Source organism: Gorilla gorilla, chromosome 18 (assembly GCF_029281585.2).
Source record: "Gorilla gorilla gorilla isolate KB3781 chromosome 18, NHGRI_mGorGor1-v2.1_pri, whole genome shotgun sequence".
Lineage (NCBI taxonomy): Eukaryota > Metazoa > Chordata > Mammalia > Primates > Hominidae > Gorilla > Gorilla gorilla.
In genome coordinates, this window is record NC_073242.2 from 86,999,095 (window position 1) to 87,120,990 (window position 121,896).

The 121,896-nt window shown below is 49.6% G+C and overlaps 2 protein-coding genes across 5 annotated transcripts; one reads left to right on the plus strand and one right to left on the minus strand.

Annotated features, from left to right (window-relative positions):
* Window positions 1-15,151: 15,151 nt before the first annotated feature.
* Window positions 15,152-104,963, minus strand: CNGB1 (cyclic nucleotide gated channel subunit beta 1). Of its 2 annotated transcripts, XM_019011603.4 has the most exons (32): window positions 100,968-101,128; window positions 98,327-98,384; window positions 97,972-98,044; window positions 96,855-96,945; window positions 96,723-96,753; window positions 96,446-96,491; window positions 94,729-94,804; window positions 94,370-94,418; window positions 93,776-93,953; window positions 92,306-92,381; window positions 91,174-91,210; window positions 84,303-84,462; window positions 83,276-83,359; window positions 74,150-74,237; window positions 73,349-73,511; window positions 65,655-65,817; window positions 57,193-57,300; window positions 54,226-54,383; window positions 52,929-53,084; window positions 51,126-51,334; window positions 49,987-50,037; window positions 49,111-49,197; window positions 46,783-46,847; window positions 45,616-45,738; window positions 38,605-38,746; window positions 37,692-37,851; window positions 35,384-35,481; window positions 35,208-35,291; window positions 31,624-31,742; window positions 31,225-31,371; window positions 21,696-21,915; window positions 15,152-18,319 (listed from the first exon to the last, which is right to left on the minus strand). In XM_019011603.4, exons 1-32 carry the CDS (start codon window positions 101,124-101,126, stop codon window positions 18,026-18,028), a joined length of 3,753 nt encoding a protein of 1,250 aa, XP_018867148.4. In that variant the 5' UTR covers window positions 101,127-101,128; the 3' UTR covers window positions 15,152-18,025. The 2 variants fall into 2 exon arrangements, with proteins under 2 accessions (XP_018867148.4, XP_004057768.4); XM_004057720.5 differs by lacking the exons at window positions 15,152-18,319; window positions 21,696-21,915; window positions 31,225-31,371; ... (16 more) ...; window positions 83,276-83,359; window positions 84,303-84,462 and adding exons at window positions 88,501-89,194; window positions 104,895-104,963 and having other exon boundaries at window positions 100,968-101,134.
* Window positions 104,964-107,435: 2,472 nt separating this feature from the next.
* Window positions 107,436-121,437, plus strand: SPMIP8 (sperm microtubule inner protein 8). Of its 3 annotated transcripts, none has more exons than XM_055364410.2 (8): window positions 107,436-107,523; window positions 111,702-111,926; window positions 118,158-118,219; window positions 118,491-118,665; window positions 119,058-119,119; window positions 119,335-119,399; window positions 119,762-119,794; window positions 121,262-121,437. In XM_055364410.2, exons 1-8 carry the CDS (start codon window positions 107,448-107,450, stop codon window positions 121,290-121,292), a joined length of 729 nt encoding a protein of 242 aa, XP_055220385.2. In that variant the 5' UTR covers window positions 107,436-107,447; the 3' UTR covers window positions 121,293-121,437. The 3 variants fall into 3 exon arrangements, with proteins under 3 accessions (XP_055220385.2, XP_063556325.1, XP_004057770.4); XM_004057722.5 differs by lacking the exon at window positions 107,436-107,523 and adding an exon at window positions 110,258-110,515; XM_063700255.1 differs by lacking the exons at window positions 107,436-107,523; window positions 111,702-111,926 and adding an exon at window positions 110,255-110,515.
* The last annotated feature ends 459 nt before the right edge of the window (window positions 121,438-121,896 follow it).

The following is a 121,896-nucleotide window of genomic DNA, read 5'->3' on the forward strand; positions in this document are numbered from 1 at the left end:
AAAACGAGGTCTGATAACACACAGCACCTCCAGGTGACTTCCCTCTTGGCACATTTATAACCTGGAAGTGTTTGAAAAAGGAAGAAACTGCAGAGGGAAAAAGCAAGTCAGCGTTTTTTTTTGCCTGGAGTTGGAATCCAATGGTTGGGTTTTGGAGACTGCTTTGAAGGAAAACGATGACTCGCTGGGCAGGTGCGTTTCAGACACTAACAAACATAAAAGAATGTAGGGAGTTATGGGTGACGGACTCATGAGACAGGTCTGTGCCTGATTTTTCTATTTTGCCTGCTATTAACTATATGCCTCAACCTGTAAGCTTACAGACGTATTTCTTTTATGGCTGATACAGTTACATAAAGGATGATACGTTTCATTTGGATAAACTCAATTTTATCTGAAAAATCCAAAAGCATTTCAAACATACAGAGTTGAAAGACAAACTTTTTTTTTTTTTGAGACGGGGATTTATTCTGTTACCCAGGCTGGGGTGTAGTCTCGTGATCGCAGCTCACTACAGCCTTCACCTCCCAGGCTCAAGGGCTCAAGGTATCCTCCTAGCTCAGCCTCCTGAGTAGCTGGGACTACAGGCGTGTGTCAACAAGCCTGGCTAATTTTTGTATGTTTTGTAGAGATGGAGTCTCAGTATGTGTTGCCCAGGCTGGTCTCAAACTTGTGGGCTCAAGCAATCTGCCCGCCTTAGCTTCCCAAAGTGTTGGGATTACAGGCATGAGCCACCGCACTTGGCCAAAAAACAAACTTTAAACAAATAATAATTTTTAATTACAATAATGCTTAAATAGGTAACCAAAGTACTTCAGGAGATGATCCATTAGCCCAGCGCAAAGCCATCAGCTTCATAATAAAACCTTGGCAAATTTAAAACACCTGCAATTCATTTCATGCCTCGTGATTTAAAGTATATTACATTAATGTGAAAAATTACCTTCTGAACTCGCACTCATTGAAGTGTAAATGTGCTCTCCTTCCCCTCCGGCCCCCGCCACTTCCCCATTTCATCCTGAAATTCCATTTGTAAATTCTGTACATCCACAGATGCCGTAGTCATTACCTCATTTTTTGTTGATAAGTCTTCTCTGCCTAGAGGTTTTTATAAGAGTTATTTTTCCTGTAATGAATACTCAGCAATTCAGGCCCATCTTTTCAGCTGGCTGGATGCTAGTGTCCCTTGATTAATGGACCTGCCAACTCGATGAGGTGATACCACACCAACAAAGGCTCAGCCTAGAAAATGTCACCTCTTATCCTGGTTGCCCAAGCACTTCTGTTTTATGAGCTTTGTGTGCCTCCCAGATGTGCCTAGTATTTCATTTTGGGTTTTGTTAATAAGAAGGCAAGTAACATGAAAGCAGGTAATTGGATTATTTAATGCAGTAGAAATAATTTCTTTTGTTCAAATAATGTGCTCATATGACAGACTTTTTTTTTTCTTTCTATTTTTCATTCCTGTCAGCTAAACTGCTACTTAACCATTTAAGTCAATGTATAGGTCAATACAAACAACATTATTTTTTCTGCCTGGAGAGAAAGCCTTACAATAAGAATGGTTTGAGAAAGAAAAAAAGAGTCCTCAAATAAAAACATTTTGCTTTTAAAAAAATTTGCTTTAATAAGACAAAGACATGGAAACCCTAGTTAAAAGTTAAAGTTGTGAACTTTGGTAGCAAATTTTGCTTGTACTTTTTTTTATAGAGACAGGGTCTTACTATGTTGCCCAGGCTGGAGTGCAGTGGCGTGATCTCGGCTCACTGCAACCTCCACCTCCCGGGTTCAATCAATTCTCCTGCCTCAGCTTCCCAAGTAGCTGGGATTACAGGTGCCCGCCACCATGCCTGGCTCAAATTTTTGTATTTTTAGTAGAGATGGGGGTCTCAGTATGTTGCCCAGGCTGGTCTCGAACTTGTGGGCTCAAGCAATTCACCCATCTTGTTCTGGCAAAGTGCTGGGATTGCAGGCATGAGCCACTACGCCCGGCCTAAAAAATATATATTTTGCTTTAATAAGACAAAGACATGGAATCCCTAGTTAAAAGTTAAAGTTATGGCTGGGCACGGTGGCTCACGCCTGTAATCCCAGAACTTTGGGAGGCCAAGGCAGGCAGATCACCTGAGGTTGGGAGTTCGAGACCAGCCTGACCAACATGGGGAAATCCCGTCTGTACTAAAAATACAAAATTAGCCGGGCATGGTGGCACGCGCCTGTAATCCCAGCTACTCGGGAGGCTGAGGCAGGAGAATTGCTTGAACTTGGGAGATACAGGTTGCGGTGAGCCGAGATTGTGCCATTGCACTCCAGCCTGGGCAACAAGAGTGAAACTCCGTCTCAAAAAAAAAGTTGTGTACTTCGGTTTTTTGTTTGTTTGTTTTATGGAGACAGGGCTTCACTATGTTGCCCAGGCTGGAGTGCAGTGGCTATTCATGGTCATGCTCATGACACACTGTACCCTTGAACTCCTGGGCTCAAGTGATCCTCCCACCTCAGCCTCCCAAGTAGCTGGGACTGCAAGTACAGGCTCCACCTCCAGGTGCATGCGCTTTTTATTTATCATTATTATGGCCTAAGATGGCTGCTGAATGTACTTTTTATGTTGTTGATAAGATTCCATTTCTTTTTTTTTCTTTTGAGACGGAGTTTCACTCTGTTGCCCAGGCTGGAGTGCAATGGCACGATCTCGGCTCACTGTAACCTCCGCCTCCCAGGTCCAAGCGATTCTCCTGCCTCAGCCTCCAGAGTAGCTGGGATTATGGGCACCTGCCACCATGCCTAGCCAATTTTTGTATTTTTAGTAGAGACGGGGTTTCCCCATGTTGGTCAGGCTGGTCTCAAACTCCTGACCTCAGGTGATCCACCCGCCTCGGCCTCCTAAATTGCTGGTATTACAGGCATGAGCCACCGTGCCCGGACAGATTCTTTTTCAGTAGAAGAACCCTAACTCTCAGACTGTAAATAGGCAAAATTATGTGCTACTCCAAGCTTCTGAATAAAACATTCTTAAGAAATTACGCAGGGCCAGGCGTAGCGGTTCACACCTGCAAGGTGCTGGTTCACACCCAGCACCTTGGGAGGCTGAGGCCGGAGGATTGCTTGAGCCCAGAAGTTCAAGCCCGGCCTGGGCAACATAAGGAGACCCCTGTCTCTACCAAAATTTTAAATATTAGCCAGGCATTGTGAAATGCGTGTCTATGGTCCCAGCCAATTGGAAGACTGAAGTGATCGTTTGAGCCCAGGAGGTCAAGGTTGCAGTGAGCCATGATCGTGCCACTGAGCTCCAGCCTGGGCAACAGAGCAAGACCCTGTCTCTAAAATAAATAAATACATAAATAAAGTAACCATGGAGCAGAATAAATTTCAAGGGGATTATGAAGACTAATGATCCCAAAGTTATAAAACAATGGGACTGCCCCCAAAAATGTATTCCACAATTTGAATAAAGGAAAGTACTCATGTAAGCACAAAATACCACGCTGGGGCCCAAATAAAAGGAAAGTTAAAAAAAAAAAAAAAAAACCCACTTCTTTCAATGCCTGGGGGGATATGCAAAATATAGGCCTCAAAAGAAAGAAAGAGTAGCGCATGAGTACATGAGTACATAATTTCCATAACCATACAAATCTAAAATGTAATAAAATTATAAGAAAGGGTGGGCCAGGCGAGGTGGCTCACACCTGTAATCCCAGCACTTTGGGAGGCAGAGACAGACAGATCACTTGAGGACAGGAGTTCGAGACCAGCCTGGTCACCATGGTGGAACCCCGTCTCTACTAAAAATGTAAGAATTAGCCGGGCATGGTAGCCCACACTTGTAATGCCAGCTATTCGGGAGGCTGAGACAGGAGAATCGCTTGAACCTGGAAGGCGGAGGTTGCAGTGAGCTGAGATTGTGCCACTGCACTCCAGCCTGGGCAACCGAGTGAGATCTTGTCTCAAAAAAAAAAAGAAAAAGAAAAAGAAAAAGAAAAAGAAATAAAAGAAAGGGAACATAAGCCCAGAGCCAAGATAGCTAGACACAGCATCCAATGGAGAGGAGGCTCTGAGCTCTTCCAGGGCTGGCAGAGGTGCATCAGCGTGGCCAAACACAAGGACCAGAAGGCTAAGAGAGAAGTGAGGACATCCAGGTCCCATACATACCAAACTTGACCAACGTCAAGACTAAATGGCCGAAACCCAATTTAAAAAAGCAGTCGGCCAGGTGTGGTGGCTCACGCCTGTAATCCCAGCACTCAGCACTTTGGGAGGCCAAGGTGGGTGGATCACCCGAGGTCAGGAGTTTGAAACCAGCCTGGCCAACATGGTGAAACCCCATCTCTACTAAAAACACAAAAAATTAGCTAGCTGAGTGTGGTGGCAGGTGCCTGTAATCCCATCTACTCAGGAGGCTGAAGTAGGAGAATCGCTTGAATCCGGGAGGCAGAGATTGCAGTGAGCCGAGATCATGCTACTGCACTCCAGCCTGGGCAACGAGAGCGAAACTCCACCTCAAAACAAAACAAAACAATGACTAAGATAAATTATTAGAGGGAGTTAAAAAAAAAAAACATATAAGGTGTTGACGATATCATTCACAAACATTCCAATGGCAATGAGAACAACAGCATGCAGTAAGCATAAGTAATAAGACACTCAATTGAATGTAGTATGAGAAAGCCGGTTGAAGACACCACAGACATGCAGCTTCCTAATGCATGGAATATAGGATTTAAGCCAGCCAGGCTTGTTGGCTCATGCCTGTAGTCCCAGCACTTTGGGAGGCAGAGACAGGCAGATCACTTGAGCCTAGGAGTTTGAGACCAGCCTGGGCAACATAGTGAGACCCCATCACTACAAAAAAAATACAAAAATTAGCCAGGCATTAATTAGCTGGGCATGGCGGCACGTGCTTATAGTTCCAGCTATTTGGGAAGTGGGTGGTGGAAGGATCACTTGAGCCCGAGAGTCAGAGGTTGTAGTGAGCTGAGATCACCCCACTGTACTCTAGCTTGGACAACAGAGTGAGACCCTGTCCCAAAAAAAGAAAAAAAAAAAGATTTAGGCAAGCTTTCAGAAGAAACCTAAGTTTATAATACAGCAAAACATTAAAGAAATGCAGTCTCTATAGCTGACCACTTCCTCGTTTTGTTATATTGTCCTAAAAGAGTAATTGTCTCTAATCATTCTACAGTGAATCTTCTGCTAGGTATTAAACAAACATTATAAAGAAATTGCTAATGAAATCTGTTGATAGAATTAAGAAAAAAAAATAAAGACATTGTTAAGTAGAACAATTCTAAATCCTCAAGCCTGCATAACTGAGCGCTGTTAGTTGTCTCATTCAATGTCATATCAATTTGCTGAGAAATTAATAAGATAGCCTCATTTTTTCATATTAACAATCTCATGCAGATATTTTTAGGGTCCTGCTCATTAGAACTGGGTAGATGCCCTTTGACTTCCCTTTAAGCAAATCTGAGAAATTCTGTGATTCAACAAGCATTTTTCTTTGTTTCTGTGTTTACAGGCATTACTCATATCTGGAAGAATTATCCCAGACTGCAATGAATAATTCAAATCTGAATCATACCAAGGTTCTAATCCCCTTTTCTCATCTTCAAATAGTGCTTTTCTTTTTTCTTAATCTTCTCCTTCTTTTTTTTTTTTTTTTTTTTTTTTTTTGAGACAGTCTTACTCTGTCTCTTAGGCTGGAGTGGAGTGGCGTGATCTCGGCTCACTACAATCTCCACCTCCTGGGTTCAAGTGATTCTGCTGCCTTAGCTTCCAAAGTAGCTGGGACTACAGGCGCATGCCACCATTCCCGGCTAAGTTTCGTATTTTTAGTAGAGACGGGGTTTCACCATGTTGGCCAGGCTGGTCTCGAGCTCCTGACCTCATGTGATCCACCCGCCTCAGCCTCCCAAAGTGCTGGGATTACAGGTGTGAGCCACCAAGCCTGGCCCAAAAAGTGATTTTCCATGGTCATTGTGCAATGCTCTTGTGGAGTAATTAGAAATAAAAGACCTACAAACACTCTCAGTTCTATCCTTTCAAGTAAATTTAGATTCAGGTGGAATGCAAAGTATTATCTCTGGTGCGAACTTTTGTGGCTCCTACTTCCTCCTGGCAGCTTGTTTTTTGTTGTTGTTGTTGTTTGTTTGTTTTGTTTTGTGGGTGCTGTTCATGACTAATTTGCCAAAAGTCATCCAATATATTATCATATTATCCTTCATTGAATTGAGGCCAATCTAATTTTTTTTTTTTTTTTTTTGAGATAGGGTCTCTCTCTGTCCCCCAAACTGGAATGCAGTGGTACCATCACAGTTCACTGCAGCCTCGACTTCCTGGGCTCAGGCGATCCTCACACCTCAGCCTTCTGACTAGCTGGGACTATAGGCATGTGCCACCACCCCTGGCTAATTTTTATTATATATATATATTTGGTGGAGTCGGGTTTTCGCCATGTTACCTAGACTGGTATTGAACTCCTGGGCTCAAGTGATCCTGCTGCCTCGGCCTCTCAAAGTGCTGTGGTTACAGGCGTGAGCAAGCACACCTGGCCCTGATTTTAAAACTTATTACTTATATTTGACTTATATGTGGAAGTTTTCCATGGTTATCTGAATTATTCTTTTGAACCTGCCTGGAAACACTTCACGTGACCCTCTCCTCTACCGACTTTTCATTAAGGAACAAAACACTTGATTTCAGAAATTTGGAAATGTGGCTGGGTGCGGTGGATCATTTGAGGTCAGGAGTTCAAGACCAGCCTAGCCAGCATGGTGAAACACTGTCTCCACTAAAAATACAAAGATTAGCCAGGCGGTAGTGGTGCGCACCTGTATTCCTAGACACTCTGGAGGCTGAGGCAGGAGAATTGCTTTAGTCTGGGAGGCGGAGGTTGCGGTGAGCCAAGATTGCACCACTGCACTCGAGCCTGGGCGACAGAGCGAGACTCTGTCAAAAAAAAAAAAAAAGAAAAAAAGAAAGGAAGGAAGGAAGGAAGGAAGGCAGGAAGGAAGGAAGGAAAGAAAAGGAAGAAATTTGGAAATGTGAAAAGTGGGGACCCAGTCTCCCGAGACGCTTGATAATGCGCTCTGGAGCCATTTGTCTAGTTAACTGCCTTCATCAGAAAGGATCCTAAAGCTTCTCTCACCTCCCTCCGGGAGACGGCCAAATGGCCACAGCCGGGCCTAGGTCTCTTGGCTAGCTCCAAAATGCCGGGAAGACTCCGGCGCTATCTCCCTAGGTATTTATATGTCAAAGGGAGAAAGTCCCAGAACTTGAAGACCCCGCCAGGTGGTTAAAGCTGAGACACCTGGGGCTATCTCGTTCCGGGTGAGGCTTTATTTACATATCAAAGGGCTGGGGTTAGGTTTCGGGCCCATTAAGTTTCCAAGGAGACCCTTTCAAAAAGGGAGGGAAATAGCTACCTCCTTCGCCTTTATAAGCAGAGAAAACTTGTCCTTCATCTATGGAGTGTCGGGCTACTTGCACGGGACATTTCCTGGCCAGGAGTAAGGCTTAAGGGGAGGCTGGGAGCGGAGGCTATGTACTTATTATTTGCTAAAAGGTAATTAATATAAAATCTGTCTCTGATCCCAAACACGTGTGTGTGTGCATTCAGGATAAAATTAATAAAGATAAATATTAAAAAACCACTGGCAGGCCAGACGTGGTGGCTCACATCTGTAATCTCAACACTTTGGGAGGCCAAGATGAAAGGATTGTTTGAGTTAGGGAGTTCGAGACCAGCCTGGGCAACATAGGGAGACCCCCGACTTGTCCCCATCACCCCCTATTCCCCGTCTCTACAAATAGTTAAAAAAAAAAAAAAAAATAGCCAGGTGTGGAGGTGCCTGTCTGTGGCAGGAGGATCACCTGAGTCCTGGAGGTCGAGGCTGCAGTGAGCTGTGATTGAACCACTGTACTCCAGCGTGGGTGACAGAGCAAGACCCTGTCTCAAAAACAAGAACAATGAAACACTGACAGGACAGGCTGGACGTGGTCGTACACATGCCTGTAATCCCAGCAAGGAGGCAGAAGGATTGCTTGAGGCATGGAGTTCTAGACCAGTCTGGGCAACATAATGATACCCCATCTCTATAAAGAACAAAAACCACTAACAGCAGCCTGGGGTGGGTGCTTTCCCTCTTCCTCCACCAATCATGATTGGCTCTGGAGAAGGGGGGGTGCCAGGATGGCTCTGGCCCAAGGTTGGCCCTAGAGGCTGCAGCCCCAATTGTTCTGGGCAGGAGAGACACTCATCCTCACCTTGCAGAATTGCCAGATAAAATACAGGGCACCAAGTTGAATTTGAATTTTGGATAAATAACAATTTTTTTTAGCATAAGTATATCCCAAGTATTGCATGAGATATACTTAAGCTTAAAAAAAAAAACCTTCATTGTTTATCTGAAATTCAAATTTACCTGGGCTTTCTGTATTTTTACTTGCTAAATCTGGAACTCAACCATGGTGACCAGGGAAGAGGACCCCCTGGAGATGCCAACACCTTATGCCCATTGAAAGAATAATACAAGGGCTAGGAGCAATGGCTCACGCCTGTAATCCCAGTACTTTGGGAGCCCAAGGTGGCAGGATCACTTGAGGTCAGGAGTTCGAAACCAGCCTGGCCATCATGGTGAAACCGCATCTCTACCAAAAATACAAAAATTAGCCAGAAATCACTTGAACTCGGGAGGCAGAGCTTGTAGTAAGCTGAGATCACGCCATTGCACTCCAGCCTGGGCAACAGAACAATACTCCGTCTCAAAAAATAAATAAATTAAATAAGGGCACTCAGGCCGTCTTTGTTTTCATTTCAGAAGAGATATCGAAGGAGATAGTGCTCAGGAAATTGAATCTAGGAAATGTTACTCTACAATTTTTTGGTTACAATGAGTTTATCAAACATCCTTTGAATCTTCTTCCTTTTTTTTTTTTTACAGAGTCTTGCTCTGTCACCCAGGCTGGAGTAGTGCAGTGGTGTGATCTCGGCTCACCACAACCTCCACCTCTCGGGTTCAAGCAATTCTCCTGCCTCAGCCTCCCGAGCATCTGGGACCACACACGCGCGCCACCACGTCCGGCTACTTTTTGTATTTTTAGTAGAGTAGGGGTGTCAGCATCTTGGCCAGGCTGGTCTTGAACTCCTGACCTCATGATCCACCCGTCTCAGCCTCCCAAAGTGCTGGGATTACTGCACCTGGCCCTGAATCTTCTCATAACAACCTGGAAGGATTATTTTCTTCCTCCCAACTTAGGGATGAAACACCTGAGGCCAGAAAGCAACTAGAACAGTGTTTGGCACAAAGAAAGAATTTTTAAAAATATTTATTGAATGAATGAAAGTTACCCAGGTGTGATTTCACTGCAGGTTGGTGGCAGAAGCAGAACAGTGGCCTTCGGGTTCTTTTCTCATGGCTGTTTCTGTCTCTAGCCAAGGTGCTGATTCCCTGAGAATAAATCCCTTTGCTGTCTTAAGTTTGAATTTCCTCATCTATTATTTGGGTCTGATCATTTGCTTCTTGATCACGCAGCAGCGTGGACAAGACTATCTGAATGGGGAAAAAGTTTCCAAAGCCCTAAAGCACCGTCACCTTTGTTCTCAGTCCAGTAGTAAAAGGCAGCAGTGAGGCAGGGCGTCCAAAGGGTTATTGATGAGGTTTCTGTCCCAGGAGGCTTTGCTGTGGTGTCAGGACAGTGAGGGAGCTGGGAAGTACCTAGGGGGCATGAGGCTTGATGCTCCAGTTCTCCTTGCTGGTGAATCACTCTCTCGCATTGGGCTGGCCATCCACAGACAGGTGTTTGAATTTCATCTTGGTCAAAACAGCCCCCTCAGCCAGGCATGGTGGCACATGCCTGTGATCCCAGCACTTTGGGAGGCCAAAGTGGGCACATCACCTGAGGTCAGGAGTTTGAGACCAGCCTGGCCAATGTGGTGAAACCCTGTCTCTACTAAAAATACAAAAATTAGCTGGGCATGGTGGTGGATGCCTGTAATCCCAGCTACTCAGGAGACTGAGGCAGAAGAATCACTTCAACCTGGGAGGCAGAGGTTTCAGTGAGCTGAGATCGCGCCACTGCACCCAGCCTGGGCAGCAGAGCAAGACTCTGTCTCAAAAAACAAACAAACAAACAAACAAAAAACAGCCCCCTCTCTCCTCTAATCTCTTTTCTGAGGGGATCTTCCTGAGGTCTGGATTTAGAAACCACAAGTGCCTATGCTAGAGCAAAAGTCACACCCAGAATGTGTGGCCTAGATCTTGAGTTTTAAATAATCAAGAAACTCCCAGAAGTACTTTTGTCTGCATCGGCTAGGCTTCTTTCATTGTGAACAACAGAAACCATCTCCGACCAACTTAAGCAGAAGGAAGATACACAAGGTAGCTTGTGTCATTGAAGGAAAGTCGACTAGCCCAGGAAGGGCAAGAACACAGGTAGTAACAAGAACCTGAGCAGCAGGAACTCATGTCCAGTGTGATGAGGGGGTTGAAGTTGTGATGCGTCTGCTCCCATTTTCTTTTCTCTTTTTTTTTTTTTTTTTTTTTTTTGAGACAGGGTCTCATTCTGTTACCCAGGCTAGAGTGCAGTGGCACAATCTTAGCTCCCTGCAACCTCTGTCTCCTGGGTTCAAGCAATTCTCATGCCTCAGCCTCCAGAGTAGATGGAATTACAAGTGTGAGATACGACATCCGGCTAATTTTTGTATTTTAAGTAGAGACGAGCAGGGCATGGTGGCTCATGCCTGTAATCCCAGCACTTTGGGAGGCCGAGGCGGGCGGATCACCTGAGGTCGAGAGTTCAAGACCAGCCTGACCAACATGGAGAAAACCCATCTCTACTAAAAATATAAATATTAGCCAGGCGTGGTGGTGCATGCCTGTAATCCCAGCTACTCAGGAGGCTGAGGCAGGAGAATCGCTTGAACCCAGGAAGTGGAGGTTGTGGTGAGCCAAGATCATGCCATTGCACTCCAGCCTGGAAAACAGGAGCGAAACTCCGTCTAAAAAAAAAAAACAAAAAAAACTAAAAACAAAGTAGAGACGAGGTTTCACCATGTTAGCCAGGCTGATCTCAAATTCCTGACCTCAAGTGATTAGGAGTTCAAGATCAGCCTCAGCCTCCCAAAGTGCTAGAATTACAGGCATGAGCCACTGCACCCGGCCTCATTTTCTTCCTTTCCTTGTCCAATTCATTGCTCCTTTTAAATTTTTAAAAATAATTTTTTTAAAAAATTGTTTTTAATGTATTTATGTTTGAGACGGGGTATTACTCTGTCACCCAAGCTGGAGTGCAGTGACACACTCACGGCTCATGGCTCACTGCAGCCTCTATCTCTTCGGGTCAAGCAATCCTCTCACCTCAGCCTCCCTAGTAGCTGGGAGCACCACAAATTGTTGTATTTTTTGTAGAGACAGGGTTTCGCCTTGTTGCCTAGGCTGGTGTTGAACTGCTGGGCTCAAGCAATCTGCCCGCCTTGGCCTCCCAAAGTGTTGGAATTACAGGCATGAGCCACTGCACCCGGCCTCATTTTCTTCATGAGCCACCACACCTGGACTTTTTGTTTTGTTTTATTTTTGTTTTTGTTTCGACAGAGTCTTGCTCTGTCGCCAGGCTGGAGTGCAGCGGTGCCATCTCTGCTCACTGCAACCTCTGCCTCCCAGGTTCAAGTGACTCCCCTGCTTCAGCCTCTCAAGTAGCTGGGACTACAGGCATGCACCGCCACACCTGGATAATTTTTTTGTATTTTAGTAGAGATGGGGTTTCACCATGTTGGTCAGGATGGTCTCGATCTCCTGACCTTGTGATCCACCTGTCTCAGCCTCCCAAAGTGCTGGGATTACAGGCATGAGCTACCATGCCCAGCCGCACCTGGCCTTTTTTTAGAGACAGGGTCTGACTCTGTCACCTAGGCTGGAGTGCAGTGGTACAATCATAGTTCACTACAGCCTCAAACTCCTGAGCTGAAGCGATTCTTCTGCCTCAGCCTCCCAAGTAACTGGGACTAGAAGAGTGCACCACCATGCCCAGCTATATTTTTAAATTTTTTTTTTTGTAGAGACGGGGTCTTTCTATGTTACCCAGGCTGGCCTCAAACTGCTGGGCTCAAGCGATCCTTCTGCCTCACCCTCCCAAAGTGCTGAAATTATAGGCATGAGCCACCGCGCCTAGCCCATTTCACTGCTCCTACATCAGGATGTTTTCAGCTGCAGGTAACAGAGACCCTATGAATGGCTTTAAATAATAAAGATACTTCATTATCTCATATAATGAGTAGTCTGAACACGCATGGTTTCAGGGTTGATTTGGCAGCTCAAACATGTCACAGGCTGCATCTCTCCAATTTTTGGCTCTTCGGTCATGAGATGGCTGCTGCAGCTCCAAATACATTCTCACTTCAGTATCCCAGGCAGGAGAAGAGAAGGACAACAGCAACAGAGCGCTTTCCATACCTGATTAATTCATTGGTTGGAACTGGGTCACACCTAGCTACAAAAAAGGCTGGAAAGGCAAGAATTCAGCAAAAAAGAACAGAGAGCAGTGATTGGCTTATACCAGGGGCTTCATCTCCTGGGGATGGGCATGCTGCTGCCCAAAGCTAAATCAGGGCTTTGTTAGCAAGGAAGAAGTGGGCCATCTTCTTAAGATTCACCTTCCCAGCAAAGAGAGTCAATGGGCCTGGCTTAGGTCACCGTGTTGGAGTCACCATGCATGACTGAAAGGTAATGTTGCAAAAGGGGAAGCAGAATTCTGGGGCTAGAAGAAGAAGAGAGACAGAAGCTGAGTGCAGAAAAGACATCTTTTCCTCCTTCAACCACTGGTCATTTCAGATATTGGGGAGTATCGCAACCTAGCCAGGACAGGTTATATCATTTGTGGGAACCAGTGCAAATAAAATGCAGGACCCATGGTTCAAAAGTTAAGAATTTCAAGCACAGAGCCCTTCTGGACACAGAGTCCTGTGTGACTGCACAGGTCACAAGCCCATGAAGCCAGCCCTGGGCCTAGACCAGAACTGGAGTGATTGCCCCAAGGAGAGTAAGTCTTGCTAGGGTGTTTCAGGGTCTGTTTTGTTATAAAATTGGGTTAAATCATTAATTGATGGTAAGAAAGCTGAGATTTATATTGTTATAATTAACATGTGTCCAGCCCTTTGTACAAACACTGTTAAAGGGTCGAGAAAAGAAGTGATCAAAGCCCTCTGTGTGTATAACCCTAGGCAGAGGCAGGGTTCCGAGAAGACAGAGCTATCCAGAGGCTTCCAGTCTACTCCAGCTATCAGAATAAGGGAGATGGTGAGTTGGTTTTATTCCTCATGCCCATTCAAACTTGGCAATTTCAATCTATTACTTAATCATCACAGTGGCCCTGTGTGGCTCAAAGTATTATATCCATATTATAGATGAGGTCACTGGGGCTCAGAGAGGTCCGTGATCATCCATGGTATATGATCAAACTGGGATTGGAAGCCAGGCAGTCTGAATCCTTGCATCCATGTTTATCAGCACTGTGTGTCATTGAACAAATCTAACAGGGCTGGGGAAATTGTAAGAAGTTGTCTTATAATAGATGAGATGACACAGACATAAAAGGGGTTTTAACTTGAAGGGCTTAGAGTCCTAGAGCCCATGAGAAGTTTTTTGTTTTTTTTGTTGTTGTTGTTTTCTTTCTTTCTTTCTTTCTTTTCTTTTCTTTCTTTCTTTTTTCTTTCTTTCTTTCCTGTTTTTTTTTTTCTTTTTTTTGAGATTGAGTCTCACTCTGTTGACCAGGCTGGAGTGCAGTGGCATGATCTCAGCTCACTACAACCTCTGCCTCCTGGGTTCAAGCAATTCTCATGCCTCAGTCTCCAGAGCAGCTGGGACTACAGGCATGAGCCACCACAGCTGGCTAATCTTTGTATTTTTAGTAGTGATGGGGTTTCATCATGTTCACCAGACTGGTCTCAAACTCCTGACCTCAGGTGATCCACCCATCTCAGCTTCCCAAAGTGCTGGGATTACAGGTATGAGCCACCACACGTGGCCCTATTTTTTTTTTTTTTTTTTTTTTTTTTTTTGAGACTGAGTCTCACTCTGTTGCCCAGGCTAGAGTGCAGTGGCATGATCTTGGCTCGCTGCAACCTCCGCCTTCTGGGTTCAAGCAATTCTCCTGCCTCAGCCTCCTGAGTAGCTGGGATTACAGGCATGCGCCACCACGCCTGGCTAATTTTTTTGTATTTTTAGTAGAGAGAGGGGTTTCACCATGTTGGCCAGGATGGTCTTGAACTCCTGACCTCAGGTGATCCACTCATCTTGGCTTCCCAAAGTGCTGGGATTACAGGCGTGAGCCACCACACCTGGCCCTATTTTTTCTTTTCTTTTTCTTTTTTCTTTTTTTTTTTGAGACGGAGTCTTGCTCTGTCGCCCAGGCTGGAGTGCAGTGGCATGATCTCGGCTCACTGCAGCCTCTGCCTCCCGGGTTTCAGTGATTCTCCTGCCTCAGCCTCCCAAGTAGCTGGGATTACAGACACCCGCCACCACACCCGGCTAATTTTTTTGTATTTTTAGTAGAGACGGGGTTTCACCATGTTGGCCAGTCCAGTCTCGAACTCCTGACCTCAGGTGATCTGCCTGCCTCAGCCTCCCAAAGTGCTGGGATTTCGGGCGTGAGCCACTGCACCCAGACTATTTTTTCTTTTAATAGAAATGGAGTCTTACTATGTTGCCCAGGCTGGTCTTGAACTCCTGGGCTCAAGCAATCCTCCCACCTCAGCTTCCCAAAGTGGCCATAGAGGTTTGATAAGAATATCATTCCAGCAATAGGAATACAGGATGGATTAGAGCCACAAGGATGTCCGTAGGACATTTGCTAGAGTGCCTGGGCCAGGACATTTACTTAGTTTTTCTCACAAAGGTGTCTGTCACCCATGGCTGATTTCTGAAATGAATCCACAAGCCAGGAACATTTGTCTAAATACTTTAATTAAATGCATTGTAATATGAAAGGCAGAGTGTAAATAAAGTGTTCATGTTTACTAAGAAAACAGACTAAGATATTCCAGGTAGCTGAACACACTTTGATAATAAAATCTGAAACAGCTTCTTGGTTTTCATTCTATTTAAAATATTTATGTAGTTAAAAAAATAATTGACTATTTATTTTCTATCTAAATGCAGGAAATGCTGAGACATTTTAAATGAGCAGAGATTGAACATACATAAATAAGCGTCCTGTTTCAGCTACGGAATTATAATACTTCCAAGCTGTTCCATTCATACCTCAGCAAACAACCAGTCCAATTCAATTTAGAGAAGAATGCCAGCCTCAAATTCAATTTATTTAATATTTAAGTTTTGTGAAAGTGCTGAGTTAAAGGAGTTATCTCAGAGAAATTAAAACACTGCTAATCTCAATTAAAAATCAATTTTCTTTCCAGGACAATTCTTGGGAACCTCAAGAATCTCTTGCTTTATATCATAAGGAGTATACATTCAAGAACTGATATCTAAAAGAATAAGTACATTCGTATAAAAAAGATTCCTTATAAAATAGGATCTCACAGATAAGGTGCTGTTGAAGCATTTCGCCATTTACTGAAAAGCAATGTGTTTATTAGCATATCTGAAATACTTGCTAATGGTGGAAGCATTCTCTATGCTTTGATCTTAGACTATGTGGTACAAATATACAAACAGTAAATGGAGACGAAGGAAAAATAACTGCCTAAACTCGCAGAGTTCCCCCATTTAAAAAATGTTTACCAGTGAAATGATGTCTGCACAAGATTGTTTTATTGCAGCATTATTTTTAACAGCATAAGATTGGAAACAACGCAAATGCCCATCAATGGGAGAGTCGTTTAAATGTTATCATGCATCCATACAACAAACTAGATTGCCGTCATGAAAAAATAAGCATGCTCTTTAAGGATAGGGAACAATCTCCAAAGTAAATTAAGTGAAAAATAACAGTGGCTCTAATATGTGTTACCACTTCTGTTAAAATTTAAAAGGAAGGGAAGAAGCAGTTACATATTTCCTTGTATAAGCATAAAATAACTCTGAAATGATACAGGAGAAACTGTTAACAGTGGTTGCTTCCAGAGAGGGAACCAAGGAAGCTGGGTACTGGGGTAGGATGAAGAATTTTTATTGGATGTCCTTTTGTACCCATGTAAATATGTTATTGCCTTTAAAATACATTTTAAAAGCTTTTTTTTAAAAAAAAATAGGGTAAAATAATAAGGTCAATCATCACTATATTCAATGTGATGATTACCCAGATCAGGTGACAAGCCATCAACTAGACAAATCTGTTTCTGACTCTGGGGTTTGGAAATGCTTAGACCAGCCTGGGGACTCCCACATTCTTTCATTTTTCCACAGTGGAAATGAATGTTGTTTTTAGTGGATGGACAAATACATACAGACATTTGCAAACTTTCAAAGGCCTCTGAGCAGCTCACATTTTCCTGCAATTTTATATAAAATGGTCAGGACCTATTGGAATTCCAGGTCCTTTATGTTCACTGTTGCAGGTGGAAACAAATGGCCTAATACTAGAATACTAGATTTTATTTTTAATCACTCACTCCCCCAAGAGCCATTCGGTATGCAAATAAAATCCTCTTGATAAATATTCATTCCCTGAATGACCCTTTTTTCTTTTTTTTTTTTTTTGTCTGAATCATAAAAGCAACATGACACGATCTGGAAAGCTTTAGGGAATGTAAGTGCTGTCATCAGCTGGGAGATTTCATTTTCTAGGATTAATTGAAGTTGCTGCCACCATCTCTACAGCGAGAGTGTCAAAAGTGAGTAACGGACTGATCCCTGCTGGCGAATGGGGTTTCTCAGGATGACAGGCAGAGGATGCTCCTACTGGGCTGTCCCTCCTGGCAGAGGCAGAAACACTAGCAGCCCCTGGCCAGTAAGTCCATTTCCCTTCTATCTGTTCTGAGATAATGGCATTGCACTGGAATTGAATAGAGTCTGGGGAAGATAAGCACTAACTACCTTAATGGGCATCTAGCCCCCTACTGTGATTGCCCGCAAAGGAAAACAGCATCCCAAGCTCAGCTCAGAACGGTGGCAATTCTCAACTGAACAGCTCGGCTGCCCTCCTTTCTTTGTTTTTTTGTTTGTGTACGTTGTTGTTGTTTGCTTTTGTTTTTGCTGCTGTTTTGTAGAGATGGGGTCTCAACATGTTGCCCAGGCTGATCTTGAACTCCTGGTCTCAAACAATCCTCCCATCTCAGCTTCCCAAACTGCTGGGATTGCAGATGTGAACCACTGTGCAGGGCTATCTTTTAGTTTTTTTGAGACAGGGTCTCACTGTCCAGCTCACTGCAGCCAGAAACTCCTGGGCTCAAGCCATCCTCCTGCCTCAACCTCTCCAGTAGCTGGGACTACAGGTGCACACCATCACGCCTGGCTATTGTTTTTTTGTTTGTTTTTGTTTTTGTTTGAGATGGGGTCTCGCTATGTTGCCCAGTCTGCTCTCCAACTCTTGGCCTCCAGTGATCCTCCTGCTTCGGCTTCCCAAAGCACTGGGATTATAGGCATGAGCCACCATGCCCGGCAGTGAAGTATTTTCTAACCTTGAAATGTGTTAGACAAATTCCTGAGGGGAAACCCCACACATTCAATAACACTTTACTTTTTCAACAAAGCTTCCCATGTATTGGAGCCTCATTTTATCCCTCACCCATGAACTTTAAAAGTGGAAAATCATTTTGTTCTTAAAAAGAGGAGGAAAATCATTTTGTTCTTAAAAAGAGGAACAGTCAGGAAAAGGTAGGGCTCTCAAATGATAGTGAGAGCTCAGGGACTCGAACACTTGATGCAACTTGTCGAGCTCAGGCCCAGCCCTGCGAGGAGCTGAGTCGGGGCTGGCGTGCTGGCGGGGCGGTCAGAGCTGCAGCCACTGAGGCCACGACTACGGAAAAGCATCTCCTCTTGGGCCGTGGGAGAAGATGGGGCGCTGGGGCGCAGGGGCGCAGCGGCGCTAGGGACACACCTGCTGGAACTGCGCGCGGGATCCGCCTCACCCCATCTTACTTCGCCTTCTCCTCCCTTTCCTCCGGCATCTCCACCGACAGGATCTGCTCTCCCGGCTCCGGGCCCGGGCTCATGCAGATCCTCACCGAGTGCTCTTCGGGCTCGGTCGGCCCCTCCTCCTCTCCCTCCGGCCTCCCAAGGGAGGCAGGCGGTGGAGAGCTCGGTGGAGACCCCGGGGGCTCGGGGGGCATCCGGGGCGCGGGTGGGTCAGTGGCGGCCTCCTTTGGGTGCGTGTGCTGGTCTGGGGCGGCGGAGCCTTCCTCTCCCTTGACGTCTTGCGAGCTCTTGGCCTGGAATCCAGAAAGGGTGACTCGTGAGGCACAGACTCTCGGAGGGGTCTTGGAAGGGTCTTGGACACCTCCCTGTTCCAGCCTTTTTGGACCCCCAAAGAGGACAGCGGAACACACAGCGGGTGAAATCTAGTGGGTGGGGTGGAGCCGCATCGGGGTTATTTAGGAGAAACAAAATACATTATGGGGAAGTGTACAGATTAAAAGTCCCGGTTGGATTTCGTGGAAAGTCTTGGGATGTCTTAGATCTAGGCTGTGGGGCTGGAAGCTGGGATGAGGCTGTTGTTTCAAGTTCAGGGCCCCTCCCCCGAGCTATTGAAGCAAGCCAGGCAGTGACTCTGAGGGACTACCCGCAAGGCCTCTGCAAAGGCTGAACCAACCATCTGTTACCAGGGGTGGGCACTCCTGGAGTGGATGAGAAAAACTCCAAGCAAACAGGGTAAAAAGTGATGAAGGGAGAGGCTGCTGGGGCTGGGCCCCCTTTCTGGGAAGTCTCAAAGGTTGAGATCCTCAGGAATACCCTGGGGCTGGGTACCCCTGGTATTGGGCTGCGCTGACCCCATGTGTGGGGACCTGATGGATACCTCCAGCCTCCAGCCTGTGCTGCCTCCCACAAACGATGGCCATGGTCTTCGCATCAGTAGGGGACTGGGTAATTAAATCAAGCCTTTGTGGATACCTGTGGCCGCTCCCACTCTGCCTGACCCCATCTCTGCACAGAAGGAAACTGGAGAGGGAGCAGCCCCCAGAGGAGGCCAGGATGGTCCTCAGCTGCCCAAGATCCGTGTGAAGTGGTGTTTGTGAGTTTCAAGTGACAGCAGTCAATGTGCTTGTGCAGAGAGACCTGCGCCATTTGCTCAAGTCATAGGATATTGAAGGAAAGGAGGAATGGAGAGGGGGCAGCCAAAATGCTCCAAGAACCCAAGGCCTCTCTTGGGACATGCTTCTCCCTCTGTCTCAGTGTTTCCCTATGTTTTGGTGCCCCTGTCCCACCCTCCCCTGTCCACCCTACACTCTATTTTTTTGGTCTTTCTTTCTTTCCTTCTTTCCTTCTTTCCTTCCTTTTTTCCTTCCTTCCTTCCTTCTTTCCTTCCTTCCTTTCTCTCTCTCTCTCTCTTTCTTTCTTTCTTTCTTAGACGGAGTCTTGCTCTGCCACCCGGGATGGAGTGCAGTGGTGTGATCTCAGCTCACTGCAACCTCTGCCTCCCAGGTTCAAGCGATTTTTCTGCCTCAGCCTCCCGAGTAGCTGGGATTACAGGTGTGTGCCACCATGCCTGGCTAAGGTTTTGTATCTTTAGTAGAGATGGGGTTTTACATGTTGGTTAGGCTGGTCTTGAACTCCTGACCTCAAGTGATCTGCCCACCTTGGCCTCCCAAAGTGCTGGGATGACAGGGGTGAGCCACCTGCGCCCAGCCCACCCTAAACTCTTGACAACGCATTTCCAGGGCAGGATGCTTAGATGGTGAGCATCGTGGAACTTCCTGAAGCATGGTGCTATGGCTGGAATCAGCAGCTCATGGGAAGTTAGAAAAGTGCTTTGCTGTGTTCAACATGCTTTTCTAAAAGGCCTCCACGGTAATCCTGCCTGATCTTTATGACCTCATGAGGCAACCCTCAGTAATCCAAGTCTCGGAAAGCTTGAGGGGCTTCCTGGGTCATGGAGCTAGTGGGTGACAGAGCTGGGATTTGGATTTGTGTCTCTGAATGTCTAGTTAAGAGCTCCCTGTACTCTGCCATTCTGCCCTGGTTGTTCTGATTTGGAAGGGAAGTGCCTTTTAATGGAACGCTCATGCAAATTTAATTCCCATCTTAAAGCCTCCTTGCTGAAGAGCTACCGCTTAGGAGCCACAAGCGCACCCCAGCTGAAGCTCTTGGTGTACTGGGAGCACCCTTGGAGTTCCTGTCTAGTCAGCCCTCACAGCAGCCAGCACTGAAGACCCCCACTTGCCAGCTCCACCTTGACCTTGACAGTTTGTGAGCCAGGCAATCACATCTTTCCTCAGTCTGGGGCCATTGGTGGCTGTATCTGGAGAATGTCTTGGTACCCCAAATGGCTTTGATGTCACTCACCAGACTTCTACTGTCAAACAACATCTGGATGGGTCTCCTGGACTCTGACACCAGGCTGGATTGAGACTGAGTTCACTGGGCTCCTTTGAACTCTGCTGTGTAGACTGTTAAGCCCAGTCTGCCTAACCCCAGTCCCTCTCCAGATCCCCAACAGACTTCCTAAAGGACAGCCGTGAACAGACATAATTAATGTAATCATTCCACTTGGTGTTCTTGGCTTTGGTCACAGAAAAAAGTCCCAGAACTAATTTTAATGTCCCCCATAGATTTATGGGGATGGGGACATTTGGCATTTTGCCTGTGTGAGAGGTTTTTACTTTCAAATTTTTATTTTTCATTTTTTGAGACAGGGTCTCACTCTGTCACCCAGGCTGGAGTGCAATGGTACAATCATAGCTCACTGCAGTCTCGACTTCCTGGGCTCAAGTGATGCTCCCAACTCAGCCTCCCAAGTAGCTAGGACCACAGGCATGTGCCACTAAGCCTGGCTAATTAAAAACAAAAAAAGAAAAAATTTGTAGAGACAAGTTCTCGCTATGTTGCCCAGGCTGGTCTTGAAATCCTGGCCTGAAGAGATCCTCCTGCCTTGGCCTCCCAAAGTGCTGGGATTACAAGTGTGAGCTACCATGCCTGACCCAAATATCTTAAATTGTCACCAACACAGTATTAAATATGAGGACACACTGTCTTCTGGGGACAGACATTTGCTTCTCATACCCTCTCCTCTAACCTCTGCAACAGTATCAAGACTGCCTTTTAGAGATCCTGCTCCCAGCCTACTCTCAGTCCAGGGGCGGGTATGTGACCCAGGCCTCTTTAGAGCACCACAGTGCCCTGGCCACACCGAATGGCTCAAGAATTGGCATGTGACCCAATTCTGTCCAATGACAGTGAGTCCTGGAACTTTTGCTAGAATCCCTGGGAAAGAGGTGCTTTCTTTCTGTTGGAGTTGCTATGCCAGGAGGATGTCATCCTAGACAGAACTCTTGAGAACCCGTCTGGAGATAAAACCATCACTGAATAAAGCAGAGAGGACACAATGGGAAAACTCGTCCTGTTGGCATCTTTCGGGCTTTTGGATCCAGGCTTGCCTGAACTTTTCGATTACTTGACCCCTAATTCCCATTTTTCTCAAGCTAATTTGAGCTTGCACTCTGTCACTGGTAACCAAATGAGCCCTGACTGATAGAAAAAGGAGGGGGAAGACCCTAAAACTAAATGTGTGGCCCACTCTTGGAGACCCCTTGGCCTTCTCCCTGACACATATTGAAATGGACGTGGTGGCTGGGTTCCCAACCACATTACCTGTTCCACCAACTCTTGCTGCTTTGCAGCTGCCTCCAGCGCGGCCAGTTCTTTGAGCCGGGCCCGGAGGTGAGCAAGTTTGCCGCCTTTTGCCCCCTTGCCACCCATCTTTCCTGTCATAGCGAGGGCAGCGTTGAAGAGCTTTGGGGTGCCCGCCCGGGGCGGAAGGATCAGCACGCTCTTCTCCTCCTTGGGCTTATTGTTGTTTCTCAGCATGCGCCTGGAAGAAAGCAGCATCCATTTACATCACAGATGCACTCTGGGGGAAAAGAAAGACTCGCTTGTGCAGCCTCCTTTAAGCTGGAGCTGTGTAGCGGTGGTGATTTTGGCTAGTGATTGTAGAGAGTTTTTTCTGGGCCAAGCGTCGTGTTAAGTACTTTATGCATTGCATCTCATTGAAGGATCAGAACAACTGTAATGAGGTGGGTCTTACTGTCTGTTGTACCTTAGAGATGAGGAAAATGACGCTCAGAGAGGTTGAATAACTTGTCTGAGGTCACACAGCTACGAAATTCTTCTCTTTCCTTCCTTTCTGTCTCTCTGTCTCTCCTCTCTCTTCTGTCTTCTCTCCTCTCTCCTCTTCTCTTCCTCTCTCTCTCTCTCTCTCTCTCTGTCTCTGTCTCTCTCTCTCTCTCACAGGGTCTGGCTCTGTCGCCCAGGCAGGAATGTAGTGGCGTGATCATGGCTTACTGCAGCCTTGACCTCCATGGCTCAAGCAATCCTCCCACCTGAGTAGCTGGAACTACAGGTATGCACCACCACAATTTTTTATCTTTTTGTCGAGACAGGGTTTCACCATGTTGCCCAGGCTGGTCTCAAACTCCTGGGCTCAAGCGATCTACCCGCCTTGGCCTCCCAAAGTGTTGAAATTACAGGTGTGAGGCACCGCGCCTGGCCTCTTTCTTTTTTTTAACCAGCAGAAGAGTTAGGAAATCCTGAAGGACACTTTCACATAGGGAATTGGGAATAAGATGCCCAGGTGGAAAAGGAACCAAAGCTCTTTCCTTCTTCTGCTTCACTGTCACCTCCCCCTCATCACCATCACAATTATCAGCACTTATTGAGTGTCTATATATGCCAGGCCCTCTGCTCCATCCTTTGCAGGCACCCTTCAGTGGCCCCTATTACCCCCTTCCTGGTGTTCACGCCTCTGTGTGGTCCCCTTCCCTTGAGGATGGGTGGGGTACGTGTCTTGCTTTTAAACAATCGAATACAACAAGGGCTATCACTGGTGGAATATGTCACACAGGATTGTGATCTCTGTCTTGCAAGGGGACTCTCCCTTGCTGACTTTATTTATTTTTTATTTGATTTTTATTTTAAGTAATAGAGACGGGGTCTCCCTATGTTGCTCAGGCTGGTCTTGAACTCCTGGGCTCAAGCAATCCTCCTGCCATGGCCTCGCAAAGTGCTGGGATTACAGGCACGAGCCACAGTGCCCGGCCTCCCTTGATGACTTTGATGTAGGGAGCAGCCAGCTGTGTTGGAGAAGGCCCACATGGCAAGGACCTGAGGCCAGCCACCGGCCAATTGCTAGTGGGAGCTGGGGCCCCAGTCCTACAACCCCAAGGAACTGAATTACACCAACAACCATGTGATCCTGGAAGTGGGTCCTTCCCCCATCCAGACTTGAGATGAGAGCCTGCTCTGGAAGACATCTTGATGACAATCTTGCAGAGGACCTAGCTAAGCCGTGTCCGGACTTCTAACCCACAGAAACTGAGATCGCAAATGTGTGATTTTAAACAGCTAAATTTGTGGTAATACTGTTATGCTAATACATACTCTCTCATTTAAGTCTCACAACAATCCCCATAAGTAGGTCTTATTATTCATCCTTATTTCCAAATGAGGGTATAGAAGTTCAGAGGGGGTGAGTAACTTTCCCAAGGCCACACAGCTAAGAAGCGGCAAAGCTAGAATTCAAACCCACACTTCTGACCCCAGTGCCCCAGATATTAATGATTACAAAGCGACATTACATCATTATCTTCCTGGGCACTGACAAATACCCCTGTGACATGGAAAGGGCTGAGATTTTGTGCCTCTGACAGTTGGGGAAATTGAGGCTCAGAGCAGGGGGAGTGACATGCCCAAGGTTACCAGGAAGTGGCAGAAGCAGAATTGCCACCCACATCTAATGGCATGTACCACCCTGTTTCTCTAGATAAGGGTAGATTTTCCATCAAAGAGAGCCCTAGCTTTTTACCGGCAATTTTTCACACTACAAACATGCGGTGAGCAGTTTGTCTCAAGAACAAATGAATTCTGCCTGCAACCAGCGGGCCTAGACAATGAATTGGCAAATTCATTCATCGAGGCTCCAGCAAAACTTGTTTGTTTAAAAATGAGGCCATTACTGGCTGCTTATCTAATCAGAGGCAATGGGTTTAAATTGTGCATGTTGATATTAATTGCCCAAGATTTGCATTTCTAGCTGGAGATCCCCCAGGAGAACACAAACATGATAATTCACCAGACGCCTCTGACACGCGCCAGCTCGGCACTGTCCCCCATGTTATTTGAGTCCATAATTCATGATGTGACAGCCCACAGGAAGGCTGAGGGTGCTGTGAAAATGAACTATCTTTTTCTTTCTAACAAAATAACTATTTATAGGACCTTTGCTGATTGCTAATAGCTGTCTCTGTTTGGAAACATTGAGCTGGCTTCTGGGGCATTTCCAGATTAGGGAAATTTGTCCTCATTTTCTGATGATGTACGCTTCCCTGTAGCTGAGATTGAGCAATCAGCCTGGAGCAAGTGACCTACATAAGACCCCTTCATCCTCTTTCTTGGAGTAGTCAAGCCGGAGATCTCAGCACTTCACTTCTTTGGGGACCCAGGTCCCCCATCTGCAAAGCAGGGAGCTTGGACAGAATCCCACACGTGGCCCTCACCAACTCAGATGTCCCCGGGACTATGGTTCTCAGACGGTGTATCTCCCCTGATGAGCAGAGCTCATACACAATCCCCTGCCTCTCTGGTCAAGCTGGCCTGGCCAGCAAACAACCACTCTGATGACTCATGGCTGAGACCCCCACTCCCACGCCCCCCCATGTTGCTGTGAGGCCTGTTAGCCCCATTCCTTCGCCTGGCTGCCTCCCACCCACACCTCAGCCTTCTCAGTGTGGACACAGGTGCACAGGCACTGTCAGGAATGGGGGCCTCTGCGCGGCTCTTGGGAGGTGCCTTTGGGGTCCCATCTGATTTGCCAAACTCTTGCCTAACCCACCCAGCAGGATGGGTAACAGCTAAAAGCATGCCTTTCCTGAGCTTTGCTCCTCCTGGTGGGGGTGGGGGCAAGAAGAGAGGGTGGGGAGACCTGGTACCAGTTTTCAGTCATAAGCAGTTGAATCGCGTGATTTGTAGTAATTATGTCCTATAAGATCTCTGCAAACACTGAATTAGCAAAAATGGAAACATTGTTCCTAGGGGAAATACAAGGCTAGATTCCTACAAATCTCCCATCACAACATTCATCAACCATAATACATAAACTTGGCCAGGCGTGGTGGCTCACACACAGTCCCAGAACACTGGGAGGCCAAGGCGGGAGATTTCTTGAGCCCAGGAGTTCGAGGCTGCAGTGAGCTATGATCGTGTCACTGCAGTCCAGCCTGGGTGAAAGAGCACGACCCTGTCTCTAAAATTAATAATAATAAACTTGTCTTATGTGTGTTTCTTTTTAAAGACATTATTATTATTATTATTATTATTTTGAGACAGAGTCTCACTTTGTTGCCCAGGCTGCATTACAGCGGTGTGATCTTGGCTCACTGCAACCTCTGCCTCCCAGGGTCAAGCCATTCTCCTGCCTCAGCCTCCCGGGTAGCTGGGATTATAGGTGCCCATGACCACGCCTGGCTAATTTTTGTATTTTTAGTAGAGATGGGATTTCACCATGTTGGCCAGGCTGATCTTGAACTCCTGACCTCAGGTGATCCGCCCGACTCAGCCTCCCAAAGTGCTGGGATTACAGGCATGAGCCACTGTGCCAGCTAAAGACATCTTATTAAATATAGATTATTGTTTTATTAACATTGAACGCACAGCCAACAGCACTGTAATTCATGCCTGAATGATGCTTATCTAACACATATTTTCTGTGTAAGGCACATTGTAGACTTCTTGTGCTTAGGAACACGAGACGGCACTTCAGCACTATGCTGGGGGGTCATTTTAAACAGTGCAATCGCCAACAAAAAGCACAAAAATGCAAAAAAAAAAAAAAAAGAGTAGCATTAAATGGACCATAAAAAGACACCTCTTCGCAGTACAAGAGCTAAAACCACAAGACAGAACTGGGACTTCAGCGGGGAGTGTGCACTTGGGGTGACTCAAGTATTTTGCTGCTCTGGGCATGTCCTTGAATGACCACAAAAGCCTATTAGTATTGATCTTGGCATTACGAGTCCATTTCAGTGAGGAGGCAAATTTGCAAATATGGAGTCCATGAATCACAAGGGTCCACTCTACCTCCCTGTCCCTGGGGAGAGGAGGCACTGGCACGCACCACTGATGTGGTGGGGAACGTGGGGAGATTTTCTGGGAGAAATTCAGATAGACTGGGTTTTGGAAGGGCCCAGTGGGTCCCTTGAGAGCAACCAGGTAAGGTGAGTTTGGGGGCAGCTTCCTTCCCCAGGGGACCTCAGTGTCTTGTGTGCATGAGGCTTGGACATCAACACTACATCCTTTCACCTCGAAGCTGCCAAAGGGCTCCTGTGAAAACCTAAGGCACTTCAAGTCACTCCTCTGTGTAAAACTCTCCATGGCTCCCATCTTCCTCTGAGGTCCGACCCAATCTCTTCCCCTAGACTCCTCTGATCCCATACCAAGCTATGCTAATTTTCTTGCTGTTGTGCCACCCACACACTAAGCCTGCTCCTCCCCAGGGCCTCTGCACATGCTGTTCCCTCTTCCCAGAATGCTGTACCCAGCCATCAGTCCCCCAGCTCACTCCTTTGCTTTGTGCAGGTCTCGTTGAAATGCCACCTGCTCAGAGCAGCTTCCCCAACCAGCTTATCTCAGGCAGCTCTCCATCACTTCCCGCTCCTCCCGTGGCTTTGTGTTTCCTCATAGCCAGACACATCACATCATCACTCATCTTTCCATTGCCAGTTCCCTGACTAGAATGTGAGTTTTGTTTGGTCCCTCCTGTGTCCCCAGAATTCAGCACTGTGTACTCGATACATCACTGTGCTGTAGGAATGGATGCTGGTGAGTTTCTTCCCTTTATTATGACAGCTCTCTGTGCAGTTTATTTATGGTGTCATTGTATAGAATGAAGGGGAAAATAAGAATGTGTGATACAAGACAAGGAGGAAAACCCAGATATGGGGATTAAAAAGGTTTCACCCAATTGAAAAATTATAGGGTGAATTTGATGGCTACAGAGGAACAATTGCTTATTTATCTGAGAGACAGGGTCTTGCTCTGTCACCCAGGCTGGAGTGCAGTGGCACGATCATAACTCACTGTAACCTTAAATATTTGGGCTGAAATGATCCTCCTGCCTCAGCCTCCTAAAGTGCTGGGATTACAATCATGCGCCATTGCGCCCGGCCTGAAGTGATCATTATTAACATGCACTGAGCTCTCTTGTATGACAGGCACCCCACCAGAGACATTCCTGCACACTATTTAATTTTCACAGCAGCAGGCCAGGCACAGTGGCTCACACCTGTAACCCCAGCACTTTGGGAGGCCAAGGCGGGCAGATCGCCTGAGGTCAGGAGTCCCAGACCAGCCTGGTCAACATGGTGAAACCCCGTCTCTACTTAAAATACAAAAATTAGCCGGGTGTGGTGGCATGTGCCTGCAGTCCCAGCTATTGGGGTGGCTGAGGCAGGAGAATCGAATTGTTTGAACCCAGGAGGCAGAGGTTACAGTGAGCCAGGATTGCGCCACTGCACTCCAGCCTTGGCGACAAAGCAAGACTCCATCTCAAAAAAACAAAAAAAATTTACAGCAGCAAAGTAGGGGTTATGACCTTTATTTTACATAAGAGACAACTGAGACCAGAAAAGTTAAACAACTTCCTCAAAGTCACACAGCCAGCACCTCACATGGAAGGGATCTGAGCCCCACCAGCCTCCCAGACCTATTGTGGGGTTCCTGACACGCTACGTTGCCTGTCGCTCAATTTGAAACCTGATCTTAAGGGTTTGAAAACAAAAACTGGCTTTTCTAAAAAGAATGACCTGTTCCCCAACAATGCAAAATACAGATGCACAAGGTTATTCGTTGCACCACTGTTTGTAATTGCAAAATTGTAGAAATACCCTAAATGTCCATTTACAGGAATGTTCTGCCACTGTGGAAAGGAATGAGGAAGCTGACTCTGCACTGATAGACAATGATTTCCAGGTTTTGTCGTCATGTGGAAACAAAGCAAAGTACAAGAATCTACAGCATGCCATATTTTGTGTAAGAAAGAAGAAGAAATAAGAAAATGTTTGGGCTGGGTGTGGTGGCTCACACCTGTAATCCCAGAATTTTGGGAGGCAGAAGCAGGCAGATCACCTGAGGTCAGAAGTTCAAGACAAGCCTGGCCAACATGGCAAAGCCCCATCTCTACTAAAAATACAAAAATTAGCTGGGAATGGTGGCAGATGCCTGTAATCCCAGCTACTCAGGAGGCTGAGTCAGGAGAATCGCCTGAACCCGGGAGGTGGAGGTTGCAGTGCGCCAAGACCTAACCACTGCACTCCAGCCCAGGCTACAGAATGAGACTTCATCTCAAAAAAGAAAAAAAGAAAATGTTTGTGGACTTGTCTATTTTCACAAAAGTAAGCAGAGGAAAGAAAAGGCAGAAATTGATGCGACGAGTCACGTAATAATGGGAGTTGCAGTCAGGGGGCAACGGGGACAGGGAGAGTTGGGACGCTTTTCTGAGTGCCCCATTTTGCAGAGTGTTGACCTTCAGGAACATGTTAATGTTCTACATACTTAAGAAAAAGTCAACAAAGATCAGGGTGTCAGGAGCCCTAAATGGAATGTAAACTGAAACAAGTGAACCTACCTGTATTTCAAATGAATAAAGTAACCACATTAAAGGGTAGGGGAGGAGGAAGAGAAGGACTCCAGATAACTTTGAACATAACACTTCCATCATATATACTCGGGCTAAACACAAAAGAACTGCATCCAGTACTGAACTCTACCTAGAAGATGTACTTTTTGTTTTTACAGTGACATGGGCTGGAAATTCTGAAATGAACTTCCCTGTATTGCTCAGTGTTGGAGAAGAGATTTACAAGTATGAAAAGGGAGAATATTAGAATGAATTCTAATATGTGGTGGCAGGGCATGGTGGCTCACACCTGTAATCCCAGCAACTTTTGGAGGCCGAGGCATGCGGATCACCTGAGGTCAGGAGTTTGAGACCAGTCTAGCCAACATGGTGAAACCCCATCTCTGCTGAAAATACAAAAATTAGCCAGGTGTGGTGGCACACGCCTGTAATTCCAGCAGAGGTTGCAGTGAGCTGAGATGGCGCCACTGCACTCCAGCCTGGGTGACAAGAGTGAAACTCCATCTCAAAAAAAAAAAGAATGAATTCTGTGGTGCTGGATTGAAATTGTTTTATAGATAATCAGTAGAATACACAGAAAAATTGAAGTTGGCATATACATGTATATGTGTGTGTATGTATTTTATATATACATAATAGATTATATATGTATTTTATATATATATATATTTGTACTTATACATCTTGGTGTGTATGTGGGTGTGTTTCTTGGTTCTGTCTGCTGCAGAGGCCTAGTAGCACTCCAGTAGCAATGACTGCTCCTAGGACTCAGATCGCAGTTTCTAAAAACCATCCCCCAGTAAAAGGAATCAAGGCTCCTTGGAGAAATGGCCATTTCCAGGATACTGCAAGGGAAGTACAAGATGAACCAGGGCATCTGGTTGTGGCTTACTGCTCCTTGAGTAAGCAAGGAAGTGCTAAAATATGACAGGGATATCACGAAAGTCACAAATGAGCCACCTTGAAAAAGTGCCCACTAGCCAAACTGGACCAATTTGAGCATCAAAATGATTGTTAACAGAGTATTCATGGAATCAAGTAAATCCATGCCTATATACATTGAGAAATGAATAAACAAATGGGAGAGAAGAGAAAGCTCTTCCACACAGCTGACTGCCAGCTAATAATCAAGGAGGGAGTGGAGTTACAAAATTTCCATTTTACAACTATCATAGCAATCTCTTTGTAACTATCATAGGGAGGAACCATCAAAGGATGCTAAAAGCAGTGGGTAAAAGTTTGACGGGGAACAGGATATCCTCATAGTCTGAAGGTGACTACCCACTAATGACTTAGGAATTAGGTTTAAGGGAAAATAGGTTTACAATACAGAAACCTTAACCAAGTAATCAAAGTAAAAATCATCGATATTGGGAGTAAATGTCATTGTGCGCCTCTCGATACATTTGCTGCAGAAACGACTCACTTCTGAGTTCTTCCTGCCAAAAATGCACACTCTAATGGTAATCACGAGAAAACATCAGACAAACCCCAACTGAGGGGCATTCTATAAAATAATTGGCCTGTATGGGCTGGGTGCAATGGCTCACGCCTGTAATCCCAGCACTTTGGGAGGCCGAGGGGGGTGGATCACGATGTCAGGAGTTTGAGACCAGCCTGACCAAAATGGTGAAACCTCGTCTCTACTAAAAATACAAAAATTAGCTGGGCGTGGTGGTGTGCACCTGTAATCCCAGCTATTCAGGAGGCTGAGGCAGGAGAATTGCTTGAATCCAGGAGGCAGAGGTTGCAGTGAGCCAAGATTGTGCCACGGCACTCCAGCCTGGGTGACAGAGCAAGACTCTGTCTCAAAATAAATAAATAAATAAATAAATAAATAAATAAATAAATAAATAAAATAACTGGCCTATATGCTTAAAAGAAGTCCAAGTCACTAAAGGTTGGAAGAGCCTGAGGAACTATCCCAGATCAAGGAATACTAAGAATACTCTGCACCTTAATTGCAATATGGGATCCTAGACTTGATTCAGGAATGGAAAAGAAGAAAAGGTACAAAGGATACTCTTAAAGAATTAGCAAAATCTGAAGATGGATTGTGAATGAGATAATAGTGTTGTTTCAATACGAAATTTCCTTATTTTAATGAAGGTACTAGGCCAGGCACAGTGGCTCACACCTGTAATCCCAGCACTTTGGGAGGCCAGAGCAGATCATGTGAGCCCAGGAGTTTGATACCAGCCTAGGCAACATAGTGAGACCCCAGCTCTAGAAAAAATTTTAAAAATTAGCCGGGAATGGTGGTACATGCCTATAGTCCCAGCTACATGGGAGGCTGAGGCAGGAGGATCACTTGAACCTAGGAGGTTGAGACTGTAGTGAGTCATGATCACTCCACTGCACTCCAGCCTGGGTGACAGAGCAAGATGTCATCTCAAAAACAAACAAACAAACAAAAAGAAAGGTACTGTGGTTATGTAAGAGAAATTCATTGTCCTTAGCAATTTTTTATTAAATGAAAGAAAAGTTACATACCTGGCTTTCTTCCGGAGTAACTTCTGAGACTCAGGATAATGCACCAAAATCTCATTCAGGTCCTTCTTATCCAGGATGAAGAGGTTGGTAAACCCGTGGGCCACCACGTTGGCTGTGCGCCGGTTCCCGCCCCCAACAGCCAGCAAGCTGGGGCAGAGAAGGGAGGAAGGAGGCCCTTCAGAGACTGCGGTTTTGGTCACATTCAGATCTTCATTTCCCATGTGTGGAGGACAGTGGTGGCCCCACACAGATGAGAACCTTCCCCCGCCCCCACCCCCGCATACATCAGCAGGTGCCAGTGCTGCATCTACCAAGCCGTAGACACTCGCACTGCCCGCTGGCCGCCTTCTTTCCCAGCCCTTGCCCCAGGCCCCTCACTTTACCCCAGCTGCCTCTGACCTTATTTCTCCAAACACAGATCCAGCTTTCAGTGTCACCAGCACAGATTTCCCATCAGGGCCGCCCAAGACCTGCACTTGCCCTGCCTGGATGATGTACATCTCACGGCCGATCTCCCCCTGAAACAGAGAAGTGACAAGTCCCTCTGTCCATCCCCCGAAGTCACCAGAGAAGCAGCCAGGGCTGGATCCAGAGGCTGGAGGTCCGGCAAGGAGGAACCTAGGCACTGGGGTCCAGCCCTACCACCACAACTTGGGGTGTTGTGTGGGGGCAGTCACTTCCCTCTCAGGCCTCAGTCTCCCCATCTGTAGACTTGGAGGAGTAACTACCCCATGCCCTCCGTAACTGACAGGGTTGCAGTGGGGGAGTTAGTGATGTCATGGAATGGGAAGTGCCAGCTAACCTGGGAGGTGCAGGTATAATGGAATTCTGCAAATTTCCAGTTAGACTCACTGATGGAGGCAGGGCAAATCAGATAGCAGCTCCCACCATCAAATGATGTCTACACCTGGCACATCTCAGGGGCTCGGGAAGAATTTGCTAACTGCAACAGGAATGGGAACAACAATAACGATAATATGCAACAGGAATGGGAACAACAATAACGATAATATTCAAATTGCCTCTTTTTTTTTGAGATGGAGTCTCTCTCTGTCGCCCAGGCTGGAGTGCAGTGGCATGATCTCAGCTCACTGCAACCTCTGCCTCCTGGGTTCAAGCAATTCCTGTGCTTCAGCCTCCCAAACAGCTGCGATTACAGGCATCATGCTTCAGCCTCCCGAGTAGCTGGGATTACAAGCATGTGCCACCACACCCGGCTAATTTTTGTATTTTTAGTAGAGACAGGGTTTTGCCACGTTGGCCAGGCTGGTCTCGAACTCCTGGCCTCAAGTGATCTGCCTGCCTTAGCCTCCCAAAGTGCTGGGATTACAGGCATGAGCCACTGTGCCCAGCCCCAAATTGCTTTATGCAGTGTACTACTTATCCTCAACAACCCTCGGAGTCGAGATCACTCTTTCTCCAAGAGCTGGGATCTGAACCCAGACAGTCTGGTTCCAAAGTTCATGGTTGCTATGGGTTGAATTATGTACTCCCTCCCAAATTCATATATTGAAATCCTCATCCCCGCATCTCAGAATGTGACCTTATTTGGGAATAGGGTCATTGCAGATGTAATTCCTAAAGATGAGGTCCTTCTAGACCTAATCCAATATGACTGGTGTCCTAAAAAAAGGGAAATGTGGACACAAAGACAAGCATAGAGACAAGAGGATGTGAGGAGACACACAAAAAAACTAGATGACCACCTACAAGCTGAGGAGAGAGGCCACCCAGCTTGTGGTGGAGTTGCACACTGTCCCGCGGCAGCCTGGAAAATGAATAAAATGGCCTTAATCCCAAGTTAAACCGAATGCATGCATGAATGAATAGCTTGCTTTGGACTGCAATTAGAAACACCTAGTCTGCCACGCGCCTTCCAATCCTCATGCCTTCACCGGCCCTTGTCCTGGCCAGCTACCTGTGAGTCACATGTGTTTAAAAGGGGAAGAGGAGGTCTACAGAAAATAATAATAATAATAATAATTAAAAAGGGGGCCGGGTGCAGTGGCTCATACCTGTAATCCCAGTACTTTGGGAGGCCGAGGCGGGCACATCACCTGAGGTCAGGAGTTCGAGACCAGCCTAGCCAACATGGCAAAACCCTGTCTTGACTAAAAATAAAAAAATGAGCCGGGCATGGTGGCATATGCCTGTAATCCCAGCTACTTGGGAGGCTGAGGTAGGTGAAATGCTTGAACCCAGGAGGCGGAGGTTGCAGTGAGCCGAGATAGTGCCACTGCACTCCACCCTGGGAGAGAGAGTGGGACTTGGTCTCAAATAAACAAACAAACAAACAAATAAATAAATAAGGGGTGGGGGGAGTGACCAAGGACAGTAACTGTCACACTTTTGACTTATTTGACAAAAATTTCCTGTGCATTTCACACATGCATGACCCCCTTAACAAAAAGGAAGAGAGGTTTGCCTCCATGTTTCTGTTTAGTTTGACAAGAGTGAAAGGGTGAAGGGACCCTCACCTCACTAACCAGTCCCCGGGTGTCTCAGAGAGATCGCTGCCGAGCAAAACCAGGCAGCAGAGGGCGCCCTTCACACGTGCTCACCAAGTGCTCAATTTAATTTGCAATCACAGACTCTAGATTCACTTTTTCTCATTTAAAGCAAACTCTGCATCACCCACGAAGACAACAGCAACAGTACTGGCAGCTGCTGTGTGCCAGGAACAATGTTAAGCTCTGTATGCACATCTTATTTAGCCCTCACAACCACCCCATGAGGGAGGTACTATCAACATCCCCCACTTTATCCATAAGATGAGCAGGACTCAGAGAGGGCAAGCCACTTGCCCAAGGCTGCACAGCCAGGAAGTGGCTCCAATGTCAGGCAGGCCACTCTATTGCTCCCAAACCCCTCTTTGCCCCTAAGGTTGCAGCTTTAAATTCTCAGCTCTCTGAAGCATCCTTTTCCCCTCTTCACCCCGGCTCTCTGCTTCCAGAAATTTTACTGCTGCACAGCATATAACCTGGAGACAGGGACTTTCTTGGGGACGGGGGTTCCCAAGTCTTGCAGAGCCTGCTTGGGTAATGTTTCCCCCCGTATGCTTATTAACGGCTTATTATTAACTTATTAACGGCTCTGTGCAAGAGGACTGAAACCTGGGTTCCTGACCCCTCCTGTCACTCACCAAGTGACCTTGGTCTCACCTTGAACCCCAAGGACAGGGAGCAGAAAGGGCTCTAGACATTGTCAGGACCCAGGATTCAACTCCAGATGTTTTCTGGGATCAGAGGGTGAAGCTGAGCAGGGAGGGGGTTCTAGGGTGGGGCAGTGGGGAGTGGTGGGGGCTGTGGCATCAGGAAGGGACACGATGTCCCCCTTTGGGGCAACCTTTCCTCCACCCCAGCTGCCTCTTGCCATTTGGGAAAGTGGACCCAGCGCTGGCAGATTTTCTGTTTTCAGCCAGAAATCTGAATTTTTATACAAAATCTCCAAATTTTTAAAGGTTGGGGACCAATTCAACATTTTTTAAAAATTAGAAAAAAAAACCCCACAGAATACCTGTGTGCTGGATCTTACCCAAAGGCCACCAGTTTGCAACCTCTGACCTAAGCCCATCCCTTCTCCTGCCCCATTTTCCTGATGGGAAGATGGAGACCCCAGAAGCAGTTCCAGCTACACAGTCAAGGCCCTGCCTCTCTTCAGGCTCCACAGTTTCCCTTTCTGTAAGGTGGGGTAGGGGGGGGTCTTTGTCCTGGCCCCCATGGTCCTGTGTCAATGGAGCTGAGAAAATGCTTTGCAAAGCCCAAGGCACATGTGTGTTGACTGCATAGAGTTGGCAAAGCCTCCTAATCCGCTCCTGCTCTTGGGTGTGGTCAGGTCACTGCAGCATGAAGCCGCAGACGCTCTTCTCCCTCCCCAACAATCTCGCTCTGCCCTGGGCTGGCAGGCACCCCTCCAGCTCAGTTCCTTGAAAGCCAGGGGGATGGTGAACCCCAGATCCCGTGGTGGCTGCTGGGCCAGCTCACCTTCTTGCACACATAGTCGTTGGGCAGGTAGACAACAGAGCGAAGCCTCTTCAGCATGTCAAAGATCATCTGCCGGTCACAGCCCTGTCCCGGTGAGGAAGGGAAAGGAACTTTTTAGAGAAGATTGGGCTTGGAGCCTCCCACAGCCCTGAGCGTGAGGGCACCAAAAGGTGTACCTGAAAGAGTGCGACTTTGCTAACGATGTTGTAGTTCACGTCGATGGCGAGGTCCAGCCGCATCTTGTCTGGAAGCTGCACCATCAGCTCTGACTCATCTGTGAACAAGGCCTGGCAAGGGTCAGAGGCAAGGCCGGGCCCCACCCCAGACATACATACGGGCCAAGTGCCCACCTACCGGCTCACCAGGGCACACCATTACCCTGCCGCATGGAACCACTCTAGATTTGTAGTGCACCCTCTCTCACCTCCAGTCATTTGCCAATACCGTTTCTTCTGCCAGGAGCACCCCTGTGCATTTCCCAAACTCCTACTCATTCTTCAGAACCCAGCACTAATATCACCTCCTCCAGGAAGCCTTCCCTGCCTTCCCTTGACATCCCCCACTCAGCTACTATGTTAGTAGCCCCTGCGCTGTTGCAATTAATGGTCACCTGTGTTCCCACTTCCCTGGAAGGACAACATCAGCAAGAACTAAAGTCTCTGGAGCACTTCTATGAGCCAGGCACCTGTTTCTGTTGTTGTTGTTGTTGTTGTTGTTGTTGTTGTTGTTGTTTTGTTGTTGTTGTTGTTTTAGACGGTCTCGCTCTGTCACCCAGGCTGGAGTGCAGTGGCGTGATTTTGGTTCACTGCAACCTCCACCTCCCTAGTACAAGTGATCCTCCTGCCTCAGCTTCCCGAGTTGCTGGGACTACAGGTGTCCACCACCATGCTGGCTAATTTTTTGTATTTTTAGTAGAAACAGGGTTTCGCCATGTTGGCCAGGCTGGTCTCAAACTCCTGACCTCATTTGATCCACCCACCTGAGCCTCCCAAAGTGCTGGGATTACAGGAGTGAGCCACCGCACCCAGCCAAGCCAGGCACTTTTTAATAGAATGTTTTATAAAGATTATCTTAGTTTTAGTTTTTATTAAAATAAAATTTTTAAAATACTTTGAACCCTGAAAAGCTAAAAAAGTTTTTTTTCTTTTAGAGACAAGGTCTCACTATGTTGCCCAAGTTGGTCTGAAAACTCCTAGGCTCAAGCAGTCCACCTGCCTCAGCCTCCCAAAGTGCTGGGATTACAGGCATGAGCCACTGCACAGGGACTTATTTTTACTTTTCTGAGACAGGGTCTTGTTCTGTCACTCAGGCTAGAGTGCAGTGCAGTGGCACAATCACAACTCACTGCAGCCTCAACTTCCTCAGGCTCAAGCGATCCTCCAGCCTCAGCCTCCTGAGTAGCTGGGACTCACAGGGACGCACCAACATGCCCAGCTAAATTTTTTGACTTTTTGTAGAGATGGGGTTTTGCCATGTAGCCCAGGCTGGTCTTGAACTCCTGGGCTCAAGTGATCCTCCCGCCTCAGCCTCCCAAAGTGCTGGGATTAAAGGCAAAACTATTTTACTAAATCCCCTAAGCAACCCAAGAGGTGCCCTACTATAATATCGACTTTATAGATGAGCAAATGGCAGTGACATGCCCGTAGTCTTGTAGCTCGGGGGATAAACTCAGGACCCCAACCTGGCTGTGGAGCTCTAGAGCTGCCCCAGGAGATCCAGGGCTAAGCCTGCTGCACCCATCATGGGGTGTGCAATGCCCTGAGAGAAAGCGAGGAGAGAGGAGAGAGAGAGGGAAGGAGGGAGAGAGAGGAAGGGAGGGAGGAAGGGACAGAAAGTCCTTCTTCCTTTTTTTTTTTTTTTTCTTTTCAATTTAAACTGCTCTTCGGCCTCACACCTGTAATCCCAGCACTTTGGGAGCCCGAGGCTGGCTAATCACCTGAGGTCAGGAGTCCAAGACCAGCCTGGCCAACATGGTGAAACCTCGTCTCTACTAATAATATAAAAATGAGCCAGGCATGGTGGCACATGCCTGTAATCCCAGCTATTTGGGAGGCTGAGGTAGGAGAATCGCTTGAACCCGGGAGATGGAGGTTGCAGTGAGCCGAGATTGCTCCACTGCACTCCAGCCTGGGTGACAGAACAAGACTCCACGTCAAATAAATAAATAAATAAACAAACACACAAACAAACTACACTTCGCTCTTGGATGGGGATGCATTTCAAGGTGGGTAAAGTGAGGGGGGCAGACACACAGAAGACAAGCCCCCCGTCTCCAGGGATCTCATGACAGCCCTGCTAGAGGCACTTCAGGGGCCCCACTGGGCCCCTCTCACACCAATGTTGGGGACACAGCCAAGAGAGGCCCCAGTACTCGGGACCTCAGAGACACAGAGGACGAGGGAGGCGCCCCGAAGGCAGGGCACCAGGCACCAGGCGACAGGAGTTGGCTGGGAGCTGGTGGCTGCCAGGGCGTGACCATCTTACCCAGCATGCCTTGCGAGTGCCAGGTGTACTCGTACCAGGTCTTGACGCGGTTCTGCACGGACTTGGGGATCTTGTAGAAGTTCATGTACTTCACCGTGCTGTCCATGCAGCTGCGGTAGTAGGTCTGTCCCGCGGTGGCGGCCCCTACCACATCTCTCATCTGGGGGGAAAGGTTATGGGAGGTCAAAGAAGCCACTGGGTCATTGGGGGTGGGGGCTATTCCATGGATTTGGGATGTGTCACTTCACACAGACCACGGGCATGTGCTCCTGGCAGGGCGTTGGGAGGGGGGTAGGCAGATGTCCTCACACAGAGAAAGTTTTACTGACGGGAAGTTCTGCCTCCAGCATGGATTTGGGGAAGAGGAAGGGAGGGAGACTGCCAGCCCCTTGGTGGCCTCAGGTCCCTGGGACCACACCATGGGGGAAAGCTCCTTGGGCTGGGCTGATTCTGGTACAATACAGTTCCTCGGTGACGGCGGCCACTTTGTCTGACTCCATGCTGGAGGAAATAGGAAGCCAGTGTGCTGTTCCTCGGGGCGGGGCCCTTCAAATATAAATTTGAGAACCTCTGACTGTCACCTCATGTCTTGACCAGAATGTAAGATGCTGCTCCGGCACACCAGAAACACCAGGGGTTTCTCCCTCGGTCTCCGCAGAAAACCATTCAGCCCAGTGCACCCAGAGGAACTGACATTTCAAATGATAATGACCTCAGAGAGGGAATAGGGCCGAGTTCACCACCACCCCCTTCACCGTGCAGGGACCAGTGCTCCAGGCTCCTGACTCTCAGTCTAGTGCTCTTTCCCAGGCTTAATCCAAAAGCAACGGGCACAGAGGGTGACATTTCTGGCAACAGTGGGAGGGGGCCCTGCAGTCAGGTGGGGTGGGAAGCTGGGCTGGTGCCCCGATACCTGTCCGATCATCACAGAGAAAGCAAAGACGCCCGTGAAATAATTCAGCAGCTGGAAGACAATTTCAAAGAGTGTCTTGGGGTCAGGCAGCCCCCCGATGGTGATGAGGGTCTTCACAGCAAAGTAGTAACAGCGAATATAACTGGAGAGAGAGGAGAAAGGGAACATGGGTCATCACAGGCCCCACTCTGCTGCCCCTGAGCAGTCTGGCTCAGACGCCTCTGATAGATGCATGTTGTGCAAAAGACAGAAACCCTTTACAGCTCATCTGTGCAAGGAAAACCACCTCCTGCACGTGTAGAGCACGTTGCCATTTGCAGAGCAGGTTCACAAATGCTATCGGGTATGGTCGTGTCTCTAGAGACATGTTGCCATCCCCATTTACAGATGTGGAAACTGAGGCTCCAGGGGATTTCCAGGAAGAGTTGGCAGGAGGCTAGACCAGGGTCTTCCAACTCCTAATGACTGCGCTCCCTCAACTTCCTTCAGTGTTCCTTCAATTTTCAGTCTTTTCATTTGCTATCTCCTGCCATATTGGCTTATGAAAAGCAAAAGCAACATCAAGTTTGGACGATATCTTGAGGATGACTTTTTCTGACCCACCCCTCCCCGGCCCATCCATTTTCCAGATAGTGAAACTGAGGCCCCCAAAGGGAAAGGGCACACCCATGGTCACTAGTTGGTAAGTACAAGAGCTGGGCGCTGTCTGCTTCTCTAAGATGTCATCCACCAGCAGTAACCCTCTGACGTCGGCTTGTGAACCTTCTGGAAGGGAGGTATGGGGGAGGGTGTCCTACTGTGTGGTAAAAGGCATAGGAAATGCCCCAAGTGCTCCAGTCTGAATGTGTCCCCTGAAATTCAGGCATTGGAAACTTAATTCCCAATGCAATGGTGTCAGGAGCTAGGGCCTTTGGGCGCCGTTTAGGCTGCGAGGGCTTTGCCCTCATGAATAGATTAAAGCTGTTACAAAAGGTTCTGGTGGAGGGTTTCCACTTCCTTTGGCCCTTCTGCCTTCTTCCATACGAGGACAGCATTCCTCTCCTCTAGTGGACACTGTGGCCTTCAAGACACTGTCTTGGAAGCAGAGAGCAGCCCTCACCAGATGCCAGCACCTTGATCTTGGACTTCCCAGCTTCCAGCACAGTGAAAAATAAGTTTCTGTTCTTTATAAGTTACCCAGTCTCATGTATTTTACTACAGCAGCTCAAAAGGCATGAAGACACCAAGCTTGTGTGTGATTATCACAGAGCAGCAAGGGTCTCTCTGACACCTGTCCACACCTCAGGCTGAGCCCTCCCCTGGGTTAGCAAAGGTGAGGTCAGAAGGGCCTAGAGACTGGGCAGTCCCTGCCGGCTTTCCTGCAGCAGCTATTTATGCAGTGTCCTAGATAGAACATGGGCTCTGGACCAGGCTGGCTGGGCTCAGCCATTCGGCTCAGCCACCTTCTGGCTGCATAACTTGGACAAATTTCTCTCTGTCTCTCCAAGCCTCAGTTTCCTTCTCCATAAGATGGGGATGGCAATAGAATGTCCCTTACAGAAGACCATGAAGACAAAATGAGGTGCTAGAAGAAGCCTGGCACGTGGTGGACTCTCAGCAAGGGAGCTGTCAAAGCCTTCACAGCCACTGTTGCCTGCCCTGGGGAACTGAACAGATTCGCCCATATCCTCAAGAAGCTCGTGGTCCAGTGAGGGCACAGGCAGGTAACGTGCAATGCGTGCAGGAAGGAGGAAGCAGAGGTTGCTGGGGAGTGTGGTAGGGGCTCTGCCTCTGATAACTGCGGGGCCTTGGGCAGGGCTGCGGGCCGCCCTGCACCTCCACATCACCTGTTGCCTCCAAGTTTCAGAACCCAAAACGGGCCTGTCAAGCCCCCGTCATACTCGTTCTGGCCATCAGAGGGCGCGCGAAGCAGCGTTTAGCAGGACGGAGCAGCACCCTCAACTCTGCAGACCCCTCGGCTGCCCAGGAGCTGGGTGCTTATGCCGCTGGGCCACCAACAGAGAGAGGACATAGGCGCGATGTCCACAAAGCTCTGGCTTTACCCCAAACCCTTCCTAGCTGGAGGAATCTTCCAATGACATGCCACATCTTAGGGGCCTCCCTGAAGTCTCCTTGTCCTCCACGCTATTGGGTCTGTGGGGACCCTCTGTGCTTCAGGATGGGCAGAACTGCGGCAGGAGAGCACTGGGGCGGGATGCAGGGCCTAGCATTTGTAGGAGCTCGGGACCCTGAGCCCCTGGCACACAGCAAGCACTCCACAAATGTTCGCTTTGTAAAAGTTGTTATTCTTCATGCTATTGGAATTTCTTAAGAATCCTCCTTCATTACTCGTACTCGGTTCACATGTTGGGGTTCCCTGCAGGACGACATTTGGGAAGGAGTATTGCTGCCAAGGAAGCGTGCCCTTCCCACTGCTGGGCAGCTTGAGCTCCTCCCGCAGAGGGCCCTGCAGAAGGAGGTCCCAGACAGCTGTCCCCCTGCCCCTCCCCCGCCCTGCTCTGCTTACTCTCCCTTCCCTGAGCTGCCCAGTGACGGATGTGCCAGGCTTAGCCCCAGGGAGGAGAGTTCTTAGTTTACTGGGGCACAAGCCCCTTTGAGAATCTAGAGAAAGCCAGCTCTCTTTCCCTAGAAAAGCCAACATATGCTCAAATTTTAGCTCCAATGTCTGGGGGGTTTGTGACCCCCTAAAATCTCTATACCCCAGGTTATTAACTCCTTTCCTGCCATGCTGGCTTCCCCCTAACAATAGCCATAGCTAGGCACAGGGGCCACTGACTCCTGTTCAGGCCCAGGCTAGACATGCTACACACATTAATTTATTATTTCTCATAAGAAATCTGGATGTAAGTTACCCACATTGTGCCTGTGGGAACACTGGGTCTCAGAAAGGGTAAGCTCACAGAGTTCAATTCCATGCAGAAATTGCATTCTCCCCTTTGCATAGAAAGGGGCTTCAAGTCCCCCTCTGCCTCCTTGTGATGGGTTAAATGAATAAGGAAGTGAATGAATGCATGGTTTAGCAAGGTCTCAGGAGCAGGGCTGTGAATGGGAATGGGTAACAGGGCCACTGGTGACGTGGGGAAGCATTAGATCTTGACCCCATCCCTGATATTCTCCACCTCACAGTGGCTCTCAGGGACTCCTCTCCTGCCTGCCTGGGCTGCCCTGGCCTCTGGCACATCTCTTTCGAGACAAGGTCTCACTCTGTCACCCAGGCTGGAGTGCAGCGATCTGGGCTCACTGCAACCTCCACCTCCCGGGTTCCAGCGATCTTCCCATCTCAGCCTCTTGAGTAGATGGAATTACGAGCATGTACCACCATGCCCAACTAAGTTTTGTATTTTTTTTGTAGAGAGGGGGTTTCGCCATATTGCCTAGGCTGGTCTTGAACTTGTGAGCTCAAGCAGTCTGCCTGCCTCAGCCTCCAAAAGTGCCGGGATTACAGACATGAGCCACCAAAACCAGCCTGGGACATCTCTGTAAAGGCGTGGCTCCCCCTCGGGGCAGGGCTCATGGCAGAAGGCGACGGCCATAGCCATGATGGCTGAGGTTGGGGCATCTATACTGGGAGGGGACGTTCTGAACAATTAACCACTCTACAAAGCCGCCACCTTGGACGCAAGCATCCCACCTGTTCCCACTGGGAGCAAGGGCCTGGGGGTAGACAGCTGGACCACGGGCATTTTGTGTCACTAGTGGGCACAGCCCAGGGTGAGGCGGGCACCCTTCAGTGAGTAACTCCCCGCTGGACCCTTCCTTCTTCCACCTTCTCATCCTCACTATGGCTGACTGAGCACCCACTGTGCCCAGGCACTGAGGCAGGGGCTCAGAGGCATCTACTCCTCAGTCACCTCTTTAGGGTGGGAGTCCCATTTGCAGCCCCATTTTGCAGGTGAGGGAACTGAGGCCCAGAAAAGAGAAGTGGCCTGTCTCCGCTGCCAGGGGGCAGCTCTAGGAGTCACACTTGGGACTCCTCAAGCCTCCGCTCTGACTCTGCAGGCCCAGCCCCCATCCTGTGCGCATCCCTCCTGCCCACACTGCCCTCCCTCCCCTAGGTCAAGCCACCCGTTGGCCGGGAGGGTTTGCTGCTCTCTCTGACACAGCAGGGCCCCTTGCTGGCTGTCTGCTGCCTGCCCTCACTCCCAGTGCACTCTTCCATCAGCACGAGGGCTGAGCCCTCCCTCTGCTCACTCTCCTGCTTAAGGCTTTTGACAGGGCAGGGGAGAGAGTGTCGCCTTCAACACCATCCAGCCTTAAAATGAGGCGCACACCTGTAACTCTAGCACTTTGGGAGGCCAATCACAGGCAGATAGCTTGAGCTCAGGAAGCCGAGACCAGCCTGGGCCACACGGCAAAACTCCATATATCCAAAAAATACAAAATTAGCTAGGTGCAGTGGCGTGTGCCTGTGGTCCCAGCTACTCGGGAGAGAGAGGTGGGGGGATCACTTGAGCCCATGAGGTGTAGGTTGCAATGAGCCGAGATCATGCCGCTGTACTCCAGTCTGGGCAACAGAGAGTAAGTCCCTGTCTCAAAAAATAGTAACAATAATAATAATAATGGAGGTGGCATATATATGGGAACTCTCTCTACTTTCCAACGGACCTCTCTATAAACTTCAAACCACTTTTAAATAAATTAAGTCTGTTCATTAAAATAATTTTCTAAACTTTTTTTTCTTGCTCTCTGTTGCCCAGGCTGGAGTACAGTGGCGCAATTTTGGCTCACTGCAACCTCCCCCTTCCGGGTTCCAGCGATACTTTTCCTGCTTCAGCCTCCCAAGTAGCTGGGATTACAGGCATGCATCACCACGCCTGGCTAATTTTTGTATTTTTAGTAGAGATGTGGTTTCGCCATGTCGACTAGGCTGGTCTCAAACTCTTGGCCTCAAGTGATCTGCCCACCTTGTCCTCCCAAAGTGCTGAGATTACAGGCATGAGTCACTGTATCTGGCTAAAAAAATTTTTTTACATGTTAGTAACTTTTGGTGACTTTTGGTGGAATCAACAGTGCTCATGCCCACCTCCCCCACTCCCTCTGGCCACCAGGTTGGCACTTTTCCTTTTCATCGAGGCAGTTAGGACTCTGTGGCCACGACACCTGGGTTCAAATCCCAGCTCTGTAACTCATGAACCGTGTAACCTTGGGAACTCCCATCTGCTACCTCAGCTGTAAAATGGGGATGGGGCAGTACTATCTGATGTGATGGTTGTGAATTACTGTGTTCAGTGCTTTAAGCAGGGCTGGCACAAAATAGGTATCCTACAAGCATTGCTGCTACTATCATCATCATTGTCACCATCATCACCATTGTAAACCAAAAATAAATTATAAGGCCCCCAACCATTGGAACGGACCCCTCCTCTTGGCCAAGGGCTTCCCCGAGTTACCTGAAAACCTAATTCAGGCCATGAAGGAAGAGGGGGTCGGACGCGCCTCATTGTACCCCTCCAGCGTTAACATCAACACAGACCTTAAGTCTGGTAAGAAACATCACAGTCTCTTTTCTCTAAAGCCTGCTATTTAGAGGCTTCATCTGCATGAAAATACCTAGGTCACCACAACCCCTTATCATAACCCAGACATTTCTTTCTACTGATAACTCTTTCAACCATTTGCCAAGCAGGGAATTTTTATTTATTATTGTTATTATTATTTTGAGACAGAGTCTTGCTCTGTCACCCAGGCTGGAGTGTAATGGTGCAATTTCATCTCACCACAACCTCCACCTCCCGGGTTCAAGTGATTCTTGTGCCTCAGCCTCCCGAGTAACTGAGACTACAGGCGCTGCCACCACGCCTGGCTAATTTTTGTATTTTTAGTACAGATGGGATTTCGCTGTGTTGGCCAGGCTGGTCTTGAACTCCTGACCTCAAGTGATCTGCCCGCCTCAGCCTCCCAAAGTGTTGGGATTACAGGCGTGAGCCACCAAGCCCGGCCTTTTTTTTTTTTTCCCAAGCAAAGACTTTTTAAATCTACCTATGACCTAGAAGCCACTCCTCCCTTTGAGTTGTCCCACCCTTCCAGATCTAACCAATATAAACCTTACATGTATTGACTGATGTATCCTCTCCCCCTAAAATGTATAAAAGCAAGCTGCACCCCAACCACCTTGGGCACATGTCATCAGGAACCCCTGAGGCTGTACCACGGGCGTGTCCTTAACTTTGGCAAAATAAACTTTCTAAATTGATTGAAACTTGTGCCAGATACTTTTTGGTTCACACGTCATCATCATCCCTTTGGCAAGTCTCATAATGGATGGTGGCTCTCTGATTGGCAAGTGGGTCTCACCTCATTCGCCAGCACCTACATGGTAGCAGTGCCTGGAGAGCTGTGCTGGGGAGTATTCTCTGGCCTCATTCCCTCTTGGCCGTGCCCGGGGAAGCAGGAGTAGATGCACAAATACAGTGTATTTGCACACCCTAATAGACTTTGGATGCAGAAAGGATCCAAGCAAGTCTTGTTAACACCAGTACCTCCGGCCTGACACATGCAGGTGCTCAGGAAACCTTAGCTTGGGGAAGACGTGATGACCTGGCTCTTTTTCTATTTTTATTTTTTGAGATGGAGTATTGCTCTTGTTGTCCAGGCTAGAATGCAATGGCACGACCTCAGCTCATTGCAACCTCCGCCTCCTGGGTTCAAGAGATTCTCCTGCCTCAGCCTTCCCAGTAGCTGGGATTGCAGGTGTGCATCACCACACCTAGCTAATTTTTATATTTTTAGTAGAGATGGAGTTTTACCATTTTGGCCAGGCTGGTCTCTAACTCCTGATATCAGGTGATCCGCCTGCCTCGGCCTCCCAAAGTGCTGGGGTTAAAGGTGTGAGCCACCACACCCGGCCCAAGATGTGGCTCTTGAGCCTTGTCATGCCAGTGATTGCTTAGGAGCAAAGTGGCCTTGGCAATACAGCAGCAATAAGACTCCTTCCTGGAGTCTCTGTGCTGCGAATTATAAAGAACAGGAAGGTCACCCAGGCATGGCCCCAGGGGGAGGACTGTGGCTCACCTGTTTCCCACGCCATCGTAAACCCAGTGAGTGGAGCCGAGGCCCTGATAGGCCGATGCCCAGTAATAAAGACAAGAATTCAAATGCAGGCTGTAGAGAAGGTAGGCTGTGGTCCTGATGACCCTGCAGAAGGAACGCAGCGCATGAACACAGCGGCGGAAGGGGGAGGTGAGGGATAGACACCTGGACAGTGAGAGCCAACCCATGGCTGGGTTGGCCCGACTGGATGCTTTGTTGAGATTGCACCAGTTAGGAAGGGTGGTGCTTGAATGGGGCGTTGTCACGACCTGGGGCTAGGATTGGCACAGAGGTAGCGAGCTGACTGTGCACTGGGGGATGGAGGGGCCAGAGGGGAAATGTGTGTGTGTGGAGGAGCAGGGAGGGACTGATGTGTGCAGAGGAGTTGAGTTGAAGATGGGGCCATGTCGCCCCAGGAGAGATGTGGACAGGAGCCTTGCTCCCTAGCACGGGCTGGCTGGTCTTGCACCTCATGCTCAGACATCTGTGAAACAGCCACCGCCACCTTACACCTGTTCCCATTCTGTTAGAGCTGGCTGGGGGCTCCAGTTCCCTGAGCTGAGGCCAAAGTGAGGCCCGGTTCACTGCAATGCTGGTAAGCCCCTCGTGCCAGCTGATGTGCACCCTCATCACAATGAGGGGCATCGGATATTCCTGGTTCTCTAAATAACAAACATTTCTCTGGGAAAGAGGAGGCGGGACCAGGAAGATGCCTGGCTTCCAGTGGAGACAGGGCCTGGAGGTCAGTGGGGGTAGACAATGTCTTGCTGTCTGTTCTAGGTGCAAACTTCCTGTGTTGTGTGTGGGTGTGTGCGTTGTGTGTGTCATTTGTGTCGTGTGTGCATTGTGTGTTGTGTGTGCACTGCATGTGTTGTGTGTTTTGTGTGTTTGTGTGTGTTTTGTGTTACATTTCTGTTGTGTGTGTGTTGTGCACGTATGTATGTGTTGTGTGTTGTGTGTGTGCATTGTGTGTTGGGTGTGTGTATGTTGAATGTTGTGTGTGCATGTATGTGTGTGTGTTGTGTGTGTGTTGTGTGTGTCGTGTGTGTGTTGTGTGTGTGTCATCTGTGTTGTGTGTGTATTGTGTGTGATGTGTGTTTGTGAGTGTCATGTGTGTGTGCATGCAGGCACACGCAGGGGGAGTCTCACCTGTACACGTAGGCTTTGCTGAGGATGGATTCCAGGCGGCTGTTAAACTCGAAGAAGGCCATGTACTAGAGGGAGAGGAGGGCGTGAGAGCAGCCCACCGGCCATAGGTAGCCATAGTAGCATGCTGCTCCCACGCCCACGGGCGCCGGGACTCAGGGCTCTTCCTGCAGCCTCCAGGAGGGAACAGGACAGTGAGCATTCAATATCAGAAGTCCTCAGCCCCTTGACGGGTAGGGGCCAGAAACTCCATTTAGGAATCTGAAGAAAGTCATAGCCCGTCTTCCCTTGGAAATGACATGTAATCTTGTTCTCACAATTTGCATATAATTTCAGGGGACTCCTGGACCCTCTGAACCCTATCATGAGACTTTTAGGGGTACATGCATCCAGGTTAAAGCTGCTGTTTTTAATGTTTCTTATAAAGAAAACAATTTAATAAAGAGACAGCATCCCTAACACCCCACTCTTATATCCTTCAAAGGTTTATTTATAAGAATAAAAGTATATTAATAACTACTTTTCTTTATTGAGCACCTATTATATGACTGGCATATGCCTTTTGTTTGTTTGTTTTTTCAGAGACAGAGTCTCACTCTGTCACTCAGGCTGGAGTGCAGTGGTGCAATCATAGATAACTGCAGCCTCGAACTTCTGGGCTCAAGCGATTTTTCAGCCTCAGCCTCCTAAGTAGCTGGGACTACAGGCACACATCAACACTCTTGGGTAATTTTTAAATTTTTTGTAGAGACAGAGTCTCACTGTGTTACCCAGGTTGGTCTCACATTTCTAGGCTCAAGTGATCCTCCTGCCTCAGCCTCTTAAAGTGCTGGTATTACAAGCATGAGCCGCCACACCCAGCCAGCACATACATTTATATACATTACATTATTCCTTATTTACATATGAAGTATGTATTATCATTCTCCTTTGACAGAAATTGGTGCTCAGGGAAGTCCAGTAACTTGTCCAAAGCACACAGCTGGTATGTGAGAGAGTCAGCATTCCAACCCAGGCCAGCCTCAGAGCTGCAAGCTCTCTCCTTATGCTATACCACCTCTAGATCTTTGGATTTATTTTTTGATATTTGAAAACAGTATTTATGAAGATTCTCTAAGGGATATTCCAGTTATCATCCACGTGTTCATTCTAATTCCAGCCACAGTTTAAACTGGAGGCAGAAAGCACAGGGGCTTGGATGGCTCACTCAAAGAGTTTTGTCCACTGAACGGTGTTCAATGTTAGGCCTGTGAGTTTTGCCCCCTCACTAGGGCCACCATGTGAACCAAGGTATGGATCTCACCTCTGCGTCTGGGGTGAAACTTGGCCTGTGGACCCAACCTTCCTCACTCTGATGTTTGGCTCTAAAGCAACCTCTGCAGCCCCTGGGAGGCTGGTATGTGTCAAATAAGAATGGTGCCAATTCCACTTTCCCCCTTCCTCTTGGCAGCCAGGAAGCTCAGAGGCAGCTTCCATGCTCGATTCCACATAGGTGTGCTTTCTTCTCATCAGGGCACTTGCACGCCCCCTAGTTTTCTCTGCCCTGTTTCTCTGGGTTGTTCATGTTATTGCACTTGCATTTTTTGTAAATTCCCTCAGTACTGTTTTCAGAAAAAGGCACCAGGCTTCATTTCAGGAGAGAGATGAATGTGATTGGTTGGCCACCAAAATCCATTTGGGGGATCCTGAATGCTCTGAGTGGCTATCCACCCTGGTCACGTGACAGGACCATGGCCAGCTGTGGGAGCCAGACCATCCTGGAGACTTTCGCTCTGCCCAGTGAGTGCCAGAAGGAATGGCTGGAATGACACTGAGGCCTGGCCAATGATGAAACGGGTGTCTGGCTGTGCATTCAAATCCATCCCTGGCACTTCCTTGCTCCTGCGACCTAGGGCAAGTCCCCCAGCCTCTCCAAGCACCAATGTCCCCATCTTTTAGACAGAGACCATCATAAAGCAGAAGATCCCCTCTTGAGAGTCTCTATAATCACTGAGAGCATAAACAGCGGAGACAGATGACCTGCATTCATATCTGGGCTCCACTCCCTCCTGGCTGTGTGACTTTGGGCAAATTAATTAACCTCTCTGTGCCCCAGTCCTTCATTTGTAAAATGCTGGCAATAATACTACCTAACACGCAGCACCACAGAAGCACTAGCAAACTGTAATGAACTTTCCACTAAGACACACGTGGAATAAATGCATCTCCCCTCGGGCCATCCCTTGAGGAACTCCCCTCCCCAGTGCTGCTGGGGGCAGACACGAAGATGCCAGTGTCGGTGCAGAGCAGGGATGAGCTGAAGGCCTGGGGTGGTGGGCCCAGCAGTCCTACCTTTAAACAGCGGGGCAGGCGGAGGAGGGGGTTCACACCGACTTTCAAATAGAGAAAATCCAAGGGCAGGAGGCTGAGCAGGTCCATCTGAAATCCCAATGGGACACCATGGGGGTAAAACGGATGACTCCAGGGTGGAAGGTGAGGGGAGTGAGAGGCGGAGTCTCTCCCTTCCATGGAAAGGTGAGGTCAGAATGCCCCAGTAGAGCTTAAAACTAGAGGGCAGAAGGTGTCCCACCAACAAGCCCTTGTTTGGCTTCAAAGCCCGTGTTGCCAGCCCCAAGGGCAGCTTCATTATCCTCGATAGTGGTTGCTGTGCCATACAGTAGGGGCGGGAGTGGTACAGACACAATGAAAGGTGGCTTCTGGCCAGGCACGGTGGCTTATGCCTGTAATCCCAGCAGTTTGGGAGGCCAAGGCAGGCAGATCACTTGATGTCAGGAGTTCGAGACCAGACTGCCCAACATGGTGAAACCCTGTCTCTTCTAAAAATACAAAAATTAGCTGGGTGTGGTGATGCACACTTGTAATCCCAGCTACTAGGGAGGCTGAGGCAGGAGGAGTGCTTGAACGAGGAGGCACAGGTTGCAGTGAGCCGAGATCACACCACTGAACTCCAGCCTGGGAGACAGAGTTAGACCCTGTCTCAAAAAAAAAAAAGAAAAAGAAAAGAAAAAGAAGAAAGATAACTTCTGGGGGCCACCCAGCCTGTGCTGGTCTCCTGGGGCTTGTGGTTTGGAGGACACGCCCACAGGGACCAGCATCCCTCCGTGTGGCAGAAACCACATCTCATGAACCCCCCGGGCACCCAGGGCCCTCTGAGGCACCCCCTTCTGAAACCCCGCAGACGCTAAAACTTGCATGCCCGGCACACACCTTGAAGCGGCGAGACTTCAGGTAGTTATTTCGCATATCCTTTTTGTCCGTCTGAAAGAAAGGGAATAATGATGGTGAAATGACCTTACAGCTTAATCTCTGACCCCGTGGAGCAATTGTGAAACTTCCCCAAGAACCCCACCCTCAAACGAGCATAACAGCCCAAGGACCATCTGAGCCTTGGTGAAAGCCTTGAGTTTTATAGGTGGAGAGGCCCAGCCCCCAGGGAGGAGGGATTTGTTCTGGTCACTCAGCTAGATCCTGATTTCTTGGGTGGAAAGCAAGGACATTAAGCTTATTCCCTCTGCCCATTGGTCTTACCTGGACCATTTGCACATCTGTTTACTAAGGAATTGGTAGTCACTCTGATCAGGCCAGAAAAGAGGTTCTCCAAGGAAATCTCTTTACTTTTTACTTTACTCTCTTTAAATCTCTCCAAGGAAAATTGTTTACAGGCAAAACCTGAGCTTGTCTGCACACAGCAAAACAGGCACTGCCGGGGTGGAATTTTGGAAAGTGACCCACACTGGGAGACAGGGACTGTGTCTCCTGTTCCTGAGAAGTCACAGTCAGGGCCTCAGTTTCCTCCCTGGTAAGGCAGGGGTGGTGCAAGGGGCTGGACCAGAGGCCAGGGTCTCAAATTGGCCCAAGTAGGAGAGCATCAGTGTGTTTTTGCAGGACCCCTGGGAGAAGTCAATTGCCAGTGGATACCTGGACTGAGCGCCCTGCATGCATCGTTTCAACCAATCCTCATGGCAACACTGGGAGGTGGAAGCTATTACTAGCCCCATTCTACAGATAAGGAAACAGAGGCGATTCAGCTAGTTGTGGTGGAGGTGGGATTCAAACCAGGTACATCCTCACTAAAGACCATTCCCTGGACCACTTCTCTATCTTTGATTCTGTCAAGTGGTCCAGGAACTATTTCACCTATGAGCAATATCTGATGTGCGTAATTTGAACGTATCAAAGGCATGCAAAATAAACAACCATGCTATTGAACAAGCACAGCAGCCATTCTTGAGATTTCCTTATTCACTTATTTTGTCATCTATGACAGCATCAGGGGTCAGTGCCCTGAAGGCTCTGGCTGAGCGGTCTGCCCCCGGTCACCCCAACACCACCTGCCTGTGACTCACAATGATGTCCCCGCCTCTGACAAACTGCAGGCGTGTCTGGAACACGGTGATGTCCAGGAAGTAGATGAGGTCGCATAGGTAATCCATCAGCAGCCAGAGGTGGATGTTGTCTGGCGTCTGGTAGGGGAAGGCCCAGCGCACGGGAATCAGCCAACAGTTCCAATTCCAGGCCATCACCACGAAGAACAGCCATAGGACATACATCAGGTCTGTGGGGAAGATGGACGGGGACGCTAGAGTATCAGCCAGGCAAGGCTCTTCACCAGTTGGATCAGGTAGGGTTTTGTTCTTTCTACTCCTTCAACTACTACATGTGGCACTTTTGTAAGAGTGTGTGTGTGTATGTGTGTGTGTATATATATACATACACACACACATACACACACACACAACTCTCTGCTTTAGAAGCCAGGCACAGTGGCTCATGTCTGTAATCCCAGCACTTTGGGAGGCCTAGGTGGGAGGATTGCTTGAGCCCAGGAGCTTAAGACCAGCCTGGACAACATAGGAAGACCCCCATCTCTACTTTAAAAAAAAAACAACTATCTGTTTTAAAAACAAATTACTGCTAATCCCTAATAAATCAGAGTACTCTCAGGAGGGACTATGCTGGTATTATAAGATAATAGGCAGCCAACTGGAAAACCCATTTGCTTTTATTCTTCTTTAATTTTTTCCCAAAATGTATTTTCTTCCTCAGTAAATACAGAATAGTAAATAATGCATGAAGGATGGACAGATAGATGGACAGACAGGTGAATACATGGATGGATGGATGGATGGATGGATGGATGGATGGATGGATGGATAGATGGGTATTCCAGATCATCTGGTTATTTATTTATTTATTTACTATTTTTGTAGAGATGAGGTCTCACTATGTTGCCCAGGCTGATCTTGAACTCCTGGGCTCAAGCAGTTCTTTCACTACAGCCTCTCACAGTGCTGGGATTACAGGTGTGAGCCAATGTACCCAGCCCACCAGGTTATTTAAAGAATCCAGTGGACACCAGGGTTGAAGTCCTGCCCCCCAAATGTGTGACCTTGAGAAAGTCCCTCTCTGGCACCTACCCTCTTCTGAGAAATCACAGGAAAAGGTCAGATAAGAAAGGCAGGGAGCCCTCTGTAAACTCTAAAGTGCTATGCACATATGAAGTGGGTTATTTCTGAGGAATATGAAGTGGGCTTAAAGGGAAGCAGGAGGAATTCACATTCCTGCTCTTTTTCTGTTCAGAGCAGGAGCTCTAGGAAAAGGCCAGCACGACCAGAGTGAAAAAGGACTTGGCCAAGAGTCAGGAGTCCTGGGTCCACACTAACTAGTTGCCTCTTTACCCTGGCTGACTTATCTGTGCCTTAGTTTCCTCATCTGTAAGATGGGTGTGATCTTATGTTTCTATTCCAGGGACTTTTGTTGTTGTTTTTAAGACAGAGTCTCACTCTGTCACCTAGGTTGGAATGCAATGGTGCGATCTTGACTCAGTGCAATCTCCACCTCCTGGATTCAAATGATTCTCCTGCTTCAGCCTCTCGAGTAGCTGGGATTACAGGTGTGCACCACCACACCCAGCTAATTTTTGTATCTTTAATAGAGGCAGGGTTTCGTCATGTTAGCCAGGCTGGGTTTGTTTCGAGAATCAGGCAAGAAACTGTGGAATAGTTTTGAAAAGTATAAAAGATCATGAACCCAGGTTGTCTGTGGCCTCCCATCCCACCTCTTGAATCCCCTGACCCTCTCCCCATCCCGCTCCCACTCTCCTGCTCTCTCATCTTACACAGTGGGAACACCCATTCCCCAGGACTCACTGGTCAGCGGGTCAATGCTCTGGGGAAACTGGTACTCCTTCCAGGGGCGGCGTTTGAACTTGCAGCAGAGCATGTCGCAATAGTGCTCCTCTTCCACTGGCTCGGCTTCAGCGGGCTTTGTGTCTGGAGCTGGCTCTGGGGCTTTCTTGGCTGGGGCTGTGGGATGACATTGGTGACCATCTGAACCAGCCCTGAGGCCCAGGTAGAGGATGCAGAGAGAAGGGTCCCAACTGCAGACCTTGGATCCAGATCTGAGAGGACCCTGGCACCATTATACAAGCTACTGCAAGCTCTGTGTGCAGAATCCAAGGCGCTCTCCTGGAGTGAACTCCATAACCCTCCTCAACAGCAACAGCAACAGCAACCTGGGTGCCCACCCAGAAATTCTTACCAATTACAATCTGGAACTGCTTCTCAGAAGCTGACCCAAATGAGTTGTTTCTGGGCCAGTTGCTTGTTTCGGTGTCTGCTCGTGTGTTGTGCTTAGACCCCCTTTGTTCCCTCTGATGGGATGGGGACATTTTGTACCCAGTGTTCCCAGTACCCATGGCTGGAATGCCAAAGGGCCTAACAAAATCAAGGAAGTATTGCTCCAGGTTTCTGAGAGGGAATCTCAAATCCTTCATCTCTAAAAACAGAGACCAGATGGGATCACAGCCTCCCTGTGCATCTATGATGATACTTTTGGTCTAGGGATTGGCTCTTATGGGTTCAATATGGCTATGTTTTCCAGCTTCAAGACTGGGACATCAGGTTCTTCATGGCCTGTTGTGGGCACCATGATTTCCAAGATACAGCCTTCCTCTGGAAAGATCTAAAAAATCTCCCTGACAAGAGATCATGTGTCTTGTTTCCTCCTGATACCTTGAAAGAAAAGAAAAATTCGGATAGCCTCAATAAGAACTTTCAAGGCACTGACATCTCTGAAAAATAGGACTGCCTAGTTCCAGAGCAGGCTGTGCACACAATCTGAGTGTAAGACCATAAGATACATTTTGGGGTGGCACCACTCACCTACCAGTAGGAAAGGGACAGAAGGGTCAAGGAAGGCACTTGCCCTATGGGAGAGAGGGCCGAGTGCAAGTGGGTTGTTGGTCAGAACTTTGATCTTCTTCCCACCCTTGGGTACATATCTCAACCTGTACATATGGATCCCAAATCCAGAGAGTGGGGATCTGGGCTTCTGTCATGGACCTCAACCATTTCCTTGGGGCCACCCTTGCCATGAGTTGACAGGGGACTTTGGAGGCCCCACCCCATCCCCGTCCAGGTAGGCCCCCTCCAGCTCCAGACTCACAGGGCTTGGGGCTCTCCTCATCAGAGGTGACGTCAGGGTCAATGAGTTTCTCCTTCACTTTCTCTGTCCGCTCCTTGAAGAGCTTCACCAGCTCCTGGAGCCGGTCGTTGATGATGGCGCTATTTGTGCTGGCCGTGGAGGCCGCACGGTCCTGGCCGCTGTGGGAACATCACCCAAAGCTGAGCAGGCTGAGCCAGGAGGGACCCGTGCGCCCCCAGGCCAGAGCTGTGCAGCGTCTGTGTCCCACCTTCTGACAGAGCCTGAAGGAGGTAAGTCCTGCCCCCATCTCCTTCTGACATCAGAAACCACAGACCTACTGTAATCACCTAGAAGGAAATTCAGTCTGGGAATAATGCCCAGGTGTTCTGGCCCAGCTTTTGGAAAATGTACCACGCAGGCTCTGATTCAGATGGGCAGTTCTGGAAAAAGCGTGACTCCACTTGTAATTTAGGAGGAAACTCTTGGAACTCAGTTTAGAGTTCAGCAAAATTGGGCTGTTCATCCCAGTGCAGGGTTCACGTGAGATATGTGTCCAGGGGCAGAACAGAGAGGGAGCAGGCCTACTTTTTTAGGCTTAGGATATAACTGGTGGAAAAAGCAGTGCAGATAGATTCTATATCCCTTTAACTTACAGGAATTAAAGTTTCTGCACTGTCAGCAAGAGAGAGAGAGAAACAGAGAGAGACAGAGAATGAATGAGCCTGCCTAGCATTCAACTTAGCGTGGCGCGTGTGCCCTGGGTGCGTTGAAGCAGGCCTGTGAATGTGCTTTCTTTCCTCTGAGTGGCCTCACTGAGATCATCTTGCTGAGCTGAATATCTTTTTTATCTTTTTTTTTCATACATTAGGACACAGAAACTGCAGTCGACTTCTCTTTTTGAGCTCAAATGAGGAAGCCGGGCTGGAGAAAACAAGTGTGAGGCTCTTTTTTTTTTTTTTTTTTTTTTTTTTTTGAGATCAAGTTTCACTCTTGTCGCCCAGCTGGAGTGGCAGTGGTATGACCTCGGCTCAGTCAACATTCACCTCCTGGGTTCAAGCAATTCTCCTGCCTCAACCTCCCGAGTAGCTGGGATTACAGGTGCACGCCACCACGCCTGGCTAATTTTTGTAGTTTTAGTAGAGAGGGGGTTTCACCAAGTTGGCCAGGCTGGTCTCAAACTCCCGACCTCAGGTGATCCACCGGCTTCGGCCTCTGAAAGTGCTGAGATTGCAGGCGTGAGCCACCGTGCCCGGCCAAGTGTGGGGCTCCTAATGAGAGCTGGCATACAGGTGTGGCGGGGACATGAGCTGCTCCCCTACACTCATTCTCTCCTGTGGTGCACATTCACTGGGATATAGCCACCCAGCCAGGGACCACGTGCCAGGCTCTTGCTATTGGAATGTGAGCTCTCAGACACAATACATGCAACTAGGGGCCTCCTTGCTGAAGACAGGCCTGGAGTTCTCCCTTTCTAGTGGTGACCAGTGGGACATGGGAAGGCACATGGATAAAGTGGCAGAGCACTGTCATCTGGGTATCTAAATGATTGCATGGAGCAGAACCTTCCGCTGACCTGATGCATGCAACTATTGAGATGATGATGGTATATGATACAGTTCCTTAAGCCACTCAGCTTTTGAGGTCCATTTGAGGTCCAGCAGCCTAGCCTGCCTAGCTAATACATGGGTCTCCAAGTTGACCTCCTTAAGAGTTTTCAAGAATAGGTTTTCTCATTATACCTCATTTCTGCCTTCGTTTCTGATATTAAACCCTACCCCTACCCTATCTCATAAAATGTGAGTCCACTGCGTGCTGCAGTGGGCAACTGGACTGAGGGTGGGGTTGGGGCTTCTTCTTGCTTATCTTTTCTAACTTTCCACAGCTCTGTTAAGCATAAACTGCATAAAATTGTGGATAGAAAAAAAGACTGGAAGGAAGAAGGAAAGCCTACTGTCTCCTGTGGCTCATCCAGGAGTCATGGCCAATGACTGTGATTGGGGATTCCAGGCAGAGCCCAGGGCCAGGGTATTCGCCATCCACCAGAGCTTCTCAGATCCTTCGGGAAGAAACCTCCCACTGGCCCAGCCCTGGGGACAGTTCGATCTCAGAGACCCAGGTCCCAATGCCATCACAGTGGTTTCTTTCTCTCTTTCTTTTTTTTTTTTTTGAGATGAAGTATTGCTCTTGTCACCCAGGCTGGAGTGCAGAGGTGTGATCTCAGCTCACTGCAACTTCTACCTCCCAGGTTCAAGTGATTCTCCTGTCTCAGCCTCCCAGGTAGCTGGGATTACAGGCACGTGCCACCACACCCGGCTAATTTTTATTAGAGACAGGGTTTCACCATATTGGTCAGGCTAGTCTCGAACTCCTGACATCAGGTGATCCGCCCACCTCAGCCTTCCAAAGTGCTGGGATTACAGGCGTGAGCCACCACACCTGGCCGTCATCATAGTGGTTTCTAAACATTGTTCTGCAGGCCAGCTGCACCACATCCCCTGGGGAGTTTGGAAAATGTGAACTCCCCAGGCCTACTGTCTGCAGCTCTGATCCAGTGCAGCCAGGTAGGGCCAGGGAATCTTTTTTTTTTTTTTCTTTTTTCACAAACTCCCCAGGACAGAACCCACTGGAGATCCTGGTGGTCCTCCCTGTCCCCACTGACCTTTCAGAAGTTCAGCGGCAGGAGCCCTGCATGCAGCTCCCCTCAGCCTCTCCTTCACAGGGGGACCTCTGCCTAGAGATCCCTCCCTCTCTGAGCACTGCTGGCCGTGGACACAGCTGGGCCCAGAGGTTGAGCCCACTGGATTTTACAGGACTCCTGGGCCAGCCAGAAGCAGCCTGGACAGGAGACTGATCCTGACTTACTGCTCGGAAGCCACTGGCAAAGTCTGCCTTGCGGTAGAAGGTTCTAAAAGCATCCACACTAGCCCCCCCACATCCCCCACCCTCCCCCCAGTCTTTCAACTTTCTGAGACCCCAGAGGGGTCTCACTCAGTGTCCTTCGGGGTGGTGGGGTCGGACCAGGCAACCACTGGGGACTCTGCTGGTGACAACGCCTTGAGCTCTTCAGCCTCATCATCCTCAGAGGGCAGCTTCTTCCTGCAAAGACACAGATGTGGAAGGGGCCTTCAGCAAAGGCAGAGGCCCCAGGGAGAAGTGTTATGACTTTGATCCCTAAAGATCACCTAGAGCCAATTCCTAGATAGAGGATGGGGGGCGGAGCATGAACTTCTGAGTCCTCATTTGCCTGGAGGGAGGGAAAAAGGCAGAAGAGAAGGGCATAGCCACTCTCTAGGCCTCAGTCTTCCCATCTGTTAAATGGCTTGGCCTAAAGGTAACAGCATTGGTATTGCACCCCAGTCCTGCCTCTTACCTGTGTGTGGCCTCAGCAAATTACTAAAACATGCTGAGTTACCTCAGTTTCCCCCTCTGTAAAATGGGATTAAATGTACCCAAGTAAATGAGATACTTATCACTTAGTTCTCAGTTTCAACTTCCTTCCCTTCTCCTGCTCCCTGCCTAAAGTCACCCACCTCATTCCCCTCTACTCTCCATCACACCACATTTTCAGCTATCAGAGAAGCCATGGAATCCAGCCTCCAGCTTACGGTGTGAACTTAGGTATGTCCCATCCCCTCCTGAGCCCCAGGCTCCCTATCTGAAGAATGAGGACTAAATGATCCTGAGGTCCTCCATCAGTCAGGAAGTCCAAGTCTACCATGGAGTACCTCATTCTGGAGCCATGAGTGTCTTGGCTTATGGTGTCTAGATCTGAAATCCACCTGAATTTCAGAGACAAGAAGGTTCTTGCCCAACCTGCCTCTGGCCTGACATCAGCAGGTTGGAGCCTGGTCGTCTGACTTGGTGGAAGAGGTGCCTTTGACACTATTTTATGTTGGTATCTTAGGGGCTAACTCTCAGGATTTTCCCACCCTCTGTCCCAGCAGTGAGAATGAATTGGTTTACTGAGAAACGCAAAAGCCTGGGAAAGAGGAAAAAAGATCAAGAGAGAGAAATTCCTTAATACCACCAAGAAACCAAGCTCCAGTGTTAGAGAAAGAATCCTCTTTAAGATAGAGTAGAACTAACTGATGTAGAAACACAAAGATTGTGTCTGGAGGACTCTGCCCAGGCCAATATCTACCAATAGGAAGAGCATTTCATATGTCCATGAATGAAGTCCTGGTGGAGAAGAATGGTCACTATTAATGACTTCCATTAGCATTTAAAACACAGAAGGCTGAGTGTTAGCACATGACACCAAGAGTCTGGGGACATGGGTATGCATGTCACACATGAAAGCATATGTGTTAGCACATCAGGATGAGCAACAGATCAGTCAGTAGCGTGAAGATGAGAGTTTAGGACTTGACGTGGTTTTGGCTCTGTGACCCCACCAAATCTCATGTTGAACTGTAATCCCCAGTGTTGGCGGTGGGGCTTGGTGGAGGTGATTAGATCATGGGGGCGGAGTTCTCGTGAATGGTTTAGCACCATCCCCCCTTGGTACTGTGTAGTGAGTGAATTCTCATGAAATCTGATTGTTTAAAAGTGTGTGGCACCTCCCCACTCTCTCTCAGTCCTGCTCCTGCCATGTGAGAGCCTGTTTCTTTTGCCTTCCACCATGAGTACAAGCTCCCTGAGGCCTCCCCAGAAGTAGATACTGCCATGCTGCCTGTACAGTCTATGGAACAATGACCCAATTAAACCTCTTTTCTTTATTTTTTAGTATTTTATTTATTTATTCATTTGAGGTGGAGTCTTGCTCTGTCACCCAGGCTGGAGTGCAGTGGTGCGATCTCGGCTCACTGCAACCTCCGTCTCCCAGGTTCAAGCAATTCTCATGCCTCAGCCTCCCAAGTAGCTGGGATTACAGGTGTGCACCACCACACCAGCTAATTTTTTTTCTTTTTTCTTTTTTTGTATTTTTAGTAGAGACGGGGTTTCACCATGTTGGCCAGGCTAGTCTCGATCTCCCAACCTCAGGTGATCCACCTGCCTCAGCCTTCCAAAGTGCTGGGATAACAGACATGAGCCACCACACCCGGCCTCTCTCTTCTCTTTATAAATTACCCAGTCTCAGGTATTTCTTTACAACAATGCAAAAATAGACTAATACAGGAATTGAAACTGAGTGTACCAAAAATGGGCATAACATGGTAATACACACAGCTGAATCAGGAAGAGAAGCTTGGCTGTGGGGACATGAAAATAAAATGCAAGTTGGGAGTGGTAGGACTAGAAAATGGTTAGAGGCTGGGCCCCTGCTGTGAAGGCCAGGCTGCAATTGTTACACTCAACAGGGCTCTCCTCAACCTTGGTGAACACAGGGCAGCCTTGCTTCGGTCTTTAGCTGTGACTCTGTGAAAGTAAAATGGTGGAGCTGACTTCCAGAAAATAGGTCCTGGGACCTTGGTTTCCCAAGGGAAGTTCATGATTACTTTTTTTTTTTTTTGAGATGGAGTCTCGCTCTGTCACCCTGGCTGGAATGCAGTGGCGCAAGCTCGGCTCACTGCAACCTCCACCTCCCGGGTTCAAGCAATTCTCCTGCCTCAGCCTCTTGAGTAGCTGAGATTACAGGCAGGTGCCACCATGCCCAACTAATTTCTGTATTTTTAGTAGAGACAGGGTTTCACCATATTGGCCAGGCTGGTCTCGAACTCCTGACCTCAGGTGATCTGCCTACCTCAGCCTCCCAGAGTGTTGGGATTACAGGCATGAGCCACCGCCCCCGGCCATGATTACTTTTTACCAGGGCCTTCATTTCCGTGAGGTTTGATCAGAAGTGGAATCCACAGGCAGGGAGCTTCACCTTGGGACCAAGCCTGACAAGGATCTTTAGTGATTAATCTGCAATTCCCAGCAGAAGCTGAAAACTCCAGCCAGTCCCCAAATTCCACCCTTTCCCCAGCTGGAGTGTCAGAGGAGGAGCCTCTGAGAACATACCCTGGGGCCAAGCCCTAAGCTGCCCAAACCTGCTGACATCTGCACATCTTCCCAAGAAGCTCACCTCAGCAGAGGTTCCTACTCCAGCCCCTGAGGGCCAATCAGAGAGCTGGGCAGGAGGACACTGGGGCAGGGGTCACTGAGGCCATCACAGTGCAGACGCAACTCTCCACTGGGACCCAAACCTGAGTCTGCCAGGGTTCTAGGCCAGCGCTCTTCCCCAGCCTCATCATCTTGACTCAGGATTGTACCACTAGGATTTCTAGGGGGATCCAGAGGGAGGGATGTGTGACATCCACCTTGATTCCAGAAGGCTCTGAAATGATCCTGTTGCCTTCTGCCAACTCGCCGAGGATGGCAAAATTCATGGATTCACTTTTTTCACACTGTAATTAACAAGAACAGCCCCACACAAGAAGATTGGGGCCAAAAACCCCATTGCTGGGACCCAAAGTCCATCCTCCTGTGCCCAGCACAGGGCACTCTCCTGAGCCTAGAAAGTGCACACTGCCGCTGGATGCTGTGGCTCACACCTGTAATCCCAATACTTTGGGAGGCTGAGGCGGGCAGATCACTTGAGGTCAGGAGTTCAAGACCAGCCTGCCCAACATGGTGAAAGCTCGTCTCTACTAAAAATACAAAAATTAGCCGGGTGTGGTGGCAGGCACCTATAATCCCAGCTGCTTGGGAGGCTGAGGTAGGAGAATCACTTAAATCAGGGAGGCAGAGGTTGCAGTGAGCTGAGACCATTGCGTTCCTGCCTGGGCAGCAGGCAACAAGAGCACAACTCCATCTCAAAACAAAACAAAACAAAACAAAATAAAACAAAACAAAACCCACGAAACTCAAGCTGCCCCAGAGAAGCCAGAATGAGGACCTAAGCTGGCAGCTTCTGGTCCCCCAGCACTGCCTGTGTCTGGCCCTATGCTCAGTACCTTAGGGTGCAGTAGCTCGTTAAATTCTCACAATTCTAGTAACCAGGTGGTGTTTCTTTCCTCGTCTTACACAGGGAAAATGGAGGCCTAGGGAGGTTAAATGACCTGCCTTAAGACCCACGTCTTACAAGTGGTGCTCTGGGATTCACTCCAAGCCATGGCCTTAAGCTGGAAAGAGGGCCTTGCTCAAGCTCCCCTGTGGCTTTTTGGCTCCCAATGTTCATTCTGTCCCTGCTCACAGTCAGCCCCACCGCCCTCGGCCTCTACAGAGAGGCAGGCCTCAGAACTCTCCCCTCTCAGGGCTGGGCTCAGGCAGAGGTTTCCCACCCTGTTTCTCATAGTCACAGTCAACCTGACACTTGCTTGTTTATTTGGTTACTTGTTCATTGTCTATCTTGGCCCCTCTAGAATGTCAGCCCCATGAGGGCAGGCCCCTGCCAGGCTTCTCCCTCATGTATCCCCAGCACCCAGGGCAGAGCCCAGCACATACAGATGTTCAGTACATGCTTGCGAATGCATGAGTGACAGGGACAAGAGGAGCCTCACAGGCCCAGCTCACAAGCAGAAAGCCAGAGGCTGATTCCAGCCACACATGATCTTGGTCCCCTCCCTCCCCTAAATATGCCACCCCCTACCCAGCCCAGCCTGCATTGTTTCCCTGCCCATATAAAGGCAACAGGGGTAAATGGAGCAGATGTATACAAGTGGGGCCATTTCTGGATCCCTTAATGGGCTTTGTACACACTTCAGTGAACTAAACATAAGAACTGATGAAGTTGTGAGCTGTACTCCAAGGCTCAGTGAAACTGTGTCTCTTTTCTCTATGTTAAGACCTCACAGCCCTCAGTTTGCTACACATAGCCATCTCCACTCTGACAGCCTTCTGACCTCAGCTGAGCAATTACTCAGGAGCTCATGGATGAGAGCGAAAATTAACTAAGAAGAAAGAACCATCTCTCCATCCAGCCAGTGCAGAAGAGGCACAGACATCCTCCCTTAGCTTAAAAAGCACTGTCCTGCCCTTGGCAGTTTGCCTCCAGCTGTACACAGAGCCTTCTCCCAGGCACCTGGCTCGAGTTGTCCAAAAGCAGCTCTAACCACTCAGCAACAAATTTATCTGAAGAGGTGTAAAAATGTGCACCACCTTGACTAGGAGCGTCACTCTTGAGAAAGGAGCCTAAGGGCAGAGAGCAGAAGACCAAACACGTGATCATGGTGCCATTATGGATAGGGCCCAACAAGAGGAGATTTGTTAAGTTCATTCCGGCACGTGGAGCTGGAGGAATACCCAACAGCCATCATAAGTGAACATTAAGGAGACAGCCCAGCAATATGGAAAAGAGTTCATGGAATGAGACAGCACTGTAAACTGGATCCCTCCTCCAGTTAAAACCATTCAAGACCATGGGCCTAACCAAGGCATAGAGGAGAATGCAGAGCAGTAAAAACACCATCTTGCATGGTGGGATTGTAGATGATTATTTTTCTAGTGTTCTGTGGTGTTTCCATTATATTATCTATTATCTTTTTTTTTTTTTTCTTGAGACAGAGTCTCACTCTGTCACCCAGGCTGGAGTGCAATGGCATGATCTTGGCTCACTGCAACCGCTGCCTCCCAGGTTCAAACGATTCTCCTGTCTCAGCCTCCTTAGTAGCTGGGACTACAGGCATGTGCCACCATGCCCAGCTAATTTTTGTATTTTTTAGTAGAGACAGGGTTTTGCCATGTTGGCCAGGCTGGTCTCAAACCCCTGACCTCAGGTGATCCATCTGCCTCCGCCTCCCAAAGTGCTGGGATTACAGGCATGAGCCACTGTGCCCAGCCCACATTATACTGTCTAATAATACAATGGGTGGATGACACTGAAAGCACAGATAACAAAAGCAAAACATAGACAACTAGGATTATCTCCATCTAGAAAGCTTCTGCATAGAAGGAAACAACAGGGAAAAGAAAGCCTGCAGAATGGGAGAAAATCTTTGAAAATTATATATTTGATAAATAAAAGAAACTCCTACACCTCAATATGAAAACAAACAAACACATTACCTAACTAAAAAAGAGGCAAAGAACTCGAATAGACATTTCTCCAAAGAAGACATACAAATGGTTGGCAGGAATATGAAAAGCTACTCAACATCACTAATCATTGGGTGTATTAGTCCATTTTCACACTGCTATAAAGGACTACCTGAGACTGGATAATTTACAAAGGAAAGAGGTTTAAGTGACTCACAGTTCTGCATGGCTGGGGAAGCCTCAGGAAACTTACAATCATGGAGGAAGGCAAAGGGGAAGCAAGGCACATCTTACACAGCAGTGAGAGAGAGAGGGAGAGAGAGAGAGAGAGACTTTTTCTTTCTAATTTATAAAGAAAAGAGGTTTAATTGACTCACAGTACCATAGGCTTAACAGGAAATATAACTGGGAGGCCTCAGGAAACAAGCAATCATGGCAGAAGGCAGATGGAAACAGGTACATCTTCCCATGACAGAGCAGGAGAGAGAGATAAAGAGCAAATGCAGAAGGGCCACACACTTTCAAATGCCAGAAGTGCCAGAGTTTTAAACCACTGGATCTGGTGAGAACTCACTGTCATGAGAACAGCATGGGGAAAACCAGCCCCATGATCCATTCACCTCCCACCAGGTCCCTCCCTTGACACATGGGGATTAAAATTCGAGAGGAGATTTGGGTGGGGAAACAGAGCCAAATCATATAATCAGAGAAATGCAAATCAAAACCACAATGAGATACCATCTCACACCTGTTAAGATATCCATGATCCAAAAAAAAAAAAAAAAAAAAACAGAAAATAACAAGCATTGACAAGTATGTAGAGAAATAGGAAAAATGGTATAGTCACTGTGGAAAACAGAATGGTGGTTCCTCAAAATATTATAAATAGGACTGCCATATGATCCAGCAGTCCCTCTTCTGGTTGTTTATCCAAAATAATCAAAATCAGGATCTCAAAGAGATATTTGCACTCCCATGTTCATTGTAACACTATTCACAATGGCCAAGAGATGGAAACAATATAAATGTCCATCAGCAGATAAATAAAGAAAATGTGGGCTGGGTTGGCAGCTCACACCTGTAATTCCGGCACTTTGGGAGGCTAAGGCAGGTGGATTGCTCGAGCTCAGGAGTTTGAGACCAGCCTTTGGCAACAAACTAAGACCCCATCTCTACAAAAAATAAAAAATTAGCTGGGTGGTGGCACGTGCCTGTAGTCCCAGCTACTCGAGAAGCTGGGAAGGGGAAATGCTTGAGCCCAGGAGGTTGAGGCTGCAGTGGACCAATATCACACCACTGCACTCCAACCTGGGTGACAGAGAGAGATCTTGTCTGAAAGGAAGAAAGCAGGAGACGGGAGGGAAGGGGAGGGGAAGAGAGGGGAGGGGAGAGAGAGGGGAAGGGGGAGGGGAAGGGGGAGGGGGAAGGAAGGAAGGAAAAAAGAAAAGAAAATAAAAGAAGAAAGAAAAGAAAATGTGGCATATCCATACAATGGGACATTACTCAGCCTTAAAAAAGGAAGAAAATCCTGTCACATGCTACAATGTGGATGAATCTTAAGGACATCGTGCCAAGAGAAATAAGCTAGTCCCAAAAAGATAAATATTGCATGATTCCACATATATGAGATATCTAAAGTAGTCAAGCTCATAGAAACAGAAAGTAGAATGAAAAAGTAGAATGGTGGCTGCTGGGGCTGCGGTGGGGGTGAAGGGAAGAATGGGGAGTTGCTGTTCAATGAGTATAGAGCTTCAGTCATGCAAGACGAAAAATTCTAGAGATGTGCTGTAAATAATGTGCATATAGGTAACAATACTGTACTGTACACTTAAAATTTAAGAGTTTTTTTTAAAAAAAGACTTGGTAAGTTATAATCATATGCAAGTTTTAATAAATAGCATCCTATCAAAAATGAAATAAAATGTGGAGGTAGAAATTAATTCTGTAACATTTATTATATATTACTATATTATTTATTTATTTTAAATTTAAAAAGTTTTTTTTTTATTTTTTGCAACAGAGTCTTGCTCTGTTGCCCAGGCTGCAGTGCAATGGCATGATCTCAGTTCACTGCCACATCCCAGGCCCAAGCAATTCTCATGCCTCAGCCTCCCGAGTAGCTGGGATTACAGGAGTGCGCCACTATGCCTAGCTAATTTTTTTGTATTTTTAGGAAAGACGGGGTTTCGCTGTGTTGGCCAGGCTGGTCTTAAACTCCTGGCCTCAAACGATCCACCCACCTCAGCCTCGCAAAGTGCTGGCATTACAGGCAGTAGCCACCGTGCCCCGCTATTACTATATTATTTATTATATTACTCCTTCTAACTTATAGCTGAGGGCATTTGGGACAGGGCCTCCCATGAGAGCTTTTATAAGAGACCTAAGCCAGGAGTTAGGAAAACCAGGAAGGGGCATCATAGTCCCACTTCTGACACCAACTCGCTGTGTGATTTTAGTCCAGCTGCTTCTCCCTCTGGCCTCAGTCTCTTCATCTGCCAAATAAACAGGTGGCACAGTGCCGAGAAAAGCCCAAGAGAAGCATAAAAGGTAACCTGTGTGTCCCCGAGGCTGAGCTTGGGACTATGAGGGTGTCTGATTTGGCAGGAGATGGTGGCAGCAACACAGGTGAGGGTGGATTCTCTTCTGCCATGAGGGGGCAGCTATCAGCATCGGTATCTTCCACCTGCACTTCTGGGTGCTGTTTCGTGGCAGGCACTGGGGGAGAGGAAGGAGAAGAGAAAGTCAGAGAGAGACAAAAGCCGGGTCCCAGGAGTCCGGCTGTGTTCTTGAAGAAAACCAGAGAAAGCATGTTTGGAGGGGACTCTGATAGCTTCACTTCCCTATGGGGCACACAGAAAAGCTCCATGCAGGGGGTGCAGGAATGTGGTGCCTGGGGTCCTCTGAGGGTCACAGCCACCAGCCCAGGAGCCACGAAAGAAGCCACAAAGCCACAGAAACCACAGGAGCTCCCCTACACAGCCTGGAGCCCAGCTCTCCTAGCTCTCAAAGCCCAGTTTGGTTTCCCTGCACCTGAGCAAGCTCCAAGAGCTGAGGCAGTGGCAGCCCCCAGAGAGGACACAGGGGAGCCAGCGTCCTGGCGCCTGGCCTAGCACAGCCTGAGTCAGCTGCTTCCCCTCTCTGAGCTTCAGTTTCCCCACCCCAAGTTAGGGTGACCATGCCTTCCCAGGCCTGTGGGGAGGAGCCAGAAGGCACAAGTATTCACATTCTTAAAGATTCTTTTTTTTTTTTTTTTTTTTTTGAGTCGGAGTCTCGCTCTGTCTCCCAGGCTGGAGTGCAGTGGTGCAATCTCAGTTCACCGCAAGCTCCTTCTCCTGGGTTCACGCCATTCTCCTGCCTCAGCCTCCCGAGTAGCTGGGACTACAGGCTCCCGCCACCATGCCCAGCTAGTTTTTGTTTTGTTTTGTTTTGTTTTTTTGAGACAGAGTCTTGCTCTGTCACCCAGGCTGGAGTGCAGTGGCACAGTCTCGGCTCATTGCAAGCTCCGCCTCCCGGGGTTCATGCCATTCTCCTGCCTCAGCCTCCCAATTAGCTGCGAATACAGGCACCTGCCACCACGCCCGGCTAATTTTTTGTATTTTTAGTAGAGACTGGGTTTCACTGTGTTAGCCAGGATGGTCTCGATCTCCTGACCTCGTGATCCACCTGCCTCGGCCTCCCAAAGTTGCTGGGATTACAGGTGTGAGCCACTGCACCCAGCCAAGTCCTCACATTCTTTTTAAAAATTATTTTATTTGTTTGCTTTTGAGAAGGGGGGGCGGGTCTCACTCTGTCACCCAGGCTGGAGTGCAGTGGCACGATTGCAGCTCACTGCAACCTTTGCCTCCCAGGCTCAAGTGATCTTCCCGGCAGCCTCCCGAGTAGGTGGGACCACAGACGCACACCACCATGCTCGGCTAATTTTTGTGTTTGTGTAGAGATGAGGTCTCACCATGTTGCCCAGGCTGGTCTCGAACTCCTGAGCTCAGGTGATCCACCTACCTTGGCCTCCCAAAGTGCTGGGATTACAGGCGTGAGCCACTGGGCCTGGCTGGCCTCACATTCTTGAAGAGCATCAAATGGAGACATTTGCAGGGTCCCTCCAATCAAGGGTAACAGACTGTGTAGTGTGTGCTACTCCCTATTCGGATAACTGCTTGGTTATGTCCTTGTTCTTGTACATGCCAGGGGCCCCCAAATTCATCAGCTAGCCTGACTCTGGACCTCTGAGAGGCCCTGTACTGTGTCCCACATTCTGAGAATCAGGTCCTCTCCAGGGAGCCTGGACGTGGCCCTACCTTGGGCTCCATCACCCACCTCAGGGACTGCAGGGATAGGTCTGCCCCAAGTCCAAGCTCAGAGGATACTGAGAGGCTGGGATAGTATTCCTCCTTCTCCCCTGCATCTAGGGGGGTCTACCCAATAGCAGCTGGGCACAGGTGTGGGCACCAGCAAGGCAGGCAGGGATACACCCCCCAAAAGCGGGAAGCAGGGAGATTTTGAAATAATTATATATGTGCTTTTTCTTTTTCTTTCTTTTCTTTTTTTTTTTTTTTTTGAGATGGAGTCTCACTCTGTCGCCTAGGCTGGAGTATAGTGGTGTGATCTCGGCTCACTGCAACCTCTGCCTCCCAGGTTCAAGCCATTCTCCTGCCTCAGACTCCTGAGTAGCTGGGATTACAGGCCCCTGCCACCAGCCTGGCTAATTTTTGTATTTTTAGTGGAGACGGGGTTTCACCATGTTGGCCAGGCTGGTCTTGAACTCCTGATCTCAGGTGATCTGCCGGCCTCGGCCTCCCAAAGTGCTGGGATTACAGGCATGAGCCACCGCACCCAGCCGATATGGGCTTTTTTTCAAATGGCCTTTATAAGAAAAGCCGGCACTCTGTTAACTTGCTTACACTTACTCTATAGTTTAATGGAGTGAACCCTAAATCCTCTGGAGAAGAGGATGAGCAGGAATGGAGAAGTTGTTAAAAATGTAAAGGGGGCCAGGCACAGTTGCTCATGCCTGTAATCCCAGCACTTTGGAAGGCTGAGGTGGAAGGATCCCTTAAGTTCAAGAGCAGCCTGAGCAACATAGCAAAACCCCACCTCTACAAAAAAATTCAAAAATCGGCCGGTCACAGTGTTCCAGCTACTTGGGAGGCTGAGGTTGGAGGATAGGTTGAACCTGGGAGGTAGAACCTGCAATGAGTCAAGATCGCGCCTACTACACTCCAGCCTTGGCGAAAGAGCGAGACCCTGTCTCACAAAATAATAAAAAATAAAATAAAATGGAAGTAATGTTCTTACTACAGCTTCTCATTACCTTGTCTGTAGCATCTAGAATCATCATGTACTCTAGCACAGCTAGATCAGCCCCCTGTGTCAATGTGTCCCCGGGAACATTTTCCCAAGTGTGGGGCTCCCAGAGACTGGGGAGGACACGAGATGATCTCAGATGGTACAGACAAGGCAAAGGATAACCTAGAATAAGAATGTTACTCCCAGTCGGGCGCAGCAGCTCACGCCTGTAATTCCAGCACTTTGGGAGGCTGAGGCAGGAGGATGACCTGAAGTCAGGAGTTTGAGGCCAGCCTGGCCAACATGGAGAAACTCCATCTCTACTAAAAATACAAAAATTCCCCAGGCCTGGTGGCATGTGCCTATAATCCCAGCTACTCAGGAGGCTGAGGCAGGAGAATGGCGTGAACCCGAGAGGCGGAGCTTGCAGTGAGCTGAGATCGCGCCACTGCACTTCAGCCTGGGTGGCAAAGCTAGATTCCGTCTCAAAAAAAAAAAAAAAAAAAAAAGCAGCAGAGGTTGCAGTGAGCCAAGATCGCGCCACTGCACGCCAGCCTGGGCAACAGAGCAAGACTCCATCTCAGAAAAAAAAAAAAAGTTATCCCCTCTTTTAGTGAATACCCAGAGAGGAAGTCTCGGGTCGGTGCCACTGTGGCCTTAGAGCCTGTCTCACACAGCCTAATCCCACTTGTGGCTAAGAGAGCAGGCCCAGCTTCGAGCCTTCAGCAGGCCCATCCGTCTCATTAGAAAACAGCAACACCATTGTGTTTTCGGTGTATTTGAGGTTATTTTTATTTATGCCTCTGTTTATGGCAAGCAATGCTGGTTTTCCATTTGAATAGTAATAAAGTTTTCCTATTTAAATATACTTAATTAAATAAAAAAGAGAATCCACTGAAAGAAAAATAGTAAGCAAATAAAATTAGAGTTGAGGCCGGGCACAGTGGCTCATGCCTGTAATCCCAGCACTTGGGGAGGCTGAGGTGGGCAAATCACCTGAGGTCAGGAGTTCAAGACCAGCCTGACCAACATGGCAAAACCGTCTCTACTAAAAATACAAAAATTAGCCCGGAAAGGTGGCACACACCTGTGGTCCCAGCTACTCGGGAGGTGGATGTTGCAGTGAGCCGAGATGGTGCCACCGCACTCCAGCCCGAGCAACAGAGCAAGACACCGTCCCAAAAAAAAAAAAAAAATAGAATTGGTACAGATTTAGCAGTTATCAGGGAGTGGCCTGTGGTGGTGGGAGCTGGGGGATGCTTTGGGGTCTTTTTGTTTTGTTTCCTTTTTCTTTTTTTTTTTAAGCAATGCAGCATCCTCAATAATAGGGGTGGGCTGCTTTGGAGTAGTAGATTCAAGGCTTGCCTACCAGAAGGTGGAGGCCGGGGTGGCACCCCTTACTGTTGGATGACCTGCATGCCACCTCATCTCCTCTCTGTGCCCACCTCAAGCCAGGGAGAGGAGAGAAGGACAACAGTGGACGTCTTCCCGTGAAATGTTCTGTCCTGCCTGGCTGGACTGATCTCAGAGGCAGCTCTGCACCGTGTCAACCACAAATAAACAAACAAGCCAATCAAAAGGGCAAGCAGACATGTCTGGCTTGGGTTAAGTCAGAAAGTGACAGGCGTTAGTCCAGGGTGCCAGTATGTTCCTGAGCTCTTTGTCATCAGGCAGTGAGCAGTAGCAGCCCAAAGGCCACTACGGGGACCTTGTCACAATCAATGGATCCAGACAGCCCTCCCTCCACCCTAGCCTCTGAGGATGACTATCTACACCTGGAGCTTCTTTCCTGAAATGGAATTTGCTGAGCAGCAAACTGTCAAGGTCAATGGGTTCTGTCTGCAATCAGCACCCACATTACTCTTCTATTCCATTTCCCTCCTTTCACTCCCCTCCACTCCGATCCCAGACTCCCTGTCCAAGCCTCTTGGCCTAGAGATCTGAGCAAGTGACTTGTTTAAACTAAGGTGTGAATGATTACCTGTATAAAAATGATGTGCCTAAAGAAAGGAATATATGTTTAACCCAAAGAAATGAATTGCTGGCCAGGCACAGTGGCTTCTGCCTGTAATCCCAGCACTTTGGGAGGCCGAGGTGGGCAGATCATTTGATATCAGGAGTTTGAGACCAGCCTGGCCAACATAGCAAAACCCCGTCTCTACTAAAATACAAAAAGTAGTCAGGCGTGATGGCATATGCCTGTAATCCCAGCTACTTGGGAGGCTGAGGCACAAGAATTGCTGGGAGGTAGAAGTTGCAGTGAACTGAGATCATGTCCCTGCATTCCAGCCTGGGTGACAGAGAGAGACTCTGTCTCAAAAAACAACAAAAAAAAAAAAAAAAAAAAAAAAAACACACAAAAGAAAAGAGAGAAAGAGGAAGAGAAAGAGAGAGAAAAAAGTAAATGATTTGCTAATTGTGGTGGAATTTTAGGCATGAAGAGAAGGGGGCTACAACCCCTCAAGTCACTACCACAAAGCAGGATGAAGGTATTGATCGGCAGAGGAAGAGGAGATGGTTTTCCATAAGCAACTAGTGGTCCACACTATGACCACAGCACCCAGGCAGGAAGACAGCCCCAGCCATGCAGAAGCACACGCCACAGATATGAGAATGCTGGGTGGGCAAGACCGTGCTACCTAGTTGGCGGATGGAGCTCCTGGTCTCCTTGGCGAAGCTGGAGTTGGACAAGGTGGTTCTCCGGGAGGTGAGGACAGGGATGCGGGTGATTGGGACGCGGTAGCTGGGCACATTAGGGAGATGCTCTACCAGGTTTTGGAGAGCAGAGGCAGAGGCCACCTGGCCAGGTAGCTGGTCCTGGACTAGGCGATTCAGCTCCATGTTCTGACATGGTGTAGCCATGGTGCTGGGGCCAGAGAGTCTCAGGCAGAGGCGTGACCCTGGGGACTGCAATTAGGAGCACAGAGTTGGGGGAGACAATAGGTGGGGGTCCTCCCACCAGCCTAACACGACCAGCCTGGTGCCTACCTGCATTTTCAGCAGTGCTACCCAAAGCCAGAAGCATCGCTCTTGTCCCTGGAGTTCAACGTCTAATGTGTCATCAGGTCATGTGGCTGGCCCACCCAGGAGCACCGAGGGACAGCCCACGAGGCCCCCAACTTCTCATGCTCCCTCCACTTACCAACCACTGGCAGCATTTCCCAAAAATATTAGAATCAAAGAACCCAGAACTCACAGAATCTCAGATTCTTAGACCCAAGAAACCCAGGACTCGAACATTCTTAGCCTGGTAGAATTTTCCAGTCCAAAGCAGCCCTGGAGGTCAACTAATTTCACTTCCAACCAGAAGCAGTAACTCTTCCTACGGCCCTGGTTCCCCAACTGGGCTGTGCATTGGAATCACCTGGGAAGGTTTGACAATTTCTGTTACCCAGGTCCATTCCCAGAGATTCTGACTTAATGGCTGGGATGAGGCCTGGCAGCAGGAATTTTTAAATCTCCCCAGGTGATTCCAATGGGCTGTCAGGTTTGAGGACCAGGGCTCAAGTCTATTGCCCCTCAAACACAAATGTGCAGACAAATCGCCAGGAGATCTTGTTACCATGAGGAGTCTGATTTAGCAGGCCTGGATCGCAGCCCAAGTTTCTCATTTCTAACCAGCTCCTGGGTTACGCCAAAGCTGCTGGGTCTAGCTCCATACTTTTGAGTGCAAATGGCTATGCCTCAGCATTTCTCAGAGTGTGGGTCCCAGACCACCTCCTTCCAAATCACCTGGGAAGGGGCAGAACCCACCCCACTGAACCAAGCCTGCACCTGTTTGCTCCTGGTCTTTTTCATCCATGTGGGGACCCAGCCCCAGGCCTGGACTTAGTAGGAATTCCTATAAATATGTGTTGAAGTTAACAGAGAACACTTTTCAAAGACCAAGTAGGGAGCAAGCTCAGGACACCCAGGGTTAGGACACCTGGGTCCAGTCCCATTTCAACCACTCGCTGGCCAGGACACGTCCTCGTCCCAATACTGACTCCTCCCTCAGTGCCAGCCACAGTTTGGGGTGCCTTGGACACATTGTCTCCCCTACTCTGCCCAGCAACCTGTGAGCTAGGTACTATTATTGCCCCTTTTTTCTTGATTTGGAAGTCATGGTGCAGAGAGGTCACAGAACTGGCTCTGAGTCACACAGCAAGGAAGAGAGAAAGGAGCCAGGAGTGAAATGCAGGTCTGTGCCTTGACCTCTTGGCCAAATCCGCACACACAGAGCCTCAGTTTTCTCATCTGTAAAATGGCCTGTCTGCCTCACAGAGCGGCCGGAGACCCATGGCGTGGGGAATGTGGAGTGTAAGGCACGCAACACCTGCAGGCTGGGGGTTGGAGCCCGCCTGTCCCAGCTCCAGGGTCCAGCTGTTGCTGGACTCCTTGGGACTCTTTCTCCGCCATTGCTTGAGTTCTCAGGATTGAGAGCAGGGTGGTAAATCACAGCAAAATGTATGTGCTGGGTACAGCCGGAGATCAGGAAAAGCTCATAAAGAGACATGGAGTCCAGGACACTCTGTTAGCAAGTTCTGGTTCCAGTTTTCACTCAGCTATGTGATGTCTGAGCCAAACCCTCACTGGGCGGTAGCCCAAGAGCTGCATCCTCATTGAGCGGAAGTGGCAGGAGAGGCTGGCAGGAGGGACTGGCTGGGAGGGGCCTGCAGGAGGGGCTGGCAGGGAGAGGCTGGCAGGAAGGAGTTGGCTGGGATCGGGATTTCCTCGGCCCCACTGGGAGTCCTGGGCCTCAGTGAAATTCCTTAGAGCCTTTGAGATGTATCAGTAGGCTCTGATAATGTGGCCCCAAGACACCAAGGATGGGATTTTCCTGAAGACAGGGTGGCTGAGGGGGCAATGGGGGGAAGGAGATGGAGGGAGAGGAGGAGGGGTTGCCCCTGCACGAAGGCTGCCTCCAGCCTAAAAGGACCTCAGACATTCTTGCGCAACCCATCACCACCACCACCACACCTACCTCCTGAACTGGCAGCCTCGGCCTCAGCCTCAGGCTCCTCCTTGGTCTCGGCCCAGTCCTGGGGCTCCTTTTCAGCCTCCTCTTCAGCCGCCTCCTCGGCCTCCTCCTTGGCCTTCTCTTCAGCCTCCTCCTCGGCCTCCTCCCCAACTTCCTCCCACAGCTTCTGCAGAGAATAAAGTGGAAACAGAAACTGTGACCATCAGCCCCCAGCCCTAGTCTCAGCAGCTCCTGTTAGATCTGCCTTCAGAAGTCCACATGGGCCCAGTTCTGCTTCTTGCCCTGCCCAGCCAGTCAGGTCCTACCAGCCCACCTTCTGGGCATCCCGGGAGTAGCCTACAACCTGTAGAGGGCAGTGCACCCAGGACCTACGGGTCCTAACAGCTGGACGTGTCACCTGTGATGAGGGACACTCTCCTTGCAGCCTGGCACATGGGGAAACAAAGCATCGACAGCACTGCTCTTCACAGTGTGCAAGCCCTTTTGGGTCCTCCTACAGGCCCAAGGGAGGCCTCTGTAGCCCCCTCGTACACAGGTGGCCACTGGGACCCAGAGTGGGGAGGCGACTTGCCCCAAGCCACAGGAGGACTCGAGCCGGGTCCACCCGACTCCCCACCCACGGCCTAGGCCACTATCTGACCCCTGCCAAGAAGGGGCCTCGCAGGACCCGCCACCCTGCTCCCTCTGTCCTGCGGGCATCTTACCAGCCAAAACTCCCCCTGTAAGCAAAGTGGACAAGGTCCCCATCCTTCCACCAATGCCAAGCCAGGCCTCAGAGGTGCCAGTGCCTGGTGCTTCTCATACCTGGTCTGAAGCGCTCTGGGGCCGGGTCCTGTCTTCTTCACTCTGGCCCACGCCCACCTGCGACACCACACAGCTGTCCAGCAGCACCCTGTGACCCGGGGCAGGGTGGGGAGGCAGGATAAAAGGACTGGGTTAGGGGTGTTAAAGGTTTCCCCAGCCCTGCTGAGGGCCACGCTCTGTGCCAGGAGCGGAGGGTACAGAGATGCCCAAGAACCAGTCTCAACCTCAGGAGCCTCCAGGGCAGTGTCCTGCTAACAATCGCCCCATCTGAGACATGCACTCAGCAAGGCACTCTGAAGGACATGCCACAACTCTGCTAGGAAGGAGGGCTTCCTAGAGGAGGTGGCCTGTAAGCTGAGCCTCCGGGATGATGATTTTACCACAAAGAATGGCGAGGAGGAAGAGGTTGTCCAGGAAATGGGAACAACATGTGTGAGAAATGCATGGAGGATGGTTGGAGGAGCTGTCATCTGGGGTCTCCCAGTCTCCAGGCAATCTTGGTGATGGGTAGAGCATGACAAAAGTGAGGCCCAGAGAGGTGAAGTGACCTGGCGAAATCACACAGCAAATTGTCCCAAACCACACAAACCTCAAACCCAGGCCCTGGTTCTTCCCATGCCATGAGATCAGAGCCACTGCAACTGCTGAAGTTTTCATGGGTGCCGGGCCCAGGCAGCAGGCATACATAAGTGATAGGGCCAGGGGTGAGGGTGCAGTGGGCAGGGAGGGCTGTGGCAAATTAGTGAACCCATGTCCATTTGAAGGCAGCAACCCCACTCCACTGGAAAAGGGGGCCCAGGTGGCCAGATCATTCCATTTTCAAACAGAGCCTGAAATATATGTTTCTAAGGTAAAGTTGTCTGATATTTAGATGCTGATAATTCAAATTAATATATCTTTATTAATATGTAGTAGCCAAAAGAGCCCATCTCCAGGCTAAATTAGATGTCCGTGTGCGACCTCTGGCTTAAAATGATGACTCAGGGCCAGGGACTAATGTGATTTTTGTAGTTAGGATTAGTTCCTGCTTCCTAACACCCCCTCCCCACCCCTCAGACTCCTGTCATCCAGGGGCTCACAGAGGATGCTCTGGGGTGTCTGCCACCCAGGAAACTTGAATGCATCATTCTCTACCCAGAGGGCCAAGTCTCAGCCCTCCTGAGCAAGGACGGTGGGGCAGGAAGGTGGAGACGGGATTGTTGCCTAGTCAGTCTGGAGCCAGCCGCTTGGCAGCAGAAATCAGTCGGTAATCACATTGCCACAGCGGCTCCTGGGCTGCGTGCCAGGCAGTCTGCATGAAAAGTCTCCCCAGATCCTCCTCCAAATTACCCTGAGAAATCTATAAACGCGGTACACCACAGCAACAAAATCATATGATCATCTCAATAGATGCAGAAAAAGTAATTGACAACATTCAACATCATTCCATGATCAAATCTTTCAACAAATTACATATAGAAGAAACGGACCGCAATACAATAAAGGTCATATATGACAAGCCCACAGCTGACATCATACCTAACGGTGAAAAGCTGAAAGCTTTTCCTTTAAGATCAAGAACAAGACAAGCATGCCCACCCTCACTAGTTCTTTATTTTTATTTTTCTTTTTATTTATTTATTTATTTATTTATTTTTTTGAGACAGGGTCTTACTCTGTCACCATGGCTGGAGTGCAATGGCATGATCATGGCTCACTACAGCCTCAACCTCCCAGGCTCAAGCCATCCTCCTGCTTCAGCCTCCCGAGTAGCTGGGACTACAGGCATGCTCCACCACTCCTGGCTATTTTTGTTTTTGTTTTGTTTGGTTTGGTTTGGTATTTTTAGTAGAGACAAGGTCTTGCTACATTGCCCAGGCTGGTCTCAAACTCCTGGGCTCAAGTGATCCTCCCACCTTGGTCTCCCAAAGTGCTAGGATTATAGGTGTGACCCACCACGCCTGGCCCACTCTCACCACTTCTATTCAATGTAGTATAAGAGGTCCTGGCTAGAGCAATTAGGCAAGAGGAAGAGATGAAAGGCATCCAAATTGGAAGGGAAGAAATTAAATTGTTCCTCTTTGCAGATAATTTGATCTTATATATATAAAAAAAAAACCCTAAAGATTCCACCAAAAAACTGTTGGAACTGATAAGCTAATTCAGTAAAGTTGCAGGATATAAAATCAACATAGAAAATTCAGTAGCATTTCAATATATTAACAATGAACTATCTGAAAAAGAAATGAAACAACCCAATTTACAATAGCTATAAAATCAAATAAAATGCTTAGGAATAAATTTAATCAAGAAGGTGACAGAACCATATGCTGAAAACTATAAAACATCGATAAAAGAAACTCAAGAAGATAGCTGGATGTGGTGGCTCATGCCTGTAATCTCAGCATTTTGAGAGGCTGAGACGGGAGGATTGCTTGAGTGCAGGAGTTCAAGACCAGCCTGAACAACACAGCAAAATCCCATCTCTATAAGATACAAAAACTAGCTGGGTATGGTGGCATGTGCCTGTGGTCCAAGCTACTTGGAAAGCTGAGGTGGGAGGATTGCTTGAGCCTGGGAGGTGGAGGCTGCAGTGAGCCGTGATTGCACCACTGTACTCCAGCCTGGGCAACAGAGCAAGACTCTGTCTCAAAAAAAAAAAACCCTACCCACGTTGATTGAACACTACTTAAATGTAAAATCTGAAACTATAAAACCAATATATAAAATATAGGGGAAAAACCCTATGATATTGGTCTAAGCAATGATTTTTAAAAATATGAACCCAAGAGCACAGGCAATGAAAGCAAAAGTATACAAAATGGGATTACATCAAGCTAAAAAGCTTCTGCACAGCCAAGGAAACAATCAACATAGTGAAGAAACACCCTACAGAACTGGAGAAAATACTTGCAAACCATAAGTCAAATAAGGGGTTAATATCCAAAATATATAAGAAACTCAACTCAATTGTAAGGAAAAAAACTGATTTAAAAAAATGGGCAAAGAATCTGAATAGACATTCCTCGGTGTCTCAAAAGATGACATACAAATGGCCAACAGGTATATGAAAAGATGCTTAACATCACTAATCATCAGAGAAATGCAAATCAAAACCGCAATGAAATATTAACTTCTCACCTGTTAGAATGGCAATTATCAAAAAAACAAGATAGGCTGGGTGCAGTGGCTCACACCTGTAATCCAAGCACTTTGGGAGGCCGAGGCGGGTGGATCATGAGGTCAGGAGTTCGAGACCAGCCTGGCCAACATAGTGAAACCCTGTCTCTACTAAAAATACAAAAATTAGGCGGGCGTGGCAGCACGCTTCTGTAATCCCAGCTACTTGGCAGGCTGAGGCAGGAGAATTGCTTGAACCCAGGAGGCGGAGGTTGCAGTGAACTGAGATTGCGCCATTGCACTCCAGGTGGGGCGACATAGTGAGACTCTGTCCCCCGCCCCCACCCAAAAAAAGACAAGATAGCAAGTGTTGGTGAGGATGCAGTGGAAAGGGAATACTTACACACTGTTGGTGGGATTGTAAATTAACACAGCCATTATGGAAAAGAATACGGAAGTTCCTCAAAAAGTTAAAAATGGAACTACCATATGATTCAGCTGTTGGATACAGATCCAAGGGAAATGAAAACAGTATGTTGAAGAGGTGTCTGCACTCCCATCATTGCAGCATTAATTTTTTTTTTTCAAGACAGAGTCTCGCTGTGTTGTCCAGGCTGGAGTGCAATGATGCGATCTCAGCTCACTGCAAATTCAGCCTCCCGGGTTCAAGTGAGTCTCCTGCCTCAGCCTCCCGAGTAGCTGGGAGTACAGGCCCATGTTACCACAGCCGGCTAATTTTTGTATTTTTAGTAGAGTCAGGGTTTCACCATGTTGGCCAGGCTGGTCTTGAACTCCTGACCTCAGGTGATCCACCTGCCTCAGCCTCCCAAAGTGTCTATCAACAGATGAGTGGATCAAGGAAATGTCCTATATATACACAATAGAATTCAGCCTTTAAGATGAAGGAAATTTTGTCATTTGTGAACCTTGAGGACATTATGTTAAGTGAAATAAGCTAAACACAGAAAGACACATACCATATGATCTCACTTATATGTGGAGTGTAAAAAAGTTGAACTCACAGAAGGAGAGAATAGAATGGTAGTTACCAGGGGCTGGGGAGGGGTGAGAGGTGGGGAGATAGATGTTGGTTAAACGGTACAAAGATTCAGCTAGATAGGAAGCATAAATGTGAGAGATCTATTATACAGCCTGTGACTCTAGTTAATAGCAATGTATTTGTAAAAATTGTTAAGAGTAGATCTAAACTGTTCCCGCCACAAAAAACGATGAACATATGAAGAAATGTGTATGTTAATTAGCTCGGTTTAGCCATTCCACAATGTATACATATTTCAAAACAACAATTATACACAAAAATATATACAATGTATGTCAATTGAAAAAATAATTAGGCTGGGCACGGTGGCTCATGCCTGTAATCCCAGCACTTTGGGAGGCCGAGGCGGGCGGATCACTTGAGGTCGGAAGTTTGAGACCAGCCTGGCCAATTTGGCAAAACCCGCCTCTACTAAAAATACAAAAATTAGCCAGGCGCAGTGGTACATGCCTGTAATCCCAGCTACTCGGGAGGCTGAGGCAGGAGAATCGCTTGAACCCAGGAGGCAGAGATTGCAGTGAGCCAGGATCATGCCACTCCACTCCCTGGGCAACAGAGCGAGACTCTGTCTTTTTTTAAAAAAAAAAAAAGAAAAGAAAAAATAATTAACTTTTTAAAAGAGCCTAGGAAAAACAAAAACTCAAATCTCACATAACCCTGACAGATCGTAACTGTTACTGTTCACATGCAAGCTGAGAAAACAGAGGCTCAGAGAGTTTCGATGGCCAATCCACGGTCATACCGCCTGTGCAAGGTGGGCCTGGATATGATACTGCATCCCTGACCCCAAGGCCACGTGCTTAATGCTCTGTTTCACTGCCCGCCTCTGAGTATTTTGGAGACTGTGCCTTCTACACTAAGGAGAAGTCAGCCTTGCACAAATGGGTTAAAGACAGGTCTCCGGCTGCAAGGGGGATGACTGGATGACTTTCCTGAAATAGATACAGGGTCTGTCTCGGCTCTCTGCCTACAGCACAAAGGCTCAGAAAATGAACTGCCCACAGGCCCAGCCAGAGGCTTCCTGGGGTCCTGTTTATTCCAGTATCAGACCAGAAGCCCCTGTATGGCCTTGGGCAAGTCACCTCGAAGCCCTTGGGCTGCCTCTGTCTGCTCATCTGTCAAATGGGCAGGATTTGCCTGGCCTGTGCAGCCTGACCTATTTGAGTAAGATCAGAAGGGCCAATGAGAATCTCACAGAAAAGTCAAAAAAAGACTGCCAGATGTTGTTCTGGTGATTCTTCTGGATTCTTCATCACTAAACATTGGGAGCAGCTTTCCTTGTCTGTAATGCCAAGAATCCCAGCTCTACGCTTACTGGCAGGGCCCTGTCTCTGAACCTCAGTTCTCTCATCTGTGAAATGGGATGAGAGAATAATAGAATCTGCCATTCAGGCTGCCTCAGGCGTGAGTGGCATGGAAAAAAATCGTAAGTCAAATGGAGGCCATTATTATTGTTCTTGTCATTATTATTATTAATCCCAGAGGAGGCAGTGATCTGCAGGGTTATGAAATCACCCACGTGGATTGAGAAACCTTTTGCACAAACATCCCCAGCTATCAAAACACCTAAACAGCCCAGTGGTGGCGCTGTCAGCATCACCAGGGGCTGTCTAGGGGCCATGTTACCAAAGCCGCATGGCCTCTGCTTGACAGGGTGCCCAGTGCCTGCCAAGGCCCCCTCTTGTGCAGCCCAGAAGCAGCAAGCCATCAACTTCCAGAAAGTTCCCAAGTCCCAGGGATTTCCAAGCAGAGGAACAGACAGATTGGGTGAGGTTGGCTTCCTGGAGGCACCCTCCGGCTTTCCAAGTTTAAGATCCAGGGAGCAGCAGTGGCAGCCAGCTCTCAAAAGCTTACCTATCCACTCCTCCCACCTTGTGCCATCCCACAGGCCGTGACCCAACGTTAAGGTCCTCACTGTCACCTTCAGCAGACTCTCCACCTGAAATCCCGGCCCCAAAAGCAGGAAGGAGGGGAGCCTTAGGGAGAGGCAGCCACCTACTTGGATCTCTCGGTCAGGGCCAGTCAGGATGCCCATGGTGCAGGGGTTCAGCTGGGGGCTGTGGCGTTCATCCCAAGCCTGGGTCGGTGCATGCAAGTGGGAGCCCAGCTCCCGAGCCAGGGTGGCTCCAGTGGCAGAGGAGCCAGCAATCCTTCCTGCTTCTAATCAGATTGAGGAGATGTGCAGGGAACAGCAGAAGCATCCCCAGGGAGGCCAGGTGGAACCAAAAGGCCTCGGTTGCTAGGGAAAGCTGAGCTGTTGCCTGTAGAGACCGGGTCTCTAGGCGACCATCTGCCCGTTACCAGGCCCTCACATCATCAGTAACCTGTGTCTCTGCAAAGCTGGCCAAGAGCATCCTTCCCCAACCATTGACAGCCCAGTTTTTCTTGCCCTGGGCCTCACACCCTCTGGCCCTGGCCCTGTGATCACTCACTCTGTCACTCCCTTGTCCCTCCCTGGGCCTGGAGCCCAAAAGTTCCCCGAGTTCAAAACTCTGGGTAAACATTTGTATGAAGATGTTCACACCTGCAGCATCTGCCAGTAACTCTGGATGCATGTGCATGTGTGCAAGGCTGTCATGTGGATGTGTGCAAGTGTGTACATGTGTGCCTGTGTGCACACACACGTATGAACATGTATGAATGTGCTGCCTGCGCTTGTACATATATGAAGCATGTGTGTGGGTATACATGTGTGCATGCCTATACATGTAAGTGTGTGCATAACCCAGCATGTATGTCTGTGTTGGTGTGCTGGTGCATATGGGTATAGTGCAGATATGCGTGTGTGTGCCCATGTGTACTGCATTCTGAGAACATGTGTATAGTTAGTACACATCTGCACATGCATGTATGTGAGCATAGTTGATCGCTGGCCTTCAAAGGGTGTCTCAGATCCAGAGCAGTGGCAAATACAGGGGTTTTCCAGCCTGGGTGTTAGGTGTACAAGTTCAGCAAGGCAGCCACTTGTAGCTATGCACCCCACACAGAAGCATAGCTCCAGAGAAAGCAGAGGGCAAACAAGCTGCTCTAATGAAACCAGGCAGCAGCTAAGTTCTTCATCTTGCTGGGACTGCAGGGTGGCTCAGAAGGCAGAATTAGGACAAGTCAGGAAGGGACAGAAGCCATAGGGAAGCAGGCTTAGTTTTGGTCTAAGAAATAATTTCACAAGTCAGCGGGGCATATGGATGACATGGACAGCCTTTGAGAGGTTATGAGCTCCCCGTCACTGGAGGTAAGCAAGTAGAGGCTGTGCGGCCTCCTGTCAAGGATGGAAAGAGTCTATGTGAACTGAGTAAGGATGGACTAAAAGCAGCTGACACTGAACAGGCTTCCAGCTCTGAAATCCTGTTTAACTATTTCCTGACTGGAACGAAAAGAGGCCATTGGGGGACGAGAATATCAGTGGCCATCAATGGGGCACTTACTCCCCTACAACTTCCATCATCACCGCTGACCCTGATGACCCCTCTGCAGGAGCCTTTTATTATCCCCCATTTTACAGATGTGGAGGCAGAAGCTCTGAGCGGGTACACCACTTGCCCCGGTCATTTCACTAACAGAAGCAAAATGGAGTTGGCGTTTCTGATGCCAAAGCCTGTGCTCCTAACACTCACAGTACTATCCTGTCTCAGGCCATGGCCAGAGGGACAGGTCAGGGAGAAAGGACGCGGGTCATGAGGTACCATGGTGGTCAGAGACACAGGGACATAATGCCAGGGGACTGGAGCAAGGAGAGAGTAACTTACTGTCACCTGGCCCACCATAAGAGTCTCCTCGCTGTTCTCCCTGCCTCAATCTTTCTCCAACACAGCTGCCAGATCATGCCACTCTCCTGCTCATGAACCTTCAATGGCTCCCCATTGCCTTTGGGAAAACAAGTTCAAGGCTTTACAACCTGCTTTTGAGGCAGTCCTTCTTTCTTCTTCTTCTTCTTCTTTTTTTTTTTTTAAGTAGAAATGGGGTTTTGCTATGTTGGCTAGGCTGGTCTCGAACTCCTGGGTTCAAGTGATCCACCCGCCTCGGCCTCCCAGAGTGCTGGGATTACAGGCATGAGCCACCACGCCTGGTCAACCTTCCTGAAACACTAACTTGGCTTCTGGGCCCCACACTCTTCTTGTCTCTGCCCTGCTCACTGGTGCCTCCTCCTCAGTCCTTTTTGGTTCCTCATCTCCCCAACCTCTGGTCTTGTCCATGAGCCTCTCCTCTATCCACATTCGCTCCCTGGGCATCTCCTTGAGCCCCACAGCTTTCAATGCCACCTACATGCCCAGAATCCCAATGTCACATCTCCAGCCCCACCTTTCCTGCTCCTAACTCCAGGCACAGGTGTCCAACTGCCTGCTCTTCCCCATGCGTATCCCCCTGTCCAGTCATCCTTCCACTCACCCTCCATAGTGTTTCCTGATCTCCAGTGTTTAATTTTTATTTTAACTGAACTCTTCTGTGTGTTTAACGTTGAAATATATGGATGTGGGTGGACGATCGACCATTACTGGGCAGTACAGCAGAACCCAGGACAGCCCTAGAAGGCATCAAAGGCAACCAAGGTGGGTGGATATGGAGGGGAGGCAGCCTTGGCTTTGTGAATAATGGGAGAACTGGGAGCCCACTGCATATGTCCATGCAGACAACTAACATTTATTTGGTGCCCACTGTGTACCAGGCATTGTTCTAGGCTCTAGGGACATGGCAGTGAAAGCAACAGATAAAAGCCCCAGCCCTCTTGGAGGCTGCATTCTAGTGTGTGTGTATGGGGATGTGGAGTGGTGGGTAATATGATTCCCAGGTCATGATGAGCACAGCAGGGGAACCCCAGCTTCTCATAGCCTCTTTGGTCAAAGCCCAGCCTTACACAGCACAGAACAACAGAAAGGAGCTCCCATGAGCAGCAAAGAGTGCCCAGACCCCAGGAGCTCAGCCAACCCCAGCCCCAGGGCCGTTCCCAGACGGGTGAGCAAATGACTTACTCAGTCACCTCCTCCTCTTCCTCCTCCTCCTCCTCTTCCTCTTCCTCCTCCTCATCTTTCTCCTCTTCAATCCGGGACAGCTCTCTGAGTTGGGGTTAGAGGCAGGAGGTGAGCCCACCCGAAGCTGCCCCGCTGAGTCTACCTCCTGCCTCTATTTTCTGTAGGATGTCCCGTGACTCCTGAGCCCAGACCTGGACTTTCCAACCAAGGCTCAACCTGGGGAGCCCCACCCGAGCAACCCTGAACTCTCGCTGGCAACAAACCCTCTCCTCTGCATGAGGGGACTGTCCCAGCCACTGTCCTGGTGGTGACCCTAGGTCAGCCTCTGATCCTCTCTGGGCCTCAGTTTCCCCATCTTAGCTATGTAAGTTATGGGCTTCAGAACCCGAGACCTCCCACTGTCACCAAGCATCTCTAGTAGGAACAAAGATTGCGACATCCCTGTGGAAGGCGACTTGGCAATCATGACCACAATTCCACATTCCCATGACCAATGACCCAGCAATTCCCCTCTAGAAATCTCCTGCAGACGTATTCACACATGTGCAAAGACACGCATACAAGAGTGCCTGATGCAGAATTGTTCATAATAACAAAATTTTGGAACCAACCTAAATGTCCATCAATAGTGAAGAGGTTTAATAAATTATGGTACAGCCATATGATGGAATACTATGCAGCAGTGAAAAATGAAGATGCCCTCTATATCCTGAATGTGGAAAGACCTCAAGGTACATTGTTGAATAAATATAGGAAGGTGCAGATAGGTACATGTGCTATGCCATCTTCTGTACAAAAAGAAAAAAGGAGGGAGATGCGAGCTTGCATGTACCCAGACTGTCTCTGGAGTGGCACATAAGAACCTGGTAGCTGTTCTACCCATGGGAGAAGGATGGCTGTATGAAGGCAGGGGGAAGCAGGCTTGGTTCCTGCTCTGTGCCTTTTTATACCTTTGAGATAAGGTACTGCATGCTTGGCACCTTCTCAAACAATAACTAATCTTTTAGGGTCTTCTCAGACTCCCCACCTGGGCATCTTCTCCACAGCTTTGTTCTCTTCCTCATAAGCTGGAACCACCTCTGTACCCTGTGGGCTGGTACTGACATCCTGGTGGGCATCTTCCCAGTGCGGTTCAACCTCCTCTAGGACAAGGTCAGGCTCCACTTGCCCTCCAGGAAGGATGCTGACTGCAGGGAACACAGGAAGAGCCATTTATGGGATGTGCAGGAGAGTGGGCTTGGGCCTCTGAGTCCCAGGGAGCCTGCAGGGAGCCCAGCAGTGCCTCAGTGCTTAGTCATGCAGTGGGGAAATGGCACTTTCCATTTTCAGCGGGACCAGATCAGTGTTCCGGTGATGGGTTGAAGCCTGTGCTCATTCACTCTGTCTCCATTATTTTCCCCCCTTCTCCTCTTGAGACAGAGCTTTGATTATGGTTGATCCTGTTTGTTTCTCACGGGGGATTCCTTCTTAAAGGTTTGTGCAGAGGCAGAAACAATGCTTCCAATCACAGCATCACAGGGATGCCAAAAGGCCCAGGTTCAGGGTCCACCTGGCCACATCCAGGTGCAGGTGGACTGGATTGTCCTGGGGGATGCAGAGACAGCTTGCCCGCTTCCTGCTCTGTAGATGCCACCCCCGGGTGACAGCACGCCCATACGTTCGGCATTTGCTTCTGAGAGTCCTTCCCTCCCTCCTGGGCCTAGAGGCTCCGCCCTCCAGGGAAACTCAACTTTCTCATGGGGCTGGTCCCAATTTCAGATGGGAGTCTAATTTTCAACACTTCTTCAAGTATCCTGGTCCTTGACAACGAAAACACCCTGGGCCTGTGAGCTTGGCAGATGCTCAAAGGGAGTGCAGAGCAGTCTCATCAGGAACCTAAGCCTACCCCCAGGCAGGTGTCAGGGACAGAGGACAATGCCTGAATACTAGGTGTCCCCCAAAAGCTCCAGGGATCTTGGTGGCCCTCAGCCAAACATGAATTAGTAATAGTGACTTTTTTGTTGTTGAGACAAGGTCTTGCTCTGTCGCTCAGGCTGGAGCGCATTAGTGCAATTATGGCTCACCGCAGCCTCGACCTCCTGGGCTTAAGCAATCCTCCCACCTCACTCAGCCTTCTGAGTAACTGGGACTACAGGCATGCACCACCATACCTGGGTAGTAGTAACAATGACTTTAATGTTGCATAACAACAATAATAGTAACAGCAGCTGCATTTTTGAGCACTTACTATGTTCCAGGCCCTGTGCTGAGTGGCTTACATGGAATAACTCGATTAGTCCTCACATCAACATTTTGGGGTTATAATTTGCATCCCCATTTTATTTTCCCTCTTTTATATTTTTCTCCCCATTTTACAGATGAGCAAACTGAGACACAGATAAATACCTTCTTTTATGGGGTGCTTCCATTGCCAGGCACAGAGGTCACCACTTCTAGGTACAGACATTATCCCTGTTTCACAGATGAGGTGCTGCCTGCCCTCTAGGGAAGCCCCAAGCACATCCTGAACTAGCTGTTTCCATGGTTGCTCCCGGCTCCTCTGGCCCTGCAAACGCCCCTGGGGTTTGGCCAGGGAGGCTCCTCCAAGTGTGACCCTGAATCCGGTGGTGGGACGCTTTGTCTGTGTCAGTCTATGCTGCTGTCCAGCAATAGTGCAGTGTCTCCACTCTAAGCAGCCCCTTGGGATGCCAGTTCCTGCCTGGGCATAGCAGGAGACATCCAGGGAACAGAACATCTTGCCTGACAGCACGTGAGCTTTCACAGCAGCCCCAAAGGGCAGGAATGGTACTTTCCCCCTTTTAAAGAGAGCCAGTTCAGAGAGGCTGAGTGTCTTGTCCCAGGCCACACAGGAAGGTGGAGGCAGAGCCAGGTCCCCTGACTCCCGTTTTCCCAGTGCACTATCCCAGGTGATAAATGTGCCCCACGAGTGCCTCACTGGCATCAGCGGCCACTCCTTATGGGGTGCCGTCCTTAAGAATTGATGCTGTCCTTGCTTCCACACTTCCTTTCCTTTCCATTAACATTTTCTTTTTAGGTCCTATTTAGTGCGTGGGTGTTTTACAAGCATTTCCTTTTTTTTTTTTTTGAGACAGAGTCTCACTGTGACACCCAGGCTCGAGTGCAATGGTATGATCTCGGCTCGCTGCAACCTCCGCCTCCCATTCAAGCAACTCTCGTGCCTCAGCTTCCCGAGTAGCTGGGATTACAGGCATGCACCACCACACCCGGCTAATGTTTGTATTTTTAGTAGAGATGGGGTTTCACCGTATTGGCCAGGCTGGTCTCGAACTCCTGACCTCAGGCAATCCACCCACCTTGGCCTCCCAAAGTGCTGGGATGACAGGCATGAGCCACCATGCCCGGCCTCATTTCCTCTTTCCATCTCCACAGCAGGCCTGCAAGATGTGTCCTATACTGTTCCCATTTTACAGCTAAAGATTCTGCAGCACTGAGAGGAGGACGGTGCCCAAGATCACCAACCTGGAAGGGGAGGGATGGGGTATGCTGCCACACAGCCCCCAGGGCAGGCCCCCAGGAGGCGTGGTGCAGGAGCCCCTGGCCCACCCCTGGAGCTCCGACTGCCCCTCTCTACAGGCGTCTGATTCATAGCTCGCCCAGCTTCTCCGTGGCCCTACCCAGGTGCTCAGGAGCTATGAGTGCCTCAGTTCCCATAGAAACTGCCACTCCACCCTGGCACACCACCTCCTGGTCAGTGGCCTCTCTGCCCTCAGGGCCATCAGATGAGGTTCTGACCCTGGCCAGTGAAAGTCAACAGCCTCGGTCGGACACAGTGGCTCACACCTGTAATCCCAGCACTTTGGGAGGCCGAGGTGGGCAGATCATGAGGTCAAGAGATCGAGACCATCCTGGCCAACACGGTGAAACCCCTTCTCTACTAAAAATACAAAAATTAGCTGGGCGTGGTGGTGCACACTTGTAGTCCTAGCTACTAGGGAGGCTGAGGCAGGAGAATTGCTTGAACCCGGGAGGTAGAGGTTGCAGTGAGCCGAGATCACACCACTGCACTCCAGCCTGGTGACAGAGCAAGGCTCCATCTTAAAAAAAAAAAAGAAAGTCAACAGCCTCATGTAGGAAGGAGCCCCTGCTTCCAGGATCAGCAGGCAGGAGCCAGGGCACATGAATTCTAGGCTAAGGCCCCCACCTGGACCCCTGGGTCTCTGTCAAAGCCTGAGCCCTAATTCCAAACCTCCATCCTTTCTGGCAGGCCTGGGTCAGGATACCTCCTTCCTCTGCCTCTCCCTGGCTCAGGCTCACATCTCCTCCTACCTGGCCCCGAAGCACTAACCTCTCACTGGATGTTTCTCAAAGTATGGTCCCACCCTCTACCCCATCATCAGAATCATCTGAGAAAGCAGGTGCTTCTCAGTAAAGCAGATTCTTCCATAACCATTGCTTGGTCATCAAAGAAAAAAGAAAGAAAGAAAGAAAAAAACACACAGAACCAAATTCCCAGCTCCCGGTACTCTTGAATCAGAAAGTCTGGGGTAGGACATTTTTCATAGCTGGCCCCAGGTGCTTTGGAAGTGTCCCTGCTTTGATTGCTTTCCCTGTCTCCAATGCTTGCTCAGCCTCAGAGTAATCTTTCTGAAGTCACTCCCCTGCTCAATCACCTTCAATGGCTCCCCATTGCCTACAGCTTAGTTTCCTAAAGTCAGGCCCCAACTTCTCTAGTTTTATCTTCTGCATTAAGGATGCTGGGCTCCAGATTAGCTGAAGTCCCACCACTCTCCTGTATGCCACACTTTATTCCCTCTACTGGGATTGCCCCACCTCATCACCAGTTTGAGACCTCAGGGATCTCAAATCCAAAGGCCTGCCCAGCCAGGGTGATGATGTAAACAAATGAAGGGGCAGGTGCCACCTGCCTTCAGGTGCTAGCAGCTGCCCAGACTGTCCTCACAAGCACAGCGTGGGCCCATGACAGCCAAGTCCACCCAGTTTTCAAGAGAAGCCAGATTTTTTCATGTAAAGCTACCTGATTTTTAAATGTTGGCAATCAAGTCTAATTTTTAAAATCACTCCACAGCCCAAACAAAGACACATGTGGGCCAGCTGGGAGCCAGGACCCCCAGCTCAGGACCCCTGGCTAATTCCTCCCCTCCTGCAACCCAATACCCCAAGCCCAGGGCTATTCAGACCCAATTTGAAAACCTAAACCCTTCTTTTAGCTTTATCCTAAGCAATAATATCAATGCAATCACAGGTTTGATGTGCTCATTTACACTCTTTTAATGTTAATGAAAACATTTGTTGCTGCTCATTGGTGTCCCCAAGCCTTGGAAGGAGAGAGTGTGGCCAGGCCTAGGGAGAACCTCTTCTGGGAAAAACTGTATCCTGTCGAGGTGCTGACGGTGCCAGGTACCACACTGGGGGCTGTGCACGCGTCCTCTCAAAGAGATGCTCAATACTGAGCCCTCCATCCATGGGGCTTTTTAATTTATTAATTTAAAAAAGCTTTTTTAGAGACAGGGTCTCACTGTGTTGCCCACAGTGGTCTCGAACTTCGGGGCTCAAGCAATCCTCCTGCCTCAGCCTCCCAAAGTGCTGGGATTACAGGCGTGAGCTACCACGCCCGGCTATGGGCCTTTTCCACAGCGCTCTGGGGGTAAGTCCTGCTGTCTAGCCTAAATCTTGCAGGCTGCCCATGGCTGGCCTTCCCCTTGTTCTGGTCTGGGAGGCTCTGGGGCTGGTGCAGGTGACTCTGGCTCCCCTTGTCCTGCCTGGGAGTGTGTGGAGAGGGAGGGCTTCGCTGTTCAAATAGGGTGGGGTGTCAGTGGCCACCTCCCCCGGGAAGGTCTTCTCTTCAGGGCATCCTTCTTTCCTTCCATCCATGTGTCCATCTGAGCTCTCCCAGATTCCCTTCTCCCTTATTTCAGAGACCTCCAGCTCCCATCACCCCTGAAACAAAGGAGAAGACAGGGTGGGTGGCTGGGTGGACAGGCAGAGGGAATGAGTGAGTGAGTGAGTGAGTGGATGAGTGAACGAAGGGGGAAGGTAAGGGACACATATCCCCCAGCCTCTCAGAGTCTCCCATGACATGGGACGTGAGTGGAATGGTGTCTCCCAAAAAGTTAATTGCAAGTCCTAACCCCATTACTTGTGAATGTGACCTTATTTGGAAATAGCTTCTTTGCAGGTGTGATTAAGTTAAGGATCTCAAAGTGAGATCATCCCGGATTTAGGGTGGGCCCTAAATCCAATGACTGACGTCCTTTTTAAAGAACGGAGAGGGAGGCTTGACACACACAGACACAGAGGTAAAAGGCTGTGTAGAGACGGAGGTGGGCACTGGAGGACAGCCAGAAGCCAAGTTTTGCCAAGGACCACAAGTGGCCACCAGGAGCAAGGAGAGCAGCATGGGCATGTCTCGCTCAGAGCCCCAGGAGGAGCCGACCCTGCCAAAGCCTTGACCCTGGACTTCTGGCTCCTGAACTGTGGGAGAATCAGTGTCTCTTGTTCTAAGCCGCCCAGTGTGCGCACATCTGTTATGGCAGCCCTAGAAAATGAAACCAAGTCAGCTCCTCACCCTGTCCCCATGAGCCTGCCCCCATGGCCACCTAGCATCCACCCATAACCCATATGCTCCAGGCATTGCAGGGAGGCCCTGGCCACAGCTGGCGGGGAATCCTGCCTCCTTCCAGAGGGTTCTGATGCTCCATCCTCGGATGCAGACCCTCTGAAGGCTCTCTGCCCCAAGGAAACATTTTTAGTTCCTTTAAGCGGCAGCTGCCAGGCCAGGCGGACACGATTTGCTCTGTGACCCTGGGCAGGTGCTTTTGGTTCTCTGAGCTCTGCCCACTGCCTGCCCCAACAGCCATGAGGGTCTCTGCTCTGCTGCCCCAGGTTGGCCACGAGCTTCCCTGAGAGACTGCATATGCCCTGCTCTGAGACAGGCCAGCTCTCCTCCTCCTCATGTCATCGCCACGATTACCATCAACCCTAACGCCCCCCAAGACTCTCCATCAGACCTGAGCTCCACAGTCCACTGGGCTGTGTGTGCTCCAGGCCACGGCAGCCACCCCCGGCTTCAGGGCACTCATGGAGACCACCGTCAGACTAGCAGGGCTGGGGCTGGACACAGCCTTGCAGACACAGGGCAGAGCTCAGAGCCCTGGGACACCCTGAGGCCTGTGGTTGGAGGGCTTGTGTTCAGGATGGAACAGGGGACGCCACCACCCACAGCCCCTGAACTCTGCTCACAACTAGAACCCATCACAGGTCTGGCACATAGTAGGCTGTCCTTAACTATGTATTGAATGAATGAATGAATGAATGCCTGTCCACCTCATGCCTCTCTAGAGGCCCTGAAGTGAACAAAGAACAGATCCTGCCTCCAGCCCCTTCCTGGTCTCAGTCCTCTGTCCCCGATTCCTGGCTCAGGGCTGGGATAAAGGGCATCATAGGCCTCCCCAACCCAGCTGCAGGTGACAGGGACCCCCTCCAGCTCAAGGGAGCTGGAGGCTGTGGGGCCTGGTTCTCCCAGTGAGACCCCACCCCTCTCCCTTCAGCTTGGACAAACCCATTTGCCCAGCTGCCAGGGGATGGGGGAAGCTCTCTGGGCATTACCAGCAGGAAGGAGAGCTCATCTGACTTAGCCCTGGGACTGTTTTCCCCGGATAGAAGCTGGACACCAGGCTCCGGAGGCCTCCAGCCACCATCTGGCTCTGGGCCAGGCTCTGGCTACCTGGCTACCTGAACAGAGGTAGGGCCTGCAGAGCATGGGGCTCTCTCAGCTCCAGCCCAGGAGACCCTAACTGCCCCCTGTGTGAGTCCAGGTCTGGCCAGGGACAGCCCCCCTGCCCACATACAGTCAGACCCAAGGACACCAAGCAACCCTTCCTAATATGTACATGGGGACCCAGTAATGTGTCACTTACTGGTCTGCACATCACATATCCCAGGGGAGTCAGGCTCCTGCATGGAGAGAGAAAAAAGGGAAAATCCTGCCATGGCCTCTTCACCAGCCTCCCCGTTTCAGCCACACCTTCTAGCACGTGACCTTGACCCACCTCTCCGGACCTTAGTTGTCCCATGGGATGGAGAAGAGAGTCCCTGCTGTGCCCAGAGCCAATGAAGGATTTGAGGTGGGGGGAGGGGGCTTTGAGAGCTCGAGCCTTGGCTCAAGTGAAGCAAGGTGGGGGCGACCCCAGACAGCCACAGCAGCGGCACCTGCTCAGAGGAGCCAGGCCGAGCTCTTGAGTGACACAAAGGCCCAGGACCTGGCCAGGCCTTCCTCTCTTTGGGGCCTAGACAGCTTTGTTTACAGAACTCTTTACCTCCATTCTCACAGCCCTGGGTATGAGAATGCAGGTGAAGAGTTCTGTAAACAACTGACCATTGGTCAGCTGGGACAACTGCGGTTCTGAGAGGGCCAGAGCCGAGGCCACACAGCCAGGAGAGAGATTAGGCCTCCCACCTCCCAGTTCCAGGTGCTTCTATAAAGACATCCAATTGCACCCAAGAAAAAAGGGCCAGGTTCCTGGTTCTTGAGGAAGGAAAAGAAGGGGTGACAGAGCTCATGAGTGCTCCCCCTGGCCACTCATGTTGGAGCCCTAGGCTATCAGGAATGCACATAGGGCTGCCGGCTCCTGTGAGCCTTACTTCTTCCCAGAATCCAGGTATCTCTCATTTCTGGACCTTTGCACATGCTTGGAGGCCACCTCCAGTGGGAAGCCCTTCCTGATGCTCCCAGGAGGCTCCACTTCTGTGCCCCATGTCCTCTCTGCTCCTCCATGGAAGCACCTCCCCCGCTGACTGTGAACTCCTGGCAGGCGGGGCTGGGCCAGCATGTCTCAGCCCTGTGGCCACCATGCCTCAGAGAGTGGGTGGAATGAACGTGGGCCATGCAGACAGGAAGGCTGGGGGAGCTGCACTTCTGCCACAGGGTCCCTTCTTCCTACTGTGCCTTCACACCCCAGGGACACAGGCCAACCATCCTCCTCCTTACCCAAGTTCCCAAGACCCCTCCCACCACCACCAGGGCCACCACTCCATGCGCCCAGCACTGACCTGTTCCCCTATTTTCCCATGTAGCACTGGCTGCGGCAAGGCCATCTCCAGCCTGTGCAGGACCCACGCCACCAGCCTGCAGGTGGGAGAGAATGTGCTGTGTCCAGGTGGGAAGGGTCATGGGTAAACTGAGGCTGGAGTCAGCTCGTTCCCAAGGCAGAAAACAAGCCTGCCAAAAGGCAGAGCCTGCCAGGAGCCAGAGACCAGGTCTCCAGCCCTGAAGACCATTTCCCCCCTCTCCACCCTCCCTTGGTGCTCTGGCTATTGTTCAGGCCCCAGCAGGTAGCTCAGCCTCCCCCCACCCTCCCACCCATCCTCGGAAGGGAGTGCACTTTGGGCATCTCACACATGGAATGTGGCAATACCTGTCCCAATTTCCCTCCCTCCTTCCCTTCTTTTTTCTCCCATCTTTCTTTCTTGACTTGGTGGCCTAGGCTGGTGTGATCATATCTCACTCCTGTCTCAGCCTCCTGAGTAGCTGGGACTACAGGCACATGCCATCATGCCCAGCTTTTTTTTTTTTTTTAATTTTTTGTAGAGATGGAGTCTTTCTATATTGCCCAGGCTGGTCTCGAACTCCTGCTGCCATGGCTTCCCAAAGTACCGGGATTACAAGCATGAGCCACTGCACCCAGCCTGTATCCCATTTTAAATATATGTATCCTTTGGCCCAGGAACTCCATTTCCACTTATTTATCCTCCAGATTTACTTGTGCGTGAACCCAATGATGCATGCACGGGTTATTGACTGTGGCAAAAGAGTGAAAACAAATGTAAATGTCCACTGAGTGGTTAAATAAAAACTGGTGCATCCATTTAATGCAGCTGTTCAAGAAAGAATGCAGTAAGACCTGTGTGAATAAGAGCACTTCTAAGACACATTTTTCAGGTTAAGAAAAAAAAAAAAAAGAAGAAGCAGGCCGGGCCGGGTGGCTCATGCCTATAATCCTGGCACTTTGAGAGGCCAAGGCAGTCAGATTGCTTGAGGTCAGGAGTTTGAGACTAGCGTGGCCAACATGGCGAAACCCCGTCTCTATTAAAAATACAAAAGTTAGCCGGACACCTGTAATCCCAGCTACTCAGGAGGCTGAGGCAGGAGAATCGCTTGAACCCAGGAGGCAGAGGTTGCAGTGAGCAGAGATTGCACCACTGCATTCCAGCCTAGGGGACAGAGCGAGACTCGGTCTCAAAAAAACAAACAAACCAACAAAAAAGCAAAGTGCAGACGAGTATGTATAGTTTGCTCCTGTCAGGTGTGTGTTGAAGAAAAGAAAAGTACCCAAAGCTTGAAAGCTTGGACGTGCATAGAAAATGTGGGAAAGGGCACGATGCTGATGTGGCTGCCTTGGGAAGGAGCCTGCACACATCCAGTTGAATTTTTTTCCAGGTTTCCAGGAGGTTGGGTGTTAGGCGGGGACAAGGTGCTCATCCTGTCCCCTGGTGGGAGGTGCTGCATTGAGGGTGGCTCACCTGGCAGGGTCCCTGGGTGGTGGCAGGGAGGAGGTCTGGGCCTGGGAGCCTGGCTGGGGCTCTGGAGCTGATGCCTCCTTGGGTTCCTCCTTGGGCTGCAGGGGGACGGGTGTGGGCAGGGAGGGGGTCTCCCGGGCCTGCAGCTTGGGCCCCATTTCCTGGGGGCGTCCTGGAGGTGCTAAGCAGCGGGGAAAGCAGGAGATAGAGACGCCATCCCTTGAGGGCTTCCTCCAACCCCTCAAGGGCATGGGGCCAGATTCGAGGCACTAGCAGGACTGAATGGGGAGCCCTTTGGGACCACCTCACCCATCCCTATCCTCAAACAGACCAGACAGACATGGGAACTGAGACCCAGGGAGGGGAAGAGACTTACCCAAGACCCACAAGTCTGTTCCAGGACACTGGCTTCCCAGCCTGGACTGGGGAGGGGATTCTGGTGTCCCCCCCAACAGCCTGCTCCTGTCAAGCCCTGAACCCCGTCCTAGTCTGGGTGGGGGCTAAGGGCCTCTGGGGGATCCTCCAGGGCCCAGTTGATCCCTGAGCCCAGCCCGTGACCATCCCAGACAGCCCCCTCCCGAGCTCCCCACCCTGTACCTGGGTCTGAGGCAGCACCTGTAGCAACTGCAGGCTCATCTCTCCAGACCTGGGTGACAAACAGGGCGCAAGGTCATGGGCCATAGCAAGCTCTGTGCGCTTCCCCAACCGCCACTACCAGCTGTGTCCTGGCCCACGGCAGGTGAGCCGGGGATGGGGGTGGGGGGTGTCTCTCCTTCTGAATCCCGGCCCCCTCTCACAGTCACTCCTCCCCATAGAGGACTCTCCAAGGTGGGGCATCGCCCCCTCATGAGTTCCAGGGTGGGTGGGGACAGCCTGCTGGAGGAGGCAGTCCCTCCTGGGGCCCCAGAAGCCCCCCCCATATACTCAACTCCCTGCCTCTCCCTTCCTTGGCTCACCTCAGAGGATTTGGGGGGCTGAGGAAGCACTCTGTCCAGATTCTCCTCCAGCCACAGAAGCAGCCGCAGCCCAGGCCTGCAGAGGGGCCAGTGATCAGCAGAGCGCCCTGAGGGAACCGGCCAGCGCACTAACAGCCCACCTCGGGGCCAGGCCTCAACCAGCCATTCCGTGCCCTCCAATCCTGTTCTGCACGGTAGGGGCCTTGTCCTGGAAACTCTCAAAGGGCCCCAAGCGGGTGGGGAAATCCTGTCAGCCTCCATTTCTGAGCCAGGGCTGGACCAGGCTCTGGAACCACAGCCCTGGCCTCCTGGGGCAGCAGGGGAGAGGCAAGAGCCGCTTGAGGACCTGAATGCAGCCCTGGGGGCTCCCTGTGCTGGAACAGACAGGGCTGGCTGGCTGTACGGGAGTGTGACCTGTGCCATCACACAAAGCCTTAGACTTAGAAGGACCTGGTTTTGGTTTCATACTCTGCTGTCACAGTCTGAAAACATTTTTAAAAAATTTTTAAGGGGCCTGCATTTGCATTTTGCCCTGGGCCCCATAAATTATGTGGCTGGTCCTAAGATCAAGCATTGGATCTCAAATCCATCTGGCCTCTGGGAAGCCCCACTCTCTTCAGAGAAGCACCATGTTCCCAGGACAACCGGTTCCCCCAAGTATGGCCCAAAAGAAGGCTGGTGAGTCCTCTAGGCGCCCTCATCCTAAATTGCTTTAGTGGTCCCAGGAATCAGCTGCATAAGTCTAAGAAGGAAGTAGAGGACCAAAAGACACAGAGAGAGAGCTGCAGCAAGGAATGAATGAATGAATGAATGAATGAATGAGTGAATGAAGTGTGTGATTATATATACGTGTGTTCATTCATGTGTTCATTTGTCCCATGTGTGCTGAGTCCTCACTCTGTGGCAGGTGCTGTGCTGGGCACCAAGGGTTCAGTAGTGACCAGGACAAAAGCCCCTGTCCTCAAGGAGCCAGCAGTCTAATGAATGAATGAGTGAAGGAACGAATGAATGGGGTGAATGGAAATGAAGGCATGTCTCTGGATTTCCAGCAGAAACTACAAACTGGGAGCTTCAAGCTTACTTTGGAAGTCTACAGTGTCCTGAAAACTTCCTGACTAAAAATTCAGGGTTTTACATAAAAAGCTAGATTTCTAGCTTCTCTTGAAAACCTGGAGGATCTGGCCACACAGGGCCTAAACACCTGCAAGGAAGAGGCAGTTGAAACCGAGCAGGGCCCCTTCTCGGAGCTCCCTGGCTCCCCTCTTCGCCACAGTCCCCCCGCCAGTCTGCCACCCTTACTGATGGGGCAGCCACCCCTCCCTGAGTCAGCTCTGAGAAGTCAGACACTGAGGCCAGCCCAGGCACCCTGATGTCCCCCACAGTGATCCAAGCCCTGCTTCCAGGCTCCACACGGAGCCTACCTACATGAAGCCCACCTGTGAGGAGCTCATCCCTGCCCCTCCCTATTCTCAGAGGGTGGCCCCACCCAGGGACCTCTCAGTCATCCCTGGGAACACCCAGGGACCTCCCACTACAAACCATAAGCAGCACACGGTCCACTGTCCCCATTCTATGGCTGGAAACAGGCCCAGAGGAGACGGGAGGCATGTCCAAGGTCACACCCTGAGGTGGTAACAGACCCTGCTCCTGAAACCAAGGACCTGTTCCTCCCACCCACACATACAGACAACAGTGACACTCAGGGATAGGGACTCACCTAGTGTCTTGGGCCTCAAGGGCCTCATTGGGTTCATCTGTGCACCCTGCAGGGTCAGAAAATACAGAAAGGCAGTCAGCAGCGGGAGACCTGCCCCAGCCCCCTGGGCAGCCTGGAGTGGGCACCGAGAGCTCAGCTCAACCCCAGGTTCAAAGCAGGGTCAGTCAGATGAGAAGATCCAGCCTGGGCAGAGGCTCCCAAGGGGCAGGGCCCATCCCAGCAGCCCCTCAGCCCCTCAGCCTTGCTGCTGAAAAGCCATCCTGCCACTTGGTCTTACCTGTGTCCCCAGTGCTGCCGTGCCCCAGGATCTGCCAGGGACAGACAGACAGACATGGGCAGGGAGCCCAGGGGCAGCCTCCCCACAGCCCCTCTCCAACCCGGCCCCTTCAGCCTCCAGCCCCAGCAGTACCTGAGCCGAGTCCTCCGTGATGCTGTGAACAGGCTGCGGGATCACCTTCTCCACGCCCTTCATGAGCCAGGTCAGTACCCTGCGGCTGGGACTGCGATGGACAGAGACACTAGCCTGCCCTCTACTTCCCCTAGCTCAATGAGGCCCTCGAGGCCCAAGACACTAGGTGAGTCTCTGTCCCTGAGTGTCACTGTCATCTGTATGTGTGTGGTGTGGTTATTGGAAAGTACCTACATGTACCACTGGCCCAAGGCCAGTCCAGTGTCCAAAAGAACTTGGCTTGAATCCTAAACCACTGTCTCCCCACTGTGAGACTTCAGACCCATCACCTCCCCAAAAAGCTCCACGTCCTTCTCTGAAAAATAGGGGATGCTGATGCTTCATGAGGCCAGGCAGACCAGGTGCCATTCAGAGCCCACCCCCATGGGATGCCTAGGACAGAGCAGCTGACTTCCCTCTCCTCCTGCCTCCTGCTGTCCTGCTCTGAAAACACATCGTGCTCCCGAAGGGCCAAGGTTTGCTGCAGGTGTAATGCTGTGGCATAGGCTGAGCAGCCTAAATGTGAAGGTCACAGCCTCCCTGCCTGAGGCCAACCCAGCCCCAGCCCTGCTCAGGCCCCAAGCACCATGGTCTGAAATGTCTGAGCCAACTGGGAGATTCCATGCAAAAGCCTGGATTTCTGGCTTCTCTGAGAAAAGCAGAAGCTCTGACCCCATTGGGCCTGCATCTCACCCGAGCACTGAGAAACATCCGGCCCCCTGTACAGGGGCGCTCACTATGCAGCTCTGACCCACTGTTTCTTTTGGTCACATTGCCCTGCCCTCAAGGGGCTAACAGTCTAATGAATGAATGAGTGAATTAACAGTCTAATGAATGAATGAGTGAAGGAATGAATGAATAGGGTGAATGGAGATGAATGCATGACTGAATTTCCAGCAGAAATTACAAACTGGGAGCTTCAGGCTTACTTTGGGAGAGCCCGCCCTCCACCTGAAGCTCACTTCAGCCAATTCCCAGGATGTCCCAGGGCTTTCCCCAGAATGACAGCAGAGCTAAGGGCAGTGCCCATCCCCACAGGGCTCCCTAGCTGGGAGGGGAGGGGAGGGTGGTGCAGTACCTGTTCATTTCAGAAATCTCAGCGCCCTGAGCCCGGAGGGATATGGTGGAAGTAAGGGCAGCCTCCTTGGTCTCTGGAAAAGAATCGCTCATCCTTCAGATCTAGGGCCTCACACAGGCCCATTTCTACCCTGCTTGGGGAGATCAAGTCAGGGGAAAGGAGAGACCCCCAGGGGTCAGAAAGCCAGGCTCCAGCTCAGCTCAACTGAAGTCTCTGGGAGCCCACCCTTAGCTTCTCTGAGTCTTAGTTTCCTCATCTGTGAAATGGGTCCGCCAGCCTTGTGGGCTCTGCGGCTCCGAGGGGAGAATGTGGGCCCCCCTGCCATGCCAGCCTGAGCTTCAGCACTCGCACTCACCCTGAGGGCTTGGGTCTGCCACAGCCACTTCCTCCTCCTTGAATGACTCTTCGGGGGGCTAGAGGGTTCGAACAGGATCATGTAAGTCCTAGGTGAGACCAGCCTGGTTTGGACAGGGGCAGCCTGATTCTCCCTCAAGGGATCCCTGCCCCACAAAAGACCTGAACGACTCTTTCCTCAGGATCGTCTCTGTAAATCCTGGTGGCCTTACCTTCCACCTGGGATACTCCCTTCCTCCTAGCCCCAGGGACCCCTCATCTGGGGCTGGGGGCCCTCACAGCCCCCAAGGTCCAAGGTGGCCTCCCAGCCTCCCAGGCCTACAACATCCCCAGGAGGCTGCCCCACTTCAGTGGCCTGAGAGGAGAAAGGACCATTTAGAGATAGTTATGAAGCCCTGGGGCTGGCTGAGAGGAAGAGGGAGGTGAGAGGAGCCCACGCCCCTCATCCTCCGCCAGGGCTCTCCCTTTCTTTCTGGCCCAAACTTTCCATTCCTCCCTAGTAGCTAGGTGGAGTTTGGCCTCTGCCATCTGCCTTTCACCTGCCTCTGCAGCCACACCTCCTGCTACTACGTGCACTTATGTGTATGTACAAACAAATATACATGCACATACATACACAGACACATAAATGTGTGCATACTCACTCTCATGCACATATATACATGAACAGACATACAATGTGAGCATATATACACATACATATGCATATATACAATGACACACAAATACCAACATGCGTATATACACACATGCACAGACACAAAAATAAGTGCATGTGTACACATGTACAGGCAAAAACATATGTACATATACATGTGTATGTACATATGCATGCATGCCCCAACACACACATATGTGCATACAGTCATATGCAAACGTGCATATACACACATGCATTCATACAGATACATACATGCATATAACTGCGTGTGTACAGACACACAACATGCACATATGCATAGGTACATTGCAGATGTATACAGGTGCAGAAATATGAGTATACACACATATGCTCAGTCACACACGTGCATATTTGCACATACACAGAAGCATGTCCATGTGGACGTGCATATACACACAGATTTCTGCACCTAAATATACATGAACATCCATGCACAGACACAAAATGTGTATATATACACATGTGGAGACAGGCAAATATGTGTATATACACATACACATGACACATTCACAGATGCACAAACATGCAGATACATAGAAATACATGAGTACACTCACATACTCAGAAATATGTAGACACATACACACACATACACACTAGCATGTCACACAAGCACATGGAACCACAGACATACTAATACATGTGCACATAAACATATGTGCAAACACATATACATGCATGCATGTACATATACATGTTCACATACATTGTCATGCACACCCATTGTGCAAATACATGTGTGCACACAGAGACACACTACACACATATATGTACATATACGTGTATATACATGCAACATATACACATGCATATGCACACCCTATACCTGTTTCCTAAACACACCCTGCCCTTCTCTAGTAACAGCCTTTCCTCTGCCAGGAATGCCCAGCCTCTCCATCTCCCTCAGTTAAAATTCTGCTCCACCCTCTGCGTCTAAGAAGCTCTCCCCCATCAGCCTCCAATCTCCAAAGTTAAGATGACTCTCCCTCTTCTGAGCTCCCATAGTTTGGTCTGACACACTTATTTGGCTCCCCAAGAAGGGGAGAGTTGAGGCCAATGTTGAGACTCACCACGTTCCCTCCTCTCCACCTGTGTCTCTTGGCGGAATGAACTGGCTGGGCTCTTGTCTGCTGAGCCCCCGGGGCAATGCCTATTCATCTTTATGCTTTCAGCACTGACCACAGGGCCTGGCATCAATTAGAAGCTAAATCAAATCTGTCGAATTGAGCTGCTGAATTAGTTGTCATCCAGCTCCTGAATGGATGGGTGGCAGAGGAAAAGTTCTGGAGAAATACTCCACAGTGTGGTCCATGGATCTGTGCCAGTCTGCAAACTGTTACTGGTCCATGATGATTAAGCAGTTTGCACCAGAATGTTTATCAATGCACTGCTTCCTTCATTGAGAAAGTCTTGGTACAAAATAAATAGCAACTAAACTAATCAGTGTACTTAGCTACAGAGTAGATTTACATTCTGGTACAAACTGTTTAATCATCATGGACTAGTAATAAACAGTTCATGGACTGGCTCCTGTGAGTAGCTCTGTTCTGAACTCTAGAGGTTGGCAAAATACGACCTGTGGGCCAAATCTAGGCTATTGCTTGTTTTTATAAATAAAATTTTATTGGAACCCAGCTATGCTCATTCATTCATGCATTACCTATAACTGTTTTCACACTATAATGGCAGAGTTGAGTAATTAACAGAGATAGCATCACTCACAAAGCCTAAAATATTTACTGTCTATCCTTTTACAGAAAACGTTAGCCTTGGGCAAGCCCTACCCACTGTCTGAACCTGAGTTTTCTCACTCGAACAAGTGTGGGACCCTGTGACCCCCACTTTTCCTTCTGATGCCAACCTTTTCTGCTGTAGAAGGTCCCTGGAGAGCAGGTGGCCCAAACTGGGAAGACCCTGAGCAGCGAGGCCGGCCTGCCCCTCCTCCCCCTCTACCTCTCACCATGGACTCGGACTCTGTCTCGGCCTCCTCGGGATTCGGTTCTGGTTCCACCTCCACCTCCATCTCTGGCTCTGGTTCCACTTTCTCTTCCTCCTGCATCTTGGTCTTCCGAGGGGTCCCTGGGGGCTGAGGCAGCACCCTCTGAACCCAGCCCAACATCCTGATGCCTGTAGGAGACAGAGTCCTTAGCCCTCCCTGGAGCACTCACAGTAGCTCCCGCCACTTACGGGCCACTCTTATGAGTTGTACATTTCCTTTTCCTTCATCAACTTTAAAAACATTTCAACTGGGTGCGGTGGCTCACACCTGTAATCCCAGCAATTTGGGAGGCTGAGATGGGCCGATTGCTTGAATCCAGGAGTTTGAGATCAACCTGGGCAAGACAGCGAGACCCTCGTCTCTACAAAATATTTTTTAAATTAGCCAGGTGTAGTGGCTCACTCCTGTAGTCCCAGCTACTCAGGAGGCTGAGGTGGGAGGATCATTTGAGCCTAGGAGGTCGAGGCAGCAGTGGGTCATAATGCACCACTGTACTCCAGCCTGCACAACAGAGTGAGACCCTGTCTCAAAAAATATATAATATACATATACATACATATATATATTTGATATACATATACACATATATATTACATATATACACACAGATATGTGTGTGTGTATATATTTCTTCAATTATATCTCTAGGTATTTACCTTATAGAATTACTCAAGGCCGTAAATATATGTGTACAAAGAAGCTGGTTGCAACAATGTTATAGCAAAAGATGAAAAACACCCAAATATTCATCAAGAGGAGACTGCTTATTGGAAAGTACCTACATGTAACTAAATGTTCATCTCTAAGAGGGGCATGTATTAAATAAGTTACACTATACCCAATAATAGAATATTATGGAGGCATTAAAAAGAAAGAAGCAGTCTAATTGAGCTAGCAAGAAGATGTGCCTGCTCTGAAGTCAAGTCATGAGCAGATCAGTTAATGTCTCTGTGCCTCAGTTTGCTTGTCTGTAAAATGGGGATATTAATAGTACCTACCTCATGGGCTAATTGTGAGGATAAAATGAATTGATAAGTGTAACATACTCAGGCCAAGGGCAGTGGCTCACACTATAATCCCAGCACTTTGGGAGGCTGAGGTGGGTGGATCACTTGTGGTCAGGAGATCCAGTCCAGCCTGGCAACATGGGGAAGCCCCTTGTCTACTAAAAATACAAAAATTAGCTGGGCATGGTTGCAGGCACCTGTAATCCCAGCTACTCAGGAGGCTGAGGCATGAGAATCTCTTGAACCCCGGAGGCGGAGGTTGCAGTGAACCAAGATCGTGCCTGGGTGACACTCCAGCCTGGGTGACAGAGTGAGATCCTGTCTCAAAAATAATAATAATAATAATAAATGTAACATATTCAGAACAGTGACTGGCACATGCCGAGGGCTTAATAAATGTTGACTATGACTATTACATGGTATCAAATGAAAACACTAATTGTGTAATATGCATGTACTACATAATCTCATTATAAGTAAAAATATTCATTATGAGTAATTACATCAGTGGAAAATCTGTCTTAAGATAAAATTAACCTATGTTCATCATTTTCAATTTTTAAGATAAAATGGGCTGGGTGCAGTGGCTCATGCCTGTGATCCCAGCACTTTGGGAGGCCAAGATGGGAGGATCACTTGAGCTCAGGAGTTCGAGACCACTGTGGGCAACATATCAAGACCCTGTCTCTATTTAAAAAAAAAAAAAAAAAAAGCCTGGTATGGTGGTGTGCACCTGTAGTCCCAGCTACTCAAGAGGCTGAGGCAAGGGGTCGAGGCTTCAGTGATCACGCCACTGCACTTCTGCCTGGGTAACAAAGCAAGATCCTGTCTCAAAAAAAGAAAAAAAAATGGGCCTGTTGTGGTAGCTCACGCCTGTAATCCCAGCACTTTGGGAGGTGAAGGCAGGCAGATCACCTGAGGTCAGGAGTTTGAGATCAGCCTAGCCAACATGGTGAAACCCCATCTCCACTAAAAATACAAAAATTAGCTGGGTGTGGTGGTGTGCACTTGTAATCCCAGTTACTCCGGAGGCTGAGGTGGGAGAATCACTTGAACCCGGGAGGCAGAGGGTGCAGTGAGCCGAGATCGTGCCACTGCACTCCAGCCTGCCTGGGCGACAGAGCGAGACTACTTCTCAAAAACAAACAGACAAACAAAAAGGCTGGGCATGGTGTGGCTCACACCTGTAATTCCAGCACTTCGGGAGGCCGAGGCAGGCAGATCGCTTGAGCTCAGGAGTTCGAGACCAGCCTGGGCAACATGATGAAACCCTGTCTCTACCAAAAATACAAAAAATTAGCCCAGCGTGGTGGCACGTGCCTGTAGTACCAGTTACTCGGGAGGCTGAGGCACGAGAATCACTGGAGCCCAAAAGGTGGAGATTGTACTCAGCCATTGCACTCCAGCCTGGTCGACAGAGTGAGACCCTGTCTCAAAACTAAAATAAAATGCTTATAGTGCTATATTTTAAAAAAAAGAAAGAAAGAAAAAGATAAAATGCCAGGTAAGCCTTTTTTCATGATATACTGTGTTATTTCAGTCCTACCTTAAGTACAGGTTGTTTCTGGTTGACTTCTCCTTGGGGAATGGGGAGCCCCAGCCCTTATGACTGAACCCCTGCAGGATGGCCTGGCCAGTGCGCAGCGTGCAGGTCAGTGTGTGCTAACTCCTAGCCCTAGATGTGTTCTTGCCCCACATGAGTGTGCCCCACCCCTCTCCCAGCCATGGGCAACCCGGGCTTTGGCAGAGGGTCTGTATGCGCCTTTCTGCCAGGGACCCTGGCCCCAGCTGAAGAGGGCAGCCCAGGCCCAGGATCCTTGCCCCCAAGCCCAGCTCCCCACAGCCCGCGGCTGTGCTGCCTGTCCTCTACTTACAGCCCTGACCTCTGTTCCCGCTCTGGCATCAGCAGCCCAGCCTCTCCCACGAGAGGCTGTGGTGGGAACACAGCTCTAAGTGTCAGATCCCTGGCTCAGCCTCCCAAAAAATGAACTTGGGCCAGACATGACCCCTCTGGTCTTCCATTTCCCTGAAGGTGGGGGCACAGACACAATGTTTTCCCAGGTCGGGACTGCCAGAGTTCATATGTTGGGATAGCAGATTTCACTGACCCCAGCCAGCCCCGGGCAGCCCCGAGAGCCAGGGCTGAGCTAAGTGCATTCTACCCATGACCATACTCATCCTCACTCTCACCACCACGCCCCGCCCCTGCACTCAGTAAAATAAGAATTTTCATTATGTAGCACAGAAAGGTCAACAGAATCGCCTGAAGCAGCACAGCCAGCAGTGGCCAAGTTGAGTTTACACTGGTCTGCCCGATTCCAGCTGCCCCACATCTATTCCCAGGTAGTCGTGGCATTTGCCGAGTGTTGGCCTCTTCTGCGGGCCAGGCCTGTAGACCCTTCCCAGCAGGCAGCAATTCTCACTTGCATTTCTAAACCTTCTGGAAATGACTAAGGAAGCCTCCCCGATCCCCCATTTTTCTTTTTCCTCCTAAATGAGAATTTTTGCAGGTCCCTCCCATCTTTCACCCGTGTCCCTGCTGACTGCACTTTGATGAGGGAGGCTCAGGTGGGAAGGGGGACCCACGAGTGGCAGCTCGGGGAGCCATGGTGTTGCACCACCAGCATTTCCAGAGTCTTCTGGAGAGCTAGTGAAAATATAGATTCCTAGGTCCCCCAGGTCTTCCTGGGGGACCTAGGAATTTGCATTGTACAAGCTGTCCTGAAAATTCTGATGCCCACTAAAGTCCGAGCTCCACCAGACAGAGGGAAGCCGCAGGTTCCCCACCGTGCCAGTTTGGTCCTACCTAAATGCCTTTCTAGAGGGAGAACATGGGGATCCCCTTGGGGTCCCACCGAGCCTCCACCTCACCCTGAGTTACCTGCTCAGATGCCAACCGCCAGCCAGGAATTGCCTTCTTGCTGCCACTCGTAGCTGGCCCCTCAGACACAAGGAAGATTAATTGGCAATAGCTGGGCCGTGTGCAAAGGATTAGCAGGTGCTGAATGGGGGCGGGGGAGAAAAGAGGCTGTTGATGCCCAGGAAACCAGCAGCACCCCCCAACTCCCAGGGTCCAGCAAGGATGTGGCCCCAGGGAAGGGCTCCTGCATGGCCCAGATTTGGAGCACCATGGGTTGCCAGGGGACCTGCCCAGCTTACCAGGGGCCTGGCTTCCCATACACCTTGGCCAAGACGCGGAGTGGCTGATGGGAGAATAACAGCTTGGAGTTCCCATGTGATGCCTGGAGACTCCTCATGGTAGCAGGGGCTTGTCAGCTCCCACTCAGCGGTGGCAAGAGGCGTACCCCAACTCTCCAGCCCCCAGGCCAGGACGCAGGCAGGTTCTTTCTAGCTTAGAGTCTTCTCTGGGCAGGGTCTCAGCAGCCCTGCCTTGGGCTCTGCCAGAAAGGCTGTGTCCCAGGCCTGGGCCTTGAGGATGGATCCAAGACCCGGCAGATGACTGAGGCATCTGACCTTCCCTATGAACTGAGGCTGGACACTTGAAGGGATACAGAGATCTAGGAGGAGAGGGTGCAAGGGACAGGGCCCAAGGAAGAGGGGCTCAGTGTGGTGGCCCTGAGGGATATTTGGCAAAGGGCAGGACTTGACTTAATTATCCGCACCATTTCTAGAGTTCTTCCTTTCCTTTCCTTTTTTTTTTTTTTTTTTTTTTTTAAAGCCACAGTCTCTCTCTGTCACTCAGGCTAAGTGAAGTGGTGCAATCACGGCTCACTGCAGCCTCAACCTCTCAAACTCCTGGATGCAAGCAATCCTCCTGTCTCAGCCTCTCATAGTATTGGGATTACAGATGTAAGCCCCTGCACCTGGCCTAGAGCTCTTCCTTTGTGCCTGGCAGTATGCCAGCCTTGGCACACTAAGCAAGACAGACATAGGCCCTGTCCTCATGGAGCTTACATTCCAATGGAGGAGATTACTGACAAATAAAGAATATTGCAAATTATGCTAAGTGCCATAAAAGAAACAAACAGGGCAGAAGCATGTTGTGGAGGGCAGTGGGGGCAGGTAGGCAGGCCCCTATGACGAGGTGGATGTATATTTGAACTGAGACATGAAAAGTAAGAAAGACTCAGCTATGAAAAGAGCTGGGTGAATGGTGCTCCAGGCCAAGGACACTGCAACGAGAAAGGTTCTGAGGCTGGAATGAGCCTTGAGGAGCAGAATGGGGCCTGGGGAGCCTGGAGCTTAGCGGGTGCAGGGGAGAGTGGTGGGAGATGAGGTTGACAGAGGGCAGGGGCAGATGTTGTGAGACTGTAGGCCACAGGAAGGAGTGTAGTTTTAGATGATGGTTTTGAACAGCGGCTGGGCATGATCTGTGTGACTCTGTGTAGCAGGCAAGCATGGAAACAGGAAACTGGTCAGGAGGCTGCGGAGGGACAAGCTGATTGGTGACTGGATGATCCCTGGCTTCCCCTCCAGTGTTGGGCTTCAGGACCTCTGATAATGCAACCTCCACATGGCAAGTGATTCACAAGAAAGTTCTTTCTGCCAGCAAGGCCAGACCCCAGTGGTAAAGCTCAATGTACTCCCTAACCCTTCCCTACAAATATGCCAGGCTGCAGGGGTCGGAGCTCCTCCCCAAGGAACAGCAGCAAGCCCTTCTGCTCTGCTTGGGCCTGAGAGTAACACAGGTGACATTCGCCCTTGCCTGCAGCCTGACGGGAGGGATGATGGGGCTTGGACTATGCTGGTGGGAGTACAGATAGAAGGTAAAGGGGAGGAAAAAGGGGGGCATTGAGGGGCTCACCCTGGGAAACTGGGTGGCTGGTTTAGTGGGTGAACCAGTAAACCACCCCAGGCTGGTTTACACATGTACTGAAAAGAAGAAGCCTGGGGCTGGAAGTTTGGAGGAAGAATTTTGGAGGGAAAATCATGAGCACTACTTTGTTAAGATGTCTGAGAGAGGCTGGGTGCAGTGGCTCACGCCTGTAATCCTAGCACTTTGGGAGGCCAAGGCAGGTGGATCACCTGAGGTCAGGAGTTCAAGACCAGCCTGGCCAACATGGCAAAACTCCATCTCTACTAAAACTACAAAAATTAGTCGGGTGTGGTGGCAGGTGCCTATAATCCCAGCTACTCTGGAGGCTGAGGCAGGAGAATTGCCTGAACCTGGTGGGTGGATGTTGCAGTGAGCCAAGATCACACCACTGCACTCCAGCCTAAGCAAAAAAAAAAAAAAGTCTGAGAGACATCCAGGTTGAAATGTGCGTGTGTGTGTGTGTGTGTGTGTGTGTGTGTGTGTGTGTGTGTGTGTGTGTGTGTGACTTAGGGAGAAGTCTACTGGAGATAGAAATTTTGGAGGCCTCAGCTTGCAGATGATGCTTAAAGCCACAGGACTGACTGATATCACCTAGGAAACCCAAGGAAACAAAGAGGACCAGAGGTGGCACCTGGAACACTTGGGCTCACTCAGAGGATGCAAAAAGAGCAGGAGCTGGTAAAGGAGCCTGAAGGAGTTGCCAGGGATGGGGATGGAGAAGCAGAAGCATTGGGTGAGGTGAAAGCCAAGAGTAGTGGCTGTGTTGGGGTGAGGGAATTATCTGAGGGGCCACTGTCTGAGCTGAGACTTGAAACGCGTCCTGGGATTGGGCAACTTAGAGGCAGTTGGAGCCCCCACAGAGTGGGAAGGAGGGAAAATTAAATGGGCCTGAGGGAAGAGTAGTGGGCTCTAGGGTGGGGAAAATGAGCAAAACACAGCCACACACAGTGGCTAAAGTTTGGATGAATCTCATGTGCATATATATGGAGAGAAAGAAGCCAGATTCAAAAGAAAACCCCAGTGATCCATGCATACGAAGTTCCCAAAAGGCAAAATTAGTCTGTCATGTCTATGGCTACAAACATAAGTACATTTGCAGCCTCTAGTTTTCTATAAAGCCTAGAGTTATTAAATAAAGTTTTCTATAGTTGCCCATAAATAAAAGCACAGGTTGTACTACAAGGTAGGAGAGTGGTTCCTTCTTGCTGGGTTGGGGGTTGTAATTGGGAAGGCATATGTGGAAGCTTCTAGGGACTGGCAGGGCCAATGTCTTGCTTTCTTTTACTAACTTGGCTGGCATCTATTTTTCAAAACAAGCTTATGGGAATATATATGCCATAAAATTCACCCATGGTAAGTATACAACTCAATGACTTTTATATTACTTTATTATTTATTTATTTATTTATTTATTTATTTATTTATTTATTTAAGACAGGGTGTCACTCTACCACCCAGGCTGGAGTGCAGTGGCGTGATCAGAGCTCACCGCAGCCTCGACCTTCTGAGCTGAAGTGATTATCCCACCTCAGCCTCCCAAGTAGCTGTGACCACAGGCACATGCCACCCTGCCCAGTTAATTTTCATATTTTTTGTAGAGACAGGGTTTCGCCATGTTTCCCAGGCTGGTCTCGAACTCCTGGGCTCAAGCAATCCACCCACTAGGGGTTCCCAAAGGGCTGGAATTACAGGCGTGAGCCACCACCCCGGCCTAACTCATGATTTTTAACACATTGACTGAACTGTGCAACTCTTACCACATCTGGTTTTAGAACATTCCCATTGCCCCAGTAAGACCCCTCACACCAGATGATAACCACTCTTCATTCGTACACCCCAGTCCCAGGCAACCACACATCTGCTTTCTGTGTCTATAGATTTGTCTTTCCTGGACATTTTATATAAATGGGTCATACAGTATGTGAGTTTTCACATCTGGCTTCTTTGATGTAGCGTAATGTTTTATGAGGTTCATCCACCTCGTAGCTTGTATCAGAACTTCATTTATTTTCATTGCCCAAGAGTATTGCATGGTATAGACGCACCACAGTTTATCCACTCATCAGTGGACACAGGTTGTTTCCACTTTTTGGCGATACATCATGTTGCTATGAACATTTGTGTGCAAGTCTTTGTGAAGACATATACCTTTTTTTTTTTGAGACGGAGTCTTGCTCTTGCCGCCCAGACTGGAGTGCGATGCTGCGATCTCGGCTCACTGCAACCTCCGCCTCCCAGGTTCAAGCGATTCTCCTGCCTCAGCCTCCTGAGTAGCTGGGATTACAAGCTTGCACCACCACGCCCAGCTAATTTTTGTATTTTCAGTGGAGACAGGTTTTCACCATGTTGGCCAGGCTGGTCTCAAACTCCCAACCTCAAGTGATCTGCTCACCTCAGCCTCCCAAAGTGCTGGGATTACAGGTGTGAGCCATCGTGCCTCACAATATACTTTCATTTCTCTTGGGAAGCCTCCTGGGGTAGAATCTTCCAGATGATCCAATCATATGGTACATTTCTGTTTCATTTTTTAAGAAACTCCTAAACTGTTTTAAAAGTAGTACTCCATGTCTTGACCAGGGTGGGTGGTAGTTATACGGGGTCTCATTTTGTAAATTATTAGTTACATTAGATATTTATTCACTTTCTGTATTTCTTCTATTTTATAACTTTAAAAGAGTCAAGAAATAAATTGGGGGTGGGGTGGTGAGTGGAGTCAACTCTGGGAAGGTTTTCTGTAAGGGGTAGCAGTTAGGAATGCTGTTCTGGAAGCTGTATGGAGCACTGGAGGAGGAGCAACTGGGGAAACAAATCCTACAAGAATTTCACAGGAGGGGCTCCAAGACCCATCAGGTTCAGCCCCTGGGCAGGTATATGCAAAGCACATGCCAATATATGCAAATAAGTTAGGATCTCCTGGGGTTTCCTCACCTTGGCGGTCTGTCTCTAATGGTTGTGACCAGGATGGTGGGCAGGCCCCAGGGCTTTGGGGTGCTGGCCTTGGGCACTCACAGCCTGGCTTTTCTGGGAGCCTGCAGTCCTGCAGGGGCTGAGGGTGGAGTATCATCTGCTAATCCATGGCCTGCTGAGGCCACCACTCTCCCTGATCCCCTCACGCTTACCCTGGATACTGGCCACAGCTAATCTCCACTCCTGGAGACTCAAGGGCTGGCAGACAGTGCAGTGCCCTCTTCCCTGAGGGTTCCAGGGAGGGGAGATCCCTCTCAGCATCCAGATCCTCCTAACGGCAGATCCTAGAGTCCTTGCCTAACACAGAGCAGAGCCTTGAGTCCCAGAGAGAGGTGGTAATTAGCCCAGGATTACACAGCCTGCAGTGGGCTCAGTAGCCATTTCTGGCCTGCCTTGGCCTGACTACCTCCAGGGAACCCCAGCTCCCCATCTGACATTTCCCAAGATGCCTGGCCTGTGCTGAGGCCTGGGAGACCACAGCCTTCAGGAAGGCTGGAAGGGAGTGGCCAGAGCACAGGAATTCTGGCACAGGCTCTTGTTAGAGCCTGTAGTTGCCAGGGTTGCTAAGGAGTGGGTGCCTCAGAATCAGGCTGCAATGGGCATTGTCTGTGCACAATGTTCCTTTATTCTGCTGCTGTCCATAATAAGGGCTCATCTACCTGACTTCCTCTTCTGCCCATTGAGCAGTCAAAGAACTGAAAGTCCTTATAAGCCTGTGTACCTGGGCCTGGGCCCTACAGATAAGGTAGCTGCTATTGGTGAGTCAGAAGCAGGGAGCCCTTGCTCTCTTCCCCATATCCGTGATCCCCCTCCCTGTCCCTCCCCAGGCAGTCACATCCCCTAAGGCAGCTTCCCCATGCCTTGTCACCATGCCCCCTCCCTGCTCCTCCATGATCTAAGGTCCTCTCTCCTCCTGCCACCCTAGCTCCCACCTCCACCTCTCACCTCTAACTCAGGGTCAGGAAGAAAGCAAGCTGTCTCAACAAATTCTCACTAAAGTGTAAATGACTGAAAGGCTCCTGGGACTATCTGCTTTTTAAAGGGAGGCACTGGGTATCCAGTAATGCTTTTCTAGTTTAAAGATATCATGTTGCTCCCCTTCCTGAAAATCTTTCTGAGTCAATCTGTAGAATTTTGGGTAAATATCTTAGCTAGGGCAAGTCCATAATTATTCACCCAGAGGTATACGGCATACTAAGCTACATTCTGAACCCACTTGCTGCTGCACTTTCCTGCTTATTATTTAAGAATAGACTCGCCAGGCAAGGTGGCTCACACCTGTAATCCCAGCACTTTGAGAGGCTGAGGCGGGTGGATCACTTGAGGTCGGGAGTTCGAGACCAGCCTCGCCAACACGGTGAAACCCCGTCTCTACTAAAAATACAAAAACTAGTCACATGTGGTGGTGGATGCCTATAATCCCAGTTCCTCAGGAGGCTGAGGCAGGAGATTCACTTGAACCCAGGAGACAGAGGTTGCATTGAGCCAAGATGGCGCCACTGTACTTCAGTCTGAGCAGGAGAGTGAGACTGTCTCAAAAAAAAAAAAAAGAAAAGAAAGAAAAAAAAACGAATAGACTCAAATATCACCTCTTTTAGACCATTCCTTGAATGTCCCAACCCCAGCCTCCCCAGAAATACACACTCTGTACTGACCTCCCTCACAGCCATGGCACAATGTGAGAGTGTGTGTGTGTGTGTGTGTGTGTGTGTGTGTGTGTGTGTGTTGGAAGGGGAGTGGGAGGGTTGTCTCTGTTATCTTCTGTTATCTGAATGTTCCTGCCACCTCATGCTGAGCTCCAGAAAAATGGCCTGGCACACAGTAGGTGCTAAATAAATGTTTGGCAAGTAGACATCGGCACTGGCCAAGGTTGTTTTCATGCAGAGAAGGGTGTCTGGCCGGCATGAGCCCAGGGTGAGCCCCTTAGAACCCTCTGTCCCCCAGCTATGGCCCGCATCATCGACCTGGTGCCCTGGGACGATGGCTCCACACATGTGTATGCCTCCCCGGCCATCCTGCTTCCCATGGAGCGGCAGCGCAACCAGCTGGCGGGCGTGAAGCAGCAGCTCTACCACCCAGCCCTGCCCACCCTGCGCCACATGGACAGGGACACCGTCAAGGCCTGCCTTCCTGATGAGCACTGCCAGTCCACCACCTACTGCCGCAAAGGTTAGGCCACCAGTGTAGGATCCCCTTTGGGGAAGGGGCAGATGGTTTCAGGAAAGAGGGAGACAGATGCAAGGATGAAAGAGGCCAGTCCCAGCTCTGCTGCTCCCTGCCCAGGACACTTTGGCCAGGTCTGAGCCTCTGTTTACTGCTCAGTACAATGAGGATAATTGACAAGGCCTGCCTCAAAGTGTTGTTGTGGGGTTAGAAGGAGATGAGGCACAAAAAACACTTAGAGGCTGGGCGAAGTCCCAGCACTTTGGGAGGCCAAGGCAGGCTGATAACCTGAGGTCAAGAGTTTGAGACCAGCCTGGTCAACATGGTGAAACCCCATCTCTACTAAAAATACAAAACTTAACCAGGCGTGGTGGCAGGCACCTGTAATCCCAGCTACTTGGGAGGCTGAGGCATGAGAATTGCTTAAACCTGGGAGGCGGAGGTTGCAGTGAGCCGAGATCGCGCCACTGTACTCCAGCCTGGGCAACAAGAGTGAGTCTCCGTCTCAAAAAAAAAAAGCACTTAGAGTAGTGCCTGGCACATAATATGTGCTCAAAAAGTATTGCTGATGCCATTGTTGTTATTGTTGTTTTGTTTTTTGAAGACAGTGTCTTACTCTGTCGCCCAGGCTGGAGTGCAGTAGCATGATCACAGCTCACTGCAACCTCGACCTCCCAGGCTCAAATGATCCTCCCATCTCAGCCTCCCGAATAGCTGGGACCACAGACACGTGCCACCCTGCCCTGCTAATTTTAAAAAATTATTTGTAGAGACAGGGTCTCCCTATGTTGCCTAGCCTGGTCTCAACTCCTGGGTTCAAACGATCCTCCTGCCTTGGCCTCCCAAAGTGCTGAGATTACAGGCATGAGCCACTGTGCCTAGCCTGTTGTAATTAATGGAGAGAGAACTGGGCAGAGGTTGACAGGTGCAGTGGTAGGAGTCAAAACAGTAACAACTTCTGCCCAAGCATCTCTGTATGTGGAAAAGGGAGAGAAAGACCTCTCCTCACAGCCCCCATGCAGGAGAGGAGGACGTGTGGGCCTTCAGGGCAAAAGAGCCCCACGGGCCTAGTGAATAACCCCGCATGGACTGAGGAGCTTGCGTGTGGAGGGATTTAGAAGGTATTTAGCAGATAAAGTCAACAGGAGTAGGTGCAGGCGGGGCAGGGTAGGAGGCCGAACAGGGGGAGTGCAGGCCCATACCTAGGCTCCAGCTTGGGTGACAGGTGGGCTGAGGGTGTCAGAGACCACACGGAGATTACCAGAGTTGCCACACGGGCCCTGGTGGGAAACACAAGTGAAGGAAGTGGGTGGGGAGGCCGTGGGGAAGGAAAACTCCACAGGGAAAAGGGGCACCCACACCTGCCCTATTTAAACGGCAGCCACGGGGTTCCCCGCAGACTGTGCTATAGTTGGAGGGGCCAGCCAGGTCACCAGTTCTTCCAATTTCCCGCTTCTGAGAGAAGCCAGGAATCTAGATTTTTAAGGAAAGCTCTGCTGTAGATATGTATTTTATTGTAAGCATATGCTTTAAGTAAAAGTAATAGTCACAACTTCAAAGCTCAAAATGCTATAACAATATGCACAGCAACAAGCCTCACTCCCACTGCCCCCGCATACAGGTAACCACCGCACCCCCCCACATTCTTAGTTTCTGATGTCTCTCCCTGGTTTACTAATGGGAATGTAAACACATGTTATTTTGCTCCCCAACTTTTTATTACTGTTAACTGAAAACTCAGAAATTTGTAAATTTAGGCAGGGCACGGTGGCTCACGCCCACAATCTCAGCACTTTGAGAGGCCAAGGCAGGCACATCACGTGAGGTCAGAAGTTTGAGACCAGCCTGGCCAACATGGTGAAACCCCGTCTTCACTAAAAATACAAAAATTAGCCGGGCGGGGTGGCGGGTGCCTGTAATCCCAGCTCCCAGGCTGAGGCAGGAGAATCACCTGAACCCGGGAGGCGGAGGTTGCGATGAGCCGAGATGGAGCCACTGCACTCCAGCCTGGGTGACAGAGCGAGACTCCATCTTCAAAAAATAAAAATAAATGTATAAGTTTAGAAAAGGAGACTTTATTTCTTACAAGGGGTTATAGCTGCCAGGTGGCCATCCTACAGGCTGGAAAGTGTGCCTCCAGCTTAAGCCCAAAGATAGGCATGTCAAAGGAGGAGGGGTTGGGTAAGAGCTTTGTGTTCAAAGGGTTGGCTAAACATACATATTCAATAGTTTATAGGAGGAGCTATGAATATTCATGAAGATAGTACTGACATGGGCATATTGAACAAACATTCATGTAACATACAACCCATGTTCGCTTTGAGGTGGAGACTTAACCTTTAAATGTATTACACTTAGTCCCTATATGTCAAAAGTTCTTTTCAGGACGCGAAGCCCAGCAAGTGAGCAGCCTCTGTATGCTGGGCAGGACCAGTCCATGGTTGGTGGTCTTCTTATCTGGAGAAAGTTACTGAAATCAGCCTCTTATGCAATCAAAGGCATAGCTGTGGCTGGTGGATCAGGGGGTCAGTTCATCAGCATCTGTGAGCTGTATGAGTTGTAATTGTTTTAATATTGCTTATCTCAAGTCCAGGGCTAGAGAAAAAAAAAAACCTCGCGGCAATTAAAACATAGCTTATTTATTTTTGTGTTTTGCTTTTCGTTTTGTTTTGTTTTTTTAGACAGACTTTCTCTCCATCACCCAGGCTAGAGTGCAATGTCACAAACATGGCTCATTACAGCCTCGACCTCCCAGGTTCAGGTGATCCTGCCACTTCAGCCTCCTGAGTAGCTGGGACTACAGGCACACACCACTATGCCAGGCTATTTTTGTTGCTGTTGTTGTTGTTTGTTTGTTTTGTGTGGAGACAGGGTTACACTATGTTGCCAGGGCTGGTCTCCAACTTCTGGGCTCAAGTGATCCTCCAGCTTCAGCCTCCCGAAGTGTTGGAATTACAGGCGTGAGCTACCACGACCAGCCTGTAGTTTATTCCTTAAGTGTAGGGGTGCGTGACTTAACCCTTGCCTGGCATGGCCTTAGGTCCTGTTAATAATCTGGTATCTTGGCCGGGCGTGGCGGCTCACGCCTGTAATTCCAGCACTTTGGGAGGCCGAGGCAAGTGGATCGCCTGAGGTCAGGAGTTCAAAACCAGCCTGACCAATATGGTAAAACCCTGTCTCTACTAAAAATACAAAAATTAGCCAGGTGTGGTAGTGTGCGCTTGTAATCCCAGCTACTGGAAGACTGAGGCAGGAGAATTGCTTGAACCCAGGAGGCAGAGGTTGCAGTGAGCCGAGATCGCGCCACTGCACTCCAACCTGGGCAACAGAGTGACACTCCGTCTCAATAATAATAATAATAATAATAATAATAATAATTTGGTATCTTATTGCCACAAACAGTCTGTTCTCTTAGTCTTGTAATCTCTCTCTCTCTTTTTTTTTTTTTTTTTTTTTTTTGAGACAAAGTCTCACTCTGTCACCCAGGCTGGAGTGCAGTGGCGCGATCTCGGCTCACTGCAACTTCCGCCTCCCCGGTTCAAGTGATTCTCCTGCCTCAGCCTCCTGAGTAGCTAGCTGGGACTACAGGCGTGTGCCACTATGCCCAGCTGATTTTTGTATTTTTAGTAGACATGGGGTTTCACCATGTTGGCCAGGCTGGTCTCAAAATCCTGACCTCAAGTGATTGGCCTCTAAAACCACTGGGATTACAGGCGTAGCCACCGCACCTGGCCTTGTGATTGCTAGTTTAACATTAATGCTGGTCATTTATTGTGTCTAAACAGCAAAAAGGCAGGGGTGGAATGAAGCATGTCTGACCTCCTGTCCCATTATGGCTGGGAACTCAGTTTTTCAAGGTTTTGGGGGATCCCCTTAGCCAAGAGGGGGGTCCGCTCAGTCAATACATTGTGGAGACCTCAGGATTTTATTTTTAGTTTACATGATAAACATTTTCAAATGGAGAAAAGTTGAAAGAATACTACTATGAGTACCCACCACCTTCCTCCTGCTTCAGTTGATTTTTGCCATATTTTTGCTTCTCTCGCCCTCTCTCTTACATTCTTGGACACCCTTTAGCAAGCAGCTCCCAATGATAAAAACATCCTTCTACATGACGCAATACCATTATCACACCTAGGAAAGCTAACAATACTTCTACAACGTCTAATATCCAGACCATATTAAAATCTCCCCAATTGCCCTCAAAGATGTCTTTTCTGGCTTTAAAATGATTTTTGGAACAAGAATTCAATCTAGGATTACGTATTTCAGTTACTTGTTATGTCTTTCGTCTTAGTCTAAAACAGTCCACCCAGTTTCCATTGCCCACCATCATACTGACTTTTTAAAGCCTCCAACAGTTGTATTGTAGACAGTCCCATATGGTGAATTTGAGCCACTGTTTCCTCATGGTGTTTCTTATCTTGTTAATCTATTTTCTGTAAACCAGCAGCTAGGTGTAGAGACCTGAATCACCAGGTTAAACACTGCTGGCCAGAATCTTTCACAGGCGACAGATGCCGTGTTTGCCATAATGCTGCAACAGGAGGCACAGAATTTCATTATCACATTATTTGTGATGCTAAGTTTGATTATTTGGTTAAGGTGATGACCTGAATATATATTCTCTGTTTCCAACAGTCTATGTTTAGTCTACCACTTTAAAGCAAACAGTAGGCCGGGCGCAGTGGCTCACACCTGTAATCCCAGCACTTTGGGAGGCTGAGGTGGACAGATCACTTGAGGTCAAGAGTTCGAGACCAGCCTGGCCAACATGGTGAAACCCCATCTCTACTAAAAATACAAAAATTAGCCAGGCATGGTAGCACGCACCTGTAATCCCAGCTACTCGGGAGGCTGAGGCGTGAGAATCGCTTGAACCTGGGTGGCGGAGGTTGCAGTGAGCCGAGACCGCGCCACTGTACTCCAGCCTGGGCGACAGAGCGAGACTCCGTCTCAAAACAAAAATTTTTTAAAAGCAAATGGTAGCATATTTTATATACCCGTCTGCACCTTGGAGTTCTTGTATAGAGAAATTCCTCAACTTGTTAATTTATTTATTAAAAACAAGGTCTCACTATGCCACCCAGGCTGGAGGGCAGTGGCATGATCACAGCTCACTTGCAGCCTCAAACTCCTGGGCTCAAGCAATCCTCCTGCCTCAGCTTCCTGAGTAGCTGAGACTACAGGCTCAAGCCACCATACCTGGCATTTTTTGTTTTGCTTGATTTCTAGGCACTCTTTCAATATTAAGGAATATTAATTAATATTAATATTAATATCTGTAAAATAAGTGGAAATATTTTTTCCATTTGTTTTTTGACATTTGTTTTTGCCATGTAGAAGTTTATTTTTACGTATTTAACTTATCAATCTTTTCTTTAAATCTTCTGGATTTTTAATTAAAATTATTAAGGCCTTTCCCATCCCAAGATTATAAAAGAATTTGCCCATGTTCACTTTTTACATTGGAATCTTTGGAGTTTTATTCTGTTGCAAAGGCTAGGATGTGAATACTATTTTATCTTAGATTTTTTTAAGTTGTCAAATTAAAAAAAATTTTTTTAAGAGAGTCTCGCTCTGTTGCCCATGCTGGAGTGCAGTGGCGCAATCTCAGCTCACTGCAACCTCCACCTCCTGGATTCCAGTGATCCTCGTGCCTTAGCCTCCCTAGTAGCTGGGACTACAGTCGCGTGCCACCACGCTCAACTAATTTTTCGTATTTTTGGTAGAGATAGGGTTTCACCTTGTTGCCCAGGCTGGTCTCGAACTCCGGAGCTCAAGTGATCCACCCGCTTTGGCCTCCCAAAGTGCTGGGATTACAAGTGTGAGCTACCGTGCCCAGCCTTTTTTTTCTTTTTTTGAGACAGGATCTTGCTCTGTCACCCAGGTGGAAGTGCAGTGGCATGATCACTGAAGCCTCGACCTCCTGGACTCAAGTGATCCTTCTGCCTTAGCCTCCCGAGTACCCGGGATTACAGGCGCTCGCCACCAAGCCTGGCTAATTTTTGCATTTTTAGTAGAGATGGGTTTTCACCATGTTGGCCAGTCTGGTCTGGAACTCCTGACCTTAAGTGATCCACCCGCCTCGGCCTCCTGAAGTGCTGGGATTACAGGTGTGAGCCATCGTGCCCGGCCTCAAAAAATTTTTAAAGTACAGTGTGGGCCAAAGTTCTCCTATGACCTCTGACCACTGGTGAAGGAGACACCTCTTCTCCCTTTCTCTTGTTTCAACAGATGAATTTGACAACGCCCATTTTACACTCCTTGGGGTCCCCAGCAAACCCCTGCAGTGTTTGGTGAGTGTCCTTTGCCCTGCCCTTGGGTTTGCTAAGGGGCACCAGCCCCAAGCACCTCTGGTCCTGGGATCTACACCCCGCGCACCTTCTCAGGTGCCTGCTTGGGACTCCCGCTCCCCACATCACCCCATCCGGGTTCACGACTTCGGGCGCCCCCTCGGTCCAATGCACCGGGCCAGTTGTCAACTGAGGCCTTTGGGATGGACTGGGATGGCTTCCCTAGGCTCCTGCGGCTACGGCCGCGCAGGCCTGACCCCCGTGGCCCTGTCAGGACATCACCGCGACAGGCCAGAAGCTTCGCAACAGGTACCACGAGGGAAAGCTGGCGCCCATCGCGCCAGGCATCAACCGAGTGGACTGGCCCTGCTTCACGCGCGCCATCGAGGACTGGTCCCACTTCGTGTCCTCGGCCGGGGAGTTCAAGCTGCCTTGCCTGAGCAAGCGAGGTCAGTCTACGGGCCGCTGAAGGAACTGCCGGGCAGGTGGGCCGCGGGGCTGGAGCAGGGAGCGTGGACTGCGGACGGGAAGGTAGACGGCGGGCCAGGCAGAAACAGGGCGGGGCCGCTGGGAAGAAGCTGCGGCACTTGCGGTGGGTGGAGCCGAGACGTGCGCGCGGATCTGGAGGCAGGACTGCCCTTGGGGAGGGGGCGGAGCCAGGCGGAGCCTTCGGGGCGGGGGCTTTGCCGGGGCGGGGACTTTGCCCTGGCGGGGCAGCGGAGGCGGGACCTGTTCTCCGAACATGTGTGGGTGGGGCTGGATTGTGGGCGGGGCTTAGATAAGGAGGCGGGGCTTGTCCTGGGGAGCCGATGAGCGCTCTAGAGGGGCTTTCTGTTCGCAGCGGAGGGTCTCAGCGGCTACGCGGTGCGGTACTTGAAGCCCGACGTGACCCAGAGCTGGCGGGTAGGGAGCGCTGCGCGCAGACCCGTCCCTGAGCGGGGAGAGGGGGGTCCTGGTGGGGAGCGGCTTAAGCCGGGGGTTGAAGGGGGAGGAGACCCAGAGCAGGGCTTCCCAGTCTTCAGGACCACGGTCTCTAGCAGGAAGCCCTGTGTGGGGCGTGGGCAGGGCGTCCGTGCTCCCCCGACTCACCGCGCCCCTATCCCTGCTGCCCGCCTCAGTACTGCCTCAACCAGAACCCCAGCCTGGACCGCTACGGACAGAAGCCCCTGCCTTTCGACTCCCTGTAAGTGACGCCACGCGCCCGGGGACCCCATATCTGGAGGAGGGAGGATGAGGTCTGGGCCGCTTTCCTGGCGCACAAGCAATGCCCCTTGAAAACGTGAGAACTGGGAAAAATTGGCTCCAATACACCAGAAACAAAATGCAATTTCAAATGAATACATGTGTAATTCCTACTAAACGGAGCACCTTGCCCTCCCTGACAACTCCACCCTTGCGGAATGGAGGCGTTCGCATTGGGTGAAGGCGCCCTGGAACCCTTCAGGAGGGATGGCGGGGAGAGGGGGTGGCTCCCGAGGTCGAGTGAGGCGCCCAGAGAGGGTCGCCCCTTCCCATCTCGTGCTCACCCGCCCCGTTCTTTCCCAGGAACACTTTCCGAAGCTTCGGCTCCAGCTACAGGTAGGGGAACGGTCCTGTCCCGCCCCACAGCCAACCACGTTCCCATCCGACTGCTGGGGACAGCCTCGGGGCTCCCTGACTCTGAAACCCCCCTGCCCCAGCGAGGCCTGGCGAGGAGGAGGGGCCCTCCTGGGAGGGCGCGAGCTGCTTCGCTCTGGAGAGATCCGCCCCTGGCAAATGTGCAGCCCACTGGGGTGGGGGTGGACGCGGGAGGGGGTCCACATCCCACCAGGTTTGACTGGAGGAGGCCAAAAGGATAGGGCGAGGATGTTACCTAGAAGGAGAGAAAACAGACAAATAAGAAACACAAGAGAGAGAGCCAAGAATCTGCCTTTTAGGGTGCGGAGAGGCCCTAAGGGAGGGGGCTAAGTGGTCTTCCCGGCAGGGTCGCCCCACAAGTAAAGAGATAAGATCAAGAGTTCTTATCTCCAAGATAAGCACCTCTTGCAAGAGGTTGCAAGATACTCAAACATTTTCATAACTAAGCCATCTCTCACCTTCCCGGCCCCACTTTGTACACTCCAGCAAGACTAGACTCCCCCGAAACCCAGCAGACCAAGCACTCTTCACACCTTTGCCTGTGCTGTTTCAGCGCCTAGATGGCCCTTCCTCCTCTGCCTGGAAAACTCCTTCGTGCTATTATTATTATTATTATTATTATTATTATTATTATTATTATTTTGAGACGGAGTCTCACTCTGTCGCCCAGGCTAGAGTGCAATGACCTGATCTCAGCTCACTGCAACCTCCGCCTCCCGGGTTCAAGCAATTCTCTTGCCTCAGCTTTCTGAGTAGCTGGGATTACAGGTGCGCGAGACCAAAGCTCGGCTAATTTTTGTATTTTTAGTAGAGATGAGGTTTCACCATGTTGGTCAGGCTGGTCTCGAACTCCTGACCTCATGATCCACCCACCTCAGCCTCCCAAAGTATTGGGATTACAGGCGTGAGCTACAGTGCCCGGCCTCCTTCATGCTCTTCAAAGCCCAGCCCAGATGTGCCATCCTCCTTGAAGTCTTCCCCCACCCTCTGCCTCTCCCCACCGGCTCACACTCCCTCCCATTGGTCACTACCTTTGTGTCCCTGAGTATTGAGTGCAATACTCAGACTATTGCACTGTCATTATTGACAGAAACTAGCCTTCCCGTCTCCCACACGGGGAAACGTTTCTGGGTTTTGCTACCATATGATGCCTAACAGAGTAGGTTCACTAAATGATTGAAAAATGGGTGAAGCTGTTCATAGTTAGGTATCAATGGGAGAGAAGGATGAGGCACAGTCAAAGGAGGGAGGTTAGCTTGAAAGCTAAGGAGGACAGCTGAAAATACAGAAAACAGGGAGCCACTGAAGTCTCCTGAGCCACATAGAGGCTGGCTGGAAGCTGTGTTTTCAGATCCTAGAGGAGGAAAGCCTGATTTTTCCCCTAGGACACCCTGGAAACCCCCACCTCACCCCTACTTCTCTCCACAGTCGTGTCAACTACCTGACCCCCTGGCATTAATCTCTGGAAAGGAGGCTGACTCCCAGGCTGCCGGACGGTGCCACCTCAGGTCCCCTGGCCAGACCGAGGACTTATGGTGGCACCAGCCATCTCCCCAGGAGTTCAGCCTAACTAGAAATAAACCTAATGCTCCCTTAGAGACACACGCAATTGTCTCTGTCTGTGTGTGTTGCACAGCCTGGGAGAGGGTCAGGGCCACAGGATGACAGTATCTTACCCTTGCCCGTCCCCGGCCAACTCCTGGAGGACTGGTGGGGGGTTGGAGAAAAATGTTTGGTGACCTGGTTTGAGAGTCAGGGTGTAAGCCGCAAGGTCCAGCCAGAATTGAGGTCCAAGAGCAAGAGATGTGCTCCGGCCCCTTGCCTGCAGCCCCACACCCAAGCCCCCTCCATTTCAGATCCTGAATTTGAGCCCTAAGAAGAAAGGGAGGGGGCTAGAAAGCTATTTTTAGGTGCCTTTTTGAAGCTCTTGTCATACTGGTGTGCTCTGGGGGGCTTCCCTGTGCCTGGGGTCCCCCTGAAGGTGTGGGAGCAGGCTGGGGCAAGGGGAGCTGGCCAGGCCTATGGCCTTGATTCCTGTGACGCAAGAGAATGTAGAGTCTAAA

Coding starts and splice junctions, on each gene's coding strand:
- CNGB1 (XM_019011603.4), bottom strand. CDS start 101,126: ATGTTGGGCTGGGTTCAGAGGGTGCTGCCTCAGCCCCCAGGGACCCCT. Junction 94,805..96,445: donor CTTGAGGCCCAAGACACTAG/GTGAGTCCCTAT, acceptor GCCCCTCTGCAG/GCCTGGGCTGCGGCTGCTTC. Junction 45,739..46,782: donor AGCAAAGCCTACGTGTACAG/GTGAGACTCCCC, acceptor TTCCTTCTGCAG/GGTCATCAGGACCACAGCCT.
- SPMIP8 (XM_004057722.5), top strand. CDS start 110,353: ATGGGCATTGTCTGTGCACAATGTTCCTTTATTCTGCTGCTGTCCATA. Junction 111,927..118,157: donor CACCACCTACTGCCGCAAAG/GTTAGGCCACCA, acceptor TTGTTTCAACAG/ATGAATTTGACAACGCCCAT. Junction 118,666..119,057: donor GCCTTGCCTGAGCAAGCGAG/GTCAGTCTACGG, acceptor TTCTGTTCGCAG/CGGAGGGTCTCAGCGGCTAC.